This window comes from Oncorhynchus kisutch, linkage group LG5 (genome assembly GCF_002021735.2).
Source record: "Oncorhynchus kisutch isolate 150728-3 linkage group LG5, Okis_V2, whole genome shotgun sequence".
NCBI classification, from domain to species: Eukaryota; Metazoa; Chordata; class Actinopteri; order Salmoniformes; family Salmonidae; genus Oncorhynchus; species Oncorhynchus kisutch.
This window is the reverse complement of record NC_034178.2, coordinates 46837889-46982067: the sequence shown is the minus strand read 5'-3', so window position 1 is coordinate 46982067 and position 144179 is coordinate 46837889. Positions and strand designations below refer to the sequence as shown.

At 42.4% G+C, this 144179-nt stretch overlaps 6 protein-coding genes and 2 long non-coding RNA genes across 14 annotated transcripts; 3 read left to right on the top strand and 5 right to left on the bottom strand.

Moving 5' to 3' along the window:
- The first annotated feature begins 2979 nt into the window (after positions 1-2979).
- On the top strand, positions 2980-4935 carry LOC109891569 (vasopressin V2 receptor-like). The gene is made up of 2 exons (XM_020484110.2): positions 2980-4061; positions 4218-4935. Exons 1-2 carry the CDS (start codon positions 3197-3199, stop codon positions 4424-4426), a joined length of 1074 nt encoding a protein of 357 aa, XP_020339699.1. The 5' UTR covers positions 2980-3196; the 3' UTR covers positions 4427-4935.
- Positions 4936-41545: 36610 nt separating this feature from the next.
- On the bottom strand, positions 41546-52402 carry LOC109891568 (uncharacterized). Its single transcript, XR_004210044.1, has 5 exons — positions 52102-52402; positions 51306-51489; positions 50195-50342; positions 42135-42219; positions 41546-42011 (listed from the first exon to the last, which is right to left on the bottom strand). It is a non-coding gene; the product is annotated as an uncharacterized LOC109891568 (long non-coding RNA).
- Positions 52403-56250: 3848 nt separating this feature from the next.
- On the bottom strand, positions 56251-65020 carry pa2g4a (proliferation-associated 2G4, a). The gene is made up of 12 exons (XM_020483483.2): positions 64640-65020; positions 61305-61433; positions 60790-60895; positions 59640-59709; positions 59396-59552; positions 59153-59231; positions 58679-58757; positions 58409-58542; positions 58135-58229; positions 57924-58051; positions 57640-57693; positions 56251-57557 (listed from the first exon to the last, which is right to left on the bottom strand). The coding sequence occupies exons 1-12, from the start codon at positions 64722-64724 to the stop codon at positions 57492-57494; spliced, it is 1182 nt and encodes a 393-aa protein (XP_020339072.1). The 5' UTR covers positions 64725-65020; the 3' UTR covers positions 56251-57491.
- Positions 65021-65755: 735 nt separating this feature from the next.
- LOC109891148 (receptor tyrosine-protein kinase erbB-3-like) lies at positions 65756-102241 on the bottom strand. The gene is made up of 28 exons (XM_020483482.2): positions 101835-102241; positions 92912-93066; positions 89905-90091; positions 89337-89462; positions 88611-88673; positions 88346-88464; positions 88061-88202; positions 87724-87837; positions 87477-87594; positions 83164-83237; positions 82948-83038; positions 80048-80265; positions 79788-79920; positions 79573-79666; positions 79137-79291; positions 79002-79055; positions 78715-78856; positions 78464-78583; positions 78195-78293; positions 77248-77433; positions 75391-75540; positions 75039-75114; positions 74757-74903; positions 71082-71179; positions 70692-70853; positions 70437-70496; positions 67924-68200; positions 65756-67640 (listed from the first exon to the last, which is right to left on the bottom strand). The coding sequence occupies exons 1-28, from the start codon at positions 101911-101913 to the stop codon at positions 66751-66753; spliced, it is 4329 nt and encodes a 1442-aa protein (XP_020339071.1). The 5' UTR covers positions 101914-102241; the 3' UTR covers positions 65756-66750.
- A 16221-nt stretch (positions 102242-118462) lies between these two features.
- Positions 118463-122200, top strand: LOC109891147 (peptidyl-prolyl cis-trans isomerase FKBP11). Its single transcript, XM_020483481.2, has 6 exons — positions 118463-119716; positions 119939-120001; positions 120949-121039; positions 121420-121453; positions 121692-121762; positions 121934-122200. Exons 1-6 carry the CDS (start codon positions 119603-119605, stop codon positions 122131-122133), a joined length of 573 nt encoding a protein of 190 aa, XP_020339070.1. The 5' UTR covers positions 118463-119602; the 3' UTR covers positions 122134-122200.
- Positions 121976-129042, bottom strand: drc2 (dynein regulatory complex subunit 2). Of its 3 annotated transcripts, none has more exons than XM_020483479.2 (9): positions 128938-129042; positions 127200-127432; positions 126900-127067; positions 126475-126644; positions 125676-125814; positions 125051-125248; positions 123020-123238; positions 122734-122886; positions 121976-122650 (listed from the first exon to the last, which is right to left on the bottom strand). In XM_020483479.2, exons 2-9 carry the CDS (start codon positions 127344-127346, stop codon positions 122357-122359), a joined length of 1488 nt encoding a protein of 495 aa, XP_020339068.1. In that variant the 5' UTR covers positions 127347-127432; positions 128938-129042; the 3' UTR covers positions 121976-122356. The 3 variants fall into 3 exon arrangements, with proteins under 3 accessions (XP_020339068.1, XP_020339069.1, XP_020339066.1); XM_020483480.2 differs by having other exon boundaries at positions 128977-129042; XM_020483477.2 differs by lacking the exon at positions 128938-129042 and adding an exon at positions 127658-128636.
- On the top strand, positions 127976-132362 carry LOC116374212 (uncharacterized). Its single transcript, XR_004210043.1, has 2 exons — positions 127976-129052; positions 129292-132362. It is a non-coding gene; the product is annotated as an uncharacterized LOC116374212 (long non-coding RNA).
- LOC109891144 (zinc finger protein Eos) lies at positions 131981-139658 on the bottom strand. Of its 5 annotated transcripts, none has more exons than XM_020483474.2 (8): positions 139413-139658; positions 138203-138267; positions 137970-138068; positions 137531-137794; positions 137172-137339; positions 136870-137019; positions 136608-136736; positions 131981-136409 (listed from the first exon to the last, which is right to left on the bottom strand). In XM_020483474.2, exons 2-8 carry the CDS (start codon positions 138237-138239, stop codon positions 135583-135585), a joined length of 1674 nt encoding a protein of 557 aa, XP_020339063.1. In that variant the 5' UTR covers positions 138240-138267; positions 139413-139658; the 3' UTR covers positions 131981-135582. The 5 variants fall into 5 exon arrangements, with proteins under 5 accessions (XP_020339063.1, XP_020339061.1, XP_020339065.1 ...); XM_020483472.2 differs by having other exon boundaries at positions 136608-136739; positions 139413-139654; XM_020483476.2 differs by lacking the exon at positions 137172-137339 and having other exon boundaries at positions 136608-136739; positions 139413-139656.
- Between the last annotated feature and the right edge of the window lie 4521 nt (positions 139659-144179).

Genomic DNA, 144179 nt, shown 5'->3' with positions numbered 1-144179 from the left:
ATCCATTTAAAAAAATGGCAGTTTAGCATTAATTGTCACAAATCTTTCCCTGGAGGCAGGTCTGCAGAGTGGGCATGCCTCACTAGCTGGCACAGCCAAAAAGTAATAAAAATGCATTTTAAACCTAACCCTAACCGTAACCACACTAATAAATCTAATGCCTAACCCTAACCTTAAATTAAGACCAACAAGCACATTTTTATTTTCATAAATGTTTACAATATAGATCATTTTGAATTTGCAGCTGCCCTATCTAGCGGAAATCACTCCGTTCTGCCTCCAAGGCAAGATTTGTGATAATAAACGTCAACCTGCTTAAAATCCTGTACTTTTTGAAAATACTAACGGTAGTGGACCAAAATACCAACAAATCAAAAAATGTAAAGGTAGATGCAAAAATTGTATTTCAACCGGTGGTGCCTGGCCATAAAAACAGTTTCTGTTTCAAGTAAAATTGTAATGCAAAAGTGTGATTCTTGTAAAGTTGTTTTCTAAATGTGCAGCATTTTATTTTGACCCTACAGTGGAATGTTTGAAATGATGGAAAAAAGGTATTACAGTCTATTTATGTTTACTCACAGAGAAGACGGAGCAGATGGATGCAAATAAAATGGTTCTCTCGCCAACCCGGCCGGCTCTCAGCTGCCTCTATGCTGTAGCAATAGAGGCTGGGGACGAGGTTAATAAAATGGTTCTCTCACCAACCCGGCCGGCTCTCAGCTGTCTCTATGCTGTAGCAATAGAGGCTGGGGACGAGGTTAATAAAATGGTCTCTCACCAACCCGGCCGGCTCTCAGCTGTCTCTATGCTGTAGCAATAGAGGCTGGAGACGAGGTTAATAAAATGGTGGTAGTAAAATTACCCTCTTTAAAAGTGAAGGGAGCTTGTTGGCATTGCTCTGATATTATTGTTGTGATTTTGTTCCTATTTTTGTAGTGAACATGGTTTGACATGTCTGTCATTACAAGCACGACATCAAACCATACCTCTTCTGGCAGCACGCTGCAGTGCCTTGTGTTCTTTTGCACCACAAAAAGCACTGTATATTAACATGCTTTTGAGTCACCTAGGTAGTCTACACCTTTTCTTATCAGGCATACATATACCCAGTCATATACTCTACACCAGGGATGGGCAATTTTGATGAGGGTGGGGGCCACCACAAATCTGAACTTGACCTTGTGTATTCTACTATTCTAACTTGCAACAGTAGCTTGAGACCTCAAACTAAATTCACAAAAATGTATCCAAGGGGGGTCATGTTTTATTGTCCTATGCACAACAGTCAGATTAACTTGCATGCTCTACCCAACAGTGCAGTAATCAATATCAAATTAGGTCAATAAAAGGCCACTCTAAATTGTGCAGTTTTGTCACACAACACAATGCCACAAATGTCTCAAGTTTTGAGGGAGCCTGCAATTGGCATGCTGACTGCAAGAATGTCCACCAGAGCTGTTGCCAGAGAATTGAATGGTAATTTCTGTACCATTCGCCGCCTCCAACATCATTGTAGAGAATTTGGCAATACGTCCAACCAGCCTCACAATGACAGACCACGTGTATGGCGTTGTGTGGGTGGTTGATGTCAATGTTGTGAACAGCGTGCCCCGTGGTGGTGGTGGTGGTGGTGGGGTTATGGTATGGGCAGGCATAAGCTACTGACAACGAACATAATTGTATTTTATCGATGACAATTTGAATGCACAGAGATACCGTGACGAGATCCTGAGGCCCATTGTCTTGCCATTCATCCCCTGCCATTACCTCATGTTTCAGCATGATACTGAGCTGACAAGGTAAAAATCTGTCGTTCTGCTCCTGAACAAGGCAGTTAACCCACTGTTCCGAAGTCATCATTGAAAATAAGAATTTATTCTTACTGACTTTAACTGACTTCCCTATTTAGCCAGGACACCGGGGTTAACACCCCACCCAAAAGACTGGTTTTCTGTTCCACACCTCTACTTTTTTAAGGTACAGTATCTGTGACCAACAGATGCATATCTGTATTCCCAGTTATGTGAAATCCATAGATTAGGGCCTAATTTATTTATTTCAATTGCCTGATTTCCTTATATGAATTGTAACTCAGACAGATAATCAGATTCTCTCTCTCTCTCCTTCTCTCTCTCCCTCCTCCTCCTCCTCCCCCTCCTCCTCCTTCTCCTCCTCCCCTGAGTGGGTAAACCCAATGCTGTATGTCTTACAGGACCAGAGGAGCACCTGCAACTCCCAGGGATTCTGATCCAGAGGAATATGTGCAGTGAGGGAGGGGAGGACAAGCTGGGCACAGAGGCTGAGCTCAGTCAGATTCACAGATCATAAGGCACCTATCATCACAACATCTTTACAATGGGCATGTGAGAGTAATTAGTGATATAAGTATCCTGATTTTTCATTTTTTCCACATGAACACTAGCGTGTGATATAGTTGTGAAAGGTGCAGCAAATAATTTTGCTGCACCTTTTATACCTGCTGTAAACTGTAGCTATGTGACAAATACGTTTGACTTAGATTTAATTCGATTTTAGCTGACCGAACTAAATAAAAATCGAACACGTTATGCTAAAAAAGAAAACAATATTTACATTTTTTTAAATTATACAAGTGATCATATTTGAGACTTCTCGCTAGAGTGTAAAGGGCTCTCTAGTCAAGAAAAGCGGCAGCCGCTGTACGCGCGGACTGTGGTGCGGAAGCTCCACCCCACCCTCTCCCATGCGAATAATATAAAACCCAGAGAAACCACTGCAACACCTCATCAGTAGACTTATCCTGCGCACTTCAATCAAATGAATTATCAGTAAGTTGTGTCTGTTTAAGTTATAGGCCTACGTTTCTTTAGCCTATGGTCCTATTTTTTTTTTTATGGATTGAAATCCTTGAGTTATTTGGACATTTAGGCCATTTTGTTTTGACATAGATGTGATGTCAGTATTTGATAAGCATTTATTCATTGTAATTTCGAAGTTTAATTAGCCTAAACGCAACTTAACTTGCTCACTCAGACTTGCTTTTTATTGTTATTTGAGAAGTTAAGATCAGATATGGTAGGTAAATCATAACAATAGTATAATAGCATATCAACGTTTCTCATTTAGTCAGTGTATGAATCTTTGTATTTGTTTCTCTACAAGAAGAACATTCGTGCGTAAAGTTGCGGGCCTCCTCTTCGCTCTCCATCAGTAAACCATGCACCCGTTTAACAGCAGTCTCGGTAACTTTAGTATGATGATGGAGGTTGAGGACACGCCCCGGGATGAAAATCTTGCCAAAGTAGAGATCGCGCTGCTCAGTGTTATCTTCGTAAGCGCCTCTATCCTGAACACCGGACTATTACTGGTTCTGTGGAAGCGGCGCAAACAGGTCTCCAGGATGCGTGTCTTCGTGTTCCATCTGTGCATCGCAGACCTGGTGGTTGCGTTTTTCCAGGTTTGCCCGCAGCTCATGTGGGAAATTACTGACAGGTTCATTGGACCAGACCTGGTTTGCCGCTTGGTGAAGTATCTGCAGGTAGTGGGCATGTTTGCGTCCACCTACATGATTGTGGTGATGACCATTGACCGCTACCAGGCTATATGCAACCCCATGGTCAAGTTTCAGAGGAGGCACGCGCGCTGGAACATCCCAGTGTGCGTCGCCTGGACGATCTCCCTCGTGGGCGGCCTGCCTCAGATGTTCATCTTCTCGAGGGTCCAGGTGGCGCCCGGGGTGTTCGACTGCTGGGCGGACTTCATCCAGCCCTGGGGCCTGAAGACCTACATCACTTGGACCACGCTGGTCATCTTTGTCTTACCCATTTTAACTGTGGTGGTGTGCCAGGTGCAAATATGTCGAGCCATCCAGGTCAACCTTTATCTAAAGACGCATCAGGAGGGGGGCAGCGGCGTGGCCTTTCGACTGCCCTCCAGAACCAGCAGCGTGGCCGGGGTATCCAAAGCACGAATCAAGACCGTGAAGATGACGGTGGTTATTGTGTTCGTCTATATCATCTGCTGGACTCCGTTCTTCATGGTCCAGCTTTGGTCTGTTTGGGACATGGACGCGCCGACGGAAAGTAAGAACACGGATATCAATCTTATTATAACAAAATAATAAAGTCAACAATTATGACTGTTGATGTAGCCTAGTGCTTTATTGTTTACACGCCCTCTGATTTTGGGTAAGCTAGTCTACCTGTGCGTAATTTCATATTGTGTTATTGTCATTGTAGCGACAACGTTCACCATCCTGATGCTGTTGGCGAGTCTGAACAGCTGCACAAACCCCTGCATCTACCTGCTCTTCAGCGGCCAGCTGCCCAAGAAGCTGGAAACGGTGCTGTGCCGGAGTCCGTCCGAAGTGAAAGACTCCATTAATGATGAGGCCGCGGTGGTCAGCTCGCTCTACGTGAGCTTCAAAAGCATTTCCGACTCCAAATAGAACGCACGGTTTTCAAATCCCCACGGTGTGTTGGGAAGCAAGTGACTAGAGACACGCACAGTCAATCAGGTAACCAACGGCGAGTCAAGGGCAGTTCTAATGACGGGCCATTTACTCCCTCGATATCATGGTCAGGATGTATCAAGTGATCTTTCGGGGACATTAAAGCACTCACTATAATGGCGCCAGAAATAGGTAGGATAATTGTGAGTAGGGTATTTGCGCAAATAAGCGCCAAATCCTGGGGGGTAAACCCCCGCTAATGGATAAGCAGGTGGCAGGCGGTTGGTGCTGTAGGCTGGTGCTGGGTGTCACAGGGAGCTAAATCACGGTTGTAAAACCTCTGTCAGACAACATAGTAATGAGAGACATTGTGACAAGGTGTGGTGAACATCTCGGTGGAGTCCAGAAAATAGATTCGTTTGGTACCTTATGTGAATAATCTAGTCTAACAAAATCCATGTTAACACCTGCAAATGGTTTGACAAAATATTGTATAGCAGGCATATAGAATTCATTTACTGCCTGTTATTATTGTTATATTTCATAAATATATTGTAAACGATCAAACTTTCATCATCAACATTGGAGAAGCTGTTTAAGTGCTTTTATGAATTTTTATTTGATTTATTTAACCTTTATTTAACTAGGCAAGTCAGACCAGGCAGAGACATGGTGAAATAATAATTTACAAAACAGAAGCTGTGTGTTCACAGAGACAGTTCAAGTTTGATGTAGCTTAACAAGACAGGCCGACAGGCCAACTTTAAAGTGACCAGACAGATTTTTGGTAAAACTTATCTTTGTACATATAAAAAACGATTTATGAAAGTCTTCTCTAATGTTCATCTTCTATGTTGTAAACTGGAAAGACAACAATGATTTTGTAGTGCAAGCGATTATAAAATAAACTACCACATTTTTGTGGGTCAATAGCTAGGTTGTTTTCATCCAACAGATTTTCATGTGAATGAATATTAAAGAATAAAAAAATCCGCATAATAACAATATGCGCATTTTCGCACTAAACATGTGTTTCCATCAAATTGATTTGTTGCACGATAAATGAAATACAAGTTAAATGGGTTTCCATCGCATTTTCAACTCTACAGATGGTTTACTCACACAAAAAAAAGCGCTTTGTTTAGCAAGTATGCCCTCTCTGGTATTGGCGCGTGCGCTCTAGCCATATAGTAGATTCTGTACAGTACTATATCTGAGCGCTGTTGACTAGAGCGCACGTATAGCCTACATGATGAGATTATTATGGATAAAAGAGCGAGATTATAATTTTTTGTCAAATGGCAGCCAAACATCGATCATATGTCACCAGAATAAGACCCTCAATATGTATTGGAAAAGAGCAATAAGCTCATCACAGTGCACTTTCACCATTCTGTGAAGTTCATCATCATTTATTTCATCTGCAGCTTAATAAACTGCATGCTTCCCGGAGTCGTAGTGGAAGGAACACACAAGTGTACTTAGATATGATGGTTATTGCAGTATATCAATATTTGCGCATAAAGGCGTTTCCACCGCAATTTCTCGCATAATAAATTGTACAAAACGATCCCATTTTGTCTAGAGTATTTTGAAAAGTTTACCGACAAATGGTTGTTTTCATCATCTGTCACGACATTTGTTATCCAACATGTACTTTAGTAGCATAAAAAGGTTGGATGGAAACCTGGTTACTGACAGCAATGGAGCTGGCATGAATAAGAACATACCTGGGTCCAAGCTAGGTTTTAGGTGCCTGGCAGACCGGTATGTATCTTTATAAGAGCTGCTTGCCATAGTTTCTCCCTGACTATAGCCTTAGGGTGTTTCACTCTTGGTCCTTTTCAGATATTTTTTTGCTTCGCTTATTGTCTTGTGCAGTGTGAACACGCCAAAGAAACGCAGACCGCTCAAAAGAGTCCCGGAAGCGAACCGAACTGTGCCGGTTTCAAGAAGTGGTCTGAGTTCGGTTCACTGCGGTTCCCTTTTTCAGGGAAATGTTTTATTTATTTTTACCATGATTTAACTGGGCAAGTCAGTTAAGAACAAATTCTTATTTACAATGACAGCCTACCAGGGAACAAGGGTTAACTGCCTTGTTCAAGGGGAGAACAGCAGATTTTTAACTTGTCAGCTCGGGTATTCGTCCTGCAACCTTTAAAAGTCCAACCACTAGGCTACCTGCCGCCTCGTTAGTAACACAAAGCTCCCCCGGTTTGCTTGTCATTATTCCCGCACCACCTTTTCATTGGTGCCACAATAGAGAGAAGATGATGATGTGCAGGTTTGCAGAAAATAATGTGTGCTGTTTTTGTATATTGATTAGTGATTGTCACTGATGCACAGTAATTCCAAAATATGTGTGGAGTTTTCAGTTCAGATTATTTGTTTTCTATATGTGCTCTATAAGAGAGCTTCATAAGATGTTTATTCGATTGTGGAGTTTGAATAGTGTTAGAGGCCACAACATAATGTATTTGATGAGAATCACAACATAGGGTATAACATAAATTATAGCTCTTAAAGGGGCTGTAGCCTACATTGGGTGTACAATGATCAATTACAAGATTATTTAATCTGCAGTTATTCTTCTGCTGTTTATGCTGTTACCAATAATATTCACATGTTAATAGTATCTTCTGATTGCAATTATTATGTCATATTTTAATTAAATGCAATAGATTAGCTTCCAAAATGTTTTTTTTCTAAATTATTTTAAGTAAACTACCTGTACGGTATCTCTAGCTGTACGATAACATGTTCTGATGAAATGGCTTGACCTGTCCTTTGTAAAAACCCAGAGTGCATTGAGTGAATGTTGGGAAAAAATCTTGGTTCCTTTCTAAACATTGCAATGTGAATGCAAAGAAGACTCGGACCACAAAATGGGTGAAGTGAACTGGCAAAAGAGTCCTCATTCAAAGGCAATGGCAATGTGAATACAAAAATAACTGAGTTCACTTTAAGAGGACTGAGATTAAAATAACCAAAGAGGACTATATGTGAAACACTTTTAATCTACAGCAGGGTTTCCCAAACTCGGCCATGGGTTTGGGAAATCCTGCTCTACAGTATGAACAGGTAATAATGTGGCTAATAACAACAGAATAATGTGGCTTTCCAAGGGAATGGATATTAGCATATTTTCTGCTCCATTTAGAATGTTGCATTGGAAGAATGGTTTGTCAGATGCAGCGTTTCAAAGATCAATACATGTAATCAGAAAGCCGTTATTAGCTGTTCTTTTCCAGGATCAGTCACTGTGCAGCACTGGGAAACTCGGCTGTACTGTCAGCCTGTCAATCAATCACAGGTAATGTGTATGTGTTTGTAAGCGATTTGGAGGCCAGTCTGAGGCCCCGCCCATGTCTATTTAACACAATCATGTCTACTGAACAAAGGGCTGTTAGAAGCAGAATGAAAAGGCTAACTGAAAGATTTGAAAAAGAAACATTTGAAAAGTCCTTCACTAGTAAAGGTATGTGTTCAAGTTAGGGATGCACAGATGTGGAAATTCTGGGCCAATACTTACAGTGCATTTGGAAAGTATTCAAACCTCTTGAATTCTTCCACGTTTTGTTACGTTACAGCCATATTCTAAAATTGATTTAATTGTTTTTTCCCCCTCATCAATCTACACACAATACCCCATAATGACAACGCAAAAACAGGTTTTTAGAAACGTTTGCTAATTTATATTTTAAAAAACTGAAATATCACATTTACATAAGTATTCAGACACTTTGCAATGAGACTCAAAGTTGAGCTCTGGTGCATCCTGTTTCCATTGATCATCCTTGAGATGTTTCTACACCTTGATTAGAGTCCACTTGGGGTAAATTCAATTGATTGGACATGACTTGGAAAGGCACACACCTGTCAATATAATGTGCCACAGTTGACAGTGCATGTCAGAGCAAAAACCTGTCACATTCTGACCTTAGTTCTTTTGTTATGTCTTTGTTTTAGTATGGTCAGGGCGTGAGTTGGGTGGGTTGTCTATGTTAGTTTTTCTATGATTTTCTATTTCTGTGTTTGGCCTGGTATGGTTCTCAATCAGAGGCAGCTGTCAATCATTGTCCCTGATTGAGAACCATATTTAGGTAGCCTGTTTTCGATTGTGTTTTGTGGGTGGTTATTTTCAGTCTTTGTGTGTCTGCACCAGACAGAACTGTTTCGGTTGTTTCTTTGTTGTTCAGTTTTTTCATTGAATAAGATGAACACTAACCACGCTGCGCTTTGGTCCTCACCTTCTTCCACCACAGACGATCGTTACAAAACCAAGCCATGAGGTCGAAAGAATTGTCGGTAGAGGTCCGAGACAGGATTGTGTCGAGGCACAGATCTGGGGAAGGGTACCAAAAAATGTCTGCAGCATTGAAGGTCCCCAAGAACACAGTGACCTTCATTATTCTTAAATGGAAGAAATTCGGAACCACCAAGACTCTTCCTAGAGCTGGCCGCCCGGCCAAACTGAGCAATCGGGGAGAAGGGCCTTGGTCAGGGAGGGACCAGAGAATTCTGGGTCTCGACCCCGCCCTGTGCAACTGGGTCCTGGACTTCCTGACCGGCCGCCCCCAGGTGGTGAGGGTAGGAAACAACATCTTCACCCCGCTGATCCTCAACACTGGGACCCCACAAGCGTGCATTCTCAGCCCTCTCCTGTACTCCCTGTTCACCCACGACTGCGTGGCCATGCATGCCTCCAACTCAATCATCAAGTTTGTAGACAACACTACAGTGGTAGGCTTGATTACAAACAACGACGAGACGGCCTGCAGGGAGGAGGTGAGGGCCCTCGGAGTGTGGTGTCAGGAAAACATCCTCACACTCAATGTCAACAAAACAGTTGATCGTGGACTTCAGGAAGGAGCAGCCCCCTGTCCACATCGACGGGACAGTAGTGGAGAAGGTGGAAAGTTTTAAGTTCCTCGGCGTACACATCATGGACAATCTGAAATGGTCCACCCACACAGACAGCGTGGTGAAGAAGGCGCAGCAGCTGCTCCAAACACAACCGTAAGGCTCTCCATAGGGTAGTGAGGTCTGCACAAAGCATTACCGGGGGTAAACTACCTGCCCTCCAGGACACCTACAGCACCCGATGTCACAGGAAGGCCAAAAAGATCATCAAGGACAACACCCACCAGAGCCACTGCCTGTTCACCCTGCTATCATCCAGAAGGCAAGGTCAGTACAGGTGCATCAAAGCTGGGACCGAGAGACTGAAAAACAGCTTCTATCTCAAGGCCATCAGACTGTTAAACAGCCATCACTAACATTGAGTGGCTGCTGCCAACATACTGACTCAAATCTCTAGCCGCTTTAATATTAAAAAGTGGATGTAATAAATGTATCACTAGTCACTTTATATAATGTTTACATACCCTACATTACTCATCACATATGTATATACTGTACTCTATACCATCTACTGCATCTTGCCTATGCCGTTCGGCCATCACTCATCCATATATTTTTATGTACATATTCTTATTAATCCCTTTACACTTGTGTGTATAAGGTAGTTGTTGTGAAATTATTAGATTACTTAGATATTACTGCATGGTCGGAACTAGAAGCACAAGAATTTCTCTACACTCATCTTAACATCTGCTAACCATGTGTATGTGACAAATAAAATTTGATTTGACCAAGAACTCCATGGTCACTCTGACAGAGTTAACTTATTCTAGCCAACTAGCTAGTTAGCATAAACTGCTAGGAGTGCTAGCTAGCAACCTTATTACCAGGTTGTCTGAGGTAAAATACATTCAAAAGATAACTTAATTGAAATCAAATGTATTTATATAGCCCTTCGTACATCAGCTGATATCTCAAGGTGCTGTACAGACACCCAGCCTAAAACCCCAAACAGCAAGCAATGCAGGTGTAGAAGCACCTTTGAGTTGTAATTGCAGTTGTAAATGTTTCCACTAGTGATTGATAGATTTACAGTTAGTGTTACTTTATAGCCTTTTATCTATTTCACACAGCATTTTATGTCATAACTAGATAGTTAGCTACGTTTTTAAGAGCTTTTCAATTCGCATCTCTCCCACTGTTTTCAGTCACAGATGGGGACTGGATTGTGTGAGCAGTGCAGGAGGTTGGCTACAATTTTACAGGGGGTAGCTTTATTTGTGACCTATGTTCAAATTAGAATTGTGCAATAGCAGAGCATAAGAGCCACATCAATGTTACACTGAGTTAAGTTGTTGTTACAAAATGTTATATTCCAGTGTTATTTAATGTTATTGGTTACAGTATATCCCATTCCAATATTATATTCCAATTACTATTTTTTTTTAAATGAATTAAAAACAACTATCGAAAACCTTTTGCTCCTGAATGTCATTTTAAAGGCTGCTGGGATTCAAAATCTTGCATTATTAAAATAATATTTAGTGCAATTGTACATAATGGATTGCATGGAAAATGAACAAAGAAAGAACAAAGAAAATGAATGTGCAGGTGAGTTAAAGAGGGATTTTACATCAGTTCTCCTCACAGTGCGGATATTAATGGTGACATGTGCAACACCATTCCCTCCCGCCATATTTTATTAAAATAAGACAACTAGACTTAGCTTTTAAGTATTACTTACCAAATAATTTCTAAATAACACAGAAATGGATTTTAACACTTGTGTGAAACCCTATGCCATAATCTTCTACCAGGTGACCCTGGTACTTAACAAAAATGTCATTTCTAACTAAAAAAGTGTCAACTGTAGCCATTTATTTCCCTTCATAGTTTATTTGCCTAAACATGACCTTCATCCACATACACGTTGCTTTTTTTGTGTCAGCAATTAGACATTGTTCTTAGGGGGGTCTCGTTACCCCCTAGAAACCTACTCACAAGCGTAGGAGTGCCACAAGCGGGGGTGGAAGGCAAAACAACTCAAATTATGTATAATTAAACAAAATAAATGCCACTTTCATGAGGCCCCGGATGATGAGGCCCCAGGCAATTGCCTAAGTTGCCTAATGGTAAGAGCGCCACGGTGTGTGTGTGTCAGTCTCATTTCAGTCTGATCTAAGCAACATTACGACTCAGTTGTATCATGTACTACTTTGAAGCATACTTTATACACAAACGGAGAAAGACACAAACAAATACACACAAATCGAATAGTTCTGTACTTCAGATACACACTGATATGGACACAGAGACAAACACACACACATCTAACAGTTCTATACCTCAGACTAAGAATATACTCAGGGGATGTCAAAGTTATTTGACGCTGTCCTGAGACACAGATTAATGTTGTTATGAACTGAAAACAATCTGGGGTCCTGTCCTAGAAATGCTGTCTGTGCCTTAGGCCAGCCAAGGTCTCAATATTCTGCCTTCACAATTAGACACAGAATTTATAGGATTCTACACATAGGCTCTTTCACAGGGGTTGAACTGGAATCCTGTGTACGCCGGCTTTAAATGTGCCAACATTCAAGATTTAATTATTTAATCTTCTAGGAAATCTAGGCTAAGAAATATTGAAACTTGCACAAATACAGACTGAGTTTGTTGGTGTGATAATTACAAACACAGTTTAATGTTCCATAGGTCCCCCTTGTCCCTGTGATATTAAGCTGTCACTTTGACACATACATCAGGCTACGTCCTATAATCATGGCTTTAGTGCCAAAGATGTATTGTTCCTCGAAGTTCTGCGGAATTGAAACATTCGAAGGCTCATTTATGTGCATTTAAGCATACAGACAGGCATAAACACACACACATTTTGAAACTTGATACAAACAATCACTCTTAATCCCAGGCATAACAGTCAGGCAGGTTATAAAAGGTAAACATAAGAGGCCTGATGGAACTCCTGAAGCACCATTTTAAATCTCGTATTTTTCCCCTTCATCAAAGGCTGGTTTCTAAAATGAGAAAAGGGTGAAAGGGAAGAAAGCGAGAAATGGATAATTCATGTATACTCCAGCAATGTATGTGTGAGGGATGATCACTAGACTAGGGAGAATCAATCTGTATACCATTTAATATCCATATTTAAACCAAACACACCTCAAGCCACTCCACTGCCCTGAACTCGTAATGGAACCAACACTATGTTCCAAAACAAATGACTTGGCTTTGCTTTGTACCCAGCCAGCCTATAGGGGGGAAGGGGGACAGGCAGTTATCATGACAGACCTACAGGTAACTGCCAAAATAAAGGAAACACCAACATAAAGTGTCTTGATAGGGTGTTGGGCCACCACGAGCCCGCCAGAACAGTTTAAATGCACCTTGGCATAGATTCTACAATTGTCTGAAACTCTACTGGAGGGATGCAACACCATTCTTCTATGAGAAATTACATAATTGGGTGTTTTGTTGACGGTGGTGGAAAACTCTGTCTCAGGCGCCGCTCCATAATCTTCCATAAGTGTTCAATTAGGTTGAGATCTGATGACTGAGACACACACACATTTTGCTCTACCGTCTTGGGGACCTAAAATGTATTTCCATTCCAAACTGCTACCATAACCCGTAACCCAAAACCTAACCTCTAAACCTAACCACTCACCCATTACCCTAATTCTAACCCCTAAATTTAAAATAGCATTTGTCCTCCTGAGGACGTGGGACCTGTCCCCACGAGGAAGAATTTCCTTGTTTTACTATCCTTGTGGGGACTTTTGAAGAACCAACACACACACCCTTTAAACCCCTATGCTCCTTTGAGACCCCTCTTTCAAAGTCACTGAGATCTCTTCTAGCCATGGTAGCCAAAATAATGGACAACTGGGCATTTGAATATGGTTTATGCAGTGTGGGATCCTTGGGACATCCCTACCCTAAACCCTAATCTTATCCCCTACCCTAACCTTAACCATAAACTGTACCTACCCTTAACCTTTACCATAACCATTTAAAATGTAAACTTCAATGGGGTAGGGACTTCCCAAGGATTCCAAATAACAAGAACACTTTATAAACATGACCGTAAGCATAATGGGATGTTTTAATTTCTTAATTAACTCTGGAACCACACCTGTGTGGAAGCACCTGCTTTCAATATACTTCGTATTGCTTATTTACTCAAGTGTTTCCTTTATTTTGGCAGTTACCAGTAGCTGACAATGAGAGAACGCTGTGGACACAAAACATCTCTGCCACGTTAGAGACAGACTCATTAACTCTATCAGACCTCAGGAAAGACACAGATGCAGACATTTCAAGATATGCTGGTAGGTTTGACAAGACAAGACGAACTGGCAACAGACAAACAGAAAACACAAGTCTAAATGCACAGGGGATAATGGGGGAAATGGGCGACACCTGGAGGGGGGTGGATGAACAGATAACACAAGTCTAAATGCACAGGGGATAATGGGGGAAATGGGCGACACCTGGAGGGGGGTGGATGAACAGATAACAGGTGAAACAGAAAATGGGGTGACAAACTATCTCTGATACTCTGGCATTATCGGCATCGGCAGGCCAATATCACTATAGAAACAATGGACAGGTGGTTTTTGTCTGGTTCACTATGGCAACCACCATGCCTTGATTTAGAGGGCTCCTGTGATTGGACAGAATCTTATCATGAACTGTAACTACGTCTGAAGTTTAGAAATAGTCTGGGATCTGTGGGCATGCATTTTTCAGTGCAGTGGCACTGGGTATGGATGATTATCTAGGCAAGGGACCAGAACCGCTTCACATATTCCACATAAGCTTGTATAGGCCTCCCAATTTCATTGCCAACTCCAATCAAATCTAATTTTATTTCTCACATGCGGCAAATACAACTGGTAAGAGGACTTTATCGTGAAATGCTTGCACACCAATCTTCATGTGTGTTTTGCTCTATCAAAGTTGAGCTACAAGTAAGGGTTTTACAGTTATTCCATAACGGACACATTGTTATCTCATCAAAAGAGCTCTCTGGTGAACTGAAGTCAGGGGGTGTACATCCTCTTACTCAGACACTATTATAAAGCAGTGAAATCTCCAAAAAGAATAATAGATTGAGAGTAGCAGGGTGTGCACTTCTCTGAGTGGAGAAAATGTGACTCTTGGCTGATTAGCTGCAATTGTGCTTCAGATGATCAAATCAAATCAAAGTTTATTTGTCACGTGCGCCAAATACAACAAGTGTAGACTTTACAGTGAAATGCTTACTTACAGGCTCTAACCAATAGTGCAAAAAGGGTAGTAGGTGAAAAAGTTAAGTAAAGAAATAAAACAACAGTAAAAAGACAGGCTATATACAGTAGCGAGGCTATAAAAGTAGCGAGGCTACATATAGACACCGGTTAGTCAGGCTGATTGAGGTAGTAAGTACATGTAGATATGGTTAAAGTGACTATGCATATATGATGAACAGAGAGTAGCAGTAGCGTAAATGGGAGTTGGCGGGTGGTGGGACACAATGCAGATAGCCTGGTTAGCCAATGTGCAGGAGCACTGGTTAGTCGGCCCAATTGGGGTAGTATTTACATGAATTTATATGATAAACAGCGAGTACCAACAGCGTAAAAGAGGGGTTGGGGGGGGGGGGCACACAATGTAAATAGTCCGGGTAGCCATTTTATTACCTGTTCAGGAGTCTTATGGCTTTTGGGTAAAAACTGTTGGCCTTTTTGTCCTAGACTTGGCACTCCGGTACCGCTTGCCATGCGGTAGTAGAGAGAACAGTCTATGACTGGGGTGGCTGGGGTCTTTGACATTTTTCAGGGCCTTCCTCTGACACCGCCTGGTGTAGAGGTCCTGGATGGCAGGCAGCTTTTCCCCAGTTATGTACTGGGCCATACGCACTACCCTCTGTAGTGCCTTGTGGTCGGAGGCCGAGCAATTGCTGTACCAGGCGGTAATGCAACCGGTCAGGATGCTCTCGATGTTGCAGCTGTAGATCCTTTTGAGGATCTCAGGACCCATGCCAAATCGTTTTAGTTTCCTGAGGGGGAATAGGCTTTGTCATGCCCTCTTCACAACTGTCTTGGTGTGTTTGGACCATTCTAGTTTGTTGTTGATGTGGACACCAAGGAACTTAAAGCTCTCAACCTGCTCCACTACAGCCTCGTCGATGAGAATGGGGGCGTGCTTGGTACTCCTTTTCCTTGTAGTCCACAATAATCTCCTTAGTCTTGGTTACGTTGAGGGATAGGTTGTTATTCTGGCACCACCCGGCCAGGTCTGTGACGACCTCCCTATAGGCTGTCTCGTCGTTGTCAGTGATCAGGCCTACCACTGTTGTGTCGTCCGCATACTTAACAATGGTGTTGGAGTCTTGCCCTGGCCATGCAGTCGTGGGTGAACAGGGAGTACAGGTGGGGACTGAGCACGCAACCCTGGGGAGCTCCAGTGTTGAGGATCAGCACCTGGGGGCGGCCCGTCAGGAAGTCCAGGATCCAGTTGCAGAGGGAGGTGTTTAGTCCCAGGATCCTTAGCTTAGTGATGAGCTTTGAGGGTACTATGGTGTTGAACGCTGAGCTGTAGTCAATGAATAGCATTCTCACATACGTTTTCTTTTTGTCCAGTTTGGGAAAGGGCAGTGTGGAGTGCAATAGAGATTGCATCATCTGTGGATCTGTTTGGGCGGTATGCAAATTGGAGTGGGTCTAGGGTTTCTGGGATAAGGGTACTGATGTGAGCCATTACCAACCTTTCAAAGCACTTCATGGCTACGGACGTGAGTGCTACGGGTCTGTAGTCATTTAGGCAGGTTGCCTTTGTGTTCTTGGGCACATGGACTATGGTGGTCTGCTTGAAACATGTTGGTGTTACAGACTCAATCAGGGTCATGTTGAAAATGTCAGTGAAGACACCTGCCAGTTGGTCAGCACGTGCCCGGAGCACTCGTCCTGGTAATCCGTCTGGCCCCGCAGCCTTGTGTATGTTGACCTGTTTAAAGGTCTTACTCACGTCAGCTACAGAGAGCGTGATCACACAGTCGTCCGGAACAGCTGAGGCTCTCATGCAGTGTTGCTTGCAACGAAAAGAGCATGGAAGTGATTTAGCTCATCTGGTAGGCGCATGTCACTGGGCAGCTCACGGCTGTGCTTCCCTTTGTAGTCTGTAATAGTTTGCAAACCCTGCCACATAAGACGAGCATCGGAGCCGGTGTAGTATGATTCAATCTTAGCCCTGTATTCACGCTTTGCCTGTTTGATGGTGCAGAGAAGTGCCGTGATTAAAGGAAGAGGAAGAGTCACCACTTCCTCAGAGTTTGTGAAAGAGAAGTACAATATTTTATAATACCATATGCCATTTAGTAGACACTTCTACCCAAAGGGACTTGTGATGCGTGCATACATTTTACATATAGGTGGTCACGAGAATCAAATCCACTATCCTGGCAATGCAAGCAACATGCTCTACCAACTGAGTTACACAGGGTGAGTTACGGAAACTTTCCAGACAACGAGGGCCTATGGTCTCAGCTCTGATGATGTGAGTGATGACTCTTCCTTATGAGCAGGATACACGTGTATTGATCATGTACTGTAGCGCCCACTCCAACCAAATCATGACTAGCTCCAATAAAGAGCACCATTCAGGCAGTCACAAAGCCAACAGGTGTGAGACGAGAGCCCTGGTGTGCTCTGTTACTCCTGACAGAGTGGTTAGCTCCAGCTGGAGTGGCTGACTTAGTTGACGTCACAGGGCAAAGAGTGGGTGGATGAATGAGACCTGTGACTTAGACCCATTGTGAGACTCCACAACACAGTCATAATGAGCTATTATAACATACAGTGTAACTAGCTCTGTGCCTACCTGCTCTCCTACACACTGGCTAACTAAAGAGAACAAATAGCTGAGAGAGGACAGCAAGATGGAGAGAGATGCCGGAACTATTGAGAGAAAACAAAGATAATTGATTACCACACACCCACACTGCTTGAGTGTAGGTAAAGAGGAAACAACAAGATAACAAGAGAGAGGCCATCCATCTTTTCTCTTGGGTTGTTTTGAAGGAGTTTGAGGTGTGGTGCTGCACAACTTGATTCAGTTGTAACTCCCAATGTCTCATCATAACAAAACATATGCTGAGTGATAAAACCAAAAATGCTGTTGTGAGGGCCACGCAATGGCCCATAATGTCATAAAACTTGCTTGATGTTTCCCATTTGTTTCTAAGAAAGTGGCCTGCTGTGGATCAACAGTAGGCTATTGTAACCACTTAATGAGGCAGTTTTCAGACACGTATTAAGCCTAGTCCTGGACAAAAAAACATGCTCAATGGAGAATTCCCATTGAAATAGTTTTTCAGCCCAAGACTAGGCTTAATCTGTGTCTGGGACAACGGTCCAATGGACACAATGGGATGGAGGCTGAGTCAGATGTGCATGACGTCTCATAGGGAGCTCATCATACTAAATCCTTGATCAAACACAACACAGCGGATCCACAGTCGTCTCATTCCCAGCGCTGTTATCGGATTAACACATGCTGGGAACAGGGTTTTGGTGCATTTAGAGAAATCAGTCTCATTTCCCTTTGTAGAATCAGGACCATGCGCAGAGTGTCACAGGGCCGCCACCGCATCCCCCTCTGTCACATTACTTGGAGGAATTAACACGGCCCCTGGATTCTTCCCCATACTTTCACCTTAGAGTAGTCTGGCCTGGATAGCAAACCATCTACTGGACCAGATTTACAGACATGGTGTAGTCAGGGTGGTGGTGGTGATCAAGCTACCGGAACCCAATGAGCAGGAGACCATTACCGGCTCCTGCCAAATCAAATATACAGTCACTCTGAAACTAAAGCAAACTGGTGATATCCAGTTTGTTCAGTCACACAACTATTGAGGGGTGCTGGAGGTTAATTCTGTTCTTTTGTGAATTGCATTCAAATGGCAAGAGATCACATTTTTCTTTGAATGCAGTTTATAATTACAATTTCTGAAGAGAAGAAAAAAGTGTATTATTAGTCTACATAGAAAGACAACAACTTCTGAAAACCTAGAAGGTCATCTCAGGCAGAGAAGAAAAGGCTCTTGAATATACCAGCTGGTGGAAGCTACTGTATGAACAGTGGTGCAGGAGGACTGTGTGTGTGTGTGTGTGTGTGTGTGTGTGTGTGTGTGTGTGTGTGTGTGTGTGTGTGTGTGTGTGTGTGTGTGTGTGTGTGTGTGTGTGTGCATGCGTGTGAGATATATATATATATATGCTGTATGTTTACTGAATGATGGGACTAATGGCCCAGCATCAAAGAGCAACAACACCATGACAACCATCAGCTGTTATAGCTGGCCTATTCCAGCATAAATCCCAGTGCAGTCAAAATCCATTGTTTTCTGTGTTTTGTATCGCATTGCATGGTGTCTAATCAAACAAGGCTAATTTTGACCAATGGGTAAAATAATGTTAATTTCAGATATACTCCTCTAAGTATATGTCTCTATAAAAGTTATTGGAGCTTTTAACATTGTAGGATGGCCAGAATTAGGGTGACCAATGGAGGCAAGAGGAAAAAGTGGTACAAAAACAATCCGGAAAATTGCATCACGGCAGCTAGTGTAGGCTAAATTCTGTAAAAGAATTAAGGCTACTGGCTACCCGACTGGCTCACTTTCCCATTTAACTAATCTTTCTTCTCGAATCGTCAAGACATACAACAATATAGCTATGTCAACAGAGCTTGGTGCTTATTATTCAATGTTTTCGGTTACGACATCCGACTTTTTGTATATAATGGTGTTGAAATGTTAGTGAAAGACCCCACTGAACAATTCAGAACATGAATAATCATATTTGTCTTGGTAAAATGTATTTTATAACATTAGGAAGTGAAATTTCATCACCGAAGCACGTTTTCACCCACCCTGGGCAGAGCAGGTGGACACCATATGTACTGTACAACAGCTGAAACTAACACTGTAAAAGTGTGATTTTTAAAATCAGTGTTAATTCCTGCTTATTGAAAATAAAATGTACACAGGACCTTCTAATCAGCATGTTTGCAGGGGCGGGAGTTTTGGGCTTTCCATGGAGACATCACCATGTAGTAAATTGGTTAATAGAGAGTTCCAAACCTCTGCTAATAACAGCTAGTTTTCCCCTGCCCACTCAGACTACTCCCAGACAGACCTAGCTAAATTATTGCTTGAGAAAGTTTTTTGCTAAAAATATATTTTTGCTCTCATTTAAATAAAAATCTATTACAGTAAGGTTAGAAACTGCTGCAACTTTCTTCAATTCATCACTCACTGATAATCTTGTTCTATGGGCACGTGTGGTTTCTGAGTGCACATGGCATGGAAGTGGAGTGTATCAGAGAGTGGGTGACTCATAATAGCTTATTTGTTGTCCCTCTCAGATTCATCCCTCCCTCCCTCCCTGTTACTCTCTCACTCACCATTTTTTGCACTTATGCTTTTCCACCAAATATATAAAAGCCACCCAGTCACTGTGTTCCTCAGGGTACATGGATTTGGATTTAACTGAGTGGAACACACTGAGTGCTGAGTCTGCATAAGTAATCACCAGTCAAAAAGTCCTCTTTAGCTCTGTTGGTAGAGCATGGCATTTGCATCAGCAGGATAGTGGGTTTGATTCCTGAGACCACTCACACATAAAAATACACACACTCATGACTAAGTTGCTTTGGATAAAAGCGTCTGCTACATGGCATGTAGAGTCGTGAAAAAGCAAGTACACCCACTGGAAAGTTGCCTTTTTTTGTACATATTTGGACAGATGGATATGTAATCTTCACTTCAACACTATTGACAGATAAAGGTAATATAATTTAACAAATAACACTGAAAGATTATACGTTGCAATCATTTATTCATCAACAATCAACGGAAATGCAATTTCATAGTGCGGAAAGAATAAGTACATCTCTAGCTTCAATGGCTTGTGTTGCCCCCTTTAGATTAAATAACTTAAATGTAGCCATTTCTTGTAACTGTCTATCAGTCTCTTACATCGACTGGGAGGAATCCCCCCACCCCTCCCCCCTTCTTTACAGTACTGCTTCAACTGGGTCATGTTTGAGGGCTTCCTTGCATGCACAGCTCTCTTCAAGACCCCCACAGCATTTTGACAGGATTGAGATCTGGGCTTTGACTCAGCCATTCCATAACCCTCTTTCTTATTTTTGAGATACTCTGTTGTAGCTTTGATTTTGTGCTTTGGATCATTGTCCTGTTGCAAGATCCATGTTCGGTTCAGCTTCAGCTTTTTGTCAGATGACCTCACATTCTCCTCAAGAATTCTCTGGTACAATATAGAACTCATGGCTGACTCAATTTTTGCAAGTTGGTCAGGCCCTGAGGCAGCAAAGCAGCCCCAAACCATAATGCCATCGCTTCCATGCTTTACGGTTGGTAGATGGTTCTTCTGCTCCACCTTTGACTCATCTGTCCAGAGCACATTGTTCCAGTAGTTTTGGTCTTTACTCAGGTGTTGTCTGGCAAACGTCAGTCATGTCTTGATATTATTTTCTTCCTTCCTGACCTCCCATGTAGGCCAAGTTTGTGCAGTCTCTTTCTGACAGTTGACTCATGCACTTTGACATTGATTGTGGCAAGAGAGGCCAGTAGATCCCTTGATGTTACCCTGGGGTTCTTAGAGACTTCTATGAGCATCTTTCAGTCAGCTCTTGGGCTGAATTTGGTAGGACGACCTGTCCTAGGTAGATTGCCAGTGGTCTGGAATTTTCTCCATTTGTAGATGAGCCGTCAGACAGTATAATGATGTTCTTCAAATTGCTTGGAAATGGATTTGTAACCCCTCCCAGACTCATGGGCATCAATTATCTTTCTTCTAAGGGCCTCTGGGAAGGTCTTTTGATCTTGGCATGATGTGTTACCACACACCCGTATGGTTAAGACCAAACCAGTTTCTAATCCTGATTCTAATTTTAGCCATTTTATGTGATTGTAACGGTTTTCGTCTGGAGGAGAAGAGGACCAAAACACAGCATGGTAAGTGTCCATAATATATTTTAAAGAAATATCACTAGACACAGAAAAACAAAAGGAACAAGAGAAATAAATGAAAACCGACACAGTCCCGTATGGAACAAACACTGATACGGAAAAATAATCACCCACAAAACACAGGTGGGAAAGGCTACCTAAGTATGATTCTCAATCAGAGACAACGAACGACACCTGCCTCTGATTGAGAACCATACTAGGCCAAAAACGTAGAAAATATAACCTAGAAAAAAGAACATAGACAACCCACCCCAACTCACACCCTGACCAACCTAACACAAAGACATAAAAATAAACTAAGGTCAGAACGTGAGAGTACACCCCCCCCCCCCCCCCCCCCCCCCCCCCCCCCCCCATCTATTCGGGACCCTTGCAGCGGGTCCCGAGTAGATGGGAGATTCCGGCAGCACCGGGCAGGCGGGAGACTCCGGCAGCACCGGGCAGGCGGGAGACTCCGGCAGCGCCGGCGTGAAGGGCGACTCCGGCAGCGCCGGCGTGAAGGGCGACTCCGGCATCTCAGGACAGACGGGCGGCTCCGGCAGCTCAGGACAGACGGGCGGCTCCGGCAGCTCAGGACAGACGGGCGGCTCCGGCAGCTCAGGACAGACGGGCGGCTCCGGCAGCTCAGGACAGACGGGCGGCTCCAGCAGCGCCGGCATGATGGGCGGCTCCGGCAGGGCTGGAGTGGCGGGCGGCTCCGGCATCTCCTGGCTGATGGGCGGCTCCGGCAGCTCCTGGCTGACGGGCGGCTCCTGCAGCTCCTGGCGGCTCCGGCAGCTCGGGACAGACGGGCGGCTCCGGCAGCTCAGGACAGACGGGCGGACCTGGAGGGAGGAGACAGTGAGACAGCCTGGTGCGTGGGGCTGCCACAGGACCCACCAGGCTGGGAAGACCTGCTGGAGCCCTGGTGCGCAGCCTTGGCACCACTCCTCCCGGCTGGCTCACCATTTTAGCCCGGACCATCCAGAGTGCAGGCACAGGTTGAACCGGGCTGTGGGTGAGCACTGGAGATCTTGTGCATACCATTCGCACCTCTCCCTTAGGCTCAATACCCACATTCGCCAGGCATGGGCGGAGCGCAGGCATAGAACGCACTGCACCCTCCCAGCGCCTCGGAGACACAGCACGCAGGGCCGGCGCAGGATACCATGAGCCGAAACGGCGTACCGGAGACCAAACACACTGGGCTGGCACAACACGCCCTGGCTGGATGCCCACTCTCGCTTGGCACTTGCGGGGGGCTGGCCTATAGCCCACCAGGCTATTAGCGCGTCCTGTCAGCTTGACCGCATAACACGGTGCCTGCACTTCTTCCAGTAAGCACGAGGAGTGGGCTCAGGTCTCCAACTTGACTCTGCCACACTCCCTGTGTGCCCCCGCCCAAAAAATGTTTGGGTCTGCCTCTCGTGCCTGTCGCGCTGCCTCGTCATATCGCCGCCTCTCAGCTTTCGCTGCCTCCAGCTCTGCCTTGGGGCGGCGATATTCCCCAACCTGTGCCCAGGGTTCTTTTCTGTCCAAAATCTCCTCCCATGTCCATGAGTCCGGAGATTGCTGCTGCCCGATACTACGCTGCTTGGTCCTTGGTTGGTGGGTGATTCTGTAACGGTTTTCGTCTGGTGAAGGAGAAGAGGACCAAAACGCATTCTTTTATCAGGGACTCATACTGAGACCAAGGTCTCTTTTACAGATGAGCTCTGAATTACATAAATTACGGACATCAATATAAATACAAAATGTAAGCAGAAAGAAAAAGTCATAAGAAACAAACAGATGAATCAGTAATAAGATCCTCAATCAGCTTTCTGAATTGTCCTAGAGGCACCAGAACATCACATTTAACAACATTTTGAACATTGTTCCACAAAAGCTGATTTACCAAAGTCAGTAGAGATCAAATTAATTTCCAGAGTTAACCATCCCTGAGACTGGGTGTGTTAACTCGTATGTTTAAAGTTTAGTAAAGATGTTAGGTACAGTGGGACTTTGCATAGCAAAAACATAGCAATGCATCAACATATGTGACATCAAAGAAGACCAACCAACTTTCTGGTGTGATGAGTACTAAAATAAGAAGAGCTCCTCTCCTTAAATTGCAATTTTTTGTGAAATTATTTTATTATATGTGAACAGTTTAGTTATTTTAGCGAATTGCTGTGTTCTGTAGGAACACAGCAATATAGGAATTCTATAGGAATTGGAAGATATTTTTATTTTGTGGAAATAGTTTGGCTATTGAGAGATTGATCGACTTGGTTCTTGCAAGGCACATCAGCTGAATCATCAGGCAACCCAAGGGAGGAATGGGATTGGGGGACTATAAACCCAACAAGGAAAACAAGAAGAATTAGGACAGATTAACAAATACAAAACCAACAGAGGGAGAAAGAGGATGGATTTCTGAGGGATTTATGGAGGATAGTTCAGCCCTTGATAGGGAAACAAGCATTAAGATGAACAAATAAATAAGCAAAATAGCATTAGGTAAGGAGGTAGGAACATTCTGAACATTAAGAGAGCATCTTCATTTTTGTAATGTGTTGCTTAATTGAAAAACACATTTAGGATGAGTTTGTAAATTCATTCTGGCTATATACTCTGATTTTAGACCACTCTCGTCTGAGTGTGCCAGAGCGCGGAAAAACTGAATTTGAATTTACAAACACACAACACCAGTTGAATATGACCAGTGTCAGTAAACATCAGCATAAAAACATAATTAAATTGTTGCCAGTAGCAAAGTGACCGTCACCAACACTCTAGATAACATGAAAACAGCCTAACTAGCTCTGCTAGGGCGAGTAATATGGTCAGAGTGAGGTGTTCTCTCATTTGTGTCTGAAAGTAGCTCGCAAGCTAGCCAATGTTAGCCAGTTACCGTGGGTGCTTGACTGTGCTCTGATCAACCCTACTCCCCGGCCAGAGCGTACAGTGTGCGCTCTGAACGATCTGAGAGCTAAACACTGAATTTACAAATGGACAATCTGACAACACTCTGATTTTACACACGCCCAGAGCGCACTCTGGAACTCCAGATTGAATTTACTAACACACCCTTAGGATCCGCCCTTTTCCCCCCAATTTTTGCCTACAATGACATACCCAAATCTAACTGCCTGTAGCTCAGGACCTGAAGCAATGATATGCATATTATTGATACCATTTGAAAGGAAACACCTTGAAGTTTGTGTTAATGTTAAATTCATGTAGGAGAATATAACACATTAGATCTGGTAAAAGATAATACAAAGACAAAAACATGCGTTTCTTTTTGTATGTTTTTTTGTACCATCATCTTTGAAATGCAAGAGAAAGGCCATAATGTATTATTCCAGCCTAGATGTCAGCAGTGAATTTGTATTATTCATAAAAGTGTATTGTTTAAAAATTGAATTAATCTATTAGAGCATTATTTAAATAAGTGATTTATTTCATCAAGAGGCACAGGTACATCATTCTAGAGCAGAGTGGATTTTTTAAAGAGGTCACCATGGAGATGAAAATGCCTCAACAAAGAGACTCCATTTTGATCAAATGTCTTAGAGAAGTTCATAACCCTGCTAGCACAAACTCCCAACATGCCCCTGGGGAGGAAGATGTAGCAGATGAATAGCGTCAGTGACTTCATGAACCTAACTTGAAGACTTTTTTTTAACTGTAAGAAATTTTTACGTTTCTTAATTTCTTTAAACTACCAGTTTCCATGTCTCCAAAGCATCTTTACCTGGCTCACTGCAAGAACATCTGCTGTAATGAGTAGGGCTGTTATGCTGATCGGTCACGAGTCATGACGACAGTCAAATTCCTTGTTAAGTCAGCAAATAGGCTTTTCCAAGATCTGATGCTTCTGATGGTCATTAGTAGCCTACCAAACTTGCTAACTGCTTGGTACTCAGCACTCTATTGTCCCTCTAATCACTGACACCAATGCAAATGTTTTCAAATATCTAAACAAACACTTCATGAGAGCCCATGACACTTTCTATAGGCTATGCAATTGCATGAGATATGATGATGATGATATGATGATGAGTGTTGACCTCTATTAAAAATAGGAGCCCATCAGCTTTCTATAGGCTAGGCCTACTATATTTATTTCTAAAATGACCTAATATTAAGCACATTGCTTCTCTTTACAACAGGACTATAGACTACCTTGCAGGCATGAAAAGGAACCATGGGAAAAGTGTCCTCCATTTGCTATTTAAGTGCATAGATGACATGCATTTTTGCCCGCTGCCCGTTTCACGACAGGTGCAAGATAATGGTCCATTCTAAATGTACATTTAGTATACGTAAAGACAAGATTCAATCAAGAATAGTGGGATGGGTGACAATATTAGCCTATCACTTATGAATGATGTCCAGTTTAAGGCAAATAGTGCATTCTTTTTTTTGTTGCTAAATTTTCAAATCATAGTTGCACGCCTCATGTAGCCTAGCTCATAGGCCTAATAAATTTTGATACAGTTTGTATCACAACTAAAGTGGCCAAATAATAAATCACATTAATTTGCTTTACAAGGAGTGTAGAGCCTAACTGGCATACATATGCAGCGAGTGAGTTTCAAGTTTGGGAAGATCATTTTCACCATAAAAATGCACCTTTATAATAAAAGTACCTACATGCATAATCACATTTGCGGTCACTTTTGAGAATAGGAATAGGGTTTTCCTGCTAATGAAACATGCGTGCTTATAGCCTACTGCCATGTGCGCATTGCTGCACTTATAATGTGATGGAATAGCCTAATAGTTTATCAACACTTTAAGCTAAACATTCTCATCTGTTGCGTCAGGCTCATTGCTTAATTTTTTTTAAGCTAGTGGTTGTATTAATTTGGGATCTTTTGCATCCCACAAATGTTTGGGATATTTATTTCTAGCACAGAATAGGTCAACGTTTGTACTATGGGAGAATAGTAGATTGACATAGGCTAGTGCTTTGCTGTTCGGTAGGCCTACTCAACTTGTTGGCTAACTGAAAAGTAAATGTGGAAAGTTCTTCCAAAATTGTCAATGTGCACCTCGGAATTGGATAAGGATGCGCGCAGTTGCGTCCCAGATGTGTCTGTCTTCAAGACCCAATCACGTGATGGAGAGCCATGTGAGTGTGAGATGATTCTGGAAGCAGCCGAATTATAGAAGGGAATTATAATTATTATATTCAGCTTCAAAAGGCACAGATTTTTTGGGGGGGTATTAGAGGGGATGCACCCAGGAAGTTTGAGGCATTATCAAGTGCTTGTCAAATTGTGAATGAGAGACTGATGAAGTGTGTACAGCCTGCACAAAAAAGCTCAGAGCTCATGCCTTTCATGCAACTTTTTCAAAATCATAATTGGAGTCACATCATGCAGCCTTAGAAAGTATTAATAATCAAAACATATACAGTGCATTCGGAAAGTATTCAGAAATATCACATTTCCATAAGTATTCAGAAACCCTTTATCTCTGTATTTTGTTGAAGCAACTTTGGCAGCAATTGCAGCCTTGAGTCTTCTTGGGTATGACCAGCCAAACTGAGCAGTCAGGGAGAAGGACCTTGGTCAGGGAGGTGACCAAGAACCTGATGTTGGTAACCCAAAGCTCTAGAGTTTGTCTGTGGAGAACCTTCCAGAATGACAACTATCTCTGCAGCACTCCCTCAATCAAGCCACTCCTCAGTAAAAGGCACAAAAGCCCACTTGGAGTTTGCCAAAAGGCACCTTAAGACTCAGACCATGAGAAACAAGATTCTCTGGTCTGACGAAACCAAGATTGAACTCTTTGGCCTGAATGCCAAGCATCATGTCTGGAGGAAACCCGACACCATCCCTATGGTGAAGCATTGTGGTGGCAGCATCAAGCTGTGGGGATATTTTTCAATGGAAGGGACTGGGAGACTAGTCAGGATCTAGGCAAAGATGAACGGAGCAAAGTACAGAGAGATCCTTGTTGAAAACCTGCTTCAGAGCTAAGAACCTCAGACTGGGATGAAGGTTCACCTTCCAACAGGACAATGACCCTAAGCACACAGCCAAGACAACACAGGAGTGACTTCGGGACAAGTCTCTGAATGTCCTTGAGTGGCCCAGCCAGAGGCCAGACTTGAACCCGATCGAACATCTCTGGAAAGACCTGAATATAGCTGTGCAGCGGAGCTCCACATCCAACCTGACAGAGCTTGAGAGGATCTGCAGAGAAGAAGTGTGTGCAGGTGTGCCAAGATTGTAGAGCCATTCCCAAAAACACTTGAGGCTGTAATCATTGTCAAATGTGCTTTTGTATTCTAAAGAAACTGTTTTTGCTCTGTCATTATGGGATATTGTGTGTAGATTGATGAGGGAAAAAACGATTTATTCACTTTTCGAATAAGGCTGTAACGTAACAAAAATCTGGAAAAAGTCAGGGGTTTGAATACTTTCCAAATGCACTGTATGTTGTTCTCTAGAGTGCATACAACTCTGATGATTTAAGCATATCTACTTTGACAGATGAAGTGTTCTTTTGAAAAGCATATTGATGAGTTTGTTATGAAGCTGAGAATAAAAATGGTCTTCTTCTATAGAAATATAGTAGAAAGCAGATTATTCAGTCGATGTTCCTATCATCACTGCATTCTCTACCAGAAAGTTGGTTGGTCTTCTTTGATGTCACATAGGTTGATACATTGATATGTTTTCATTTATAAAGCCCTTTTAGAAAAAGTCCCACTGTACCTAATATCTTTACTAAACTTTAAACATACGATTTAACACACCCAGTCTCAGGGATGGCTAACTCCGGAAACTCCTTTGGTCACTAATGAGTTAGGTAAATCAGCTTTTAGTTATTTTACACCTTATTTGTGGAAAAATGTTCAAAATGTTGTTAAATGTGATGTTCTGGTGCCTCTAGGACAATTCAGAAAGCTGATTGAGGATCTTATTACTGATTCATCTGTTTGTTTTTTATGACTGTGTTTTTCTTTCTGCTTACATTTTGTATTTATATTGATGTCTGTAATTTATGTAATTCAGAGCTCATCTGTAAAAGAGACCTTGGTCTCAGTATGTAATTCAGGGCTCATCTGTAAAAGAGACCTTGGTCTCAGTATGTAATTCAGAGCTCATCTGTAAAAGAGACCTTGGTCTCAGTATGTAATTCAGAGCTCATCTGTAAAAGAGACCTTGGTCTCAGTATGTAATTCAGGGCTCATCTGTAAAAGAGACCTTGGTCTCAGTATGTAATTCAGGGCTCATCTGTAAAAGAGACCTTGGTCTCAGTATGTAATTCAGGGCTCATCTGTAAAAGAGACCTTGGTCTCAGTATGACTCCCTGATAACAGTAATGTTAAAAAAGAGGTGGGGGAGAAGGAATGAGTAACAAATGGAGAGATATACACTACATATACAAAGTATGTGGACACCCCTTCAAATTAGTCCATTTGGCTATTTCAGCCACACCCGTTGCTGACAGGTCTATAAAATTGAGCACAGAGCCATGCAATCTCCATAGACAAATAGTGGCGGTAGAATGGTCTTACTGAAGAGCTCAGTGACTTTCAACGTGGCACCTTTCCAACAAGTCAGTTCGTCAGATTTCTGCCCGTAAGAGCTGCCACCGGTCAACTGTAAGTGCTGTTATTGTGAAGTGGAAACGTCTAGGAGCAACAACAGCTCAGCTGCAAAGTTGTAGGCCACACAAGGTCACAGAACTGGACCGCTGAGTCCTGAAGCTCGTAAAAATCATTGTCTGTCTTCGGTTGCAACACTCACTACCGAGTTCCAAACTGCCCCAGGAAGCAACGTCAGCACAACAACTGTTAGTCGGGAGCTTCATGAAATGGGTTTACATGGTTGAGCAGTTGCACACAAGCCTAAGATCACCATGTGCAATGCCAAGCACCGGCTGGAGTAATATAAAGCCCGCCCCCATTGGACTCTGGAGCAGTGGAAACGTGTTCTCTGGAGAGATTAATCACATTTCACCATCTGGCAGTCCGACAGACAAATCTGGGTTTGGCGGATGCCAGGAGAATGCTACCTGCCGGAATGAATAGTGCCAACTGTAAAGTTTGGTAGATGAGGAATAATGGTTCGGGCTAGGCCCCTTAGTTCCAGAGAAGGGAAATCTTAATGCTACAGCATACAATGACATTCTAGACAATTCTGTGCTTCCAACTTTGTGGCAACAGTTTGGGGAAGGCCCTTTTCCTGTTTCAAAATGACAATGCCCCTGTGCACCAAGTGAGGTCCATACAGAAATGGTTTATCGGTGTGGAAGAACTTGACTGGCCTGCACAGAGACCTGACCTCAACCCCATTGAACACCTTTGGGATGAATTTGAACGCTGACTGCGAGCAAGGCCTAATCACCACACATCAGTGCCTGACCTCACTACTGCTCTTGTGGCTGAATGGAAGCAAGTCCCTGCAGCAATAATCCAACATCTAGTGGAAAGCCTTCCCAGAAGAGTGGAGGCTGTTATAGAAGCAAAGGGGGGACCAACTCCATATTAATACCCATGATTTTGGAATGAGAAGTTCCACGAGCAGGTGTCCACATAATTTTGGTAATGTAGTGTATCTTGGATGACATTCATTATGGCCATGCCAATGGAATAAAATGAGAGTAGTTGGCTAAGTGTTAAGATAGAGCCGAGCAAGATAAAAGTGATTCAGACCAGAATCACAGCCAGGAAGACTAAAGAGACACAAGCCAGGCACTGGGGCTGTTACAGTAGCAGACAGTGGTAAAAAAGTGCCCAATTGTCATATTTAAGTCAAAGTAAAGATAATTTAATAGAAAATCAAGTAAAATCCCTTTAAAATACTACTTGAGTAAAAGTTTTAAAGTATTTTGTTTTAAATATACTTAAGTATCAAAAGTAAATGTAATTGCTAAAATATACTTAAGTATCAAAAGTATAAATCATTTCAAATTCCTTATAGTAAGCAAACCAGATGACACACTCTTCTATTTCAATTTACGGATAGCACACTCCAACACTCAGATAATTTACAAACAAAGCATGTGTGTTTAGTCCACCAGATCAGAGGCAGTATGAATGAGCAGGGATGTTCTCTTCAAAAGTGTGTGAATTGGACAATTTCTGTCCTGCTAAGCATTCAAATTGTAACGAGTACTTTTGTGTGTCAGGGAACATTTATGGGGTAAAAAGTACATTATTTCTTTAGGAATGTAGTGAATTAAAAAGTTGTCCAAAATATCAATAGTAAAGTGCAGGAAGAATAGTACTTTAAATACATCTCCCAGAGGTCAGTCACACACTCAGTATCCCCTCTCTGTGGTTAGCCCCTCGCTGGGCCAGCGACAGGAGGCTCCCAGGAAAGCACTGACCAAGCCAGCACACCGTGTTGCACGTGTACTTGTATGCCTACAACACACAGCGCAGACACACAAGTCAAGTCCACTCACATGCTCACCAATTACTGGAAATGACGTATGAATACTCGGTACAGAGTGGATTCCTGCCACCCCTTTTCTTCCCACCTTTCCATTTTCACTCTTTTTCACTTTCACCCCATCCTGTCGAAAGGTTTTTCATACATGCTGCATCTCTCTATAGCTGTTGTTTCTGTCTGAGGAGTGCCTGGTGCTCCTTTGTTGGTTACAACAGTGAAGTGAGAAGAGTGTCTTCTAGCTTCTAAAAGCCCTGCTGATTCTGCTGAGATGGACTGCAGGAACATGTGCACCTCCACATATGCCAAAGAACAAACAAGTAGGCTCCTTACTTTAATTTGAGCTACAGTAGAACACTGAAAACATTCAGGGGCATTAGTGTGTCAGACTACACACAGGGCTGCCCAATTCCGGTCCTGGAGAGCTGAAACACTTCCGTTTTTTGTTTCTACCTGCTAATTAATTGCACTCACCTGGTGTTCCAGGTCTGAATCAGTCCCTGATTAGGAGGATAAAAAACAGTTTGTCTCCTATCGGCCCTCCAATACCACTTCTTGCAGCATCTGGTCTCCCATCTAGCCCAACCCAGCATAACTTCAGAGGCAAGCCAGCACTGGGATGCAGGGTAATATGGCTGCTGAATAAAAATGGAAGACTAATAATGTGTTCACCAGCCCTGTGAGACATGGTTCTATTACTCATCCCCCATGGTGATGGATATTGGCCCTTACACTGTATTGACCTGAAGCAATCGGTCACCTGGGGCTGCCACTGAGGACAAACAAATACAAAAGGACAGCAATTTCCTTAATACATGTAGATACACACACCACACCACACGCACGCACACATACACACAGTACGCAGAGGCATATTGACATGTCAAGATGTGTTTGTAGCTAATTGTCACAGATGTTACCGCCAACGGAACAGCGGGTCACACTGATGTACACTACCGTTCAAAAGTTTGGGGTCACTTAGAAATGTCCTTGTTTTCCATGAAATTAGTTGCAAAATGAATAGGAAATATAGTCCAGACGTTGACAAGGTTATATAAATAATGATTTTTAATTGAAATAATAATTGTGTCCTTTCGTCAAAGAATCCTCCATTTGCAGCAATTAAATACCTGCAGACCTTTGGCATTCTAGTTGTCAATTTGTTGAGATAATCTGAAGAGATTTCCCCGCATGATTCTTGAAGCACCTCCCACAAGTTGGATTGATGGGCAACTTCTTACGTACCATACGGTCAAGGTGCTTCCACAACAGCTCAATAGGATTGAGATCTGGTGAATGTGCTGGCCATTATAGACAGAATACCAGCTGACTGCTTCCTCCCTAAAAAGTTAGGGAAGAAACATAGTTTGGAGCTGTGCTTTAGGTCACTGTCCTGTTGTAGGAGGAAATTGGCTCCAATTAAGTGCCGTCCACAGGGTGTGGCATGGTGTTGCAAAATGGAGTGATAGCCTTCCTTCTTCAAGATCCCTTTTACCCTGTACACATCTCCCACTTTACCACCACCACAGCACCCCCAGACCATCACATTGTATCCACCATGCTTGACAGATGGCGTCAAGCACTCTTCCAGCATCTTTTCAATGTTTCTGTGTCTCACGAATGTTCTTCTTTGTGATCTGAACACCTCAAACGTAAGATTTGTCTGTCCATAACACTTCTTTCCAATCTTCCTCTGTCCAGTGTCTGTTCTTTTGCCCATCTTAATCTTAAATTTTTATTGGCCGGGCTGAGATATGGCTGTTTCTTTGCAACTCTGCCTAGAAGGCCAGCATCCCGGAGTCACCTCTTCACTGTTGACGTTGAGACTGGTGTTTTGCGGGTACTATTTAATGAAGTTGCCAGTTGAGGACTTGTGAGAGCCTGTTTCTCAAACTGGACACTAATGTACTTGTCCTCTTGCTCAGTTGTGCACCGGGGCCTCCCACTCCTGTTTCTATTCTGGTTACATTTCTCACATTGAATAGCCTTAATTTCTCAGAACAAGAATAGACTGACGAGTTATTGAAGTTAGTTATTTTTTTCTAGCCATTTTGAGCCTGTAATCGAACCCACAAATGCTGATGCTCCAGATACTCAACTAGTCTAAAGAAGGCCAGTTTTATTGATTCTTTAATCAGAACAACAGTTTTAAGCTGTGCTAACAATTGCAAAAGGGTTTTCTAATGATCAATTAGCCTTTTAACATGATACACTTGGATTTGCTAACACAACATGCCATTGGAACACAGGAGTGATGGTTGCTGATAATGGGCCTCTGTACGCCTAGTGCTGACTGTAGTACTGTACTACGCTCTGATTTTACACAGTAGATCAGTTTCTAAACCTTTTTCGTACCAAGGCATCTGGGGCTCCTTTTCTACTTGTTTTCTATTTCCACTAATCCAAGGTTCTTCTTCAATGGCATTTGTCTCATCTGAAGTGTTACCTACTGGTATACCAAACCAATTTTTAAAAATTATAACAATCATGAAAAAATACAATCTCAATTGTATTGAAGAACATTTCTTACTGTGTAGAATTACTTTGCTAAAAATGGTGATAATTGAGCTGAACAAATCAATCCTGTTTTACATTGTTAAAAAATTGAACTACATGGCTATGGGAGAGGCAAGAGTGTTGAGGTTCTGCATCACAGATACAGTTGAAGTCGGAAGTTTACATACACCTTAGCCAAATACATTTAAACTCAGTTTTTCACATTTCCTGACCTTTAATCAGAGTAAAAATTCCCTGTCTTAGGTCAGTTAGGATCACCACTTTATTTTAAGAATGTGAAATGTCAGAATAATAGTAGAGAATTATTTATTTCAGCTTTTATTTCTTTCATCACATTCCCAGTCAAATCAAATCAAATCAAATTTATTTATATAGCCCTTCGTACATCAGCTGATATCTCAAAGTGCTGTACAGAAACCCAGCCTAAAACCCCAAACAGCAAGCAATGCAGGTGGAGAAGCACGGTGGCTAGGAAAACCCAGTGGGTCAGAAGTTTACATACACTCAATTAGTATTTGGTAGCATTGCCTTTAAATTGTTTAACTTGAGTCAAACGTTTTCGGTAGCCTTCCACAAACTTCCCACAATAAGTTGGGTGAATTTTGGCCCATTCCTCCTGACAGAGCTGGTGTAACTGGGTCAGGTTAGTAGGCCTCCTTGCTCGCACACGCTTTTTCAGTTCTGCCCACAAATTTTCTATGGGATCGAGGTCAGGGCTTTGTGATGGCCACTCCAATACATTGATTTTGTTGTTCTTAAGCCATTTTGCCACAACTTTGGAAGTATGCTTGGGGTCATTGTCCATTTGGAAGACCCATTTGCGACCAAGCTTTAGCTTCCTGACTAATATCTTGAGATGTTGTTTAAATATATCCACATAATTTTCCTCCCTCAGGATCCAATCTTTTTTGGGAAGTGCACCAGTCCCTCCTGTAGCAAAGCACCCCCACAACATGATGCTGCCACTCCCGTGCTTCATGGTTGGGATGGTGTTTTTTGGCTTGCAAGCATCCCCCTTTTTCCTCCAAACATAACGATGGTCATTATGGACAAATAGTTCTATTTTTGTTTCATCAGACCAGAGGACATTTCTCCAAAAAGTACAATCTTTGTCCCCATGTGTAGTTGCAAACCGTAGTCTGGCTTTTTTTTTTTTAAATAGTGGTTTTGGAGCAGTGGCTTCTTCCTTACTGAGCAGCCTTGCATGTTATGTCGATATAGGACTCGTTTTACTGTGGATATAGATACTTTTGTACCCGTTTCCTCCAGCATCTTCACAAGGTCCTTTGCTGTTATTCTGGGATTGATTTGCGCTTTTCGCACCAAAGTACGTTCATCTCTAGGAGACAGAATGCGTCTCCTTCTTGAGCAGTATGACGGCTGCGTGGGCCCATGGTGTTCATACTTTCGTACTATTGTTTGTACAGATGAATGTGGTGTCTTCAGGCATTTGGAAATTGCTCCCAATGATGAACCAGGCTTGTGGAGGTCTACAATTATTTGAGGTCTTGGCTGATTTCTTTTGATTTCAAATCAAATCAAATTTTTGCTTGACATTCCCATGATGTCAAGCAAAGAGGAATTGTGTTTGAAGGTAGGCCTTGAAATAGATCCACAGTTACACCTCCAATTGACTCAAATAATGTCAATTAGCCTATCAGAAGCTTCTAAAGCCATGACATAATTTTATGGAATTTTCCAAGCTGTTTAAAGGCACAGTCAACTTAGTGTATGTAAACTTCTGACCCACTGGAATTGTGATACAGTGAATTATAAGTGAAATAATCTGTCTGTAAACAATTATTGGAAAAATTACTTGTGTCATACACAAAGTAGATGTCCTAACCGACTTGCCAAAAATATAGTTTGTTAACAAGAAATTTGTGGAGTGGTTTTAATGACTCCATCCTAAGTGTATGTAAACTTCTGACTTCAACTGTATATCAGACCAGAAATTCCATAACTGACTGATTACTTAAGATACCATTTTTTACAAACATGAACCAAAATAACCTTGTACATCGACAAGGAATACAATTCTTGACTTAAAGGAAATGTATGGATATAAACAAAAATACAGTTATTCAGGTAACTTGCGTTATGATGTTGCCATTTTTAACAAAGACAGTTTCATTAATACAATGTCCAATTTATTTGATATAACAAACAAACAAGACATTGATTTGGACCATAGGCACTCCATCCAGCCATCAACATCACACACAGAACCATGGTGACTGACAGATTCTCTGGATCCACTGCCTTGGGCCCTGCTTTCCTCAAGTCTACACCCGGCACCAAGCCAACTCTAGTCTTCACTGACCAGAGGTACTTCAGAGGCACAGTGTCTTGCAGTTAAATGGGCCTCCATCAGTTACAAAATAGAAATGAGTATCTCTACATGTATACTACAAACAGTGGGGAGAACAAGTATTTGATAACCTGCAAAATCGACAGTGTTTCCTACTTACAAAGCATGTAGAGGTCTGTCATTTTTTTAAATCATGGGTACATTTCAACTGTGAGAGACGGAATCTAAAACAAAAATCCAGAAAATCACATTGTATGATTAAGTAATTCATTAGCATTTTATTGTATGACATAAGTATTTGATACATCAGAAAAGCAGAAGTTAATATTTGGTACAGACACCTTTGTTTGCAATTACAGAGATCATACGTTTCCTGTAGTTCTTGACCAGGTTTGCACACACCGCAGCAGGGATTTTGGCCCACTCCTCCATACAGACCTTCTCTTGATCCTTCAGGTTTCGGGGCTGTCGCTGGGCAATACGGACTTTCAGCTCCCTCCAAAGATTTTCTATTGGGTTCAGGTCTGGAGACTGGCTAGGCCACTCCAGGACCTTGAGATGCTTCTTACGGAGCCACTTCTTAGTTGCCCTGGCTGTGTGTTTCGGGTCGTTGTCATGCTGGAAGACCCAGCCATGACCCATCTTCAATGCTCTTACTGAGGGAAGGAGGTTGTTGGCCAAGATCTCGCGATACATGGCCCCATCCATCCTCCCCTCAATATGGAGCAGTCGTCCTGTCCCCTTTGCAGAAAAGCATCCCCAAAGAATGATGTTTCCACCTCCATGCTTCACGGTTGGGATGGTGTTCTTGGGGTTGTACTCATCCTTCTTCTTCAAAGAAGAAAAAAAGCTCTATTTTTGTCTCATCAGACCACATGACCTTCTTGACCGACTGATCAAAACATCGGGCACATGAAACAAAGGCATGATACATCCTTGTAAAAGCAGCATACTTTCACATATACAAACCCCCTCTAATCCTGGATTTTACATGGTCTATCTCTCCATGAACCAATCCATCTGAAATTAGGTTCTCTGAGAAACACATCAACAACTACCGGTGACCAGAATCCCAAATTGCTTTCTATTGATTTGTTTGTTTAGAGATTATGGGCACCAAAGGTCCTTTTGATTGGAGTCTATAACCCTATACACACACCTAGCTGGATACTGCATGCAAAGTCACACCTATGGTTTAGAGCAGGTTGATAGTATGGCAATGCACTAGTGTGTGCCATGTCTGTGACAGATAGTATTGGAGCTAGATAGAGAGAGCAGTACAGACAAGTCCAGAGTAGCATGCTATGGGGAAGATTTGCCCGTGTTGCAGAATAAATATCTTGCTCAATTCCCCATATCTATCTGTCAATATGCAACGCATTCCATCTCCAGTGTCACTGCACTCAGGAACAAAACACCTCTCCATCCTCTCTCTCTCTCTCTCTATCTCTGTGTGTGTGTTAGAAAGTTACATTTAAAGGCAGGATGACCTTATATGAGGGATTTGCTGCCATGGCTGTCGGGGGTTGGGTGGGACACCGAGTACTAAGAAGAGGCCCTCGCCAGTGTACAGGGTGTGTTGGCGACATGGGTGGCAGGGAGGTCCTCATGTTGCCACAGGCAAACCAGGCGGGAGCCCTCGTCCCCCTCCTGGCCACCTGTCTGGGGGATGCGGGGCAGCATTGCTGAGCGGGTCAGGCCCCAGAAACGAGGAGGGGACAAGTCCGTCTTGGTGGCCGTGAACTTCCAACCCATGTGGGAGCCACAGATCTGACACTGAGCGATCGTCCAGGCATACCTGAGGGAGGGGGGAGGAGCGAGCGAGAGAGGCAGAAATAACTTCCATCAGTCCTTAGGGATTTGTGCAGCATGCCTCACTTCTTATTGTTGACATAAGGCATCTGACACAGAAACGAATAACGTATATGGCATACCAGACAGCATTGCTAATAGAGCCCTGGGATTTTCTGATGCTCTCATGCACAGATATTACATACAGAAAGAACACAGACTGTGTCTATTCAATACAATGCCCTCTCTCATCACCTCTCCATTTTCTCCTCAGACTAAAGCCCTTACTGGCTGTCACGTAGGAATGGCAGCAGGCCAGGCAAAGGAGGGAAGGCACACAGACAAACCACTCCACTCCCATCTGACACCTGTTCAATTAAGACGTTTCTCAGGGTTCTCGTCCTGGCAACAACCTACCATTTGAATAACAATTATCACAAAGAAGCACTTGCAATTAACAGATGAAAGGCACCAATAAACCGCCTAAATCTGTCATGTTGTGTGTCTGTTGCTCTCTCCACAACATGTCTTCTCAGAACAACAGGCTGTAATAACACGCTTCACCAGACGAACAGTGTGGCAGAGAGGTTTCTTCCTCCTCCATAGCTCCCCACAGAGGACTTGAATAAGACTCATCTTGACCAGTGCCAGCCCATGGGGAGGATAAGTGGAGGAAGTTATTGCTGTCATTATTACAGGTTGAAGATTCCTTACGTAACATAACAGAATCACTGAGAACCCAGGGGAGCCCAAGGGCCTTGGACATGTGTGTCACTTGAGAATATAATTTGTGAGGCTGTGGGTGAGTTTCTATAGTGTGGGGAATGGGTTAGTGTACATCTAAATGTGTGAGAGCGAGGGAATGTATGTGTGTGAGGCATGTATAGAGAGGGGTTACCCTGGAAACCAGCTGTGGAGCGTAGATGGCCTGCGGACCAGGTTGAGGTTGCTGGTTTTGTAGACCATGGACCGTGGGAGTTAACATAGGCTGCCATGGGGCCATACAGAGACAAGCTGCAGGTGTGTGTGTGTGGAGGGGAGGAGACCAGGGTTTATTATCTGAACCACACTGTACAAAAAACTGCCGAATTGGGTGTACAAATGACATTCAGATATTAAAGTATACGAATACATTAAAACTACAAATATTCTAGAATGACCCAGGTCGAATCAGACAGTGTAGACAGACAGAATGGGACAGTAGCCAGAGAGATGGTTATGAAACTTAACTAGATGAATGTCAAACAAGAGACACGAACTTGCTTAACCCTTCCTTGCGCGCGCGCGCGCGTGCACGCACGCACGCCACTCTGATGACCCCATAGATAAAGTGTTGAGTGTTCAGGGACATTGATGAGAAACTCCATATTATTTGTGGTTGTTATTGTTACATTTAATGGGTCTTTGAGACAATCTTTTAAAGATGTAGAAATTCCACCGCCACTTCTTGGTTGCTAAAATACTATTTCCTTTTACATTTATTTATTTATTTAACTTGTCAAGTCAGTTACGAACAAATCTTATTTACAATGATGGCCTAGGAACAGTGTGTTAACTGACTTGGGGCAGAACGAACAATTTTGACCTTGCAGCTCAGGGATTCGATCTAGCAACCTTTCGGCTACTGGCCCAAAGCTCTGTCCAATACGCTACCTGCCGCCCCAAAAACTCAGTTAGCTTAAGCAAGTATATAGTTTAGAGAATCATTGTACCATCTTAAACTGCTGTGAAATAGCCTGTGTTGCAAAATAAATGTACACATACATGTTAATCAATTATTTCATCCAAACTGCTTCTGTGTGGGTCAACGAGTGTCTGCGTTTTTAGACGCCTGACACGCTACAAGTCCCTCCTCTCCCATCTCCTCATTGGTTTTTAGGAGCATATACCCACATGGGTGATTGAAAGATGGAGGTCCATACGCCAGTCCAGTCGGTTACAGTTACCTTAATGTTGGTTGCCAACTGCCATATAAAATCCACAGAAGTAGAAAAGAAGACTGAACAAGGAGAGATTACTAGAAATCAACTCAGTTTCCCCTTTAATCTGTGGATTAATTGTCAGAGTAGGGGACACACGATTTTGCATGAGTTAAAATGGGTCAACATTTTACTAATATCCAGCAACAACAAAAAAGGACCTTGTACATTTCAGGTAAAATAACAACCAAATGTTTATATCTGAGGACAAATTAGCTAGCAACAGCAAACTACAGTTGAAGTTTACAAACACTTAGGATGGAGTCATTAAAACACACATTTCTTGTTAACAAACTATAGTTTTGGCAAGTCAGTAAGGACTCATCTACTTGTGCATGACACAAGTACTTTTTCCAACAATTGTTTACAGACAGATTATTTAATTTATAATTCACTGTGTCACAATTGCAGTGGGTCAGAAGTTTACATATACTAAGTTGACTGTGCCTTTAAACAGCTTGGAAAAGTCCATAAAAAATTGTCATGGCTCTTGAAGCTCTTGATAAGCTAATTGACATCATTTGAGTCAATCGGAGGTGTACCTGTGGATGCAATTCAAGGCCTACCTTCAAACTCAGTGCTTCTTTGCTTGACATCGTGGGAAAATCAAAAGAAATCAGCCAATAAGTCTGGTTCAACCTTGGGAGAAATTTCCAAATGCCTGAAGGTACCACTCATCTGTACAAAGAATAGTATGCAAGTATAAACACCATTGGACCACGCAGCCGTCATACCGCTCAGGGAGGAGACGCGTTCTGTCTCCTAGAGATGAACGTACTTTGGTGCGAAAAGTGCAAATCAATCCCAAAACAACAGCGAAGGACCTTGTGAAGATGCTGGAGGAAACAGGTACAAAAGTATCTATATCCACAGTGAAACGAGTACTATATCGACATAACCTGAAAGGCCACTCAGCAAGGAAGAAGCCACTGCTCCAAAACCGCTATAAAAAAGCCAGACTACGGTTTGCAACTGCACATGGGGACAAAGATTGTACTTTTTGGAGAAATGTCCTCTGGTCTGATAAAACAAAAATAGAACTGTTTGTCCATTATGTCCATCGTTATGTTTGGAGGAAAAAGGGAGAGGCTTGCAACCTGAAGAACACCATCCCAACCGTGAAGCACGGGGGTGGCAGGATCATGTTGTGTGGGTGCATTGCTGCAGGAAGGACTGGTGCACTTCCCAAAATATATGGCATCATGAGGGGGGAAAATTATGTGGATATATTGAAGAAACATCTCAAGAAGTCACTCAGGAAGCTAAAGCTTGGTCGCAAATGGTTCTTCCAAATGGACAATGATCCTAAGAATACTTCCAAAGTTGTGGCAAAATGGCTTAAGGACAACAAAGTCAAGGTATTAGAGAGTGGCCATCACAAAGCCCTGACCTCAACTGAAGTGAAAAAGCGTGTGCGAGCAAGGAGGCCTACAAACCTGACTCAGTTACACCAGCTCTGTCAGGAGGAATGGCCAAAAATTCACCCAACTTACTGTGGGAAGCTTGTGGAAGGCTACCTGAAACGATTGACCCAAGTTGACCCAAATACTAATTGAGTGTATGTAAACTTCTGACCCTCTGGAAATGTGATGAAAGAACTAAAAGCTGAAATAAATCATTCTCTCTATTATTCTGACATTTCACATTCTTAAAATAAAGTGGTGATCCTAGCTGACCTAAAACAGGGATTTGTACTAGGATTAAATGTCAGGAATTGTGAAAAACTGAGTTCAAATGTATTTGGCTAAGTTGTATGTAAACTTCTGACTTCAACTGTACTTTCATAGCAGGAATATACATAATGCATAGGCTATTATTGTTGACCAAATAATGATTTTTAGAACAAGAACATTTTGCAGCAAAATCACAGAAAATTACCAACATCAGCAAAATGCTTCGATAAGAGCAAGGCAATGTCAGCGTCTGTAATTTTCGGCTTATTGTTCCAGCTCTAGTCAGAGCGACGATGAGGAGGGTGAGGATGGAGGGATGGATTAGAGAAGAGGTGTTTTAACACTTGCACAGCTCTCAATGCATGGGAGAGCTCACAAAAGAAGGCAGCATCTCCGACCCACCACCTCAAGAGAGGGTAAATTATCATCACTTTTTGGGGTGGCAGGGTAGACTAGTGGTTAAGAGCTGGTTGGACTAGTAACCGGAAGGTTGCAAGTTCAAACCCCCGAGCTGACAAGGTACAAATCTGTCGTTCTGCCCCTGAACAGGCAGTTAACCCACTGTTAAACCGCCGTCATTGAAAATAAGAATTTGTTCTTAACTGACTTGCCTAGTTAAATAAAGGTAAAATTAAAATAGGCGGTGGCTAAATATAACACTAGCACATAGAGTAGAGGAAAGAGAGGAGAGACGGGAGTCTGCCACAGAACAACAGGGAGGAGTAGGGGTAAGAGATTAGACCAGATCAGTTGGGGTACAGTGGGTACAGCTGGATGGATTCGTGGTGGGTGTAGGGGTACATATCAAACAGTGTGTGTCAGACAGATGAACAAGTCCTCGCCTGGTTCATGCATTGGCCTTTAAATTGCAAGGTTTAGTGATGTGTATTTATGGCTCTGTGTCTGTCTGTCTTTGTGTGCTCATGATGTCCAGCTCACAGCACTGCCTATCTTCAGCAGCTGGAGGGCATCGTCTATGGTCAAACAGGCTGCCACTCTGTAGGAGAAATCTGATAGGAAGGGGAGATGGTAGGTTACAGTTCAGGATTTAAATCTGAGAGGTTGGAAGAAGTACCTAAAAATATGATGGTTTTGGTGGCAGAAATATACAGTAGCCTTTAGGGGAGTTGTACCTATAGCGTTTGTGGGGAGGGAATCATCCTTGAGGTTCTCGTCCCACTCATGGAGCTGTCTCTTCACTCTGTTCATCAGAGTCTCCTGGGGGACAAACACAAGAAACAAGGTTACAAACAGGATGTGTGTCGTCACTTAACTGGTAAAGTATTTTTCTAAAACACATTATGGAATAAATCAGCTCAAATCAAGTTCCATTGGCAATGTTCTGTCTGTGTACACACAGTAGTTGCAGTGCATTCAGATAGTATTCAGACCTCGACTTTTTCCACATTTTGTTACGTTACAGCCTTATTATAAAATGGACAAAATATTTTTTCCCCCTCATCAATCTACACACAATACCCCATAATGACAAAGAAACAACAGGTTTTTAGCCATTTTTGCTAATGTAGAAATATCACATTTACATGAGTATTCAGACCCTTTACTCAGTACTTTGTTGAAGCACCTTTGGCACCGATTATAGCCTTGAGTCTTCTTGGGTGTGAAGCTACAAGCTTGGCACATCCGTATTTGGGGAGTTTCTCAGATTCTTCTCTGCAGATCCTTTCAAGCTCTGTCAGGTTGGATGGGGAGCGTCGCTCCACAGCTATATTCAGGTCTCTCCAGAGATGTCCGATCAGTTTCAAGTCTGGGCTCTGGCTGGGCCACTCAAGCACATTCAGAGACTTGTCAAGAAGCCACTCATGCGTTGTCTTGGCTGTGTGCTTAGGACCGTTGTCCTGTTGGAAGGTGAACCTTCGCCCCAGGCTGAGGCCCTGAGCACTCTGGAGCAGGTTTTCATCAAGGATCTCTCTGTATTGCTCCATTCATCTTTTCCTCTATCCTGACTAGTCTCCCAGTCCCTGCTGCTGAAAAACATCACCACAACTTGATTCTGCCCCCACCATGCTTCACCATAGGGATGGTGCCAGGTTTCCTCCAGATGTGACACTTGGCATTCAGGCCAAAGAGTTCAATCTTGGTTTCATCAGACCAGAGAATCTTGTTTCTCATGATCTGAGAGTCATTTAGGTGCCTTTTGGCAAACTCCAAGCGGGCTGTCATGTGCCTTTTACTGAGGAGTGGCTTCCGTCTGACCATAAAGTCCAATTGGTGGAGTACTGCAGAGATAGTTGTCCTTCTGGAAGGTTATCCCATCTCGACAGAGAAACTCTGGAGCTCTGTCAGAGTGACCATCGGGGTCTTGGTCACCTCTTTGACCAAGACCCGCCTCCCCCGATTGCTCAGTTTGGCCAGGTGACCAGGTCTAGGAATAGTCTTGGTGGTTCCAAACTTCTTCCATTTAAGAATGATAGAAGCCACTCTGTTCTTGAGGACCTTCAATGTGGCAGAAATGTTTTGGTACCCTTCCCCAGATCTGTGCCTCGACACAATTCTGTCTCGGAGCTCTAAGGACAATTCTTCCGACCTCATGTCTTGGTTTTTGCTCTGACATGCACTGTCAGCTGTGGGACCTTATATAGACAAGTGTGCGCCTTTCCAAATCATGTCCAATTAATTGAATTTACCACAGGTAGATTGCAATCAAGTTGTAAAAACATCAAGTATGATCAATGGAAACAGGATGCACCTGAGCTCAATTTCTAATCTCATAGCAAAGGGTCTGAATACTTAGGTAAATAAGGTATTTCAGTTTTTATTTATTTCCAAAAATGTCAAAAAAAAGTTTTTTGCTTATCCATTATGGGGTATTGTGAGTAGATTTTAAGAGGGAAAAAATTAATGTAATCCATTTTAAAATAAGGCTGAAACGTAACAAAATGTGGAAAAAGTGAAGGGGCCTGAATACTTTCTGAATGGACTGTATATCTAGCCCTGAGAGGTTAAGACACTAACCTATAGAACAGTGTTGAGTACACAGAGTCATAGAGGGCGTAGACCCAGGGAGGCCACACAGGCAAACACACAGAAAACATCACCTCAGCAGGAGAACATCTTCATTCATATGCCTTGTGTTACACAAACAACACTGGGTTGCAGGTCACATTCAGGAGGGAGCAACTATATATAGAGGGGACATTATTCCTTTTCCACATGAGAGAAAAGCATGTCTGTTCTAAACAAAACAAGTTTATCTGAACACTCCATAAGATTGGGCCTACAGTTGAAAATGAGTCTCATGTTCCGTGTGTCTCGCCACCGAAGACTGTCACCACTACCTCTGCATGTTAAACATCCCCCTAACAAACAATTAACCTTCCCACCGCTCCTATTCTCCACACCCTGTCACTACCACCACACTCTGTTAACTTCAAGAGCGTGTGATAACAGACGGTGCATGACTTCACCATCAACAGAACAACATACACAGACATATAAGGTAATATTTTAAGGCAGGGGTTCTCAAACCAGGGTCCACGGAGGTACTGCAGGGGGTCCACGGCCAGATCTCTTTTTTTGGACATTACATTTTTTTATGAATATTACTAACACATTAAACTACTTTTGGCGTAGGGATCTGTGGAATAAGTTAAAAGTATGTAATGCAATACAATGTAATATTATTAATCTACAATGGATGTTCTTAACCCTGGGCAACATGGACCTGGGAGGCTCACAGGGATATTGGTATCCACAGTACTCCACCAATTATACATATTTCAGCATAACACCAAAAAAATTAAAATTGTTGACATAAATGCACTGTAATTTAAGCTTTGAAATGGCAAAGTCTTTCTATCTGCATCACGGCAATTATTTTTGAATTGCAGGATATTAGCTTTAAAGCTGCAACAACAAAACATATATCTGCCCCATGACAAAATGTTTCTTCCCAGGGTTCGGACCGTGGTTCGTCCGACCATGCACTGCCAAAGTCATAGTAAAACACCCTGTATGCTATTTCTATCTCACTCGAGTTGTGTTATGAGGTGGTCATTGGTGAATTTGCTCTCATAAAAGGGGTCCCCGGCCCCAAAGCATTTGAGAAGTCCTGTTAAAGATATGTGATGTCTCATTTAAAGCTAGATTATGAGGGTAGTAGAGTATGTGTAGTATATCATGTGAACAGTGGTACATACTGAGTGTACAAAACATTAGGAACTCTCTCTCCATGACAAAGACTGACCAGGTCTCATAGTGATGAGACAGACGATGGTTTCGCATATTTGAACTTCACTGGCGCCACGCAGTAAAACATTTAGTGTCACAGCACACAGCAGGGCAGCACTCAAGCGACATTCCGAGTAATTTGCCTATTCCTATAGCCTGTTCCAATAAATATGTTATATAGCAAGAGAGGAATGCAGGCCAAAGAGAGCAGAGAATTCACCAAAGCAGCACAAAATGCCCAGTCAGAAAATACTTTCTCTCTCTGTCAAATGCATGGGCATAAGGCTATAGTGTGTCTATAGAGTCTTCGGTCTAGCTGTTTTAAAATAATGTAGCCTATTTTCCCTTCTCTCCATTTGATAGCCTTCAGTCATATTCATAGCCTAAGGTTAATAACTTTATGCATGGCTTTCTCCCGGTCAAACAATGAATATAACAGCGTTCTATCTCAAAAAGTTATTTGAATGACATAAGGTAAAAACACAAGGTAGCCAAAGGTCTAATAATGAGAGAACAAACAATATCAATAGCCTATAGAAAAATCAAATGACAAGTTTAAGCTTATTAAAGATGCACTATCCAGAATTTGCTGCGCCAGTTCATAGAACAGCTTTTGACTTACTTTCAATGCGATTGACAGATCTGTAACACACATTTCTATGTGAATTTGGTCAGGTCCCCCAAAAGTTACATATTGCAGCTTTAAGAAAGAAAAGCAAAATCAAGGAGTGCAAGGCAGCATACAAAGACAAATGAGAAAACCTTTTCAAGGACATGGTCAGTAGGAAAGCGTGACAAGGGCTCCAAACCAAAGATACATTGTCGAAAATGACCTTGCTTTTGCAAATTATTTGAACAGTTTCTATTGTCGGTTTGACATGTGTGATTTTACTAGTAGAAAAGAGGAGGAAGGGAAGCGCTACTAAGGTACACAATAGTACATTTTGGTAGACAGAAGGTGCTCTTTGGTAAAAGGGGTAAATTGGTCATCAAAAAGAAAGGAGGACCAAGGCACTCTTCATATACTAATAAGTATTAATAAAGGCATTTTAATTAATTATATGAAGAGTGCATTGGTCCTCCTTTCTTTTTGATGTGTGATTTTACATTGAAGCAGAAAGTAGCCTTGGACAGTATAGACAGCATACCAGCTGTTGATATACAGATCTCTGTGAATGACATCAAGAAATACATTCAACGTGTCAACCCACAAAAATCATATGGTCCAGACGGTGTCAGCAGCAAGGCACTACAGGCATGCGCAGACCAGCTCGAATTTCAGTTCCAGCGATACACCATCCATCTGGTTTTGGCTGAGATGAAGGTTCACCTTCCAACAAGACAACGACCCTAAGCACACAGCCAAGACAACGCAGGAGTGGCTTGGGGACAAGTCTCTGAATGTGCTTGAGTGGCCCAGCCAGAGCCCAGACTTGAAACTGATCGGACATCTCTGGAGAGACCTGAATATATCCGTGGAGAAACGCTCCCCATCCAACCTGATAGAGCTTGAAAGGATCTGCAGACATGAATGGAAGAAACTCCCCAAATACAGGTGTGCCAAGCTTGTAGCATCATACCCCAGAAGACTCTAGGCTGTAATCACTGCCAAAGGTGCTTCAACAAAGTACTGAGTAAAGGGTCTGAATACTTATGTAAATGTGATATTTCAGTTTTTTAAATTTGTAATACATTTCTAAAAATCTGTTTTTGTTTTGTCATTATGGGGTATTGTGTGTAGAAAGATGTGGAAAAAACGATTTAATCAATTTTAGAACACGGCTGTAACCTAACAAAATGTGGAAAAAGTCAAGGGGTATGAATATTTTAGCACCAGTTGTACATTTAACATTAATTCCTATATTTCGAATCTACAATGTTTGTTACTTTGGCAAAGGTCATTTCTGTTAATGCATTCAATATTATTATTCCAGTCTTCTCATTATCATTGTCGGAGTGGACATATTGTTTGCAGAGTGCACAACCTATACTACATTTGTGAGAAACAGGTTTTGGTTTATTTCACTGCATTTATGAGTTTTGTAAATTTAGTCGTTGTCTTTTGTTTGGAGCGCTTCTGTCAATGTTGAGTAAGGACGCGCACGCATAGAAGTAAGCCTATAGGCTACCTGGCCTGATTATACATAGTAGGCCTATAGGCTACCTGGCCTGATTATACATAGTAGACCTATAGGCTACCTGGCCTGATTATACATAGTAGACCTATAGGCTACCTGGCCTGATTATACATAGAAGTAGGCCTATAGGCTACCTGGCCTGATTATACATAGAAGTAGGCCTATAGCCTACCTGGCCTGATTATGCATAGAAGTGGGCCTATAGGCTACCTGACCTGATTATGCATAGAAGTAGGCCTATAGGCTACCTGGCCTGATTATACATAGAAGTAGGCCTATAGGCTACCTGGCCTGATTATACATAGAAGTAGGCCTATAGGCTACCTGGCCTGATTATACATAGAAGTAGGCCTATATGCTACCTGGCCTGATTATAAATAGTAGGCCTATAGGTTACCTGGCCTGATTATACATAGAAGTAGGCCTATATGCTACCTGGCCTGATTATAAATAGTAGGCCTATAGGTTACCTGGCCTGATTATACATAGTAGACCTATAGGCTACCTGGCCTGATTATACATAGTAGACCTATAGGCTACCTGGCCTGATTATACATAGAAGTAGGCCAATAGGCTACCTGGCCTGATTATACATAGAAGTAGGCCTATAGGCTACCTGGCCTGATTATGCATAGAAGTAGGCCTATAGGCTACCTGGCCTGATTGTACATAGTAGGCCTATAGGCTACCTGGCCTGATTATACATAGAAGTAGGCCTATAGGCTACCTGGCCTGATTATACATAGAAGTAGGCCTATAGGCTACCTGGCCTGATTATACATAGAAGTAGGCCTATAGGCTACCTGGGCTGATTATACATAGAAGTAGGCCTATATGCTACCTGGCCTGATTATACATAGAAGTAGGCCTATAGGCTACCTGGCCTGATTATAAATAGTAGGCCTATAGGCTACCTTGGCTGCATGCAAATGTAAGCATATAAATGTGCCCATTTGGGGATCTGATATTATTTCTGATTGGCTTAACGCACCACCACTAATGACCTGTGGAGCTTCTCAAAGTAATGTTTTCTTCACCTCAAACAGCAAGCAAACAAAGTATGTTTTTACATCCATTGAGAATTACAAGTTTCTCAACGTATTTGAAAAATCTTTCCAGCTCTCTCCCTTTTGATAACCACTCAGTGTGAAAGGGGAAGTGACAGTACTCAGCTCTGAGCTCCTGCCCAAGTCAAGCACTGCTTCTTATCCTTGCGCAAATAGCCTACAGTTGTGTCTGACCCAAGTTCACTGGCATGGAAAACTGAGGGCCCAGAATATTTTATACAATGTTGAAAGGCACTAAAGTAACTGCAAAAAATGTGACAACACAAATTGATTTTTTTGTCTTGAATACAAAGTGTTATGTTTTGGTCAAATACAACACATGACTAAGTACCACTCTCAATATTTTAAAGCATAGCGGTGGCTGCATCATGGTATGGGTATGCTTGTAATCATTAAGGACTATGGAGTTTTTCAGGATTAAAAAAATAAATGGAACTAAGCACAGGCAAAATCCTAGAGGAAAACATGGTTCAGTCTGCTGCCCACCAGACACTTGTGGAGATTAATTCCCCTTTCAGTAGAACAATAACCTAAAACAGAAGGCCAAATCTACACTGGAGTTGTTTACCAAGAGAGTGAATGTTCCTTAGTGGCCGAGTTACAGTTTTGACTTAAATCTACTTTAAAATCTATGGCAAGACCTGAAAATGGTTGTATAAGCAATGATCAACAATCAATTTGGCAGAGCTTGAAGAATTTTGAAAAGAATAACGGGCAAATGTTGCACAATCCAGGTGTGGGTGGATGCTCATAGAGACTTACAGCTGTAATCGCTTCCAAAGGAGCTTCTACAAAGTATTGACTCAGAGGTGTGAATACTTACGGAAATGAGATATTTCTGTAAACTTTTCAAAAAATATGTTTTCACTTCGTCATTATGGGGTATTGTGTGAAGATGGATTAAATGTATTTATTTTCTTACCCATTTTGAATTCAGGCTGTAACACAACAACATATGGAATAAGTCAAGGTGTATGAATACGTTCTGAAGGCACTGTATGTGCTTTTGTCAGTATATATATTGTTTAAAAGGCTAGTATATTATATCACCTCCCCATAGTGTCTAATGTGCTTTTCTACTAAAAGGATAAAAATAATGAGTGTGCCATCTTGTGGAATAACTTGCTAAATATTTGTTGCTCATTCATACTGTACATAGAGGCCATGTCAGAATAACCATACCTGCATTCTAAATAGTAGGCTTTTAGGGTATGTGAAAATAGAACGTTTTATAGTATGTGACATTTTTTTTTAAATTGAGTATGTTTTAAATGCCAGGATGTCATACTAATTTCTGCTTTTCATCTAGTAGAATATGCTGCACACTATTGAGGAAGAGAATCGTATTTTTACACACACGTGTGTTTGATAACAGCTGATAATCAGAATAGGGGACGCACTCTACAAAAATGTACAAATGGCGGGGAACAAGCGTGATTGAGCAATAGATGACATCTTCTCAGTATGGATGAGTAATATGTTGATATTTGTTGCTTAATGCATGTGTTTTTATTAAACAGTAAGATCTAGTATGCAGTACTATTAGTACACCGTATGTAGTTTTAGTAAGAAGTTGGCAAGGTGGATTTTGGACAAGGCCCATCTCTACTTATAAGGCCATGATGATAATAATGCCTTTATGAAAGTGAGAATGATGATTACATTTGGAGATGAAGCTCAAGTGACAGACAGATTGGATAGATTTGTCTTCTGTCTATAAGCTGTTTCACTCATTACTCTGCCCAGGTTCTACGAGGTTTCAGGTGGTTCTGTTCAGTAACATTTGGTTCCACTCACCCATCTGCCTGGGTTCTGAACTCATGGACCTTGAACCGCTGCCGTCCGACTACCTTCACTTTGACAGTCTTGATGCTGTACTCCTGCCCCTCCCGATAAGCATAGATTTCAGCTGTCGTCCCAAACTCTGCATGCACCTCGCCTGTCACTGGAGGGTAAGGTGAGAGGTACAGACAGCCAAACACATCTAATTAAGAACACTCTACTGTGATCACACACACACGACACCAGTCCAAAGCATTCAAATCAGTGGTGTAAAGTACTTAAGTAAAAATACTTTAAACTACTACTAAAGTAGTTTCTGGGTGTATCTGTACTTTACTATTTATAATTTTGACAACTTTTACTTCTCTACATTCCTAAATATAATAATGTACTTTTTACTCCATACATTTTTCCTGACACCCAAAATGACTTGTTACATTTTGACAGGAAAATGGTCCAATTCACACACTTATAAAGAGAACATCCCTGGTCATTCCTACTGCCTCTGATCTGGTGGACTCACTAAACATAAATACTTTGTGTTATAGTGTGCCCCTGGCCTCCCGCCAATAAAAAATTAATTGTGCCTTCTGGTTTGCTTAATATAACGAATTTTAAATGGTTTATACTTATACTTTTGATAGATAAGTACATTTGAGCAATTCCATTTCCTTTTGATAAGTATATATACAACTAAATACTTTCACTCAAGTAGTACTTTTACTTTTGTCATTTTCTATTAAGGTATCTTTACTTACTTATGACAATTGAGTACTTTTTCCATCACTGATTCAAACATGAGGCTGTGCATTATCAGGCTGAAACATGAGGTGATGGCGTTGGATGAATGGAATTCAAATTGACATCGATAAAATGCAATTGTGTTCGTTGTCCGTAGCTTATGCCTGCCCTTACCATAGCACCACCCCACCATGGGGTACTCAATTCACAGCATTGACATCAGCAAAGTGCTCAAATGTGTTGATAAAATGCGGGACATGATTGTTTGGTTGCGGGACAAAGGGCCAAAATGCGGAGCTGTCCGGCACAATCTGGGATATGTGATCACCCTAAACAGAGCCCATTCTTCCCACCCTCTGCTTCTCTCCCTCCCTTCACTCTATACCTGTGTGCGAGCACAGCAAATGTGCGGTCTCTCTGGATGATGTTGCGCATCATGCTGACCTCCTGCAGTCTGAAGAGCTGCAGCGGCAGGGTCTGTCCAGGGATAAGCATGATGGCGGTGAATGGAAGCACTGGGATGGTCTGGCAGCTGTCGTCATTGTACTGGGAGGAGAGGGGCCGAAGCACTAGTGCAGTGTAGAAAACCAAGAACTCAATACTCAATGATACAGCTGTACAACAATACTTTGTAGATGTAAATATGAAACCCACAGCATGTGAAGTTGTAAGACTCGGGTCAAAGTTTATGCTTGGTTTTTCTTCATCCTCACTGTCCCCATCTCATCCTCTTAATTTTCTGTAAGAATTATAGTCAAAGTGACCATAAGAAAGCAAATATGTACTTTCACTTTCACTTGCCCCATTGCAAAACAATTTCCCGAGTCATTGCGTTAACAATAACCTGTTGGACATGAAGATGCATTTGGAAGATAATCACAGAAAACCTAGGTTTGGCAAGCTATTACTAGTAGACTGGCATGACTAGCAGCTGGGAATGAAATGACATTAGCATGCAAGGTAGCTAGCTAACGAGACATTTCTCAGTTATGTAACTAGCAAGATCAATTTTAATGAAAATTTGCTTCACTACGACAGTGATTGAATGAGTTCATTATGCTGTCACATGAAGTATGGCCTCGTTTCTTTGAATAGAAAACAGATGCGTTTAAGGTCCCATTACAATAACCAACGTATGCTTCAGTACACTTGTCTACCAATGCAATTAAAGACCTTTGTACCGGGTAAGAGTTGTAGCTGATTGCCCATGTCGATATTGTCGCCTCCACCCAGGTCGTCGGCCATATCCTGTGGTTTTCTATAGCAGGGTAAGCATCCAAAACGACTCACTGTCGAGCCCAAGTGGACTGAGTTAATCTTCTCAGAATTATGCATTTTGGGGCTTGGAATTAGGTTAGTGGTGGACATGTTCCCATTAGTTGGACCTGAAACAGCAGAGGGAACACCCCCCTATCCACATCGATGGAACAGTAGTGGAGAGGGTAGTAAGTTAAGTTCCTCGGCGTACACATCACAGACAAACTGAATTGGTCCACCCACACAGACAGCATCGTGAAGAAGGCGCAGCAGCGCCTCTTCAACCTCAGGAGGCTGAAAAAAATCGGCTTGTCACCAAAAGCACTCAAACTTCTACAGATGCACAATCGAGAGCCTCCTGTCGGGCTGTATCACCGCCTGGTACGGCAACTGCTCCGCCCACAACCGTAAGGCTCTCCAGAGGGTAGTGAGGTCTGCACAACGCATCACCGGGGGGGCAAACTACCTGCCCTCCAGGCCACCTACACCACCCGATGTCACAGGAAGGCCATAAAGATCATCAAGGACAACCACCCGAGCCACTGCCTGTTCACCCCGCTATCATCCAGAAGGCGAGGTCAGTACAGGTGCATCAAAGCCGGGACCGAGACTGAAGAACAGCTTCTATCTCAAGGCCATCAGACTGTTAAACAGCCACCACTAACATTGGCTGCTGCCAACACACTGAATCAACTCCAGCAACTTCAATAAATGGGAATTGATGGGAAATGTAAAATATATCACTAGCCACTTTAAACAATGCTACCTAATATGTTTACATACCCTACATTATTCATCTCAGATGTATATACTGTACTCTAGATCTACTGCATCTTTATGTAATACATGTATCACTAGCCACTTTGTTTACATACTCATGTATATACTGCACTCAATACCATCTACTGTATCTTGCCTATGCCGCTCTGTACCATCACTCATTCATATATCTTATGTACATATTCTTTATCCCGTTACACTTGCGTCTGTAAGGTAGTTTTGGAATTGTTAGCTAGATTACTTGGTTATTACTGCATTGTCGGAACTAGAAGCACAAGCATTTCGCTACATTGGCTAACCATGTGTATGTGACAAATAAAATTTGATTTGAAGCCCGCTACATAAGAGCGCCAAAACTGCCATTCCGTTCATTTGATCTAAATCCTAAACTATTGTATTTGTCATAGTACTATTAAATGTTTGTTAAAACAGGAGCCCTCGTTTCACACTAAGCATGATCGTATTATACCCCCCCCCCCCCCCCCCCAAAGGCTACTCTTAAGTACTCAAGAACGTGAACCCATATCAATACCCAAAGGCATTTCACAAACTAAGTGTGCTGCAACATGGTTTCAAGAGTTGCCTCGTTCTCATAAGGACCTTACTGTAGGGCTAACACACGTGGCTTGAAAGACAACCAATAAATCAACTAACAGGGAGCAATGTAGTTAGTAAACCAAAGATTTATTACGGTCTTTACAACAAATCAGCTGTGCTGGGCAGATGGTATATGGCCAGAATTAAAAACGACCAAAGATTTAATTCTCAGGTCTTCCTCGCCATTCTCTAGTAGTCAGCCAGCAGCCATTTGCAGAGTAGAAGACTGGGTAGCCAGGATCTGTCCATTACACCATTTGCTTCAGACTACCACGTTCAGCTCTTCACATCATGGACTGCAGTCTTCAGTCACCAGAGAGGGCTTGGAGATCACAGCTGTAGGGTATGGATGGGCCAGTCTACTTAGACCTCTGCCTCATCTTTCGCCTTTTACGCTTCAGCCTACAGACAAAGAGTGACAATGAGTGAACAGCACTACATTACATGCTAAACTACACAGCCATATCAGTTGAGATTGCAAAGTAACTGTAGGGACTTTAACAATGATTAAGTCTCCACCAGTACTCAATGACAAAAAGTGTACACCCAGAATTGAACTCAATGAGCCTGAAATTGTGCTAAGCATGATTCTCATAGTAAAACATCCAGCCAATCTTGCAGTGTATCAACTGCTCTGTATACACGGAGCACCATGCTTGGCTAATGACAACTTGTACAATTCATATCCAACATATGAATTAAGGCAAAGAATGATTCTTACCTGCGCATACGCTTCTTCCTCCACTGTAATAAAAAGTAACACTTGTCAAGTGAAAATCCACATTCAAAACAAGCCAAGTATTTTGTTAACATGCTGAGCATGATTTGAGATTATGCAAAACATGCAGTGAAGTTAAACATGGCACTAGAAATCACTAACATGTTGCATTACTGCAAGACATCAAAAGCAACATTGCTAGTACATTTCATGTGCCACTGGGCCGTTTTAACTTAATTTAACTACACAAAAGAAAAATAAACGCAACATGTAATGTGTTGGTCCCCACGTTTCATGAGCTGAAATGAGCCTAGAAATTTCAAACAAAAAGCTAATTTCTCTCATTTTGTGGACAAATGTTGACATTCGTTATTAGCATTTCCCCTTCGCCAAAATAATCCACTTGACAGCTGTGGCATAATCAAGCCTATTAAACATGTGGGCGGGCAAGTGCCATGGTCCAGCCATGTGAATGCCATAGATTTGGGCCCAATTTATTTTTGATTGAGCGACCAACTCCTTAAGATTTGTTGAAATTGTTGCGTTAACATTTTTGTTAGTAACGATCGATTCATATATAGCCATGGACGAGGCGAACCCTGCGATAAAGACCTACTAGTACACCAGTTAAGTTAAAAAATAAAGGATGCTAGAAAAAGGTTCGTCTGGCGGTAGCTAGCCACTGACGAGTAGTGACAATGAGCCAAACAAAAACCCGCCAATAAGTTGATATTCATCAATTTACCTTTGCTCTCATCTTGTGGAGATGTGTCTGCAACAAAATATATAACAAAGTTGTTAGATGCAATGGATGCCAACCATTTATTCCAGATTAGTTTGGATTCGTTTCGGGATAGCGTACTATAAGACTTACCACTAAAGCGAGGACACCAACTTGAAAGAGGATGTGACGAAGAAAGGGGAGGGGATTTATAGTGCCAACGCAAAACAAACGTCATATTAAATTGCCCCTTGCTCAGCTTAGTGCTCACTGGGAGATGTAGGCAGAAAGGGTTGAACATAAACTAATATTTTATGTTGGAATTATGCACCTGTGCACAGGTAGGTTTAGTTGGTCTACAACCGTGTAAGTCTATGGATTCAGTTTGTAATAGCAAGATGGGGCAGACTTAAGCCATAAGACGAACAAAATGGCCACATAGACTATCTGCATGGACCCTTCTATTTTATTTTGTAGTTTTGCACTGACTCTATGCACACTTTACTTTATGTAAATAGAGCCAAATATGTTGATACATTTATTTTATTTTTTTGATAAAAGTCACCTTGTCCAAAATATTTACATGGCTATCAAAACATCATGCCAGGGTAAGCCAACATGAAACAGCCCTTATTTTAAGGGTTTCTAAAATCCCCTGAGATAATGTTAAGGTGGAAAAACGATTGGAACAACTTCCATTTGACGCTAGATTTTATGGGTATTGTGACACCTCCACTATGGGGCTCTATTGTAATCATGGTATTGTCACTGACCTACCTATATCTTACTTATTACTTTGTGTACTTACTTTGATTTCTCATGTTTTTTTTCCTACTTGACTTTTTAATGTACTTTTCATAGTAATACTGATATTGATTACTGCATTGTTGGGAAAAAGCAAGCAAAAAATTACATTTTACTGTACTTGTGCACAACTTAAAAAATGTGAAACTTTCCATCCATGTAACTTTCCTTTAAAATATCATCAAGCAAATCAAACAAAGGTTTAAAAACTCTTGTGAGCAAGTTATTTTTCACCACACTAAAGATCTGCGGTCCTCCTTACAGATATATATAATCAGAATAACTCTGATCATAGTGAAACTGAAGGTCCAGGGACCCGTAGATAATGTAGGATTTTCATCTGTGCCCTATACAGTCCATGAGTTGTGCTCTGATGGTAAAATTGTGTTTCATAGATCAAAAGCATCAATAGAATAATAGTGGAAACTACTTTTTTTAAATAAAAAAAGGCACTGGTATTATAAAGTTTATTGAATGTTTTCTTCATTTTTCAAAAATAAAACAAAAACACAGGGGATCTGTATGTTGACTTACATGAACTGTGTGCATGTCTGAGCTGACCAAATTAGGCTACATGGGGAGGTTATTCTGATGGCTGGCTTAAAAAATACTTGTATGCAATTACATAAAAAAATGTGTGCATAGTTTCCACAGAAAAGTAAACTAACTATCTGTCACTAAAATCATTCTACTACAACTGTTGTCAATGTAGCTTTGCCAGATAATGATATATCTTATATCTTAACAGAATAATGGGTTTGCATAAAATATGATTTCATGCAGTTCTGATTGAAGACACTGTTTAAAAGCTCCACTAAAAAGTTTCACGTAAGATGGTTGATAAAAATTAGGTATCGTTGAAAATAAAAACCTATTTCTAAAATTGTTTGACTGAAAACAGCGCACTACTTCCTAAAAAAAAATCCCCTACCAGGAAAGAAGGGGCTGGCAGTAAACGTAGCAGGGTTCGTTCCCCATAACCTATTCAGGTGTTGGTGTGAGAATTCTGTTCTCGAAATTCTGTGCTCTAACCATTCAATTCTGTCATGTTTGAATAACTAACACTTGAACCAAATAGGATTCTAGGGCAAAACATTTGAGGGGCTAAGACGGTCTCCTTCATGTACAATGAAAATACTAAGTCAGTTTATCAGGGTTTGGAATTATTACAAAGTGTGACTGGCACCCCAACATTATTTTACAACAAATATCATCCAGTTTAAATTAAAACTAGCTTTATTTACTTTTTTTTTTAAATTTAGAAAGTTTATAAAAAACTTCACCTATAGATGGCAACCATCCTGAAGTCAGGAAGTTGCATCACCTAACGATAAGGTGTAAAAACACTGCTACAAAAGGTTATTTATCCATCATATTCCAAAAATGTGTTTCCCCAATCTAATATTCCAGTTAAGTATCAATGGCAAATATGTTGTTTACAACAATGTGTTACACAGGTGTGACCCTCATTCAGAATCAAATGAATGATGTGGGACACAAAATTGTATTTTCAACAGATTTGAGATCTATCAGATTTATTCAATGGGCCATATGCTAGAAAAGGGCATGTGGGTCAAAAAGAGCTAACAGTTGGGGAAGATTTAGATGAACTTTTTAAGTTTCCATTCTTTGGGGGGGGGGGGGGGGGGGGGGGGGGGGTGTATGTGTCAGGGTGTTGGAAGACAGGTAGCCATCTACTCTGCCGCCTTTTTGCTCTCCTCAGTTGGCTGTCCAGTAGCGGTTTCCACAGTCTTGGAGGCCTAGGAGAGAGGAAGGAGGGCACAGATAAGAATGGAGAGAGCGAAGAGTGTATCGACTTAATTAGTTTTTCATATCAAATACCTTCTTTTTCTTCTTCTTCTGTGTTTTGCGACTAGCTGAGCTCTGCAGTAGAGTCTGGGGGAGAGAGATGGATTTTGTTGTCAATCATGAGACTTCTTCAATGGAAGCCACAACAGAGCTGGCAAGTGTGGAAATATCACAGTCAAAACCTCAGACGCCAACTCACAGTTATCTAGTTCAGGCTCTGAGATGCAAATCCCTGTTCATGGATAGTTATTCATGTAATATGAGCAGTGAAGAGCCTTTCAGGTTGCCTGGGGCTCTGGGCTGGGAGCCTTACTTACCCTAAGCTCTGCGTCCTGCACTTCGTGCTCTGACTTGTAGAGCTCTGGCTCAAAGGGTCCGCTGGTGATTCTATGGGGGCCGTTGGCCATCAGCAGCACTGTGAACTTAAACTGGGCCACAAACTCTCCTGAGAGACAGAGTGAGAGATGAGACCGGTAAATCCAAACAGAAGAGCACAGAGGATAGGAAAAGACAGATGCAGAGACTCACCCTCCTTCTCGTTGAGCACACTGAAAGGCTGAAGCAGTTCGTGTTTGGCACACTCGACCACGCCCAGGCGGGCTTTAGCCTCATCCTCAAACGCCCTGAGAGGAGAGCAACAGGACAGACCCGTTAGCTGAGGAGGTTTCCAACAGACATTCAAAGCACCTGACTCAGCATCAGAGATGGTTGATGAAAAAAATGTAAATAAGAGTACGGTCTTGATATGGGGTTGGTTATAACATCTCTGACACTCCTAATGTGCTTCCATGTGGTATCCTACCTGAGAGTGAAGGGCATGGCGTCGAAGCGTCGCTCCACCTCACTGAAGAACATGCGGGAGGTCTTCATCTTCAGCCCGTACTGCTTACTGGGGTCCCTCTTGTAAATGGTGGTCCTCTGGCCTCCATCCCTGGCCTGGGTATAAGAGCATAGAAACATTGGACAGTCACATTTAGACAGGTAAGAAATGTAAAGGAAAAAGATTAGGCGCTTCTTAGGACAGTTAATTGGGGCAGTGAACAAAAAAAATTAGCATCTCCTTCTCTTTTACCTTCCCTTCACCAGTGCTGATCAGGACATCCACAGCGTAGACCTCATGCACCTCAAACTCCGCCTTCTCATGGTCCTTCCTGCAGAAGGGCATCAACAGTAGCCAATCAGAGCAACTCACGCAACTCAAAGCTTTCAGTTATCATTCAGTCTTAGTGTCCCCCTGTCTGTCTTTGTGGTATTGCACTTTGTCAAAGCACTATTCTCTGGGGTGACAGGAATTATTACAAAGTGTGACTGGGTGGCAGGTAGCCTAGTGGTTAGAGCATTGGACTAGTAAAAAGTAACTGAAAGGTTGCAAGATCGAATCCCCGAGCTGACAAAGTAAAAATCTGTCGTTCTGCCCCTGAACAAAGCAGTTAACCCACTGTTCCCCGGCAGGCCGTCATTGCAAATAAGAATTTGTTCTTAACTGACTTGCCTAGTTAAATAAAAGGTACATTAAAAGTGTTCAAGTACTCAGACATTAATGTACCTTTGCTGGTCTGTGGGGTTCTGAATGATGGTTTTCTCTCCATCGATGATGTGCTGCTTCAGCTGATGAGATAACATACCTTAAACAGAAAGGCACCAAAAAACAACATTGCAACGTTTTTCTCCCTACATTTGACTGTTGTCACACAACAGTAAACTTCATACGTTAAAGGTCAGATAAAACTGTTGATTCACTATCTTAGACCCATGAACCAGAGTCAACTTAACTAGTGAAGGCACTCACCCTCAATGGCCGTGCATTTGAATGACTGAGCAATCTTGTTCCATGCCTCCGTCACCTTTGAGTTTTGGTTGCCAGGCTTGACAAGGCGTAGGGCTGCCTCCGCGCACATGTGAGCTGCATTGATCACATCAGCTTTCTTCCCTGTCACTGGAGCCTCCTACATATACAGGGCAGAGGTGGGAACTTCAAGCCTGTTGCGATGAGGGATCAAAAACCAAGTCATAAGGCCATACAAGGTACATACCTTAGTAGCTCCCACAACAAAACTATGAGCTACATTAGAGATGAAGCCGTCAACATGGACACCAAGATCACTGCAGAAATAAAGGGGGCAGAGATGGAAAGGGGAGATGAAAATGTGATAAGTCATGAGGAAAATAGAAGTGCATCAGACATTTAGAATTATTTCTGCCAGGGGTGTGAATACTTATGTAAATGAGATATTTCTGTATTTCATTTTCAATAAATTTGGAAACATTTCTATAAACATGTCATTATGGGGTATTCTGTGTAGATAGGTGAGAAAAAAATCTATTTAATCAATTTTGTATTCAGGCTGTAACACAAACTGTGGAATAAGTCAAGGAGTATGAATACATTTTGAAGGCACTGTATGTAATTGTGTAAAAGGACTAGGTGAGATTATTATTTCAATGTTGTGTTCCCAAAGATCATATGGGAAAGAAGTCAACATAAAAATACAAGGTCAGACAAATACGAAAGAATCGAATGTGTGTGATTATATTACGGTGAGTGAGGATATGCTGAGGGTAAGTTTGGTTACTGGTTTGTTCATGTTCACCTACAACAATACTGCAGGTGGCTCAATGTATCTCAAAGACAGCAACACTAGCAATTTCATTGTCATGGTAGAAGGACACACCCAAGATTTTGTTTTAGTAATGAAAAAGGTTACTTTTCAGATTCTAAGAATGGCACAGCCATACAATACCACAGCATAAGCTGGCATTTAACCATTAGTTGGGTCTTAAACACATTACACTCACAATATTCCTAACAGTGACATTATTATATATTGACACAAAACAGGAAAGGTAGGGTCAGATGAAGACAAAAGTGGGCAATTCAACAACTAAGATGAAGAGGCTTGTTTAACTACGCAATGGCCAAAGTGACAATTGAACACCAATGCCAGATGAACAAGACATGTAATCCAATCATTACTTAGAATTTGCCACATGACAGATAGACATACGGCACACATAGACATACAGCACACATAGACATACAGAGAGACGAGACCTAACAGAAAATACAAGCCAACAGCCAAGCATCAGATGCATGAGAACACAGCACACAAGATGACAGACGAGAGGGGTACTGGAGACACACAGAGTGATGGGGGCCACGTTACTGCAGATGGAGGTTCCTACATTTTGACCAGGTCCCCATCTTTAAGTGTGTAGTCAGGGTCACTCTTCAGGGGAGAGAAGTGGCAAACACAGTTATTGACTGAGACGCTGGTAGGGAAGGCAATGCCTGGAAAAGGAAAGAGAGAACCACCAAATCTTTCATTTAAAATAATCTGTAGTGTTTGTGAGAGAGACCTGACTGATGTCAAATTACATCCCTATTCTTGCCCCATATCACTCTTCATAGTTCTGTCATCTCACTGGCATATTCAATGACCCATCCCACGTTCAGGCTCATTGTGAATGTGTGGCATGGACACATGCAGACTCCTGCCACAGGCTGAACTGATAAGGTGATGTTTCTAATTTGGAGACAGTATGACAACACATTAACCACATCATGAGAACAACCACTGCTTTGAACCACCTGCCCTACATAAACAGCTATGGGAGACAGTTTTATCAGTACAGTAAATAGCCCCATTCCTCTTGCACTTCTCACCCATCCTTATCTCCCCTCTATCCCAGCCCCTCACCTTTCTTTAAATCCTTCTCCTTCCTGAAGACCTTGCCAGTCTCGACCATGATGTGAGCATCTCCCTTCTCACACAGGTTGACGACAGACACCCCTGACTTGGCCGCCTCAATCACCACACGCAGGGCCTCTGGATAACAGAAGAGAGGGCGGTCAGGGGAATAGGAGGTGGAGCGGTATCAGACAGATGAGGTCAAAAAGATTAGTGTAGAAGTGAGACCAAAGATGTCATTATTACATTCAATCACACCATATGCGTTCTCTATGAATAAGACTACCCATTATGGTTGTATTGTGTCATGATGAATCAGCAGCCATTTAACAAGTTTCATTGTCAGGTTACTTTTATTTTATTTTATTACTTCACCTTTATTTAACCAGGTAGGCTAGTTGAGAACAAGTTCTCATTTACAACTGCGACCTGGCCAAGATAAAGCATAGCAGTGTGAACAGACAACAACAGAGTTACACATGGAGTAAACAATTAACAAGTCAATAACACAGTAGAGAGAGAAAAAAAAAAAAGTCTATATACATTGTGTGCAAAAGGCATGAGGAGGTAGGCGAATAATTACAATTTAGCAGATTAACACGAGTGATAAATGATCAGATGGTCATGTGCAGGTAGAAATACTGGTGCGCAAAAGAGCAGAAAAGTAAATAAATAAAAACAGTATGGGGATGAGGTAGGTAAATTGGGTGGGCTATTTACCGATGGACTATGTACAACTGCAGCGATCGGTTAGCTGCTCAGATAGCAGATGTTTAAAGTTGGTGAGGGAGATAAAAGTCTCCAACTTCAACGATTTTTGCAATTTGTTCCAGTCACAGGCAGCAGAGAACTGGAAGGAAATGCAGCCAAATGAGGTGTTGGCTTTAGGGATGATCAGTGAGATACACCTGCTGGAGCGCGTGCTACGGGTGGGTGTTGCCATCGTGACCAGTGAACTGAGATAAGGCGGAGCTTTACCTAGCATGGACTTGTAGATGACCTGGAGCCAGTGGGTCTGGCGACGAGTATGTAGCGAGGGCCAGCCGACTAAAGCATACAGGTCGCAGTGGTGGGTGGTATAAGGTGCTTTAGTAACAAAGCGGATGGCACTGTGATAAACTGCATCCAGTTTGCTGAGTAGAGTATTGGAAGCCATTTTGTAGATGACATCGCCGAAGTCGAGGATCGGTAGGATAGTCAGTTTTACTAGGATAAGTTTGGCGGCGTGAGTGAAGGAGGCTTTGTTGCGAAATAGAAAGCCGATTCTAGATTTCATTTTGGATTGAAGATGTTTGATATGAGTCTGGAAGGAGAGTTTACAGTCTAGCCAGACACCTAGGTACTTATAGATGTCCACAAATTCTAGGTCGGAACCATCAAGGGTGGTGATGCTAGTCGGGCGTGCGGGTGCAGGCAGCGAACGGTTGAAAAGCATGCATTTAGTTTTACTAGCGTTTAAGAGCAGTTATGAGTCATAATCTAGGGACTGAGGCCAGTCTCTGAAGTCCATAGCTGGAAACCAGACAAACATCCAGTGCCAAACATTCAGAAAGTATTCTTACCTCTTGACCTTTTCCACATTTTATTGTGTGAGAGCCTGACTTAAAAAAATATATAGAAAAATTGAGATTGTAGGCCAGCGACACACACACACACACAATACCCCATAAAGTCAAAGTGGAATTATGTTTTTAGAAATTTGTACAAATTAATTACAAATTAAAACCTCAAATGTCTTCAGTCAATTACTCAACCCCTTTGTTATGGGAAGCCTAAATAAGTTCAGAAGAAAAACATGTTTAACAAGTCACATAAGGTGCACACGCATTGTGTGTAGTCTTAAACATGATTTTTGAATAACTACCTCATCTCTGTACTTCACACATACAGCACCTATTAATATATATTTTTTAAAATTAAATGTTTATATGTAACCTTTAACTAGGCAAGTCCGTTAAGAACAAATTCTTATTTACAATGACGGCCTACACCGTCATAGGTTAGTATTGTGGAGTAACTACAATGTTGTTGATCCATCCTCAGTTGTTTTCTCCGATCACACTAACGGTTTTAAAAATCACCAATGGCCTCATGGTGAAATCCCTGAGTGGTTTCCTTCCTCTCCGGCAATGGAGTTAGGAAGGACTCCCTGTATCTTTACAATGACTGGGTGTATTGATACACCATCGGATGCGTAATTAATAACTTCACCATGCTCAATGCAGTGTCCCTGTTTTTTTTGTGATTGAATGTGTGCTTGAAATTCACGACTCAAATTTTTCTTTACGACAGTGAGTCCATGCAACATATGACTTGTTAAGCAAATAGTTACTCCTGAAATATTCAATACTTAGGCTTACCATAACAAAGGGGTAGAATAATTATTGACTCAAAACATTTGTTTTTATTACGTTTGTAAAAGTCTCTAAAAACAAAATTCCACTGACATTGTGAGGTATTGTGTGTAGATTTGTCAATTTAATATTTTTGAAATTCAGGCTGGAACACCAAAATGTGGAGAAAAAAAAATCTACGGGTGTGAATACTTTCTGAAGGCACTAGCCAACAGTATATCCGTTAGACCTAAATTTCAATTCACTTGAAACAAGTAGCTAACGTTAAAGAGCTACCTACCCACACAGCTGGCTAACTATCAAACTCTGTTGTTCCAATTAATCTGTTAGTCAGGCACCATCATATAGCTACAATTTGTGTGGTTGACATGGAAACATAAATGCAGTTATCCCCAAACTGTGAACTAGCTAGCTAGCTAGCTATGACTTCTAGAGTAGCTAGCCAACTAGCTACATCTAGATAACTAACAAATAAGGTGGTTGGTTAGCTAGCTTGCTTGCTAAACTCGACAGCTAGCTGTCTGATGTGACTAACTGTTAAATCATCTACAGCCTACGTTGTTGACAAAATAACCGCGTTAACATTGTTCACGTGAAGTCAGCTGGCTAGCACCAAGTTACTAGACAACTAGGACTGGGCCCCATTTCCATTCCACACGTTTCTAAATCTGCGACTAGCATGTCAAAGCACATGGCTGTTGGACTGTGCCTTCTTAGTCATTGATTGGGCTTGTTCGACAGTACATGCGACTGCCAACTGGCTGATCTCCAACATCACCTTGAATCATAAATAACGATTCATTATTATTTGTAGATCCGTCAGTCACAATTCACCCATGATACATTCACTGTTTTGACGCTCTCGAACAAGGCCATTGGTATGTGCCTACCTGTTATGGTGACTACACTGTCACTACGGGCTGTGTGTACGAAACGAATGGCATGCAGAGTAGGTCACCTCATTTCAAGTCATTCCGATCGGACACTTACGGTTGGCGATGTCACCTCCCATTTTGTACTTGGTGACAACCAAGTCCTCCGCGATGGTCTGTTCTTGTTCTTCGTTGTCAGACATCTTGACAACGTCTCTCTTTACAACACTTTCCCGATATGTCAAGCTCCAAGACCAACACACATCCAAAGCTCCACTCCGCTGCTAAAGCCCAGCACCCTCATTCCAGATTCTCCTCCCACCTCCTTCCTACGTAAGAACAAAAAACGTCCCAACAACCATGCCGCCAAAATGAGAAGTGAAGCTTCATGGTTTAGATTGTAGTTTTTCAATCCCCTTCAAGTTACTATACCTATACACGTATCACCACAGAATACACTACATTTCACACATTAATCTAAATCCACAACATGGGTTGCGTCACAGGTCATCTTTTTTTGTATTGCCACTGTGACAGAGCACCACCTTTGCTGCAAGTATAACATGCCAAGAAAGGTTCTAATCACTACTGACTCAAGAAGTAAATATTGTGCAAAATGTGGGTGACACATCATCATCCTAATCATCACATTCTCCGGTGACTCTGGAGCAGTCTAAGCTCTGGAGAAGAGTCCTTAAGATACAGACGGAAAATGATTCAGTGGTTATCATCAATCCAGACAACAGTGATCACTCAGACTCACTGAGCACGATATACGGAGAGAAACCCCATAACAACAGGGGGCCTTACTGCCTTTGTCAAGACAAGTTGTTACTTTATAATGTGATAAAATACAAATACCACATGATCATCTGCTTTGAATTAAGTTTGTGTTAATCATGGAAATGGGAATTTCAGCACTGTGCCATTTCTTTTGATGCCCAAGGGGAGAGGAACATTTATGAGTGTCTTACAAGTAGACTAAACATTTGAAAACATTCTGATTTATTCGATATTCGAATATAGTAAAAACTGATTTGGTTTCTGAAAAGATAAATGAATGAAGAAGCACTGAACTGGAGAGCTAGGACAAAATTACAGTAGGTGCATGCACACTTCCCAGCTGAGGAAACGGTCAGCCTGAGGCATGGATTTCAGTACCAGAGTGCATGCTGCACTTTTAAGCATGGATGTTGTTTCTGGTGTTGAGTTCTAGTAATCTGCTCAAACCAACTGACATGGAACGTGCCCCTTTATTTCTCACTTACCCCAATAAATGGGACTGTCAGAAGAAACAGCAAGACCAGCACAATAGAAATGAATTAAAGATCTAGTATCAACAAACTGAATGAGAATTATGTCCCCCTGATAAATAACAATAATGTACATTCTTCAAAAAAAATTTTTTTTTAAAAAAGCTTTAAAAAATATCACTAAAAGGTAACATTAACATATTACAAACATGAAAATACAAGTGAAAAAGGAGATTGTACAAATACATTTTTTGTTCTTATAAGTAAACACAAATGCAAAGCTTGTAATCTGGCCATTTCATTTAGTGCCTCCCTCACTCACAGTGCATTCCACTTGTAATACAGAAAGAAAACATCCCAAAGCTTATGTTATTATGGATAAAAACATGATCAATGTAAACCTGTAACAGACACATTAAAGATACAAACATAGAGATTCTGGGTTCGAGTCCAGACTCTGGCCTTTCCCGGGAGACCCATGGGGCGGCACACAAATTGGCCCAGCGTCATCCGGGTTAGGGGAGGGTTTGGTCGGCAGGGATGTCCTTGTCCCATCGCGCACTAGCAACTCCTGTGGAGGGCCAGGTGCAGTGCAGTGCATGTTGACACGGTCGACAGGTGCACAGTGTTTCCTCCGACACATTGGTGAGTCTGGCTTCCTGGTTAAGTGGGCATTGTGTCAAGAAGCAGTGCGACTTGGTTGGGTTGTGTTTCGGTGGACGCACGGCTCTCGACCTTCGCCTCTCCCGAGTCCGTACGGGAGTTGCAGCGATGAGACAAGACTGTAACTACCAATTCGATACCACGAAATTGGGGAGAATACATGGTAAAAAAAAAACATAAAATAAAATATATCTCATATTTTTAATATTGGATGGCTTTCTCCCCTCCCCTGATCCTTCATTGATTTCAATTGGCATGGAAGAGCTACAGAGGCGTCTATCCTCTTCAGCGCCAGTGAGGGAGGTCCACTTCCCTACGTGTTCACAGCGTTAAGCTTCAGGAACAACCTGCTCTGCCAGTAGTCTGGATTGTCAAAGGAGCAATCTCCGCCACTAGGCTCCCCTACCCCTGCACGCACTTTTACAAATGCCCCCATCCCTGTGTGCTGACCCCCCATGCCTCCCACTGCGCCTTCACCTTCTCTCTGCACATTCTCGTACTCCACAGGGTCCCCAGCTCCAGGGGCGGCCAGGGAATCCATGTCCTCGTACTCATCCACCTCTCCCTCTCCTCCTCCTTGCATCCTCAGACCCTCCCTGCCTCGCAGATCCTGCCGCAGCTTGGGCTGCCTGTTAGTGTATTGATAGTCGTCCTCTTCTACGTATTCTACTACGTATTCGTCATCCTCCTCTTCCTTAACCTCTCTCTCGCCTTTCATCCGCTGTTTAGGCGTAGCTCCAGGGTGAGGCACATCTCGTGTTGGGGGATCGTTTGGTCTTTCACTGGCTTCTGGTCCAACACTTCGAATGTCCATGTACTTGTATTCCATATCACCGGAGCCCTGTTGCTCTGTGTTGTCTGAATCAGAGTTGAGAGCTGGGAATTCATAGTCCTGGTGTTCTTCATTCTTGGTTTGTCCTCCCCTGTTCTCCCCAGCTGATGTCCTGTACCCCATGCACTTTGAGTACTCTGTGTCCGGCACAGAAGAGCATTGCCTCTTGTTCATCTTCAGCCGATGTGGGCCATCTTTGGAATGTCCAGGTTGCTGCCTGGGGGAGAGATACATAATGGACGCCTGTTTGTTCATGTACTCATATTCCTCACAGGCACTGTCATGGTCCTCCGAGGGTCCTGATGGGTATGAGGAGACCTTGGACGTCTTCCAGTGAGGAAGGTTGACCTGGGAGCTAAACAGTAGGGTCTCTGTGGAGAAGGGTGACAAGAGAAAAAGGAGTGAGTAAGGTGATCCAGAGATCTGAAATGATCTGAGTACTCTTGCAATTAATACTGACATTCATATACTCAGAGTTATAACAATGCCATGCAACCATCCCCAAACATGTCATGCAAAACCATATACACTTTTTATATGGCTTAATGAACATTCATAAATGCAATATGTTCAACAGACAGAAACTCAAAGATAGATGTTTCTATGCATATTGTGTGGTATGTTGGTTTGCGTCATCTATCTCTGGTATATCACCTCTCTCTGGGCTGTCACCCAGTCCGGGGAGCATGTATCCGCTCTGGTCCTTCTCCCCCTCTGTGTCAGGGGAGGGGGTCTCAGACGGCCCCCCTGACATGCTGTCCCTCTGGGACATGTAGGCACTGTCCTCCCGATGCCGCTTTCTCCTCATGCTGCCAGCCAATAAAAAGTATTCACTCATCTCCAGCTCCACCACAGTGCCCCGCCCTTCAGAACTCTCTGACATGGTGCGGGTGGAATTGAGGCGAGAGCGGGACGCTGACGGCCACACCATCTATACAGGGGAAAAGGGGATATAATGCATAATGAGTGATCAATCCTATAGGATTGATATAGGGTGGAAGACGTGTTAGCATGTTCATGTTTTCATGTACACTCCTGTTCAAAAGTTTGGGGTCAATTAGAAATGTTCTTGTTTTTGGAAAGAAAAGCAATTTTTTTGTCCATGAACCTTTTTGGGATAGGGGGCAGCATTTTCACTTTTGGATGAATAGCGTGCCCAGAGTGAACTGCCTCCTACTCTGTCCCAGATGCTAATATATGCATATTATTATTAGTATTGGATGGAAAACACTCAAAACTGTTTGAATGATGTCTGTGAGTATAACAGAACTCATATGGCATGCAAAAACCTGAGACAAATCCAACCAGGAAGTGGGACATCTGAGGTTTGTAGTTTTTCAAAACTTGGCCAACCGAATACACATTGAGATATGGATGAGGTTGCACTTCCTAGGGCTTCCACTAGATGTCAACCGTCTTTAGAAACTGGTTTGAAGATTCTACTATAAAGGAGGGGCTCATGAGACCTCTTTGAGTCAGTGGTCTGGCAGAGAGCCTTGGGCTCATGACGCGTGCTCCCGACAGAATTACCTCTCGTTCCAGTGCTTTTTCTGAAGACAAAGGAATTCTCCGGTTGGAACATTATTGATGTTAAAAACATCCTAACGATTGATTCAATACAGTCCTTTAGAAACATGTCAAACGATGTAACGGAACCTTTCGAGTTTTTGTCTGGATGAAGTGCCTGCGCCTCATGAAGATGGATTACTGGTCTGAACCCGCTAACAACAAGTGGCTATTTGGCCATAAATGATGGAAGAAATCAGTAATTTATTGTCGAACTGGGATTCCTGGGAGTGCCTTCTGATGAAGATAATCAAAGGTAAGTGAATACTTATGGTGTTGTTTCTAACTTTGTTGATTCCAAAATGGCGGATATTCCTCTGGCTGTTATGGGTTCTGAGCGCCGTTCTCTGATTATGCATTTTCCGTAAAGTTTTTTTGAAATCTGACACAGTGGTTGCATTAAGGAGATGTCTATCTTTAATTCTGTGAATAACACTAGTATCTTTTATCAATGTTTATTATGAGTATTTCTGAAAAATCACCAGATGTTTTGGAATCAAAGCATTACTGCACGTAAGGCACCAATGTAAACTGAGATTTTTGGATATAAATATGCACATTATCGAACAAAACATACATGTATTGTGTAACATGATGTCCTATGAGTGTCATCTGATGAAGATCATCAAAGGTTAGTGATTCATTTTATCTATATTTCGGCTTTTTGTGACTCCGTTGGCAGAACCCCTGCCCTAGAAAGGTTAACTAGTAAATAAATAATAACACCAGAGTAGGCAGAGTTGCAAAGAAAAAGCCATGTCTCAGACTGGCCAATAAAAAAAAGATTAAGATGGGCGAAAGAACACAGACACTGGACAGAGGAACTCTGCCTAGAAGGCCAGCATCCCGGAGTCGCCTCTTCACTGTTGACATTGAGACTGGTGTTTTGCGGGTACTATTTAATGAAGCTGCCAGTTAAGGACTTGTGAGGTGTCTGTTTCTCAAACTAGACACTCTAATGTACTCTTGCTCAGTTGTGCACCAGGGCCTCCCACTCCTCTTTCTGTTCTGGTTAGAGCCAGTTGCGCTGTTCTGTGAAGGAAGCAGTACACAGCGTTGTACGAGATCTTCAGTTTCTTGGCAATTTCTCACATGGAATAGCCGTCATTTCAGAACAAGAATAGACTGATGAGTTTCAGAAGAAAGTTCTTTGTTTCTGGCCATTTTGAGCCTGCAATCGAACCCACAAATGATAATGCTCCAGAAACTCAACTAGCCTAAAGACGGACATTTTTATTGTTTCTTTAATCAGAACAACAGTTTTCAGCTGTGCTAACATAATTGCAAAGAGTTTTCTAATGAACAATTAGCCTTTTAAAATTATAATCTTGGATTAGCTAACACAACGTGCCATTGGAACACAGGAGTGATGGTTGCTGATAATGGGCCTCTGTACACCTATGTAGATATTCCATAAAAAAATCTGCCGTTTCCAGCTACAATAGTCATTTACAACATTAACAATGTCTACACTGTATTTCTGAACAATTTGATGTTATTTTAATGTCCAAAAACAAGGACATTTCTAAGTGATCCCAAACTTATGAACGGTAGTGTATCTTTGTATGCAAAATGGTCATGGTTCATCTCCAGTGACTGACCTGAGGGTTATCCAGTCCTGGGGTCATAGGCAGGTATCCAGCCTGACTGCTGTGAACACCCTAAGGGGAATACAGAAATGGGACAACACAGGATGGGGATTAGAGGAAAACAGGGTACCCAAAAGGTGGTTCGATCTACCCATGTTACATTGATACGGGCCAGGGGTTTTCCTAGATAGGTCACATGATCCGGAAAAACGTGTGGCTCCTTGTATAGTGTATGAATATGGAGAGATGCCTCATATGAGCCCTCACCCTGTGACTGTCCATTCCTGAAAGTCTCGAGAGACTCCTGGCCTGTGACCGGTAGAGAGGGGGCGTGCCGTCCTCATCCTGGTCCTCCTGCCCCGCCTCCATGTCATCCAGCTTTGTGCTTCGTTGGTGAGATACATCTGAGGGAGAGTCTGACGGGCTTCCCTGGTGGAATGCAACTTCAGTCATCATAATCAACTTCTCCAACAACATCATTATTATCCTCATGAGCTGACATTTGGTTTGGATGAACAAGAGTGTGACTGTCAAGTAAACGGCACAGTCTTTGGACTGTAATGACTGGTATTTGGGAGTTGAAAAGCACATTCTTAGCATATAGATTTGTAGGGCTACTAGTAACTGATTTATCCCAAATATGGCATTCTGTCTTACCTTGATCACAAGGTACCTCGGCGGGTCCCTGGCCATTCTGGTAAACTCATTGGCCAGTTCCTTGAAGGTGGGACGGACATTCTCGTCAATCATCCAGCCTGTAAATTATAATAATGCCACGTGAGTCCCATTGAAAATAAAGTGCCAGTTGTTTGTGCATTCTTTATCAACTATACTTCAGATCAAAACTAATTATTTCAATGTAATACATCCAGTGTACTCTTGGGACATGTGGGTGAGGACATGTGCAGCACAGTTCTGGACATATTGTAGCCTGTTTAGGTTCTTGGCAGATGCGCCAACAAAAAGGGTGTTAGAATAGTCCAGACGGGATGAAATAAAGGCAGGTAGGAGTTGCTCAGCTGCAGGTTGTGATCGCATAAGTCTTAACCTGGCAATGTTCCCGTAAATGGACATATTAAACTTTGGTCATACTCTTGATGTGGGCATCAAACGAGAACTGACTGTCAAATATCACACCCAGGTTGTCAACCTGACTGGAGGGGAGGACCTTGACACCATCAATATTGAGGCTGTAGCTGCTGATGTTGTTGATGATAGTGCGAGTGCCGATCAGGACGACCTCTGTCTTTTTGCAGTTTAACTGCAGGTGACCAGCTGACCAGGAGTGCAGGGGGCATTGGAAGTAGGGTTGCTGAATTTAAAAAATATATTAATAAAAAAACATATATTTTAGTGTGCCCTGCGTGCACAACCCATGTGGAATTCCAGGTCTCTGGCAGTGTTTCGAATTGCCGATCTGCGGTCATGAACACCGAGTTAATCTCAGCCTATGCTGCCCTTCAGTCCCTTGACTTTTTGGCCCTAACGGAGACCTTGATCACCCCAGGGAACACTGCTACTACAGCTGCTCTTTATTTTTCTCTCATAGTCCGAGAGCATCTGGTCATCACGGTGGTGTCACGGGTCTACTAATTTCTCCTAAGTGGAGATTTTCCCTCTCCTCATTTGAATTCCATAATGTCACTGTCACTTGTCCACTCAAGCTTAACATTATTGTAATCCATTGCCCACCAGGTGCCCTTGGAAAGTTCCTCAATGAGCTTGACACGTTGATAAGCTCATTTCCGGATGATGGCTCGCCGCTCTTCGTACTTGGCGACTTCAACCTCCCAACGTCTGCCTTTGATTAATTTCTTTCCAACTCTGTTTTCATCTCTCTTTCCTCCAACCCTAACCACAGCCCCTACCCAGATGGTCATGCGCCGTCGCAATCTTCACTCTCTCTCCAACTACACTCTCTTCTGCTATCCTATAATCTCTCCATTCTGCTAAATCCTTCTCCCTCCTGTCTCCTGATTGTGCCTCTTCATCCCTACTCTCCTCCCTTTCCGCATCCTATGACTCACGCTGTCCCATTTCCTCCCGGCTGGCTCTGCCTTCATCTCCTCTTCCGTGGCTGAGTGACTCATTGCGAGCTTACAGGACAGGGCTGCGGGCAGCTGAGCGAAAATGGAGGAAACTAAACTAATCCTTTCAATCCCTCCTCTCTACCTTCTCTTCCTCTGTATTCGCTGCTAAAGCCACTTTCTGCCACTCTACATTTCAAGATTCTGCGTCTAACCCTAGGAAACTCTTTTCAACCTTCTTCTTCCTGCTTAATCCACTACCCCCTCCCCCTCCCTCCTATCTCTCTGCAGACGACTTTGTGAACCACTCTGAGAAAAAGGTTGACGACATCAACTAATCATTCACTCAGCCTATTGAGTCAACTGATCTTACTCACTAAGAACTACCCTACAAGGTGATGTGGAGAGGATCTGTGTCTGCACCATGTAGTCTCCCTAAAGGTGTCCCCCAGAGCTCGGTTATAGGCCCTCTCCTCTTCTCTCTATACACCAAGTCACTCGGCTCCATCATATCCTCACATGGTGTCTCCTATCCTTGCTATGAAGATGACACTCAACTTACTTTCTCCTTCCCCCCTTCTGACACCCAGTTGGTGACACGCATCTCTGCGTGCCTGGCAGATATCTCAACTTGGATGTCGGCCCACACAGGCTCAATCTCAACAAGATGGAACTGCTCATCCTCCCGAGGAAGGTCTCCCCGCTCAAAGACCTTTCCATCAAGGTCAAGGTTGACAACTCCACAGTGTCGCCATCACAGTGCAAAGAACCTTGGCGTGACCCTGGACAACCCCCTGTCATTCTCTGCAAACATCCAAGCATTGACCTGCCCCTGTAGGTTCATGCTCTACAACATCCATAGAGTACGACCCTACCTCACACAGGAAGCGCCGCAGGTCCTAATCCAGGCACTTGTCCTCTCCTGTCTAGACTACTGAAACTCACTGTTGTCTAGGCTCCCTGCATGTGCCATCAAACCCCTGCAGAACACTGCAGCCTGCCTGGTTTTCAACCTTGCCAAGTTCTCTCATATCACCCCACTCCTACACACACTCCACTGGCTTGCAGTTGAAGCTCACATCCACTACAAGACCATGGTACTTGCCTACGGAATAGCAAGAGGAACTGCCCCTTCCTATCTTTAGGCTATGCTCAAACCCTACACCCCAACCTGAGCACTCCATTATGCCACCTCAGGTCTCTTGGGAAGCTCCGGCTCCAAGCTCCTCTCTGTCCTGGCACCCCAATGGTGGAACCAGCTTCCCCCTGAAGCTAGGACAAGAGTCCCTGCCCATCTTCCAAAAACATCTGAAACCCTACCTCTTTAAACAGTATCTTAAATAATCGTCCTCCTCACCTCAAACCCCCCCCCCCCAAAAAAATAATACATAAAAATGAAATAAACTTAACCAGCACTAGCACTTGAGGCACCCCCCTATCGGACTACAATTGTGTGTGACCTACTAGGACCAATGGCTACAAACTTGTAGCGATCAGTGAGATAGGACCTGAACAAGTTCAGGACAGTGTCTGACAGACCATGGGGCTTCCCCATGCAGTTTAGCAGGATGGTGTGGCTGACCGTGCTGAGTGCTGCACCGAGGTCCAGCAGTATGAGGATGCTGGCAGCCCCAGAGTCAGCATTCATGAGGAGGTCATTAGTGACCATTATCATGGCAGTCTCAGTGTTGTGTCTACCCAACTGGAAGGGCTCAAGTAGGTTGTGAGTGGCCAGATGGTTTTGGAGTGGGCCAGAAACAGCTTACTCAGGAAGGGCAGGTTGGAAATAGGTCTGTAGTTCTGTAGGTTGTCAGGGTCAGATCCAAGCTTTTTAAGTACTGTTGTGACTGTGGCCAGTTTGAGCTAAGGGACACATCCAGTGATAATAAACTTGTTGATAATTTCAGTGAAGAAAGGCTCCAGAGCAGGTAAGCAGGTCGTCACAAGGGAGGTGGTAATAGGGTCAAGTGAGCAAGTGGTAGGCTTCATTGTCCTAACCAGCTTGACTACATCAGCTGTAGTGACTGTGGTGAAGGTGGAGAATCTTGACTCAGTAGCTCAACTACTGGGGCTGGAGAGGGCAGGATGGTGTTATTCATGTTTTAAATTTAGCTTTGGAAGAAGCACAGGTATTGATTGCACCTTTCTGGGGAGGCTGAGGTAGAAAAATTGTTCACAGGTTGGAGGAGCTTGCTCACAGTAGATAACAGCACCTGGGAGTTACCACTGTTTCTTCAGCAGAGTGGCTAGAGGGATAACTAGGCATATTGGTATTGAGGGTGAAGGAGAGAGGGTGGTCACTCACACTTGACCATGACCATGTAGACATCTATGGTGCAGATGGGTGGCTGGGAAAGACGCTCGCCCTTCTCCAGAAGGTCTGGCACTTCTTGTGGACGCATCGCCGAGTAGGGCTCCGCCCCATATGACATCATCTCCCACACTGTCACTCCTGCAAGACAGAGAAATATAATAGACACTGTAAAATTATGGTAATTCAACATACACACAAGTACTTTGAACTTACTTACCGTTGATATAAAAGTCTATAAAAGCACATGAAACCCACACACAAACAGTGACTCACCATAGCTCCAGACATCACTTTGATGTGTGTATCTGCGGAACAAGATGCTCTCCAGAGCCATCCATTTAATGGCCGTCTGTGGGAAGAGAGACAAGACAGGGAACTATGTCACCATGAATTACATCGAGTTCAAAGCCTGTGTCCATTGGAAAAAAACATATATTAGTTAGTGTTCATGGCAGCAATACAAAACACGTATAGAAACAGGGCATTTATCTAGTCAACATCTCACTTAAGACATGACAGCAGATGCTTTTTAGCCAATTTTGAGCAAAAGATAAATAATAGGCTGAGACATTATCCATGTCTAGTTTTTCCATGTGACCTAACGAGGACATCAACACACTTTCACCTCATTGTAGAAGTACTTTTTGTCATCGGGGTAGAGCAGGTCTGTGATGCCGTAGTCAGAGATCTGGACCATGTAGTCACTCTTCAGGAGCACGTTACGGGCTGCCAGGTTTCTGTGGACCATCATGTGTTCCTGCAGATAGTACATACCCTGACAGGGGAGAGCACACACACCTCGGTCACATACACCTTTATCACATACACTTCTGTCATATACAATGCCTTCAGAAAGTATTCACACACTTGACATTTTACAAATGTTGTTAAGTTACAAAGTGGGATTAAAATGTATTTAATTGTCCTTTCTTTTGACAACGTTCGACACACAATCCTCTGTAATGTCAAAGTGGAAGAAAAATTCATTGATTAGAATTACCTATGGCAGCGGTTACAGCTGTGAGTGTTTCTGGATAAGACCAAGAGCTTTCAATACCTGGATTGTACAATATTTGCAATAAGTAAATTCTTCAAGCTCTGTCAAGTTGGTAGTTGATCAGTGCTAGACAGACATTTTCAAGTCTTGCCATAGGTTTTCAAATCCGATTTAAGTAACTGTACCTAGGCCACTCAGGAACATTCAATGTTGTCTTGGTAAGCAGTATATATTTGACCTTGTGTTTCAGGTTATTGTCCTGCTGAAATGTGAATTTGTCACCCAATGTCTGCTGTAAAGCAGACTGAACCAGGATTTACTTTAGTATTTTTCCTGTACTTAGCTCTATTCTGTTTCATTTTATCCTAAATAACTCCTTAGTCCTCCCTAGTCCTAGTCCCTAGTTTATCAAAAAAATAAATACAGCAATCACGTAATACTAACATACATTATTCCTCTGAAAAATACCCATAACATGATGCAGCCACCACCATGCTTGAAAATATGAAGAGTGGTACTCAGTGATTACGTGTTGGATTTTCCCGAAATATAACGCTTTGTATTCAGGACAAAAAGTTAATTTCTTTGCCCCATTTTTTGCAGTATTACTTTAGTGCCTTATTGCAAACAGGATGCATGTTTTGGAATATTTGTTATTCTATACAAGCTTCCTTCTTTTCACTCTGTCATTTAGGTTAGTATTGTGGAGTAACTACAATGTTATTGATCCTTCCTTAGCTACTGGCGTGACTGGTAGTCCCAAAGGGTGGCGCACAATTGGCCCAGCGTCGTCCGGGTTTGGCCGGTATAGGCCGTCATTGTAAATAATAATTTGTTCTTAACTGACTTGCCTAGCTAAATAAAGGTTCAATTAAAAAAAAATGTAAAAATATTATCACAGCCATTTAACTCTGTAACTGTTTTAAAATCACCATTGGCCTCATAGTGAAATCCCAGAGCCGTTTCCTTCCTCTCCTGCAACTGAGGTATGGAGGACGCCTGAATATTTGTAGTGACTGGGTGTACACCATCTAAAGCATTATTATTATTTTTTAATTGTTGCCCTTCTTTGCGAAGCATTGGAAAACCTCCATGTTCTTTGTGGTTGAATCTGTGCTTGAAATGTACTTCGACTGAGGGAACTTAGAGATAATTGTATGTGTGGCGTACAGAGATGAGGTAGTCATTAAAAAATCATGTTAACCACTATTATTGCACACAGTGTGAGTCCATGCAACCTATTATGTGACTTCTTAAGCAAATTTTTACTCCTGTATGTTTTTATGCTTGCCATAACAAAGAGGTTGTATACTTATTTACCCAAGACATATCAGCTTTTCACTATTAATTCATTTGTAAAAAAAATTCAGGCTGTAACACAACAAAATATGGAAAAAGTAAAGTGGTGTGAATACTTTCTGATGGCGCTGTACATAATCACTCACCCGCTCACCCAACCAACCAACCACACACACGGTATCTCACCTTGGCAATCTGCACACACCAGTTGAGCAGCCTCTGTGGGTCCAGGCTGTCCCTGTGGTGCCTGATGTGCTCCAGTAAGGACCCCTGATTGCTTAGCTGGGTGACCAGCTGGAGACTAGCACCTGGACAGACACCTAAGAGCCTGACGATGTACTGGTGGTCCAAGCTACCCATCACCATCATGTGCTGCAGGGGTTATCAGAAAAAAATCTAACAGCATTAATAACAGTTTCTTTTTCCCCCCAGAGATTCAGTGTTTAATAGTTACATGTACATGGTTGCAGGTGTGATTGCAGGGTAAAGTGAAAATCCTAGGCCTTGAGCTCCAACATGCAGAACTAAGTGAAATAAAATAATGAAATGGTAATAAAAAACAATATCAATATAAATAGCACTATATACAGTACCAGTCAAAAGTTTGGACACACCTACTCATTCAAGGGTTTTTCTTTATTTTTATTATTGTATACATTGTAGAATAATAGTGAAGACATCAAAACTAGGAAATAACACATGGAATCATGTAGTACCCAAAAATGTGTTAAAAAAATCTAAATATATTTTATATTCTTCAAAGTAGCCACCCTTGATGACAGCTTTGCATACTCTTGGAATTATCTCAACCAGCTTAATGAGGTAGTCACCTGGAATGCATTTCAATTAACAGGTGTGCCTAGTGAAATGTTAATTTGTGGAATGAGTAGGTGTGTCCAATATTTTGACTCGTACTGTACATCATAACAACTGTAGCTGTGATGAATAAGTAAATGTCCATTGGGATGGAAGCAGAGGAAAGACTATGGGGTGGTAATAACATACATATTAACAACTGCAACAGTGATGTATGTCGGTGGGGTGCAGCAAGAGTCAAGATAAGTGGGTATCAGGTCAGTATGCTTTAATGGGCAGGGGTTCTTGAGAGTGGGTGTGTGAGAGTGTTTTCTTACCTCTGTGATCTCATGGAAGGTATTTTGCCCCATTCGATCATGAATAGTCTTTATGGCCACGGGGATCTTCACTGAGTCTCCCTCAGGAATCCAAATGCCCTGAGAAATATGGAGGAAAAGAGAGGGGGAGAGGGGTTACCTCACAATGAAACAAAGACAAGTAAGGTAAGTAGCACAATACATGTAGGGTCTACGGGAAAATCGGAGAGGTGCAGGGTGATGATGATTAATAGGGGCTTTAAGAGGGTGACGGTTGATGATGTAAACACCTTGTGGACGGAGCCGAACACACCGGTGCCCAGTAGCTTGATCTTACGGAGTTCAGTGACCTTCAGGATCCTGGCATGAACTTTGACCACTTTCTCACCAGGGTCCAAAGGCTCAAAACTCTACAGACACATGCACGTCATGCACACAATTAATATCGACACATATCAAGACAATAGACTACACATACTCTTATTAAGAGATCCTAATTCTCTCTCTCTTACACACACACACACACACCATCCCTTCCCACCTCTCCACTCTCCAGGTATCGCCTCATGGCTCTCTTGCGCCGGATGGCAAGACCTCGGCGGTACAGAACACTCATCACAAAGATGGAGAAGCCCACTATCACTGCTGCCAAAACTCCCAAAACAATTCCTGTAATGGATTGGCTGGAAAGAGACACATGTATCAGCCAATCAGCACCTGATATACAATAATGAATAATGCTACGTTCTAGACTAAACAAAACTTACAGGGAGGAGAAATCAGGTTGTCAAGTCACAGGTAGAAAAAAAATATAGAAACTAAACTCACCCATCAGTAAATCTGGTGGAGTCCAAACAGTCCCCAATTCCTGGGCCTGAGCAACTGAAAACACAGAGCAGAGATATTTAACACATACGCACACGCACACGCACACATTCCCCCATTCTCTAACTCGTCTCTCACCCCTGGGTGCAGTTGAGGTGGCAGGGCTCACAGCGTCTCTGCTGGTTGGGGTATTTAAAGATGAGACCCTTCTCCCCCATCACTCCTTCAGGGCATGAGGAAACACAGTGAGGACCGTCCCTCAGACTGGCACACACCACACACTCATTAGCTCCCTGCAGAGAGAAAGTGAGAGAGTGAGAGGGAGAAAGAAAGAAAGTGAGCGAGCGAAGGAGCGAGAGAGGCGGAGAGGGCGGTAGAGAGATGGAGACAGTTGACAATATCCATGTAATTGTGGTTCAAAATATTATCCACAAGGTGGCAGTGAAGCACTACATTTCAGATAGTCCTGAAAACTTTGAGAGACACTTTTCAACTAATCACTCTGAGCTCATAGAACTGTCTTTTTAAGATGCTTTGAGAAAGGTCTATGGGCAGATGTTAGAGGTGAGCACACCAGTCCTATGCAGGTGGGCTGTCCCTCCTGGACCTCACACTCCGAGTGACAGGGCATACACTCTCCCTTCGGACTTGTAAACTCACGCCCCTTCCTGGAGAAAAGCAGAGATTGAGATTGAAAAATAGGTTAAACACATAGTCACGTACACACATTGAGACATACTGACAAATCTACATTATAATAAAGACGCATTTTTTTGAATGAGTACTGACCCGGTGAGAAATCTGCACTGATTGACACAGGTTCCTCCCCGGCTGTAGTTCTTACAGGATAGACACTGGCCTGGCCCAGGACCCCAACACCCCTCCGACGAACACAGAGGGTCACACATGTGCCCCTCCGCAACTACACACACACACAGACAAAAAATATGCAAAAAACTATGAGTAATTCACTAGTGTACCTGCAAAAAAAATTTACTTCATGATTTTGAAGATGTCACCCAATCTCTTTCCTCTATCCCTCGTCTCACCACATTGGCTCTGGGGTCGGTTGTCCTTGACATCGATGTTCTTCTGGTGGCGCTGTGGGCGGGAGCTACTACTGAAGAGGCGTGTCCAGTTGACGGTGTGGTGGTAGCATAGCTTCCTGTTTCCTGTGATGTAGACACCGCCGTCATTGATACTCTGTAGTGAGCGCAGCCCCAGGTAGGTCAGTGACGGGATACGCATCACCAGCAGGGCGTAGCCCCTAGAGAAGAGGGAGGAGGGAAGAACGCAGGAGGAGGAAGAGAAGCAAGGTAGAGGGATAGGGTGATGACAGGAAGAGAGAGAGCCAAGAGAGAGAGAACCATTAAGGTGGAGGGAATGGAGGATATTTCAGAAAAAAATATGTACAAATGTATATTGGTGCTGGGAACATCAATCAAGTCAGGAAAGAGAGGTAAATGAATCTCAGATAAGGCATTGCTGCTCCCAAACATGAATGAATTGTCTACATGTAGACAGAAAATGTGTGTGTTATTATGTATAGAATTCATATGCTATTGTGGTAGAGACTCCTAATAGCCAATGTGGTCATCAGTGGAGACTGCTCACGGGAGGAAGGGGAGGACCAGCCTCCTCAGTGAATTTCGTAAACATTTTAAATGTAAAACATTAAAAAAGTTATTTAGATAAAACTATAGTAAATACAATGACATGTCACCAAATAACTGATTAAAACACACTATTTTGAAAAGAAGGCCAACAGTAGCCTCAACAGCACTCTGTAGGGTAGCACCATGGTGTTGCCGGAGGACAGCTAGCTTCCGTCCTCCTCTGGGTACATTGACTTCAAAACAAAACCTAGGAGGCTCATGGTTCTCTCCCCCTTCCATAGACTTACAGTAATTAGGACAACTTCCGGAAGGACGTCCTCAAACCTATCAGAGCTCTTGCAGCATGAACTGACATGTTGCCCACCCAATCAAAGGATCAGAGAATTAATCTAGTACTGAAAGCATAAACTACAGCTAGCTAGCACTGCAGTGTATAAAATGTGGTGAGTAGAAACAGAAAGACAATAGTTGAACAGTTTTGAACAAATTACTTTCTTCCAAAATGAAGGCGAAGCAAGAGCGAAATAGAGAGTCATTTTTTTCACTTTCAGTTTCCCTTACTTAGCTAGCTAGTTTCGCCTACTGAAACACCCTGCTCAAACAGAGGGATGCTATGTTAGCTAGCTGGCTATGACTTTCCAACACAACACTGGAACTCTTCCAAGTCAAGTTGTCACTGTGACTAGGGTGGGCAATCTAGTTTCTTTATTTCTATGTTGGTGTGGTTCCCAAGCAGAGGCAGCTGTCCATCGTTGTCTCTGATTGGGGATCATATAAAAGTTGTCCTTTTTCATTTGGGTTTCGTGGGTAGTTGTTTTCTGTTCAGTGTCTGCACCTGACAGGACTGTTTCGGTTTTCCCCTCTTTGTTATTTTGTTAGAGTGTTTTGAGTATTACATTTATCATGAACACTTATCACGCTGCGTTTTGGTCCACTCCTTCATACGACGATCGTTACACAAGTTAAGCTTTTGTTATTAGTAATTTATTACCACCAGGGCCTGCCAGTGTAACTGCTTACTGACTGTACACTAACTTTACTGTATGATTCTAGCGGGTTTACTAACACGTTCGTTATTTTAGCTATGCTGACTATGACGTTACTTTAGCTTATGGTGACAACGATGTAGGCTGTTTGTAGAGGTTTGGCTTGGAAAGGTTTTTTCGCCTGGTCGCATACAGCTGATTTGTTGTGCATTGAAGTCCACAAGCAAAGCGAAGAGCAGGAATACAACGTGGCTGTTATGAGAGTGAACTCTGTTACGTGTGATCAGGTGTGTAATCATTCTGTCGATTCTGTTGAAAACGTTCCTTAAACGTAAGCGAACACAACAAAACGGGAATAAACACACCTGAATTTGTCCAATAGAAACTCTCGTTTGCAACTGTTGGACTAATGATCACAGCCTATATCAGCTAGATGCAGGCAAAAGCGTGCAAGGCGGTATTTAATATCACTTTCTGTCACCTCAAATTTGTCTCTCGACCTGTGTGCTCCTACGTTGTAAACTTTCATTCATAGACTAGGTTGTAGCAACCTCATGATGGGTATATGGAAAATTAGAGGATCATGTAGTAGCCTACACCTATAACCTGTTACATTGAACTGGGTGAACAGAATATGAATGAGAGTCATCCAATATGCTGTAAAAGAAATAAGGCCATGCTCATGAAAAGAAAATCGTCCTCCTTCATTTTAAACGGCACTGACCTCCACTGGTGGTCATAAGGTCAAGTTCAAAATACAATCATGAGGATTATACCTCAACTACACTAAAATCCCCCACCCATCACCAGCTGAGACACTTCTCATACAGTTCAAGACCACTCGTAACCACTTCAGAGGATTTTTGTTTTGTTTAGCATTGTCTGAGTATGACGCTGTTTTTTCAGTTCACACAGTATCAGGAAGATTAGTAGTCAGATAGATTAGTAAAACAACTGTCACACACACTACTGGACTTTTTAGAGTGCCCGCCGCTGATGGAACAAATTAGAGCAAGAGAGGAATAGAGAGAGCGAGAAAGGAATAGAGAGAGCGAGAAAGGAATAGAGAGAGCGAGAGAGAAAGAGAGAAGAGACCGATAGAAAGGGGAGCAGAGCAGGGGATGAGAAATGGGGTGAAAGGGGATGAGAGATAAAGTGGTGACGACACACAAGACAAGACACAACAGGGCAGTCTATGCATGCATGTCTACAATGCAGTTAAGCACAGATGGAGATGGAAATGGGTTCAGTGGACACATACTGTAGAAAGTGATATTTCTTAAGTGCAGAGAGGCAAAGACACAAGTCTAATGTCAGAGAGTGAGAAAGACAGAGATAGATGGTCACCTGTAGAGGGTTCTTCCTTGTATGGTTCCCAAGTTGGAGAACACCGACAGGTCAGTCAGATTTTCAGGCCACGACTGGATACTCAGAACATCTGGCAACCGCAGAAGGTGTTAAAACACAGAACACCTTCCAAACACGAATACATCATATCACTCACACTGCTGCCACTAAACAGACACATGCATTTGAAACTTCAACACACACACGAGCACACACCTGTGATCTCTCTCACAGTTCTAAAGATCTTCAGTTTCTCTGGGTCCAAAGCTGTGATGTTGTTGTAGGGATCACTGTGTATAGAAGATCATCCAACATAAATAGTGAGGTCCATTGAAAGGTAAACACATCAAGTTGACATTACTGTGCCATTTTGAATATGTATACAGCAGCAGTCAAAAGTCTGGACACACCTACTCATTCCAAGGTTTTTCTTTATTTTTACTATTTTCTACATTGTAGAATCAAAACTATGTGATAACACATATGGAATCATGTAGAAACCAAAAAAGTGTTAAAACAAATGAAAATATATTTAATATTTGAGATTTTTCAAAGTTGCCACCCTTTGCCTTAATGACAGCTTTGCACACTCTTGAAATTCTGTCAACCAGCTTCACCTGGAATGATTTTCCAACTGTCTTGAATGAGTTCCCACATATGCTGAGCACTTGTTGGCTGCTTAACCCTTCACACTGCGGTCAAACTCATCCCAAACCATCTCAATTGGGTTGAGGTCGGGTGATTATGGAGGCCAGGTCATCTGATGCAGCACTCCATCACTCTCCTTCTTGGTCAAATAGCCCTTACACAGCCTGGAGGTCTGAAGGTATTCGTGGTCGGAGGTGACAAAAGTTTGAGGCGCCGTTGTCCAGGGGAGAAGCTGCCCAGAGGTTACTCCAGCTTTGGCAGGACTCCCTCAGTGTGGCTGACTATGCGGTGGATTTCCACACGCTAGCAGCGGAGGGTGCCTGGAACCCGGAAGCGCTGTTCGACACTTTCCTGCACGGAATATCGGAGGGAGTAAAGGACGAGCTTGCAGCCCGGGAACTACTGATGGATCTCGACTCACTCATCGTTTTGAGCATCCGGCTCGATGGACGGCTCTGGGAACGTAGGAGGGAGAAGAGGTCTCACTCAAGGATCCCACCTTGCATCTGATGGACTCAGGATGTCCCCAGCCAGTTTACCTCTTCCCAAGCCAAAGCAGCTCGGCAGGGCTAGGCTGTCTCCAGCCGAACGCGTATGCAGACTTAACACCCAGAGTCTGTATCCCCACTCCCCACTCATCCCCACTCAACCCCTCTCCTTTCCCATGACTGTTAGAGCACTAGACGGGCGTTCTATAGGCCGGGTCACCCACCATACCACCTCCATCAACCTACGAGTGTCGGGAACCACAGCGAGACGATCCAATTCCTGCTAATTGATTCTCAGCAGGTTCCTTTGTTATTGGGATTCTCTTGGCTCCAGTGACACAATCCCTCGATTGACTGGTCTACTGGTGCCATTGTGGGCTGGAGCCCGTACTGCCCCGGACATCTCCGCCATTCCCGCGGTGTATCAGGACCTCCGGGAGGATTCAGTAAGGCCCGGGACACTTTGCTTCCGCAACACCCACCGGTACCCAAGGATGTTAAGCCGGATGCGCTGGCACACCGCTATAGCCCCTCTGGATTACCGACCTCTGCCTGACCTGACCATGAGCCTGCCTGCCGTTCTGTATTTTTGCCCCACCACTCTGGATTATCGACCCCTGCCGTCCTTGACCTGTTGTTTGCCTGCCCCTGTTGCTGTAATAAACATTGTTACTTCAACACAGTCTGAATTTGGGTCTTACCTGAAACGTTGTAGTATACCGCCATAAGCAAACAGGAAAACGCTCATCCAAAGGTGGCTCTCCTAGTGGCCAGGGACTTTAATGCAGTGAAACTTAAATCAGTTTTACCTAATTTCTATCAGCATGTTAAATGTGCACAAAACAACTCCTTTACTCCACACAGAGTGCAAAGCTCTCCCTCGCCCTCCATTTGGCAAATCTGACCATAATTCTATCCTCCTCAAGCAAAAATGAAAGCAGGCAGCACCAGTGACTCTGTCTTTAAAAAAGTGGTCAAATGAAGCAGATGCTAAACTACAGGACTGTTTTGCGGAGTACACCACATCAGTCACTGGCTTCATCAATAAGTGTATCGATGGAGTCGTCCCCACAGTGACTGTAAGTACATACCCCAATCAGAAGCCATGGCTTATAGGCAACATTTGCACTGAGCTAAAGGGTAGAGCTGCCGCTTTTAAGGAGCAGGACTCTAACCTGGAAGCTTATAAGAAATCCCGCTATGCCCTCCGACGAACCATCAAACAGGAAAAGCTTCAATACAGGACTAAGATTGAATCATATTACACCGGCTCCGACGCTCTTCGGAAGTGGCAGGGCTTGCAAACTATAAAGGGGAGCACAGCCGAGAGCTACCGAGTGATACGAGTCTACCAGACGAGCTGAATAACATGAATGAGAGCATCAGTTTTTCCAGACGACTGTGTGAATCCGCTCTCCTCAGCCGATGTGAGTAAGACCTTTAAACAGGTCAACATTCACAAGAGCGGATGGCTAGACGGAATACCAGGACACGTACCCCGAGCATGCGCCATAGTCCCTGTGCCCAAGAAAACAAAGGTAACCTGCTTAAATGACTACCGACCCATAGTACTCACGTCTGTAGCCATGAAATGCTTTTAAAGGCTGCTCATAGCTCACATCAACACCATTATCCCAGAAACCCTAGACCGACTCCAATTTGCATACCGCCCCAACAGATCCACAGATGATGCAATCTCTATTGCACTCTACACTGCCCTTTCCCACCTGGACAAAAGGAACACCTATGTGATAACGCTATTCATTGACTACTACTTAGCAGTCAACACCATAGTGCCGTCAAAGCTCATCACTAAGCTAAGGACCCTGGGACTAAACATCTCCCTCTGCAACTGGATCGTGGACTTAACTCCAACACCATCATTAAGTATGCAGATGACACAACAGTGGTAGGCCGGATCACCGACAATGATGAGACAGCCTATAGGGAGGAGGTCAGAGACCTGACCGTGTGGTGCAAGGACAACAACCTCTCCCTAAATATGATCAAGACAAAAGAGATGATTGTGTACTACAGGAAAAGGAGGACCGAACACATCCCCATTATCATCGACGGGGCTGTAGTGAAGCAGGTTGAGAGCTTCAAGTTCCTTGGCGTCCACATCACCAACAAACGAACATGGTCCAAGCACACCAAGACAGTCGTGAAGAGGGAACGACAAAACCTATTCCCCCTCAGGAGACTGAAAAGATTTGGCATGGGTCCTCAGATCCTCAAAAGGTTTTACAGCTGCACCATTCTGATGGAATGCATCATTGCCTGGTATGGCAACTGTTCGGCTTCCAACCACAAGGCCCTACAGAGGGTAGTGCGTATGGCCCAGTACATCACAGGGGCCAAGCTTCCTGACATCCAGGATCTCTATACCAGGCGGTGTCAGAGGAAGGCCCTAAAAATTGTCAAAGACTCCAGCCACCCTAGTCATAGACTTTTCTCTTTGCTACCGCACGGCAAGCAGTACCGGAGCACCAAGTCTAGGTACAAGAAGCTTCTAAACAGCTTCTACCCCCAAGCCATAAGACTCCTGAACATTAATCAAATTGCTACCCAGGCTATTTGCATTGCCCCCACCCTCTATGCTGCTGCTACTTTCGGTTATTATCTATACATAGTCACTTTACCTACATGTACAGATTACCTTAGTTACCTCGACACCGGTGTCCCTGCACATTGACTCTGTTACCTGTACCCCCTGTATATAGCCCCACTATTGTTATTTACTGCTGCTCTTTAATTATTTGTTATTCTTCGGGAATTTTTTAAAAACTGCATTGCTGGTTAAGGGCTTGTAAGTAAGCATTTCACTGTGCGGTCCACACCTGTTGTATTTGGTGCATGTGACACATACAATTGGATTTGATTTTGATTTGATTGCCTCAAACGCATGAAGAAGGAAAGAAATTCCACAAATTAACTTTTAACAAGGCACACCTGTTAATTGAAATGCATTCCAGGTGACTACCTCATGAAGTTGGTTGAGAGAATGCCAAGAGTGTGCAAAGCTGTCATCAAGGCAAAGGGTGGCAACTTTGAAGAATTTTAAATAACATATTTTGATTTAACACTTTTTTGGTTACTACATGATTCCATATGTGTTATTTCATAGTTTTGATGTCTTCACTACTACTCTACATTGTAGAAAATAGGAAAAATAAATAAAAACCCTTGAATGAGTAGATTTATATTGAATTATTTTGTATGTTTATTGGATAGAAAGAGCTAGAGCTGAAAGGTAGGAGAGAGAGAGTGCTGTAAAAACATTGGGCCAGATTGGAACCTAAGCTGGTAGCAATACATCATACATGTGCTCCAAAGGCAGCTAGACTACCCCATGCCATGCCATTTTGATAGAATATTGCTGCTGTCACTCACCCTTTAATCCCGGTGACCAGGAAGTGAAGGCTACCCTGGATCTTGGTGCAGTTGATGAAACTGTCAATGTTCTGAGAGTCCACTGTCTGCCTGGAGGCTGTGCCTGTTCCTTGACAAGCTAGATATTTGAGGAGAGGAGAGGGGAGAAGAAAGGAGAAGAGAAAGGGGCAGGTTGCTGGAGTAGAAGACTCTCTATAAAGCAATGATAGTTGAAGGGTGTATGTGTGAGCACTGGACAGCCGGGTACCTTTGGGACAGAGGCCTCCACAGGGCTCACACCTCTTCACTCCTTTCTTCTCCATCTCCGTCTTATAAGAAGGGCAGCTGCTCACACACGAGCTCCCGTCCACCACAAAATTAGCTGAGAAGGAATGTAATGTGAGAGAGAAAGAGTGGGGCAGAGGGACAGGTAAAGGGAGAAAACCAAATCATTACAATCCACAAGGAAATCCACAGGAAGATTGGACCATACTAGAAAATTGATAGATTGAATGAGGACAATGAGTGAGACATGATGGTCATGGTTATGGCCAGGAGTTGACTGGTGAGGGGAAGTGGGGAGAGCATGCTGTGTGTGGACTCACTGGGGCACTGGGCCACACAGATGGAACTGTACTGGTACTTGGCGCTGGGGTTGGGCTCCAGTTTGAAGGTGTGCTTGTTGTAGATGAGGGTCTGGGGACACTGGGGCACACATGAGCCTGAGTTGTTGAAGTTACGGCAGGCCTGGATAGAGAAAAAAACACAGTTATATGATACTGTATGCATTGCTTAGTAGTATAGTTTTAACCCATACATTTTTTTGCAATGACTATCAAAGCTCCTTTTAAGACTTCTTTGCGGTGTGTTTGTGTGTATAGCAAACTCACAAAGCAGTCGGTGTCCAGGGGTCCAGTGCAACCTCCTGCACACTCCATATGACAGCATTCACTAGGACTCCTCCCAAAGCAGCGGCCATTACACTGAGGGGCACACACTGTCTTCGTCACTGGGGGGGGGGGGGGGGGGCAGAGAGAGAGATAGAGAGAACTTTGAGCCAAGCAAACTGACTGAGCTGGGTTGTAGGACATTACATCAGAGCGAAACTATCTAGTGTTGTCAGAAAATGAGAGCCAGGGGTCAAAAGTGACTCACAGCTCTGGCAGGTGTCATTCCTGGGCCCCCAACATGGACCGCCGCATGCCTCATCACATGGCTCTGAAAAACATGTCAGAAATGTTAGAAAATGTAGAAACTACATCACACAAAAACATAGAAGAAGACGGCCAGCATCCTGGAGTCGCCTCTTCACTGTTGACATTGAGACAGGTGTTTTACAGGTGCTATTTAATGAAGCTGCCAGATGAGGACTTGTGAGGTGTCTGTTTCTAAACCTAGACACTCTGATGTACTAGTCCTCTTGCTCAGTTGTGCACCGGGGTCTCCCACTCCTCTTTCTATTCTGGTTAGAGTCAGTTTGCGCTGTTCTGTGAAGTGAGTAGTACACAGCGTTGTAACAGATCTTCAGTTTCTTGGCAATTTCTTGCATGGAATAGCCTTCATTTCTCAGAACAAGAATAGACTGACGAGTTTTAGAAGAAAGTTAATTGTTTCTGGCCATTTTGAGCCTGTAATCGAACCCACAAATGCTGATGCTACAGATACTCAACTAGTCTAAAGAAGGCCAGTTTTATTGTTCTTTAATCAGAACAACAGTTTTCAGCCATGCTAACATAATTGAAAAAGGGTTTTCTAACAATCAATTCGTCTTTTAAAATTATAAACTTGGATTAGCTAACACAATGTGCCATTGTGTTAGTCCTAGCACTAATCTGAATACATGTAATTTCTGTGAGTACATCTACCTCCTGCTATACTCACGTTCAGGCCCGTTCTCGTTGATGATGACTTCAGAGTCTCCATCCTTCACTATGTCCAACCAGTTCACCTGAGGGGTATAGCTCAGGAACTTATTCTGAATGATCTGCACCCCTCCCTCCAGTATCTCTTTGGAACATACACACACACACACAAAGGAAGACAAACAATTAGTTTAACAGGCCAGAACATGTTGGTGAGTAACCAAATCAAAACAGGCACAAATTTGTATTTCTCTCTCCGCAGTGCCTCCTCTCATCTCTCATGCTACAGTTGGGAATTGAAATTTGAATTTCATTGTACTTCCTGGATTGACTGGAATTGACCCCAATCCTGCTACTGAAGTTCGTATGGTAGTTGGCATGTGGACCATGATAACCATGTTGCAGTTCATGATGATGATGTGTATCACTTAAAGACTTATCTTCATCACAATAAAAAAAAAATGTGTGTGTGTGTGTGTGTGTGTGTGTGTGTGTGTGTGTGTGTGTGTGTGTGTGTGTGTGTGTGTGTGTGTGTGTGTGTGTGTGTGTGTGTGTGTGTGTGTGTGTGTGCGTGCGTGCGTGCGTACCTGTGAGGTGTGTGAGACCCAGCTCCTTCAGTCCGTGTTGGCCGTCCTTTTGGTAGTTGACGAGGACAGCCAGAGCAAAGCGATCCTCGTACAGAGTGGTGCCTCTTATGACACGGAGCTGGTCCAGCGGCAGCCGGCTGAACTGGTTAATGGCAATGAGGATGTAGCCCGTCACTTCTCTAATAGACTACGGGGGAGAAGAGGTCAGGGAAGAAGGAAAGAGGAAAAGAGAAAGCGGAAAGAAAAAGGTGTTACTGTAGACGGAAACAGGATACAGATATGTTCCTCATTGTTGATCTTGGAGAGCTGCAGTGTGAGCAGGCATTTGTCACCTGATTCAATTGAATCAACTACACATCAAGACCTTGATTTGCTCAATGAGGTGTGTTAGAACTGGGCTGGGAAAAAAGCCTGCATGCAAGTTTCCCTCTAGTATGCGGAGTAAAGAACATTTACTTTTTATAGTCCCGTAACTGCTTGTTGCAATTTCGATGAGGCTCTTGTGTTCAGATATCGGTAAGTGGACTGGAGGCAGGGCATGAAAGGGATAACGAATCCAGTTGTTTGTGTCGTCCGTTTCAGGGAAGTACCTGCGTAATTGTGCACCCAGCTCACTCAGGTGCTTCACTATATCACATTTGACATTGTGCATAAGCTTGAGTTCATTTGTACACAAAAAATCATACAATGATGGAAAGACCTGTGTGTTGTCCTTGTTAATGCAGACAGAAAAGAGCTCCAACCTCTTAATCCAAGCCTCAATTTTGTCCCGCACATTGAATTAAATTGAGGAGAGTCCCTGTAATCCTAGATTCAGATCATTCAGGTGAGAAAAAACATCACTCAGATAGGCCAGTCGTGTGAGAAACTCTCATCATGCAAGTGGTCAGACAAGTGAAAATTATGGTCAGTGAGAAAAGTTTTAGCTCATCTCTTGATAAAAAAAAAAACGTTTCAATACTTTGCCCCTTGATAACCAGGTACTTCTGTCATATGTAAAAGCGTTACATGGTTGAGAAAGAGTTCAGGGGCCTTGCTTTAACAAAGTTTACAATTTTCACTGTAGTGTCCAAAACATCTTTCAAGCTGTCAGGCATTCCTTTTGCAGCAAGAGCCTCTCGGTGGATGCTGCAAGTGGCGGGAGCAACTGCTTGCACGCGAGTTACCACTCCACTATGTCTCCCTGTCATGGCTTTTGCGCCATCAGTATAGATACCAACACATATTGACCACCAAAGTCCATTTGATGTCACAAAGCTGTCCAGTACTTTAAAAATATCCTCTCATGTTGTCCTGGTTTTCAGTGGTTTGTAGAAGAAGATGTCTTCCTTAATTGACCCAGATGAGAAAGAAACGTACACCTATTTAGGTGAGGTGGTGGCACTTAAAAATTAAAGAAGAGCCGCACACTCTAGGAGCTCAGATGCAATAATTTAATAACCTAATAATCAACGTTTCGACAGAGAAGCTGTCTTCATCATTAATTGACCCCCCATAAACGTAATGGACATATACAGTACCAGGAGCTGTGCCAGGACCACCACATCTGTTGAATCATCCAGCTGTAAAGCATACAATTTACTGGCTTGTATGCGAAGCAGTAATTGTTTCAAAACATCTCCTGCCATGTCACTGATGCGTCTTGAAACAGTGTTGTTTGATGGCATTGTCTGTATAGTTTTTTGGCCTTTTCCCCCAGCATTGTCCCAGCCATATCTGCGGCAACAAGAAAAATGAAGTCCTCCACAAAAGTATGGGGCTTGCCTGTCCTAGGGAATTGGTAGCTCACCATATAAGACGCTTCTAGCCCCTCCTTATTAATGGTATCTGTTGCTTTTATACATGTCTTACTAGTCAAAAGTCTTTATTCTCGCTCAAAAAACTAATGTGGCTTATTTTTTTAATTGTCATGTTTCGTTTCTAAATGTCTGCGCAAGAGTGAAGGTTTCCCGCGAGAGAGTAACGGTTAATGTGATTGGATGTTAATTATTTGACTAGGCTACCTGTATTTGACATTGTGTTGTTATTTCACTGAACACTAGATGGTTTAATTGTATTTTTGGTAGTGAAACGAGGCTACTCAGGCGAGAAAAAAACCTCACCCAAATGTATAGCCCCATTGGAAAATAAAAATGTACTATTTGAAAATGTGAAGAATTATATATATATTTTTATATACATATTTAAAAAAAATATGAATCACATTTTTATTTGGTGTATCTCCAACGGCATTGCGTACGCGTGCCCCAGTTTGGGAATACCTGATGTAGCGGATCATGTACTGTATGGTAGCCTGACATCTTAATTCTAAAATTCAACAACTTTGAATATAACATCACAACAGCCCTCTTACTCTCTCACTCATCAATTCTTACCATGACAGCCATAACATTAGGTAACTACAGTACAGATGTGGGATCTTAATTTGATCATCCTGTTGCAGGAGAACTTGTAGTGTATTTGAGGTTTAAAAAGGCTTTTGAATGTATCAACTCCTACAAAAAAAATTCCATTAATTATAATCCACATAATATTTTACACTTCCTGTTGCTGCAGGATAATTTTTCTGCTGTACCAAACTGGCTCAAATTAAGATCCTATACCTGTGCCATGACAGATAAACTAGTTACAGGCAGAGGCATATACAGTATATGGCTCTGTTTACGGATAACTAACTGGTTTTCATGGCTTTGTGTTAAGTTACCATGGCTGTGTGATCAGTTACCATGGCCGCGCCACAGTGATAAAGGTTTCACAGGGGAATGTAAGAGGACTCATTGTGTACAGGAGACAGTGACATCATCCACAAGAGACAAACAATGATAAAATGTCTGTGTTGTTCTCTGTGCCCCAGAGGGAAGTGTGGCCTGACATGTCTGATTGTGTGTTTAGTGTTGGCACTATATATATATAGACTTCTATTGACTGGAGTAGATGATACATTCTCCTGGTGCAAGACACACACATACACACCTGTTGCCATTCATCCACCTGTTCATCCCCTCACCTGAAGAAAGGTGAAGTCCCTCCAGTGTTCCATCATGGTGATCTCCAGGTTACCCATGATGATCTCACAGCCACTGTACATCTCCTTCATTAGCGTGTACTGCGTCTGTGAACTTCCTGTCACGCTTAGTGCATTTTGGGTGCCGGAGCATATCACTGGGGGAAAGATGGGTAAAGACATTTCTTCAGTTTTAAGGATTTCAATTTTTAACTCTAGCCTATGTTGTTGTTGTACTGACACATTTTGTGTAGTTTTGATGTAACACATCAGGTCACAACTTACAGTCAAATCTGACTATGACTAATACATGTTAGTGCTAGGAATAATAAATAACTTGTTCACGTTTCCTTCTCATTCCCTTTAGGCTAGTGCTACATATAATACAGTGACTGACTGTCTCTGGGGCAGACCTACAAGGCCTTGTTAATTGTGGACTGTAGGAGTCCAGTCCTTTTCCCTTTCAATGTCATTGCAACTGAGACTGTTTTGCTAATCACATCTTAGCCAGATGTCCAAAGAGAGAGAGAGAAAAAGTGAAAGAGGGAGAGAGGAAGGAAGAGAGGCTAACTGGATAATAACATGTGTTTTTTAATTGTAGTTGCTGTTGCTGTTCCATTAACATTTTTCCATATATATCAATAAGTTATTTATTCACAGATTCACAGACAGATATGTCTCTAAGAACAAGATATACTGAGTTGGGTTTGATGGGACAATGAACTTTAACTAACATGAGGTACTGTAAATAGACCATGTTGTCAAGTTCATTTGCACGTTTTACATGTTGTCTATGTGCTGTGTTCCTGTGCTCTCACAATTATCTGAAATAAATGTTCAGCATTAAATCTGGAGACTGTGAGGAGTCACACAGACATGTGCTAGGAGTGTGTTAACATGTACTAGTTAATTCGCTTCACACAGGAAATAACAATCAGTAAAAGCTAGCAGGTGATTCTGGTGAGAGTAGCATAGTGTGTGAACAGTCCAATGAGCAGGCCCAGACATCATAAAGCAGTAAAGCAGAGATAGTAGACACTTTATTGTGTTTGTGAAGGAAAGAGAGCAAGAGAGAGAGAGAGAGAGAGAGAGAGAGAGAGAGAGAGAGAGAGAGAGACGAAGGACAGGGGTACAAATAGTGTTAGGTCCAGAGTGAAATGATAGTTTCTTAAGGCTCATCACAATATTTCCCCGTGAATGGATGTTAGAGAAAGAGAGAGAGTGTATGTGTGTGTGTGGGGGGGGGGGGGGGGTCACAGGTGCTGACTCTAGTATGGAGGAATGTGAACACACACAGAGCCAGACAGTGCACACTGACTCTACCTTGTTAGAGGGTCAAGGGACATTCCTGAACACTAATTTAGCAGCGTGCTACATTAGACCAGTGCTCTTCTATCCTGGTCCTGGACACCCACAGGGTTGCACATTTTTGCTATAGTCCAGCATTTGCATACATGTGCAACCCGCATTGTGAGGTTGCATGAGAGTAATAAACATGTAAAAAACAAGGATCAGAAATTATTATATAATGAACCATCAACTAGATCCAAGGTGTACAAGTTACAGTCAAGCACAGTGTTCTGTAGGAGTTCTGTTCAGCTCAAATTGGACCCTGGACTTTGTGCAATGTATACACATTTGGTCATTGGAAACCCATTAGATTGTAATTATGTTCTTATGTGTACATTTCCCAATGAGAACCATGTTATCACTACCCCACCTAGGTTAAGCGTTGGGAGAAGCCTGAGCTGGGTCACTGCTATCAGTAGATGGCTTAAAGCTGTTGACACTCAACCAGTTCAATTGCCTGTTGAGAAATAGTCCTGTGCACCTGCACATGTACACCCAGGCACACACAATCACGAAAGTATACAATCACCACACAAACACTAATGTGTATGCAGGCACAATAATTGAACACAAAGAAATGAAGAATCCATGTATACCAGGTCATCAGATGAAAAAGAACACACATACAAAATGTTCCATCACAGTAATTTACATTAACACACACACAAATACACAGACAGGCAGAGCAACATGCATGTTCAAATATTGCTGGAGAAGTGAAGAATCTGAATGGGCTGATTAGGTGGGTTCCCTTGGAATTGAGACACTTCAGTATTTGCAGATGGCAGACAGAGAGAGATGGAGAGGGGTGGAAGAGTTCACAGAAAACTCACACACAGTAGCCTAACACGATAGAAAACATTACTTCGATAGACAGTAACCTAACACGCTAGAAAACATTACTGCCATAGACAGTAACCTAACACGCTAGAAAACATTACTGCCATAGACAGTAACCTAACACGCTAGAAAACATCACAGCCAAGGACAGTAACCTAACAGCTAGAAAACATCACAGCCATAGACAGTAACCTAACACGTTTGAAAACTGCCATCGACAGTAACCTAACAGCTAGAAAACATTACTGCCATAGACAGTAACCTAACACGCTAGAAAACATTACTGCCATAGACAGTAACCTAACAGCTAGAAAACATTACTGCCATAGACAGTAACCTAACACGCTAGAAAACATTACTGCCATAGACAGTAACCTAACACGCTAGAAAACATCACAGCCAAGGACAGTAACCTAACAGCTAGAAAACATCACAGCCATAGACAGTAACCTAACACGTTTGAAAACTGCCATAGACAGTAACCTAACAGCTAGAAAACATTACAGTCATAGACAGTAACCTAACACGTTTGAAAACTGCCATAGACAGTAATAACACACTAGAAAGCATTACTTCCATAGACAGCAACCTAACATGTTAGAAAACATTACTGCCATATATAGTAACCTAACACACTAGAAAACATTACTTCCATAGACAGCAACCTAACATGTTAGAAAACATTACAGCCATAGACAGTAACCTAACACATTTGAAAACTGCCATAGACAGGAAACTAACACGTTAGAAAACATTACTGCCATAGATAGTAACCTAACACACTAGAAAACATTACTTCCATAGACAGTAACCTAACATGTTAGAAAATATTACTGTCATAGACAGTAACCTAACACGTTTGAAAACTGCCATAGACAGGAAACTAACACGTTAGAAAACATTACTGCCATAGATAGTAAACTAACACGCTAGAAAACATTACTTCCATATATAGTAACCTAACACACTAGAAAACATTACTTCCATAGACAGTAACCTAACATGTTAGAAAACATTACTGTCATAGACAGTAACCTAACACACTAGAAACATTACTGCCATAGATAGTAACCTAACACGTTTGAAAACATTACTGCCATAGATAGTAACCTAACACATTTGAAAACATTACTGCCATAGATAGTAACCTAACATGTTTGAAAACATTACTGCCATAGATAGTAACCTAACACATTTGAAAACATTACTGCCATAGATAGTAACCTAACACATTTGAAAACATTACTGCCATAGATAGTAACCTAACACATTTGAAAACATTACTGCCATAGATAGTAACCTAACATGTTTGAAAACATTACTGCCATAGATAGTAACCTAACACATTTGAAAACATTACTGCCATAGATAGTAACCTAACACATTTGAAAACATTACTGTCATAGATAGTAACCTAACATGTTTGAAAACATTACTGCCATAGATAGTAACCTAACACATTTGAAAACATTACTGCCATAGATAGTAACCTAACATGTTTGAAAACATTACTGCCATAGCCAGTAGCCTAACACTCTAGAAACATTACTCAGTCCTGGATTAGGTTTAGTTGTAATTTTCATTCATGTTTCCAATGTTTTAACACTCAAAAAGTGGAGTGGAAAGAAAAGTGAAGAAAAGAAAGAAAAGAGGGAGGAGGAGATAAACACGTTTTATAAAGTGATATAAACGATGGATGAGGTAAACAGAAACTTGGCTCAGGACACCAAGAGATTACCGCATACCTTAGAGGTCTATTCACACACATGCCTCACTGAGATGTATGTTTTTATTACTTTGGTACTATTTTCACAAGTATATGCTGAATTTTAAAAACTTGTAATGCAGTCAGTCTTAAATTAAAAACCTTTCATTGTTTGTAAACATCTTTCACCACACAACCACTGATCCAAAAATATATGTTTACTATGAAATATAATGAGTATTGTATTGATATTGTATTACAGCACTGTAGGAGCTGGAAAAACAAGCATTTCGCTACACCTGCTGTAACATCTGCTAATCTTTGTACGTGACCAAAAAACTTTGATTTGTTACATAATAGTCATCATCATAGTAGTACATTCGAGTACATATCATACTTTTTATGTTTGGTATTTGGTATTTTGGAATGTTGGTCCACAGAAAACATGAAACATGACATAATACAGAACATTAATAAACAAGAACAGCTCAAGGACAGAACGACATCAATTTACAAATGGCACACATAGCCTACATATCAATACATACACATAAACTATCTAGGTCAAATAGGGGAAAGCTTTAAACCAGGTTTGCTGTTCATTTGAGATATAAGAGATGGTAGGGAGTTCCATGCAATAATAGCTCAATAAAATCTGTACACTTTCTCAAATTTGTTCTGGATTTGCGGACTGTGAAATGACCTCTGGTGGCATATCTGGTGGGGTAAATGTGTGTGTCAGACCTGTGTGTAAGTTGACTATGCAAACAATTTGGAATTTTCAACATATTCATATTTCTTATAAAAAGAAGAAGTGATGCAGTCAGTCTCTACTCAACTCTTAGCCAAGAGAGACTGGCATGCATAGTATTTATATTAGCCCTCTGATTACAGTGACGAGCAAGACATGCCTCTCTGTTCTGGGGCAGCTGCAGCTTAACTACGTCTTTTCTTGCAGCACTGGACCACACGACTGGACCATAATCAAGATAAAACAAAACTAGAGCCTGCAGGACTTGCGTTTTGGAGTGTCATAAAACCAGAGTATCTCTTGATTACAGACAGACCTCTCCCTATCTTTACAACCATTGAATCTATGTTTTAACCATGACAGTTCACAATTACATTTTAGTCATTAGCAGACGCTCTTCTCCAGAAAGACTTACAGTAGTGAGTGGATACATTTTTGTACTTTTTCCCGTACTGGTACAATCTACGGTAAAACCAAGTAATTTAGTATTCTCAACTTGTTCAACAGCCACACCATTCATTACCAGATTCAGCTGAGTTACAGAACTTAGGGAATGATTTGTACCAAATACAATGATCTTAGTTTTAGAGACGTTCAGGACCAGTTTACTACTGGCCACCCCTTCCAAAACAGACTGCAACCTTTTGTTAAGGGTTTCAGTGATTTCATTAGCTGTGGTTGCTGATGCGTATATGGTTGACTCATCAGCATACATAGACACACATGCTTTGTTTACTGCCAGTGGCAGATCATTGGAAAAATAGAAAAGAGTAGAGGGCCTAGAGAGCTGCCCTGCGGTACACCACACGTTACATGTTTGACATTAGAGAAGCTTCCATTAAAGAAAATTCTCTGTTCTATTAGATAGATAGCTCTGAACCCAAGATATGGCAGATGTTGAAAAGCCATAACACATACGTTTTCTTAACAACAGGTTATGGTCAATGATGTCAAAGGCTGCACTAAAATCAAACAGGACAGCTCCCACAATCTTGTTATTATCAATTTCTTTCAACCAATCATCAGACATTTGTGTCAGTGCAGTGCATGTTGAGTGCCCTTCTCTATAAGCATTCTGAAAGTCTGTTGTTAATTTGTTAACAGAGAAATAGCATTGTATTTGGTCAAACACAATTTTTTCCAACAGTTTGCTCAGAGCTGGCAGCAAGCTGATAGGTCTGCAGTTAGAACCAGTAAAGGCTGCTTTACCACTCTTGGGTAGCGGAATGAATTGGTCTTCCCTCCAGGCCTGAGGACAAACACTTTCCTCTAGGCTCAGATAAAAAATATGACAGAAAGGAGTGGCTATAGAGTCAGTTACCATTTTCAGTAGCTTTCCATCTAAGTTGTCAATGCCAAAAGGTTTGTCATTATTGATCGATAACAATAATTTTTCCACTTCTCCCACACTAACTATACAAAATTCCAACTTGCAATGCTTTTTTTCATTATTTGTTTTTTAATACATGAGTCCTGCCAAAGTTTGCCCACTTTGCCAATGAAGTAATCATTAAAAATAATTGGCAACATCAAATGGTACACATCATTCTTTATATCATCGATCTTGGCTTCATAATACAGTTTATTATTATTTTAGTTGAGTTTAGTCACATCATTTCTCAATTTGCAGTAATTCAGCCAGTCAGATGTGCAGCCAGACTTATTAGTCACTACTCACAGCAAAATCTTTTGTATAATCTCTTAAATACTATTTTAGGTCCAGCTTTCGGAACTTTGTCTTTCCTGGATATAGCCACTATATTGTGATCACTGCAACTAATGGGTACGGATATAGCTTTAGAACAAAGTCCTACAGTATTAGCAAAAATGTGATCAATACATGTGGATGATCTTGTTTCTGTAGTATTTGTAAACACCCTGGTAGGTAGATTAATAACCTGAACCAGATTCTAGTGAGAAGCTTATTCTTAACAGACATATATTTTAATTATGTAGTTCTCAAAAGTAATATGAGCATTGCTTTGTAAAAGACAATGACTTAATATGAACAATGTGAAACATGTATTTCTAGATTATTAAGTTTGGTGAAAAAGTGTGTGTAGGATTTTGTGTGTTGTACTTAGAGTTTTGAAAGAACTGCCTTTTTGATGATCTGTTTTGAGGTTTGTACTAAGAGTTGTTCAAATGTACCACATACTGGTGAAAATTGCATCAGTAATGCAGGGTATTATTTGTGATAGATGAAAATGGTAAATATTCACTGTAAGGGGTACAACTACCTGTGTTGCGAAGGGAACACTAGTGTTGACTGAGAGGTTCACATTGAAAAGTTCAGGGGTTACACAATAACATGCTAGAGTACATGCCTCACTAACCGGTGCGACAACATTTTTTTGTGACGTATCAGTAAATAAGAACAGGTGTCCCTCTAGTGAAGCAGTAAACACTGAGAGGATTACCTGTAAGGCACACATTGTTTTGTGCGGGCAGTTATTGTGCAATTACAAAGAAGGAAATGAAATCAAAGCTATAAATACATATTGGAACCATTTAAATAATAATAATAATAATATTGCGATATATCGTCAAAAATAATATCCTGATGTATAACTGTATTATAAAACCTGAACAGGTCAATTGTTTGTTTTTTATTAACCAAAAAGAATGCATTTTCTACAAGGGTGTGCATCATAATTCAATTAATCTTTACCAGAAATCACTAAATTATCAATCATTAAAAATACATTTGTGTCACGTAACAAGAATTAAATGATTCAGATCAATATGCTACCCTCACACGCACACGCACACACACACACACACACACACACACACACACACACACACACACAGACAAACATACGTGCACACAGACACACACACACATACATACACAGTTCCAGGTGATAGAAAACAAGTTTGAAGAGATTGAGGAAAATCCAAGCTTCAGAGATGCCTGAGAAAGTGTTGTGATAGGTATATTTTTATGACATGGCAGTTTTCGTTATCTCTGAACCCTGATATGAGTTTATGGCACACAGGGCCTTGTAATCTTGAGCTCTGTGCCACATCCCCGATGGCTAAGACAACAAAGGACTACCTGACCAGATCTCATGGTCACATATAGGACAATTAATCAACCAGTCCATCAATCGAATTATATTTCATTCAATTTGACTGGAGCCAACCTGTTACATATAGGACCAGCTGTCCCTCAGTAAATAAAGTGTGAGTATTCTAACATGCAGATTCAACTCTGGTCCATTGTGTAATAAACCATTTATTAACATGTTAAAAAAAAAATATCCATGCAACATTTACCAGCAATGAATGAATTGTTTACCAGATATTGATGAGGAGTTATAGATCTCTAGAGAATACATTGAAATAAGGATAGTGTGCTATGCAGAGGAAATAAAGTATTGATTTGATGCTTTTCAAAATCTACATGAAATATATTTGTACTGTTGTGTGACATGTACAGTATGAGTCTATTTATTTCAGCCTATTATCTTCCATTGACTGTCACCTGATGGGGATCACCTGCGCCCTGACCTGTTGTTTACATGGTTTTCCTCCTGCAATGCACCACATTATTTACCTACAGCCAGATGACATTAGTACAGAGGCAAAGTTCAACCAGTGTTCGTGGTTGTTTGTGATTCGAATCACAACACCTCACTCTGACATGGAGGCTATACACACTCACACCTGAACCACTATGAATACCAGGTGAATACACTGCACAGATTTGAAAGTATTTTCCAGGAACACTTTTGAGGTGCAAAGTGAGAAACACACAGAAAAACAGAAAGTAAACATTGTTTTCTTTGACATTTATAGGGAGGAGCTGCTTTTCCTTAACAACTTGCATGGCAAGCGATAACACAGACACAATTGACACAAACACATACAAGCACACTGTTTCGAATGTCGGCTAACTTAAGTCGACTAACGCACAGCAAACAGGTTCAGCACATATGAAACTGGTTTTGTCTCTAGGGTCAGATTCACAGCACCGATTTAGGTGAGGACAAGTGATGCCATATTGACTATTTTATGTACACAACTGTGGGATTGGTCCCTCCTAAAAAAACACGAACCACATTGGGATTATTGACAAAATAATAGGCAACTTTCTTGGGGCGTAAATGATGTATGCCACAAAATGAGACACTTTGGGCCAATTCCCAAATGACTCCTCATTTTCATAATAGTTTTTTTAAACAGAAATTTGGGCACTGTCGGGGGAAGAGGAAATGACTAGAGAGAAAGTCTAATCAATTTGACGGCAAACCCAATAGAGGCACGAAACGTACCTTCTTGAGTTTGAGCGCAGGTGAGCTGGAGCCATGGTAGCGCGAAGCATAGCGCAAGCACCTTCCGGAGTCCCCTCATTCCGACAGTTGACACAATTGATCAAACATTACGAGCTGGGAGAGATGTACACTATCGACTACCCTCGACGGTTTCCTCCTGCTCATGAATTGTTAGTCAAATAAATCAATTAAATGTAAACATGTATCCCCTGCTATGTACCGTATCTCAAAGAGAACAGGCTAAATAAATACATTCGGATTTAAGAGTCCCCAATCTTGAACGTTCTCTTTGCAGCAGAAGGCTACTCAGCAGATTCGAATGGATTAAAACATTCATTTAATTTACAGAAAAACTAAACGTAAAAAGCCTACTCGTATGCCTATTGACAAAAATATAGGCTAGGATAGAGCGAGTGTATATCGGTTTGGCTCAGAGTTTACAATCTTTCAACCTCTCTGATGTGTAAAATCATCAGTAGTCACTGATTGGACAAGAGACTGTCGTTGAACCAACCAGAGACAAATGCGCCGTCTGTAGGCTACTCCAAAACTGTCTGCGTCAAGTCTACAACGTAATACTTGCAACTAATTGTTTAAGGAAACGCTCTTCACTCCACTTCTATACTGAAGTGACTGTTTCTTAGCAGGTTAGGAGAATTTACGCAGCAGGCAAGGATAATTAACATAACAGGTTAGGAGACTGGGGTTAAGGTTGGGAAATTGGTCTCCTAACCTGCTACGAAAATCACCTTGTATCGAAGTGTCCCGAATTGATCATTATTGAACCATCTTTGTGAGTAAATAAACTTCCTATTCATCATGTTTTTTTTAATTCGCCTATATTAGTCGTATTGGTCATGTCAATATGCAAAATACAACTCTTTTTTTTTTTTACAACTCATTAATTCTGATTTCTGTAATGTCTTTTGGATATCCTTCCATAATTATATACATAAAGTATTTGAAAAAATAAATTGTAGACACTCTTGTAGCCCTACCAATTAATGATGATTAACAACACTACACACAATTGACTCAACATCGTTTGGTATTCCTGGCTAATCGCGGGGCTAATGTAAGTCCACCATTGATAAATGTCTGCTTGTTGAGAGTTACATTGCTGACAAACCACGCTGTTCTCCATGAATGGCGGAATTGTACCTAGGTAGCGTGGACTGGTCACTCTTTCTTTGAAGGGGGCTGGACCAGCGCTATCAGAAGGACAGCATTTTGGCCACGGGTCAAATGTACTTCTCAACCCCTACAAGCCCGTGCACAGAGGGGGAAAACATTCTTGCATTCTCTCGTGTGCGTCACTGAAAAACTGTTTTTCTCAGTACATCAAATGAATTCAACTATATAAATGTTGGTATTCTGTGACAGACAGTGATGAACTGATGATTATCCTAGTAGAGGACCTGCATATGAATATACTGTCTATATGTCATCAGGATGGTTGTCGATTGAACAATGACTCAGAATAGTTCACAAACACACACGCACGCACACACACACACACTGAGGGAGAGAGACTGAGTGGATGAGCCAGCTTAACAACTGCTCTCTTGAAACTGGCTCTGCCTGTAACTCCAGTCTGTGTGAGTTTGTTTGTCAGTGACTGAACAGACAGGCACTAATTGAAATCTTTAAGAGTGTATTGACGCACCCATGAGTCAATCTAATGAACATAATTTTAAAAATCCCTATCAAAATCCATTAGTTTAAGCTAGAGAAATTGGTCTGCGTCTCACATCCGCCAATGTCACCCTTATGCATCTGCCTGGAAAGTGGCAGAGGTACAGCTGTTTGTCAGACCAGGAGACATCTCAAAAATTGGTCTTCTCACAGAAACGTCTGTAGTGTCCCAACATTTTGCGCTACAAACTAATGACAACTCTATGGAAAGAAGGGACTCACGGACATGATAGTGTTCTCCATTTTGCTCTACTACCCCAACAAGTGTCTCAGGAGTTATCTGAACATAACCCATACAAATTAATAGAAGTATGGAGGTAGTTTTGTGCCAACAAAAATAAGGGGTTTAATATGTGTCCCCAAAAAATTATTCCTGAGCTTTCTTATATCTCCTAGATAATAGGACAGACACTCCCTTATGATTTTTTTAAACAGTTTTTTTGCCATTTATGAATGTGTTAATCAATATGTTTCTATGGGCTATAATATTTTATTCAATATTGTATCAAATCTTTTTTTAAATCTTTTTTTTTATACATAAAAGGTTCCTAAAATTCCAAATCATATAGTTAAATGATCCATGGTATGCTCATCTTGAAACAATTCCATATGTTAGCTTAGTAGAACCCCCCCCCCTACCCAAAACACCCCAAAATGTTCTTATTTGTGCCATTGCCATAAACCTACTGTTGTTATGCAATGTTAAAAAACGAATAGTAAATATCTCTTTATAGCCAGAGGTTCGACCAGGAAGATCTTCTCAAAGATCTTATAATTTCGAAAAAGGACCTCTTGTTTCATCTTGGTTAACAGTGAGGTATGGGGTCAAATACAATAAACAAAGATAGACAGTTAAACACAAGCATGTAGAGGTTGTTTCACAATATCTTCATTCAGCTAGACTAAAGTTGCCTTCATGTTAGGCCAGGCAATTAAACATTTCATAGGCATATGGCAATAACATTTTTGAAATGTTGGCCAACATGAAAAGATGCACAGGTTTATTACAGAAATTACTTAATGTGATTATGTCCTGGCTCTAGGTAAGATGTGATGGAGCACTCTATACCAGTGGATCCCAACTCTGGTCCTTGAGTACCCCCAACGGCACACATTTTTGCCCCGGACGAACATACCTGATTCAACTCATTGAGGGCCTGATGATTATTTGAATCGGTTGTGCTTGTCCAGGGCTACCATAACAATGTGAACTGTTGGGGGTACTGGAGAACCGAAGTTGGGATCTAGTGCAGATAGAGGGCTATAGCCAATAATACTCTGATTGTTGATTATGTCATCTACTTTAGTTGAATCTGTCACCACATCTGTCAGATACATTTCAGTAACATTCACACAGAGCCTAAGAGACAGGTCATAGAGAAAATTAGTATATTTTCCTTTGTTTTATTATATCACTTTACAGCTTTACAAGGTAGGGTGTCCATGACACCCCAGATACTTGATAATTCATCAATAAGTCACTAGGTAATTCATCTATTTCCCATTGATTATCATAATTTATGTTCACAGACGACATCAAATTTTTGTACCTTTCACGCCCTGAGAGAGCCGTTTTATTTGATTTGGGGTGGGGATTCTATATTCTCTATTTCATTGTGTTTGGCCGAGTGTGGTTCCCAACCAGAGGCAGCTGTCTTTCATGGTCTCTGATTAGGGATCATACTTAGGCAGCCCTTTTTCCCTCCTTCAGTGTGGGACCTTGTCTTTGTTTGAGTGCATGTAGTTTGCACGACAAAGCTTTTCATTCGTTGTATTGTTTATTTCTAGGTGGAACATTTAAATAAAAGAATGTCAAACAGTGCGGCCTGTTCCAGCTTCCCGCACTTGCCGTGCTACAGGGGGTATTCAGCCAGGACACGTTGTGCCAGCTCTGCACTCCAGACCTCCAGTGTGCCTCCACGGCCTAGCATATCCTGCGGCGGCTCTACGCACTATGCCTCCAGTGCGCCGTCATAGCCCAGTGTGTCCTGTGCCAGCTCTCCACACTCACCGAGCTAAAGTGAGTATCCAGCCCGGATGTGTTGTGGCAGCTCCACTCACTAGGCTGCCAGTACGTCTCCTCAGTCCGGTGAGACCTGTTCCGGCTCCAAGTACGAAGCCTCCGGCGACGGTCCCCGGTCCGGAGCCTCCGGGCGGTGGTTCCCATTTCGGAGCCTCCGGCGACAATCCACGGTCCGGTTCCTCCGGCGACGATTCACGATCCAGAGTCTCCGGCGACGATTCACGGTCCGTATCCACAGAAGCGGAGGGATCAGCGTAGGGAGTGGGGGGTGATTACTATTTGGTTAGGTCAGGGTGTGATTTGGGGTGGCATTCTATGTACTCTATTTCTTTGTGTTTGGTTGAGTGTGGTTCTCAATCAGAGGCAGCTGTCTTTCATTGTCTCTGATTAGGGATCATACTTAGGCAGCCCTTTTTCTCTCCTTCAGTGTGGGATCTTGTCTTTGTTTGAGTGCAAAGAGTTTGCACGACAAAGATTTTCGTTCTTTGTATTTTTTCTTTTTTTCTTGGAACATTTAAATAAAAGAATGTACGCCTACAACGCTGCACCTTGGTCTCCTTCTGATGACAAACTTTACAGTACCCCAAAAACCAACTACTAGAAATGAACCAAGCACACTCCTCAAACACAGGAACCCAAAGGAAGACAGAGGACAAAACCCCCTTGTTGACCAATTTTGCATTATGGAGCAAAAAACAAAACATTTCATAGAAGGTATATAAAAACTGTAGAATATACTGGTTATATATAAGGCAACAAAACTCAAATTATTCAACCCAAACAAGTAACAGATGCTGTATGTATGTAAATACTGGACTGTTTGGTTTGTATATGATTTAATAGTGTTACATATTACAACACTCGCCAAAAAGACAGTAACCTCAGTTCTGCTGGTATCAGTGGTGGTTGTCCATACATCTGGACAAGCAACTAAATCAGAGTGTTTGATGTGTTGAGTCTTGACAGAATACAATCAGAGGGAGGTTTGAGGTCAGGTATTGTTCTAGTAATGCGATGAATATTCTCAGCGCATTCCATTTATACTGTCATTTGCAAGCATCCAGCTATCTATTGTGACCATCTATTACACAGAAATCAGTGCAGTTAGGCCATGCAGTGCTAGCACCATTTGGCAGATTAGAGGAGACCAATGATAAAGTCCACGTGCCCATAAGGAACTGTATATTCACCTGATCACAGTGGAAACATGGGAGGACAACTACAAGACCTATCTCAAGACTGATTTCTCATATTACAAGGGAGCGAAGGCAGGAAAGAAGGCATTATCTTATGGTTCTGGTTACTAGGAGCCCATGGCAATCTATCACTATATGTCAAACAAATACAGCACAACACAGGTCACTACTTAAGGGAACAGAATAGAGTGTGTGAGCCAATGAGGCAGTGACAAGAAGTTTCAGACAGCCAATTACAAGCATGTGATGTCATGATTAGAGAAGTTTTGTTATATTTGTTGCATAAATCCACATACACCGCCTTCTTACCTGGCAAATCAAACACATGCCAGCACACACACACACACATTCTCATACAACACATATACACTCTCAAAGATACATACTTACACACACACACACACACACACACACACAAAGTGCAACACTGTTGCTCACAAAAGAAAAAGGAACAAAAAGCTTATAACAATCGATACAAGGTATGAGTGAAGTGAATAAAAATCCTGTTTAAGTGGAGAAAATCCTCTGTTACTCCACAGGAAGGGAGAGAGGAGGACACGAAGAGAAAGACAAACCACGTCAACTGGATCAAAAAGAACTGACAGATGGAAAGTCAAAGCGACACAGAAACATTCAAAAACACATTCAAGGAATGCATGTTTGAGTCACATTTTGTTTCAATACTGTATCTATACTAATATGCATCTCACCCATTGTCAGGAGCTCGACACAGGAACAGCAGACGTGTGTTTGGTTGTGTACATTTGTGTTTGTTTGTATGCATGTAGCCTATGAGTAGTGAGCATATGGCATAAGTATGACATTTCAGGTAAGACCCAAAAGCAGACTGTGTTGAAGTAACAATGTTTATTACGGCAACAGGGGCAAGCAAACGAAAGGTCAAGGCAGGCTGGGGTCAATAATCCAGAGTGGTGGGGCAAAGGTAGGCAGGCTCATGGTCAGGTAAGCAGGCTCAGATTCGGGACCGGCAAGGGTCAAAACCAGGAGGGCGAGAAAAAGGGAGACTGGGAAAAGCAGGAGCTGAGAACAAAAACGCTGGTTGACTTGACAAACAAGACACACTGGCACAGACAGACAGAAAACAACAAATCAGGGCATGACAATAAGAGAGTCAGTAATCACTCAAATCCTCATCATCCAACAAACCTCCAACCACTCAATACCCTGTGAAAGTGACGGCCACTTCCGCATTGCTTCCTTATCGTTTCCGCGCTTGAAGACCATTGCTACCATTTACACATTTTTTAAATTTTTTTTTTACCTTTATTTAACCAGGTAGGCAAGTTGAGAACAAGTTCTCATTTACAATTGCGACCTGGCCAAGATAAAGCAAAGCAGTTCGACAGATAAAACGACACAGAGTTACACATGGAGTAAAAACAAACATACAGTCAATAATGCAGTATAAACAAGTCTATATACAATGTGAGCAAATGAGGTGAGAAGGGAGGTAAAGGCAAAAAAGGCCAAGATGGCAAAGTAAATACAATATAGCAAGTAAAATACTGGAATGGTAGTTTTGCAATGGAAGAATGTGCAAAGTAGAAATAAAAAAATAATGGGGTGCAAAGGAGCAAAATAAATAAATAAATTAAAATTAAATACAGTTGGGAAAGAGGTAGTTGTTTGGGCTAAATTATAGGTGGGCTATGTACAGGTGCAGTAATCTGTGAGCTGCTCTGACAGTTGGTGCTTAAAGCTAGTGAGGGAGATAAGTGTTTCCAGTTTCAGAGATTTTTGTAGTTCGTTCCAGTCATTGGCAGCAGAGAACTGGAAGGAGAGGCGGCCAAAGAAAGAATTGGTTTTGGGGGTGACTAGAGAGATATACCTGCTGGAGCGTGTGCTACAGGTGGGAGATGCTATGGTGACCAGCGAGCTGAGATAAGGGGGGACTTTACCTAGCAGGGTCTTGTAGATGACATGGAGCCAGTGGGTTTGGCGACGAGTATGAAGCGAGGGCCAGCCAACGAGAGCGTACAGGTCGCAATGGTGGGTAGTATATGGGGCTTTGGTGATAAAACGGATTGCACTGTGATAGACTGCATCCAATTTGTTGAGTAGGGTATTGGAGGCTATTTTGTAAATGACATCGCCAAAGTCGAGGATTGGTAGGATGGTCAGTTTTACAAGGGTATGTTTGGCAGCATGAGTGAAGGATGCTTTGTTGCGAAATAGGAAGCCAATTCTAGATTTAACTTTGGATTGGAGATGTTTGATATGGGTCTGGAAGGAGAGTTTACAATCTAACCAGACACCTAAGTATTTGTAGTTGTCCACGTATTCTAAGTCAGAGCCGTCCAGAGTAGTGATGTTGGACAGGCGGGTAGGTGCAGGTAGCGATCGGTTGAAGAGCATGCATTTAGTTTTACTTGTATTTAAGAGCAATTGGAGGCCACGGAAGGAGAGTTGTATGGCATTGAAGCTTGCCTGGAGGGTTGTTAACACAGTGTCCAAAGAAGGGCCGGAAGTATACAGAATGGTGTCGTCTGCGTAGAGGTGGATCAGGGACTCACCAGCAGCAAGAGCGACCTCATTGATGTATACAGAGAAGAGAGTCGGTCCAAGAATTGAACCCTGTGGCACCCCCATAGAGACTGCCAGAGGTCCGGACAGCAGACCCTCCGATTTGACACACTGAACTCTATCAGAGAAGTAGTTGGTGAACCAGGCGAGGCAATCATTTGAGAAACCAAGGCTGTCGAGTCTGCCGATGAGGATATGGTGATTGACAGAGTCGAAAGCCTTGGCCAGATCAATGAATACGGCTGCACAGTAATGTTTCTTATCGATGGCGGTTAAGATATCGTTTAGGACCTTGAGCGTGGCTGAGGTGCACCCATGACCAGCTCTGAAACCAGATTGCATAGCAGAGAAGGTATGGTGAGATTCGAAATGGTCGGTAATCTGTTTGTTGACTTGGCTTTCGAAGACCTTAGAAAGGCACGGTAGGATAGATATAGGTCTGTAGCAGTTTGGGTCAAGAGTGTCCCCCCCTTTGAAGAGGGGGATGACCGCAGCTGCTTTCCAATCTTTGGGAATCTCAGATGACACGAAAGAGAGGTTGAACAGGCTAGTAATAGGGGTGGCAACAATTTCGGCAGATAATTTTAGAAAGAAAGGGTCCAGATTGTCTAGCCCGGCTGATTTGTAGGGGTCCAGATTTTGCAGCTCTTTCAGAACATCAGCTGAATGGATTTGGGAGAAGGAGAAATGGGGAAGGCTTGGGCGAGTTGCTGTTGGGGGTGCAGTGCTGTTGTCCGGGGTAGGAGTAGCCAGGTGGAAAGCATGGCCAGCCGTAGAAAAATGCTTATTGAAATTCTCAATTATGGTGGATTTATCAGTGGTGACAGTGTTTCCTATCTTCAGTGCAGTGGGCAGCTGGGAGGAGGTGTTCTTATTCTCCATGGACTTTACAGTGTCCCAGAACTTTTTTGAGTTAGTGTTGCAGGAAGCAAATTTCTGCTTGAAAAAGCTAGCCTTGGCTTTTCTAACTGCCTGTGTATAATGATTTCTAGCTTCCCTGAACAGCTGCATATCACGGGGGCTGTTCGATGCTAATGCAGAACGCCATAGGATGTTTTTGTGTTGGTTAAGGGCAGTCAGGTCTGGGGAGAACCAAGGGCTATATCTGTTCCTGGTTCTACATTTCTTGAATGGGGCATGTTTATTTAGGATGGTTAGGAAGGCATTTAAAAAAAATATCCAGGCATCCTCTACTGACGGGATGAGATCAATATCCTTCCAGGATACCCCGGCCAGGTCGATTAGAAAGGCCTGCTCGCAGAAGTGTTTCAGGGAGCGTTTTACAGTGATGAGTGGCGGTCGTTTGACCGCTGACCCATTACGGATGCAGGCAATGAGGCAGTGATCGCTGAGATCTTGGTTGAAGACAGCAGAGGTGTATTTAGAGGGGAAGTTGGTTAGGATGATATCTATGAGGGTGCCCGTGTTTAAGGTTTTGGGGAGGTACCTGGTAGGTTCATTGATAATTTGTGTGAGATTGAGGGCATCAAGTTTAGATTGTAGGATGGCTGGGGTGTTAAGCATGTTCCAGTTTAGGTCGCCTAGCAGCACGAACTCTGAAGATAGATGGGGGGCAATCAGTTCACATATGGTGTCCAGAGCACAGCTGGGGGCAGAGGGTGGTCTATAGCAGGCGGCAACGGTGAGAGACTTGTTTTTAGAGAGGTGGATTTTTAAAAGTAGAAGTTCAAATTGTTTGGGTACAGACCTGGATAGTAGGACAGAACTCTGCAGGCTATCTTTGCAGTAGATTGCAACACCGCCCCCTTTGGCAGTTCTATCTTGTCTGAAAATGTTGTAGTTTGGAATTAAAATGTCTGAGTTTTTGGTGGTCTTCCTAAGCCAGGATTCAGACACAGCTAGAACATCCGGGTTGGCAGAGTGTGCCAAAGCAGTGAATAGAACAAACTTAGGGAGGAGGCTTCTAATGTTAACATGCATGAAACCAAGGCTATTACGGTTACAGAAGTCGTCAAAAGAGAGCGCCTGGGGAATAGGAGTGGAGCTAGGCACTGCAGGGCCTGGATTCACCTCTACATCGCCAGAGGAACATAGGAGGAGTAGAATAAGGGTACGGCTAAAAGCTATGAGAATTGGTCGTCTAGAACGACCAATTGGATACCATTAAAAAAACTACAAAAGTTGAAAAACTACAAGGCTGAGGAGGCAGTCACTTCCTTGTTGCTTTCACAGCACATTGAAAAAAAAATTAACAATGGCCGAACCTTAACAAAAAGCAACGAAATCAACCCCCCCCCCCTTAAAACCTGACAAACTCCCCACACCCACTATCATACCACCAACTCACCAACCCCCAGTCCCAGTGGTGTTGTCCTGCCTGTAGTGCTGAGAGATTAGTGCTTTTTGAGGTCAGTTCGGTTTCGGTTCGATTATTAAAAAAGAATCACTCATATTTTTTTCATGAAATGCACTATGCATTATGTTGGTTGAATACTATAACAACAAAGAATAAAACCAGTAATACAAGTACCATGATGGTAGTGACTGTCCATTAGTGCTTATTACTTATTAACCATCATTTCATCACATTACGTCACGTTAATAAAATATTTCAGTTGTTATTACATTTGTTTTATTTGATGACTTTATTATTTCATCCCAAGTCATCATCTCATCTCTATAGAGCTGCTGCTTAAAGCTGTCTGACAAAATCACTATTTTAGCAGTTCTTCAAAGTAAATAAGGCATACTTTATGACTGCTGAATACCAACTATCAATCACTTAGGTCATGTATTTTCAGGTAGAGATACCTCACAAAGCAACTGCGCATTCTTCTGTCTCTTACATAGCAGGCATAACAGAAACACGTAGGCCTGTAATGGATTATGGTCTTTGTAGTTAATTATCACTTTTTCTGCGTTAAACTATGTAGAACATTGGCCTGTTGGAAAATACAACTCTCTACTATATTGTACAGTTCAGGCTTGATCTGATTTATCTCTAGAGAAACTGCAGCACAGTGTGCGCATTGAGCTCACAGGAAATACCTGAATGAAATGGAATGGAAGGCCGGTCAATTAGTTGTTTTAAAAAAACTAAAAATAACTGACATTTCGGTTAATTGCTCAGCACTACCTGCCTGGTTCACCTAGTACCTCTCCCGCTTCTCACTTCTTGTTCTTCAGTTGGTTGGCCAGCCAGTTCAGTCCCTTGTAGAGGCTGTACCCACTGGTGGTGCATGTGGCCTGGATGTACCAATTACGGTGGCGCAGGGAGTGCAGGCCCATCTTGTCTGTGATCTCAGCCGCGTTCATGGCATTGGGAAGGTTCTGTCAGGGGTCAAAGGTAAAATGTTAGCAAAAGCAGACATGTTGACCCCACAGTCATGACAGTTATGGTGACAAGGGGGTGATTGATGGGTTGAGTTCAATTTTCTAGTTTGGATTAAGGTAATCTTTCATTAAAATGTTCCAAAATCGAGTAGCTGATTCGTTTCTGTGTGCCAAGATTAGGGTAAAGGAGATAGGGTGCAAGCCAGGCAGCAGGCTGTTTGTCAGCCTGCCAGCTTAGTGGAGTCTGCCACTTGCACAGTCAGTGTAGTCAGCTCAGCTTTCCCTATTGAGACCGTGTCTGTGCCTCGACCTAGGTTGGGCAAAACTAAACATTGCGGTGTTCGCCTTAGCAATCTCACTGGAATAAAGACCTCCTCTATTCCTGCCATTATTGAAAGAGATTGTGATACCTCACATCTCAAAATAGGGCTACTTAATGTTAGATCCCTCACTTCCAAGGCAGTTATAGTCAATGAACTAATCACTGATCATAATCTTGATGTGATTGGCCTGACTGAAACATTGCTTAAGCCTGATGAATTTACTGTGTTAATCTTGGATCTACCCATCCCGGATCCGGGAGAATTGTCATCAACTGACACTAATTAGCATAACGCAACGGACATAAATATTACTAGAAAATATTCATATTCATGAAATCACAAGTGATATATATTGAAACACAGCTTAGCCTTTTGTTAATCACCCTGTCATCTCAGATTTGGAAATTATGCTTTACAGCCAAAGCAAGACAAGCGTTTGTGTAAGTTTATCGATAGCCTAGCATAGCATTATGCCTAGCAACCTGGTCATGAAAATCAGAAAAGCAATCAAATTAAATTGTTTACCTTTGATGAGCTTCGGATGTTTTCACTCACGAGACTCCCAGTTAGATAGCAAATGTTCAAATGTTCCAGAAACGTGGCAAGCGTTGGTTATAATCAATCCTCAAATATCAATTTGATAATATATCAACCGGGACAGGTGGCTTCTTAGTAGGAAAGAGAGGAAAGAGAGAAAACAATGGCCGCATTTGTCTTTTACGCACAAAACACTCTGAGAGCCTCCAGCTGACCACTGATACAATGTTGACGTTCAGGCTCATTTTTCAAAATAAAAGCCTGAAACTATGTATTGTGACACTAGACACATTAGGGACCCCATAGAAAAAGGAATCTGGTTGATATCTCATTCACTGCTCAATAGGGACACATAGGAACGCAGAGCTTTCTAAATAAGAGTCCCTTCCTGATTGGATTTTTCTCAGGCTTTCGCCTGCAATATCAGTTCTGTTATACTCACAGACAATATTTTTACAATTTTGGAAACTTTAGTGTTTTCTATCCTAAGCTGTCAATTATATTCTAGCATCTTGTCCTGACAAAACAGCCCGTTTACTTTGGGAACGTTATTTTTCCAAAAATGAAAATAGTGCCCCCTAGATTCAACAGGTTATTAAATGAGGCCTCACCTCCTGGTTACACTAGTGACCATATCCCCCCCGCATCCCACAAAGGCGGAGGTGTTGCTAACATTTACTATAGCAAATTTAAATTTACAACAAAAAAAACTACATTTTCATATTTTGAGCTTCTAGCCATGAAATCTATGCAGCCTACTCAATCACTTTTTATAGCTACTGTTTACAGGCCTCATGGTCCATATACAGTGTTCCTCACTGAGTTCCCTGAATTCCTCGGATTCCTCGGACCTTGTGGTCATGGCAGATAATATTAACATTTTTGGTGACTTTAATATTCACATGGAAAAGTCCACAGACCCACTCCAAAAGGCTTTCGGAGCCATCATCGACTCAGTGGGTTTTGTCCAACATGACTCCGGACCTACTCACTGCCACAGTCATACTCTGGACCTAGTTTTGTCCCGTGGAATAAATGTTGTGGATCTTAATGTTTTTCCTCATAATCCTGGACTATCGGACCACCATTTTATTAAGTTTGCAATCGCAACAAATAATCTGCTCAGACCCCAACCAAGTATCATCAAAAGTCGTGCTATAAATTCTCGGACAACCCAAAGATTCCTAGATGCCCTTCCAGACTCCCTCCGCCTACCCAAGGATGTCAGCGTTCAAAAATCAGTTAACCACCTAACTGAGGAACTCAATTTAACCTTGCTCAATACCGTAGATGCAGTCGCACCCCTAAAAAGTAAAAACATTTGTCATAAGACACTAGCTCCCTGGTATACAGAAAATACCCGAGCTCTGAAGCAAGCTTCCAGAAAATTGGAACGGAGCTACACCAAACTGGAAATCTTACGACTAGCTTGGAAAGACAGTACCGTGCAGTATCGAAGAGCCCTCACTGCTGCTCGATCATCCTATTTTTCCAACTTAATTGAGGAAAATAAGAACAATCCCAAATACATTTTTGATACTGTCGCAAAGCTAACTAAAAAGCAGCATTCCCCAAGAGAGGATGGCTTTCACTTCAGCAGTGATAAATTCATGAACCTCTTTGGAGGAAAAAATGACAGATTCCTCTTTAAATCTGCGTATTCCTCCGAAGCTCAGCTGTCCTGAGACTGCACAACTCTGCCAGGACCTGGGATCAAGGGAGACATAAATGTATCAGTACTATATCTCTTGACACATTGATGAAAATAATCATGGCCTCTAAACCTTCAAGCTGCATTCTGGACCCTATTCCAACTAAACTACTGAAAGAGCTGCTTCCTGTGCTTGGCCCTCCTATGTTGAACATAATAAACGTCTCTCTATCCACCGGATGTGTACCAAACTCACTAAAAGTGGCAGTAATAAAGCCTCTCTTGAAAAAGCAAAACCTTGACCCAGAAAATATAAAAAACTATCGGCCAATATCGAATCTCCCATTCCTCTCTAAATGTTTTGAAAAGCTGTTGCACAGCAACTCACTGGCTTCCTGAAGACAAACAATGTATACGAAAAGCTTCAGTCTGGTTTTAGACCCCATCATAGCACTGAGACTGCACTTGTGAAGGTGGTAAATTACCTTTTAATGGCGTCAGACCAAGGCTCTGCATCTGTCCTCGTGTCCCCCAACCGTCCTGTCTCAGCCTCCAGTATTTATGCTGCAGTAGTTTATGTGTCGGGGGGCTAGGGTCAGTCTGTTATATCTGGAGTATTTCTCCTGTTTTACCCAGTGTCCTGTGTGAATTTAAGTATGCTCTCTCTAATTCTCTTTCTCTCTTTCTTTTTCTCTCTCAGAGGACCTGAGCCCTAGGACCATGCCTCAGGACTACCTGACCTGGCTTCTTATTGGCCCTTTGAGTACATCAACATTTGCTAGTGGATTCAGCATCCTGCTGCTCACAGACTTGATCAGGCTAACCAAGCTATCAAGTAGCTTAAGAGGATCTACTTGTTCTCCCTCAAAAGCCTTGATGGCCAACTGTACCTCACCCAGCACTGACTTCAAAAAAGTCAGATACAATAATGTTTTGAGGATCACTGTACATGGAATATAAACCCTCAGCCATGTAGCAGTGTTCACTGGACTTGGTGACTGCGAAATGCAGCCTAAGCTCCTCCCACTGGTCCAAAATGCGTGAAACCGCGGGTTCAATGGAGAGCCAACATGTGGCACACACCTTGGTTATCTGTAAAGGTTTCCCCCCACAGTTGATGGTCTCATATATGGCCTTGTAGGCCTCCCTGTACTTTGGAGACACTGAAAAACAGTTATAAGTCTCTCGTACCAAGTACTCCACACTACGGGGGATGGTGTCATTGGAAGCATGACTTACAGCGAGCTGCAGAGAGTGGCACACACAGTGAATCAGATATTTGAGGCCATACTCCTCCTTCAGCACTTTATGGACCCCATTGTTAATCCCCGTCATAACAGAGGCATTGTCAGTCCCTATCCCCAGGAGTTTCTCTTTCTTAAGACAACACTTCTCGAGGAAAGCCACAACAGCACGGGCTATAGATTTGGCATCTCCTCCCTCCAACTCAACAAGCCACAGAACTGTTGATACAATTGTCTGCTTGGTGTCACTAAAGTACCTTATCACAACCCCCAGGTACTTAGAAACACTTACATCCGTAGACTCATCGAGGAGGCTGAAACGCTGGTCACCCACATCCGTGGACTCATCGAGGAGGAGGCTGAAACGCAGGTCACCCACATCTGAGACCAACTTTTTCAGAAAGTAGGGTGCTAGAACACCATTAATCATTTCTGTTTACTTTGTTCTGTGCATTTTGAAGTGGGTAGCAGCAGTGGAGTCTGAGAAAGCAGCTCTACATGCTTCTCCAATGTGATCACATGCCAGCATGGAACAGTGTTCAGCGATAGCTAATGCCATGGTGGCCTCAACCTTTTTTGCAGAGTCAATTTTTTAAACCATAAATGGCAGCTTGTTTTGGGTGGAACTGTTAGAAGGCTTTGCCTTTTGAGTATGTTTTTGAGTTGTCATGTGTTTTTTTTACATCACTAAGTTTGGCGTAGAAATCGGCCTTACAATACAGGATGCCCGTGTATCATCTCCAATAAACAGCTTCAACCAGCCTTTGAATTCAGGGTTTGATTCCCACTCCTTTCTGTATTTTTGAGTGTACTGTTAAGACTGAGACGTGATGAGCTAGCCAGCTAGATGTTTAGCTTATGTCACAGAGAGGCACACACACAGTGGCAAGGTGAGTAAATGACAGGCTGTGGGAGTCAAATGCAGTGATTTATTTTAGACAAAGAACATTTTACATTTACATCCCGCCCTGAATGTAAGCCAGGGCGGGATCAGCCAGCGTCGGCTTTCCGCTTGCGCGATTCATTTGCAGTCTGGACGCGGAGGGGTGAACATCTCCTGCACTGACTGCAGCTGGGAGGGACTGCTGCGCGAGGACTGGGCTGCCTGTGAGTGCTTTGTGACGGGATTGGGCCCACGGCAGCACCCGCTGCTCGTTGAGAAGAGTAAGAACGATACGTGCTTTCACGTCAGACTCCAAAAGTCTCCAATAACACCAGATAAAGTCGCTAGATTTGTCGCTAGTCGATAAAAAAAAAACATGTGTTGCTAGAGGCAACACCTACTGTACTGGAGCGCCCCCGCCTCCAGACTGTGTACGTACGGGAGTGCTATTTTAAAAATGGACCAACAGAAGTATATATAGTGGGGTTCCTGCCAATGCCCAAATGCAGGAACGCTGCAATTGCGGGCAACAATCGCACCCTTCTCTTTTAAAGAGCTACATTTTAGCTAATGATTCATAAATACACTAGATGACTAATATGGGGTGCTGTGTTGAAACCAACGTGCCTCCATCTTGTAAAAAATATTTTGGAAGCTATAGAAATGCATTTATTAGTGTCTATATTTGTTTTGCCACATGTGTTATATTACAGACACCTTAATGAATATTTTTAAATGATATCATCGTGAGATAAACTAATTTTTTAAAATTCTTAAGCTATAATTCTTTTGAGATTTCTAACGTTACTAAATACAACAACAAAAATGCTTTAATACATGTACTTTTGTCCTTGAAACATTTAATTGAAATACTGTATAATTCCATTAATTCCTATGGAGGGCTGCTTATATTTTCTTAAAATCTGTGCCACTCCATTTAGTATGAATTGTTACTTTATGTTACGTTACATTACATGGGGCGGCAGGGTAGCCTAGTGGTTAGAGCGTTGGTTAGGCATTAAGGTTAGGGCTAGGGGTTAGGTTAAAGGGTTAGCTACCATGTTAAGTAGTTGCAACTGGAAGGTTGTGAGTTCAAACCCCCGAGCCCCGAGCTGACAAGGTACAAATCTGTTGTTCTGCCCCTGAACAGGCAGTTAACCCACTGTTCCCAGGCCATCATTGAAAATAAGAATGTGTTCTTAACTGACTTGCCTGGTTAAATAAAGGTTAAATTTTTTTTTTTTTTTTTTACATTGGTCTATGTAAATCCAGGACACTGAAATTAGTATGATATGTTAAGTAATCTAATGTCAGACCAAACATAAGACAAAAATGAAAGAAGCGTGGTTGGATGTATAATGCGAAAATATAGCATCCCAAAGGTTGCGTGTTTGAATCTCATCACAGACAACTATAGCATTTTAGCAACTTTGAAATTACTTACTACTTTTTAGCTACATTGCAACTACTTAACATGGTAGCTAACCCTTTAACCTAACCCCTAGCCCTAACCTTAATGCCTAACCTAACGTAGCGTATCATGCTAAAGCAGTCAAACTTATCATACTAAAGGAGTCGAATGTAGCATATCATACTAAAGCAGTCAAACAAAATATGTCATACTAAATTATCAAGACGTAGGATACTATACATCTTGCAATTCATATGATATTGGACGACCGCTACAACATTAATTGGTCAATGTAATGTAACATATCACACTAAATGGAGGTTCTGGATTGTAGTAGAATATAATACGTTTTGCTCTGAGACCAGGTTGCACTGGGGAGTGCCAATATGGCGGACCGATGGCTTCAAAGCCTCTATGATCAACCATAACATCAACAATCTAGGGTTTATGTATACATAATTGAGTCCAGCTGGCACACAGGTCAGTACAGACGGTGGTGACTGTCATGTGAGGTATGGAAAGTAAACAAACAAACAAGCAAATAGGCTATAGCGCTAATCAGATACAGCACAACGGGCAGCAACCATGGGAATCCCCATGATCTGAGGTTTCAGATCGCGATGAAAGTAGCCTGGTCCTAGGCCAGTTGAAAGGACATATCCTAACTGCTGGGGCTTTTATCAGACTCACAACTACCCTCAACCGACACGAAGAATGTAACTGCACCGTTACCCATCAGCAAGGGACTTCTGGGTTGCTGGCGGAATGTTTAAGGCGGGCACTTCGGCGACCCAGGTGTTTTAGGACAACGTCCGCGGTTCGGCTGCCCTGTTATCGCCATAGCCTAATATAACAACACATCAGCCTTAACCGGCGTCTAGCCTGTTTTACCTTCGATAGTCAATCGTCGGCGCTTGCATGCTCTACTGAAGTTAGTTGGATAGTTTTCCAAAAGGTCGGATTTACAATGAAAGCCAAGCCTGGGGTCATCCTAGTCATGCTTGCTGCTTTCGTTTATGTTGCAGCACAGGATGCTGAAGCCGAGCAAAATGTTGTGGAAGAGTTATTTGTGGAAACCTTGGTGAGTTCTGTCTATTTTCTCCAAAGCAGCGATAGGAAATTTGCGACTCTTGCACGTGCCGAATACAATGCATTGCAACATTCAGACCAAATTGAAAGCATGTAGGCCTATCAGCTTGTTATTGTTAACATTGATAATGTATCGCTTATTTATGTAATAAAACTATTTTATTTATTTGGAATACAAATTACTTGATTTTTTTCCCTTCTCTCCCTTCATAAGGTGAAACCCGAAACTTGCTCTATAATGTCAGAAATGGGAGACACGCTACAAATCCACTATACGGTAAGAAAAAAGTGTAAATTAATAGCCTAACTAACATTTCAATTTCAAAGGTAGGCTAGGCACCGCCCTGTTTGACATAAGCCTACATGCTTATTGAGACAAAAAGTGTTCTCTGCAATTTGAAGTGGTGCTGATTCATTGCACCTCGATACATTTGACTCGATACGACGTTGCCTATGTGGCACGGTGTGAAGTAGCAAGTTCATTTTTGACTAAAGACGGGGAAATTCGTGTGCCAATCAAAGATTGTCATAAAAGCAACTTTCAGTTTTGCATTACACTTAGTTTGTAATCATATCTGGGATGGCAAGTAAATTGCGTGTTTTACCCCATGTGCAATGGACACGTTTTCAGCGTGCCAAACATTCTACTCGGTAGGTAGTGTGATGGGGGAGCTGCAACACGTCAGCACTCCTGCTCATTACCAGATTTCTATAACATGTGGTTTTGATAAGTAAAATACCTAACCAGGCGTTGTACGATCTGTCATGTCTGAGCAGGAGAACATGACCAAACCAGAAAGGATGATGCATAACTGGGCCTAAAATCTGTCTTCAGCAGTAGGTGGCGTTTTCTAATCTTAACCACACTGCCAACCTTACATTAAAACCAAAAAGCACATTTTGTTTTCATTTTTACGATAAAGCCATTTTTGACTGTGGCTATTAACTTGTGAAAACCGTTGTGCTGGTTGTTCACCGGTGTGTCTGCCATCATTGGCTAGAATGGTCCCATGTGACTTAATTGACAGACGAGGTCATTGATTCAACCAGTGTGCCCAGTGCAGCCACTCCTGTAAAGAACGTTAAACAGTATGTCAAGTGTTTCACAATTTGCTGTGACTTGAACGGGATGTGCATCTTAACCTTCTATTTAGATTAGAATCACAGCTTAGGTGCAAAATCTCTTAACATGCACCTACCATATTGTTCCAATGCTCTGAACAGGGTAAACTGCTGGCAGGTGGCAAGGTGATTGACTCATCACTGTCCCGGGACCCCCTTGTTGTTGTGCTGGGAAAGAGGACAGTTATCCCTGGTAAAATCACAACCATTCAAAAAGACAGTTTGACAATATATTCATCACACAAAACAGGAACACTAGCTTAAGTTAACAGTATTCTAAACTGGGTGGTTCTAGCCCTGATTGCATGGCAGCTGTGGTATATCAGACCTTATACCACAGGTATGACAACATTTATTTTTACTGTTCTAATTAGGTTGGTAACCAGTTCATAATAACAATAATGCACCTGGGGGGTTTGTGGTATGTGGGCTGTATCCAGCCCTTAGTGGTATATTGGCCATATACCACACCCCTTCGTGCCTTATTGTTTAAATATACCTTTAAATATAGCTCACACTTGCAGTGCAGTGTTTGTTATTGCATCATTCACTGGGATACTGTATCTCCAACAGGTCTGGAACAGAGCTTGGTAGGAGTTTGTGAAGGGTAAGTAAACAGTCAAGGTCTGCCAATACAACATTTTGAAGTGGACTACGTTCATTTAGAACCACTTCCACTAGGAATTCAATATGACTTGGCTAAGCAAGGACAATGTTTCAAATATCGATATTACCACTGTGAAGCAAATCAAAGATCCTGTCTCAAGTTACTTTGGTAAAATGTCACAAATAGTGGATAACATAAATCTATGAGAATAACCTTGTTCTGTCTTATGGTCCTCTAGACAAAAAATCAAGACCACTATTCCACCACACCTTGCCTATGGAAAGCGAGGATACCCTCCCACCATCCCAGGTACTTAAACACATCTGCATACACACACAATAATAAATACAGCAATAAATGTCTCACCTTGATAACTGTCTAGCTAGTCCAGCACCTTTTCAAAGGTCTGGCTGAGCACAGCAACACACACACAACTCAGTAGTTGATCCTCTCTCACTCTTCTTCCCTCTGTCCTGTTAGCTGATGCTGCCCTAGAGTTTGAAGTGGAGGTGATGTCACTGATCCAGGTAACCCCATGGCAGAAGATGGGGAACGATGTCTTCCCTCTAGTGTGTCTGGGCCTGGTTCCCACTCTGCTGGGCATGGTGGGCCTCTACCTCTATAACAAGGCCAATGCCCAGCGGCCAGGCAAGAAGGCCAAGAAGAGAAAGAATAAATAAAGGAAACTCACAGAACTATTTAAATAATAAAATGTAAAAACAACAAGGGAACGTTGTTATTATCGGATGGAATAGTCCTCTTTTATTTGATGGATATTGTAAGACACCTGGTAGAAAGAAGTAACACAAATAGAATAAGGAATTGAGTTCTGTCAGGAGTGCATTCTGGCAGTTTGAAGTTAATCTAGGAGTGATGGTGTGTGATGTGAGCCTGTTATTGAGTCTACAGCGTGCGCTGCACAACATGTGCTGCCTCAATGACAGTGTGGCGCTTGCGTTGGGCATCAGCAGTGGGTTGAACAGCGAGGGTGGGCCGTGACACCATCAGCAGGGGGTTGCGATGGCGGAGGATCTCATCACTAACGGAGATGCCATCCAGGTACTGGCGCAGTAAGATCCGCAGTTGCTGGTTCTCCTGGGTCAGAGCTCCTCTCTCCCGTTCCAAACACAGCCGCTCCAGCAGAACCTTGTTATAACGCTGCCAGAACCGCTCCAGAACCAGGTAGTCTAGCATGGCCTGAGCACACCGGGTTACAAATGAGAAGTTTGGTGGGAGTCACAGGTCAGATCAGTGTGTGTATAATACAGTACTACCAATACCTGTGCCAGCTCCTCAGATGGAGGCTCCATAGTATTAGCTCTCTCCTGGCTCTCTTCCTCAGCAGTGAGAGATGAGGTGTAGAAGGGCAGGACTTTCTCATATTCTGTCTCCAGTTTACGACACATCTCAGCCAGACGCAGCAGCCTCTCCCCCTGATCCACAACATCACAGGACAGGGTGTGAGAATTCATAGGAAGTGAATGTGAGTCAGTACACATGCATAAGTGTGCTGTGTATGTTTGGTTGCTAAATGTACATACTGTATGTGTCTACATGCATTAACACCTTAGTGATGATGCCCTGTAGGTTCTTGGCAGCGGCGTTGCTGTGCACGGTGAGGTTGGTGAGCTGGTTCCTCTCGGCTGCTCGGGCACGGCTCAGCTGTGCCTTGAGCTGGCGAGCCTGCAGGGTCACCTCCTCCCTGGCCGCCCTCAGGCCCCGTGCTGCCCCCTCACTCTCCTTCTGGCTGGAGTTCAGCCTAGAGCGCAGAGCAGATATGGAGTCCTGGAGGGGAGAGACACCAATACAGTGGGAAACGAGCACTCATGCTGACATACACAGAGGGCATGCATGAATACTGTATTCAAATAAAGTTAATACAATCACATATAACAGATGAGCAATATAAGCATTCTATTTTCATATGGCAGACTGTTGCTCAGAGTAGTCCTCTTGACCCTGTATTCTACATAGGAGGAATTCAGACCTGAATTACGTGCCTGTAAATGGAACTTAATTCCCTTTTTATGCATTTTTCTCTGCGTATTCTGACCTTGATCTTAAACGCATGTGACAGCCAGATATTAGTTTGGGGAGGTGATCACAGAAATGGAGGTGTGTCTACAGATTCATCTATTCTGACCTTGACTTAATTCCCTCATAATTTCACCACCTTTACTCGCGAGGAAACCATGAATAAGGTCAAGCAACCCGTCGGTTCCAAGTAAAAAAAAAAAAACTACTTTATTTTTACCCGATAGTAATAACGCCATTCTCCAACGCACTGTAATTTATAAATTAATAAAGAGCTAGGTAAATGAGTAATCCGTTTGGATAAGGGGATTGTAAATATAAATAACAATTGGTTTTGGTTTATTTTAATTTATGATCGCTGGAGACAAATTTGAAATCAGTAATATGGCTGCAAACTGAAAAGCTTATCAACATGACAGGTATTTATGCTCCTTTCCCACAGTACGAAATGTTGTGCCGCTATGCATAATTTAAATCGTATGGCCTTATAACTTTTAAGGATAAATCTTGGAAATGCATAGCCGAGCAGAATGACAGTCATGCCAAATTGTACCTTTGTGCGCTCTAGAATGTTTTAGTCATATTCCCCAACTTTTCCTGTTTCCTATAATTTTCTATTGGTAGCGACCTTAAGTAATAACCACACATATTTAACTGACAACTTAGGGTTAATTCCCTTCATTCCATTGTTTGATTTGGCCGACCTTTATTTGTTTCCTCTAAACGCTGTCCTGTCCATGTGGTTGTTGCGGAGGGTCGCTAGCAGTAGTAAAACATTTTTATTTACAAGTTGTCCAATATTTTGGGACATGTAGCCTATTTGAATAATTATGGAAGGCAGACCAAATGTGGCAGTTTAAACCTGGAGCTTGGCGCACGGTTCACGACAACTGGACTGTTGTCATCACAGTTCCATCATCAGTGAGGATTAAGGTAGATTTATAGGACTACACTTTTCTCCCCTTCCAATATTTCATGGATTGAACAACTGAATATGGTAACTTTCAGGATGAACCAAACCTATGTATTTTTGATTAATCAATATGCGTTGTGCATAAAGGCACTCCAAACCATTTTTAAAAAATGTATTAATTATGTAGATTCATAAATACTTTAGTAATCCTAAATAATCGACAGACTTTTAAATCTACTAAACGGAGACTAATATGATTAACATATTTTGATTGCTTTCTTCATTGATTTCTAATACTCAGAACCCGTTCTCTCAATATATTCTAGTGAGTCTTGAGAAAATTATAATCAAAAGGTACACTGTATTTAACGGGATGGCTTTTGATAAATGTACTGAAAACACTATTAAATGAAAACTCCATGAGAAAATCTGTTGGCCAACAAGTGGGAGGGTTTTCAGCAGTTTAATTAAATGTATTCAGTGCGGATATTGGAGGCACACCCACAGAGTTTGTTGCACACCTGCATACGGTAAGTCTGAATACCAAATACTGAGACGTGTTTCAATCAAAACATGTTAAAAGGGCATAGATTTCTGAAGTCTGAATCGGCCCCCCATTGGAAAAGTAGTCTCTGTAGCCCTACACTGACCTGCATCTTCTGCAGCCTCCTCATCTGCGTGTCGATCTCCTGGGCACTGCGCTGGTCGCGGGTCCTCAACGCCTCAAAGGCGATGTGACGGTCCTCTGTAGCCTCATTGTAGCTGCGTAGGGCCTGTTGAAACTGACGCCACAGGCCCTCCACCGTCCCCTCTAACTGGATCCTCAACGCATGTTTCTCCTCTATGTTCTAATGGGAGTGGTGAAAGGAGATCACAGATCACAGACAGGGAATGTAAGCCAGCTCACACAACATCCCCTAACAGCTGGTTCAAGGCTTGTTTTGTTCTGTTCATAATGATTAAGGTTAAAGGGATACTTCGGGATTTTGGCAAAGAGGCCCTTTATCTACTTCCCCAAATGATGAACTCAGATGAACTCGTGGATACCATTTTTATGTCTGTGTCCAGTATGAAGGAAGTTAGAGGTAGTTTTGTAAGACAATGCTAACTAGCGTTAGCCCAATGGCTGGAAGTCTATGGGTATCTGCTAGCCCGCTAAAGAGGAGAAATTATCCTAGACCAATTGCGAGGATCTGCAAATGGAGGGAGGGGAAATGAAAGAGGCCCACCAGAGGGAAAAACAACTAATGCTGGTTGTCTGAGCCAGACCCCTACCCTGTTCTTGATGTCGTCTCTGGTGCTCTGGTAGTCCTGGCGAGCCTCCCCGTCTACCTCCATGTAGAACTGCTCCATGGCAAAGGTCACATCCTCCAGGTAAGCACACTCCTGCTGGTGCTGGGACAGGATCTGCTCCCTGGGAAACACACACACATTTAAGTAATTTAGCAGACACTCTTATCCAGAGCGATTTATAGTTAGTGCATTCATCTTAAGACAGCTAGGTGAGACAACCACATATCTTAGTGATAGTAAGTACAATTTTCCACAAAAAAAGCTATCAACAAAGTCAGTACTAGTAGGAAAAAGTCAAGTGTGAGTGTTAGTTCACGAAAGGTAAAGTTTTTTTTTTTTTTTTGGGGGGGGGGGGGGGGGTGGAATTATTTAAGATACACACTCTCTCACACACACACACACACAACAGGAGGCTGCTGAGGGGAGGACTGCTCATAACAATGTCTGGAATGGTGTGTAATGGCTGGAATGGACTGAATGGTATCAAACACATGGAAATGATGTGTTCCACACCATTCCATTTACTCCGTTACATCCAATTAAGGTGCCACAGGTCGCCTGTGACACACACGCAGCTGTCAATTCACATACAACACAGAGCATATCTAGTAAATATCAAACTTGCATCTATATCAAAGCTTTTCATCTAAATAGGTTAGTGCAGCATAATTCAGTTATTAATTGTTGTGCAGAACTGTGTATAGTGTCTCTGGCTGTCTATTAGAGAACTGGACGGATAGGTCTATCTGTCATGGTGTGTGTCAGAAGGTTTTACACACACCTCTCAGAATTGAATTCGTAGCTCAGTCCCTCCAGGCCGCTGTTCCACTGCTGCTCCAGGGATGTCAGCCTACCCTTCTGCAGGGCCAGCAGGCAGTCCACACACTCCAGGTGAGAGCGCAGGGCCTGGGCTGACTGCTGCTCTGCCTCACTCAGGTCACACACCAAACACTACAGCAGAGAGAGAGATATAGACTGTCACACCATAGGCGGCCGGTGATACCTAAATTTGGGAGGACATAATGGCTGGAACAGAATTCATGGAATGGTTTCGAAGACATCAAGCACATGGTTTCCATGTGTTTGAAACCACTCCATTCCAGCCATTATTATGAGCCGTCCTCCCCTCAGCAGCCTTCTGAGTCTCTCACACACACCAAGAAGAAGTCTCTCACAGATGCTTGTGGAAATAAATAAATACCTAACCTTGATGACACTGTCCTTCCGGTCCAGCACCCTCTCAAAGGTCTGGCTGAGCACAACAATGTCACTGCGCAGTTCAGCTGCCCGTGTCTGGCGGAGAACTGCTCGCCACTGCTGCGTCAACTTGTGCAGGTTCACTGCACTGTTGCGCTCCTCCTTCTGCAGCTTATCCTGGTTGCATTACGGGTAGAGATGATGGGGACAGTACTTAGAGGTCATGCAAGGACATTTTGAGAATAGAATAGGCTTAACAAGTTGCATCAGGCTGTGTGACTTTTCATTGGGTTACATTCTTGAACGTACCTTGAGAAATTGAGTTAGCATGTCTTCCTTCCTTTTGGCCATCTCGTCCTCTGCCTGGGCCCTCTGCTGCATGTACAAGAGTCTCTCTTCCTCCGTCATCCCTGCCTGCTTCCCTGCTCCCCCCTTTTTTGCACCCTTCTTTGGCATGGTTCCTCTCTCAAGCTCCTCCTGGGGTGCTGTTTTGGTGTCACTCGGCCCACGTCGCTCTCTTCATTCAGAATGGGAAGCCAAGACTTAAGAGGTAAGACAGACATACTTTTAGAAAATGAGGAACCCACACAAAACAGCCTAAACATTTAATTAACATCAAGTTGGTTGTCATCCAATAACCAAGCAAACGCATAGTAAAGAAAACTCATGACCAATGCCTAGCTACTGTCCAGAGCCTGCCATGTCCGTGCAGTTTACAAACAACCTGTAATTGTATTTGCGACAACTAACATGATGCGATGTCTTACCTGTGTGAATTCTAGAGATATGATAGCGGGATCTCCACAAAATGAGTTTGTGTTTGGTCTCCTAGCAACATTCTAGGAGTTAAACCCACCCAGGGGGCGCGCCAGACTGCACATACCGCGCCGCCAATGTGCCAAAAATAAAGTGCTAGGAAAAATGCTATGCATCGACAAAGCAATCATTATCAATGAATGAACAATATCATAAAATGAATTAATTTAGTAACTTGTGATAATGTGCAAAGTAGGTTTATCAATACCCAGTTGCAGAAACGATACATTATGCAAATAAAGCAAGCGTAATTTGCGTAACATAATGGCAAATGTGCCCTTTCTTGGGAGACATTTCTCGCTGTCCAGGACAGACAGGAAAACGTAAACGCATGCTTTTACTCTCTAGCAAATTGAAATAATTTACAATTAGCATTTAAAGGAAAGTATTGGAATGCCGAAGCGAAGCACCAGTCAATTTGTAAGATCAACAGAGAAACTTCGATTGTACAAACAAATGTTTGTAAATTGCGGATTAATGGAAATGCATAATGGGAAATGACGTCTATTACTAGCAAAGATGCCACATACATATCCTTCCGCAGAAAAATAGTATTGTTATTTTGTAGAACTAAAATTATTTGATTTATTTGATAATAGCATAATTATGCAAACTATATATTAAAAACAATACATATGAGTGCTTTCATATGAGTGCTTTCTGTGTCGTTCACAACATTCACAACATCCAGGGTTGCTAGAGAGATATAATTCGGTCGGCACCCATCCCTCAGGTCCTGTTCAAAATTGTGAGTGCTTAGCTGAATTGCCCATGATTTTGAAAACGAATTAGTTTTCTAAAAACTCTCATTGTTGGGAAATGTACGGTCGGCACCCATGCTTCCGGTCCAGTTCGTTTATATTCTGATGCAGAAAAAATGGAACGTAGTCGCCAGCGAGTTCGTTGCAATAGTGTTTCTATTTCCGGCAACATTCGCGTGACGCTAGCGCATGCAAAAGGGGTACTTTCCTTTGAGAGCTTGAAAGTTTTACACTGACAGTACCGCACAAAATCTTAAAATCAATCACCCTGACAATCATTATATGTTCAGTACGAGGCTGTCACAATTTGATGAAGGAGGCAGTTTTTACAACAGCCATGTTTAGAACACCAACCGCTACGTCGATCTGTGGAGTCCCATATGACCTGCATCCACCTCCTAAAGACACAGTCTTTGCGGCTCTGGCTCAAAGCGTTTAATCTAAAGAAACGTCCCTTTGTATGCTCCTACCAATTCTTTGACAATAAGTTTACAGTCGAGCATCCACACCCAGAAAAATGGCTTGGCTACGATACTCCACTCGTGAAGACGCGTCGGGTGTTGGTCAGGCAGTCATCAGTGACAGGTAACGTTAAGCCAAACGCTTGAGCAGTTTCATGCTCTCATTTTGTGTCTCCCTCTTGCTCTTGTAGCTAAGCAGTCTCATAATAGCACAATTTATTTCCTCTACAACTCAATAATAAAAAAATATATATACTTAATTATTATGATTATTACATATTATTAGGAGCATCCATGCAGTATGGTGTTTTGTTATAAATTGTCCATTGACTTGTTTAACAAGCCATCCTGATTTCTTAACAGATGACACAACAGGTTCAAGTTTTCACCAAATTGAAAATGGGGATTGGCCAACACGAATAGAAAGAATTGATTTACCTTCAGAGAAGGATGCCCAAACCCAATGGGAAGACCCATCTCTAAGTGATCACAACTATAGCTCAGGTGATCATGTAAAGCTCACTACCTGTGAGGCAGGGATACAGTGCCCAGCAGCACCACTCTACAAAACCCTGCTGAGGAATGAAGCACTCTGTTGACTGCATACAGGCTTGTCTCTTGCTACCCTTTCTACCCTCCTGGTAGAACATCTTCTACCCTTCTACAAAGGCAGCTTTCAATTAGACCTGACAGACCAACTTCTGATGACACTGATGAAGCTCAAATTGCTGCTGCAGTACCTAGCAGAAAGGTTTGGTGTTTTCCAGGGTATTGTCATTTGAGTGATTAGTTATTGGATTGACATGATGGAAGAGAGTCTGAGGGAGTACATTCCATGGTTGCCAAGGGAGTTCATCCGTGCTACAATGCCACAATGTTTTAAGGACTACTACCAAGGACCAACCTGGATTATCGTCTGCTCAGAAATTGCTTTACAGAATGCAAGAATCTGGATTCAAGGGGGGAGTCATTCAACCATTACTACACCCAGAACACTATCAAGTACCTTGTGGTCGGTCTGGTGATGTTAATTTCTTCAGCATATGGAGGTAGATGTAGCAACAAATATATAACGTTGGATTCTAGGTTCTTGGAGAACCTCTGTCCAGATGATGAGGTCATGGCTGACCGGGGCTTCACAATCCATGAACTGGTGTATAAGAGGAAGGTTAAATGAACAATTCCAGCCTTCACAAAAAGAGGCGCACAGCTGTCAGTGGAGGACACCACATGTACAAGATTGATAGCCAACGTGAGGGTCCATGTGGAACGCGTAATTCAAAGGCTCAAACGGTTTAGAATCATCTCACAGTCAGTGCCAATCGACCTCTCATCGAAAATGAAATACTTTGAAATACTTTGTATCTGTGCTGCCCTGTGTAACCTGTGTGGTGATATCATTCATGAAGATGTTGAATCAACTGATCAGTCAAATGCAATTCACAGGGTTGATTTCCCATTATGAATTAAAGTTGTCTAAAGTTACGTTAATACGTTAATACATTTCAATTAATTATATAACAACTCAACTGAATTATTTGTTTTACATACTCATTAATATTAATAAAAAACAGCCATAAAAATAATTTCTACAGTACTGTGACTGTTGATGCAGTAAGTTAGGCTTTTTAATTGAATATTGTATAACTGTGGACCAGCTAGCTAACTAGATTGCTAATTTGCCGGTACGGTATGGTTGGTTAGCTAGTTTCTTGCATATTCTGGCAAAGACCACTGCACTAATAGGAAACTCTTTGGCAACAATTATGAACATTTTCTCTTTTTGTATGTGGAATAGGGCTTAAATTGAGGAAACTGAACTTGAGCCTGCTTGAAACTTGGGTTTTGTTTTGGTTGACCAAGAGTCGGTATGTCGCAGGTTGGTTCTTTGTATGCACTGTATGTTTGTGATAAACAAATTATTCTACCTATATTAATTATACTGTAATTACTGATGCAGCATTTGTGATGTTTTTAGATCAGTTGATTGAGCCTTGCTAATGGGAGTAGCTAATTGGCTGAAATGAACCTACACAAAGGACTGGAGTTGAGGAACACTTGTGAATAACTCGACAGTGAGCCTCTGCTGATGTTTCAAGATATTCATTATGTCTTTGTTTATAGACTAAGAAGAGACGGAACTGTGGTCGTGCCAAGAAGGGCTGTGGGCATGTGCAGGGACAAGGCCATAAAAAAAGTTTGTCATCCCGAACATTGTTGAGGCTGCTGCTGTAGATATCTCAGAGGCTAGCGTGTTTGAATGTGAGTAGATTGTTGAATGGTCTGAGGGCAACTAGTCATGTGATGCTAGCATTGAATGGCACTGGAGCATGTATTTTGTTTGATTAGATCCACCAGATCCTTGGTTTATTACACTTCATACTCAAACATCCTTTCTTCTGGCAAGCCTGTTTTGCCCAAGCTCTATGTGAAACTGCACTACTGCGTGAGCTGTGCCATCCACTGTAAGGTGGTCAGGAACCACAGAGGCCAGGAAGGACCGCACACCACCATCCCGCTTCAGGCCCAGTTGTGAATACTCAAGCACCAAGCTCTGCCATGGCCATTAAATGGTGATCATGAATGTCGAACTCATTCCATGGAGGGCTGAGTATGTGCTAGTTTTCTTTATTTCCTTTCAATTTGTCCAATTAAGACCTACACAACCAGGTGAGGGGGAGTTCCTAAATAATCAGTGACCGTAATGGATCAATCAAGTACAAGGGAGGAGCGAAAACCCATGGAATGAGTTTGACACCTGTGGCCTGCACAAATCCTCATGTCTGGGATACCTGCTTGGATTGAGAGAATCCTCAGTCAAATACAGAAACTGACATTTCCATTCTTGCCTTTCCTCTAACGTTGGCTGTTATTGCATGATGTGATTGTGGAATACTGTTCTGATGGAATGTGTTCTCTTTCTACAGGGTGGCCCACCCAGAGTTCCTCCACAGCCCATGTAAAACAGATTGATTTGAATATATTTTTCACTTGCAAAACATTTATATACATCTTTATAAATATGAATGTCTTATCATTGTAGAAAATATCAGCCAGTCAAGTGTATTTATTTGGAATACTCTCCTTCAATACAGTACAAAATTTACAGTAGTTTAATCTTGATACACAAATACTTAATTACATTATGGTACATGAAAAAAGGCTCTGCAGTTCAAGCGAATCCACACAATTCACAGGGGCAGGAGTAAAGGTAACAGAGCAGATAGTCAAGTCAAAGGGAACACAAACACAGTGCAATCAAGAAACCTTGAAAGGGAAAGGAACATTGAAACTAGGGCAAAAACAAGCACACATCAGTAACAAAATATTTTTCTCTGAAGCTGGGGTGACTTAAGGGGAAATACAAAATAAGCTTGACTCATTTGTCCTTTAGATTTTTGTGAAATCTTTTAAGGTTTAGGAGACCACATTGTTACCACATGCACCAGGTTTTGAAACCATAACGGCAATCCAGTGTAGTACACCAAATAATAAAATCCAGGATCACCTCCTTTACTTTTTTTCAAGGATTTGCTTACCTTCTGGTCAAAATGGATTTCATGTAAGAGAAACTGCACTGGACACTGCCAGGGCAAGTATGAGACAACCTAACTAGACAAGGATAATAGGACAGGATAACTGAATTGGCATTTTCACACTTACCAAAGCCCAGACATCTCTGCTAGTATTTCCGTTGACAAGCTCTTTTATATAGCTCTGTTAGAACAAGCCATCTATCTACTCTGGGACAGGCAGAATTCATTCTTATAAAGACCCGTAATATCATACATAGATCATGCCATCTCAAACTTCAATCTTTGGCAGTTAATGTACATTATTGTGTACATGCCATTTGGTTTACAGAAAAAACTGTTTTTGCATCATAACACATGAGTCACATGAGTCACAGGCACATTTGTAAATGGAAGCTATTGTGAGATGAGTCAGAAGCTAGAGTTTTGTGCTGTGCCATCAGCCTGATTTGTGGAACGACAAGGTCATGTCAATGTAGCTAGGTGTCGGATTGGTGACTGATGTGAAACAGCTATAATTAACACTCATTAAAGTCCCCCCCCCCCCCCCCTAATATCTGTCACATACATTTGTTACTTCTTCTTGAGATTGACCCTGGACCAAGTGTTCTGTCCTCAAATCTATGTTGAGCCAACATCCTCAAACAGTGAACATCAGGGAGTAAGGCACAATAGACCGATTTTTAAAGAGAAACAACAGATCTGGAGAGATCCTGCCCTTTGAATTAGTGTGAAACGATGCACAACTTCCACATCAGTTCAATAATCAAACAATTTTTTATTTACATTCTAAATATGATCTAATTTGAAGAGTAATTACATATCCGTTCATAAGGCATTACATTTAGAACCGCAGTACAGATTAACATTAATGCAACTATGCCCTGTAATTAAATAGTTTAAGATCTTTTCTGATATTTTCTTGTACTCCACTTCAAAGCCACATTCCTTCTTTTTTGGTAAAATGTATTAACATATCAAATAGTGAAGATACAGAGCTGTCACTGTCAAAACATAAAAGGTCAAATTAACCACCAAAATAAATAAACATTCACCAAACCGTTATCCCCCCCAGAGGCAATTATGAGGTAAAGTTTCATTTATTTTATAAAGAAATCCCATGGCAGATTTTCCAGTCTGTCATACTTCATCTGTGTCATAAGTAGGGCCAGTAGTTTCGCTTGACCATAGAAAATTCTGGGGCCCTAATCAAGAGCTATAAACCCCACGGGCTTCCAAGTTCATTCACTGTGAAGACAAAGAGATTAGGTAAACAAGTAAGGCAACTGCCAAAACCAATCAGGACCTAACTGACCCCTTAGCCTCAGTTTCCTAATCTCTCAATGTAAGTGCTTTTTTAAATTCACAAGTGCGTATTCATCAAGTTCCTTTGAGCAAAGCATTGTTGTGGAAAATAACATACAAACTATACATCTTGGTAGTCAAAGTTGACCAAAGGGATCTAGGAGTCATGATTCCAAGGAAAATGTTTACCAACATCAGTGCTCTATAAAAACAAGTCCAATGAGAAAAAAGGAAAATCATTGAACAAGAATAAGCATTTCAACGTCACTTCGGAAGAACCACGTCTCAACCACAGAGGACTGTGGACAACCACACACACTACTCATTTATGCCTTAGCAGCAGGTGACAATCTTCTGGACATGTACTTATCAACTGAATATTTTAAAATCTTTTATATGCCCGAGTGCTTTTTTAAAACATGTTTATTTCCTTTTTGGACGATGTAATACAATTTACATCAACATGATTAGGCTACTTAAGAAATGAGTGACTGTGCAAATCAAAGTGACTAGTGAAGGGCAATCTAGAATTCAGCATGGGCAGGCTACTTAGCATCATCAAAATAACTACATCTTCTCATCCATAAAGATATATGTTGGCAAGACAAGGCTGTTAATACATGTCCCCCAGGTCAACGTCATGAAAGGCACAGTACAATGAATATACAATTGTTTTAAGTCTCACTTGTAAATAATAATCATGTTTAGGTTTGTTTTGTAGTACACAAAGCAGTGGGATATCAAGGACCTAAAATGACCAAAAATCTTATCCCAGCCCTTTGTTGACGTCAACTCCAAAATAGTGGCAGTGGCTCTCTTCTTTTGTGGAATGACTTTTAAAAACGCTTTATTTCTTTCAACATGCTGCACAGAGAAAGTTGCAGGCCATTAATGTAATCTTCTTTAAATATAAATTCTCTGCAGGTATCTCAGTGCAACAAAAGCAATTAAACAAAACAAACATACTGCACCCCATTCCACGACATTCACACTGCTAAAAGCCTAAAACTCTCATTTAACTTAACTTCCAAAATAAACAAACATACACACATATACACAAACTGAAATTCAAAAGTGCACTCCTCATTGAGGCCAACCCCTCAAATCTCTTATGAACATTTAACTTGGGATCCTGGGTCCAGTCTGCACCGCAACTTATTAAAATAAATGACCAACAGTAATATATACCATCTACACAATCTTAAACAACACTGTCTGCCACACCCCCAGGGACTAGGTGTGTTACGGAATGGAATAGATCCGTTAAGTGCTTTTCAAATAGAGCTTTGACAAATTCCAAGGAAGCCTGACTGTTCTTGTTTTTAATCTTGGTTAAAATATTGATTACAGTGCAGTCGACGAAACAACTCAAAATGTCACATATAAATCACATTGTCTAGATGGTAGCATCGCTGTTTTGTGCACCAAGTTTTTACCAGGATAAGAGAGGAAAGGTAGACCACAGCAGAGAAAGGCACTGAGGATAAAAAATAAGTGCATTCACTCCCTTTACTTCAGAATAAAATCTATTTGAAAGTGCATTTTCTCATTAAGAATTCATGCATTTTGAAAAGTGCATTCAGAGTGGTGAGGATTCTCTTTCCTTTTTTAAAAGTGATGCAATTGACCTAATGTGCCTATTTGAAGTCAAGGTTTATGTGGTAACAGTATCAACGCCTTTGCACAAATAATTTACTCAAAGCAGTTTCGAACTACCCTTACCCCCTATTGTGATGCAGACCAAACCCAAGCAGGCCCTTCTCTCAGAGTAAAAAAACAAACAAAACCTAAGTACAGAGGCCTGCCCAGCCATCCCTCAGCCTAGCAGGTGCTCCCCGCGGACAATGTGCGAGGAGAACTCGTAGCGGTCCTGGCTGCGATGGCCACAGATGTTGCACTCAAAGGGCTGGCGGAAGCCGTGGCAGCCCATGTGGATGGTGAACATGACGTGGTCCAGGAAGAGCACGCGGCAGTGCTCGCAGCGGAAGGAACGCAACACGTGCCCCTCTCCGTCCACCACTCGAAACGCCTCCCTGGAGGTGGGGGAGCCTGGGGCCGGGGGGGTGGCAGAGTTGCCATCCTCTTCCCTCTCCCTGGCGTGGCTTGGGCTGTGTCTGTCCCTACCCCTGTGGTGCAGTAGGGGCAGAGGGGGTGGGTGGTGGTTGGAGTGGAGGTGGTGATTGTTGTTGTGGAGAGGCAGGGCAGGCGCCACATTGCTTAACACTTCATCCGGCATGCTCTCAGTGTCTGTGGAGTCCTGGCAAACGTTGCTAGGCGAAGGGGCGTGGCTGCGGCCAAGAGGTAGGTCCTCGTGACCCTCTGCAGCCTCCCTGCCCCCCACTCCTGTGGACCCCAGGCCAGCCCCGGCCCCCATGCAGTCCAGCCTCGGCCCCAGCGGCGCCATGGGGGTGTGAGCCGAGCTGATGACTGGCCGGAGCTCTGACAGGCAGGAGGGGTGAGGGGGTGGCAGCCATAGGGGTCGGAGGCCTTCAGATCCACCAGCTCCTGGCACCCCCAGGTAGCCTCCTCCCAGGACGGTGTAGTGTGGCTGGTCCAGACCGTGGTGTTTCTCCCCGTCCTTGTCAAAGGCAGCGCTGAGCTCGAAAGGCGTGTCAGCTAGACTCTGGCGCATGTGCTTCTGTCCTGCAGGGCAGATGGAAGGCAGGGAATCACACTGTACCACAACTCAGAGAAACTAGTGAGGTGAAGGTAGGTCTTTTTCTTTAAAACAGACACCTGATCTCATCAATGATGTTGTACCCTTTGTGTTACCTGTGTGTGTGTGAGAGAGTGGTGCCTTTGCTCACCCCACCCCTTTACACATTCCAATTATGTGCTGACCTACAAATTTCTGTGGTGTGAATCTCTTGCGTTTGGTGATGCTGTTGGCCAGCCGATCGATGAACGTAATCTTGTCTGAGGAAGGTTGCAGCAGGTTGTCAGGCATGAATTCCAGGTCCCTCAGCTCCTCTACTATAGAAGACATGACCACACCGTAGATAAAAGCAGTAACATGCAGTGTTTGTGTATGTATGAATGTGATTTAAATGTCAAAGTTATCAAGGCTCTATAGGTTGCTCTGTGTGCGTTTGTTTGCCACTACCTTGAGTGTGAGCACTGGCTGGCTTCTGTGTCTCCAGGCTCTGCAGGTAGCTGTGGCAGCATTCGCGGTGCTCTTCCAGGGTGCTCTGCTGCTTGTAGCTGCGTCCACAGTAACTACACTTATAGGGCTTTCCCACTGTGGGAGACGACACTGGGGAAAAAGTCAACGTACCATAAATACAGTACATACAGAATGTGTGTGTGTGTGTACTTTGCACAGGAACTGACAGGCTCAACTCAGACCCTATTTTCTTCACCCAAGTGTGTGCGATAATGTGTGTACAATAAGTGTATCCCTCTCACCCGAGTGAGTGCGGACGTGGCCGGTGAGAGCGTCCCGTCTGCGGCATGCATAGCTGCAGAAGGGACATTTAAAGGGCTTCTCCCCTGAGTGCAGCTTAATGTGACGCAGCAGGTTCCCCTTCTGTGTAAAGGAGGCCCCACACTGATTGCACTGGAATGGCCGCTCACCTGGGGGAGGCACATACCCGTTTACACACCCCGAACAAACCAAATTTCAAACCAGTTTGAGTAATTTGAAATCAGTTTCACTCCCAGTCACGTGCCCAAATCACAATGTCAACCTGGTTTCGGGGCAGATCTGCTCCACAAACTAATCTTATCGTATAAAGGACTAATCACTCAATTAATTGGTCAGTCACCTGTGTGGCTGCGTTTGTGCACCATGAGGACATTGGGCCCAATGCAGATCATCCCACAGACGTCACACTTGAGTTTCCCATTGGGCAGCCGGGTGGCACCGCCTGGTGACATGGGCTCCGGACTGGCCAGCTCCCTGTAGCCGCCTCCTGCCTCTCCTCCCTGCTCAGAATCCCCCTCCTCCACCTTGTCCCCTTTCTCATCCTCTGGTCCTGTGCCACGGCCCACCTCCTCGTCACTGTACAGTTCCACTTTGATGGAGTTAGCTGGAGAGAGACAGTGAATAGACCATGAGAGTGACATACGATGAGAGCAGACACAGCTGTGCTTGCTAAAGTTGAATAAAAACATCTGAGCCACAAAACCAACTACCATACGCTCCCTTAGGAATAATAAAGTTCCCTACTGCTACAACAAAGGAATTGACTAACTGGAACTGACCACTAAGAGAACGGCTGGGGGAAGTGTGCTGGCTGTTGGGGGTGCTCACTGTGCGGCCTCCCACGGCCCCTGAAAACTCCCTTGAAGAGTCTCCACTGCCTGCAGTCCACACACACAGACAGACACACCACACAGGCCTACTGACAATCTATTCAGTCATCTCAATAATGTCACAACCATAAGGTCAGTAAGTCAGCTAATACAAAGGACTGTCCATGCCCTGCCCTCCATACCTGACATGTAGGGATGGCCATTGCAGTCTTCATCCATTCTATCACCAGCGAACTGAAGGAAAAAACTAACAGGTAGAGAAGAGCCTCTAAATTATTACAGTTGTTCTTCTGTACAAACATTCACAGTTCCAGGAAATGCATAGTAGATGAAAATTCCTGAAGTGCAACTGGCCCTCATTGAGCCAAGCCCAGCAATTTCAGGGGACATGAAATGGAGCTAGATACAATGGCCTTTTGTTGAACACTTAGCTATCAATTTCTTCAAGACTATGGACTAGGCCTATACTGTCTGTAATATTAGGATAGTTGGTTGGTAGAGCTAGATTGCAATACAAGCAAATATGCTACCAGCCATGTACATAACAATTAAAGACTAACTGGGCAAAACCAAGATACATTTGGCTAAGTTTATGTACGGAAGAAAGTCACTAACACTCAGTCAATGTGTATCGAAACATCTAGTTAGCTACTTTACTTGTTTACAGTGCGACAGCCTAAAAAGCTACATTGGTTATGCAAGTTATTATAACCACCAAACAGACTTTATTCTTGCTGGGTAACGTTACCCGTTTTTGTTCACTTTGGTGGGGGTTGTAACCTGTACTACCTTAGCAAAAATAATATTGTGTTAGCACAGATGAAAGGGTTAGCTAGCTAGTTATGATATTTGACGTTAGTCAGATGGCTCATTTAGTTGGCTAGTTTGTTAGCACATGCTAGCTAACTGAGCTCAGCCACCACTAGCTAGCTGTCTGGCCAGCCTGCCAACTGATAAAGTTGTTAACGAACGTTACTACTGTAACTAGCCAATTGCTTTCAGATACCTAACATTGGCTAGCTAGCTACCGATGTCAGAAAGACCGACAGTGACAGTTCGATATAACAATAACAAAATAGTAAAGAAAAGATTACTCTTAATGATGCCTAGCTAAATCATATCGATTGCAAACATTGTATATACAAGTGTTTACTCTCAATTCCACGTTTTAGCATGTCTGGCTGGCTGGCTGGCTAGTTACATTAATAATGTTTCTTAAGCGGTTGCTATGGTACCCACTGCCCAGAAACATTCACTATTGCTACAGCTAATCAGTCGGCTAGCCTATCTGGCTGATGGCATCGTCAGCTATACACTTAGTTAAAACCATTTAAACAAAACATCTGTAGAAACAGCATCTACACAAATCTTTTTTTCGAAAATCTCCCGTACCTGTCACGATAGGCCTCGATTCTGTGATTTTATTTTTCTGGTTCTCCGCTTGTTTTCTCTTGCGGCGACAGCATCTCCCGGCAGCATTTACCTCAAATCCTAAACAATTTCCGGGATACAGACCGGTTTAATCCAACTCCCATGGATTCTCATCAACAGAATGTCGTGTATCGAGTTTGTGGCTCCGCTAAGGACTGCCATCTTCCCCCACTGACCCACATGTTGCACATTAAATGTCACATAGGACCTAGGACTTACAAAGTCCCGTTTTTTAATTCAGAGGAAAATTTGATATTTTTTTATTCCCTGTAGGGTGTCTTTCTTTCATGCAATGATTTGTTGCACACTCTTGGCAATTCCCTTTTCACCAGTGTTGTATTTTTACTAAACTAGGCTGCCCTTGTATTCATCAAAGATGGTTTCATTTAGGCTGCAGCCCACTAGCAGTATAATTTTTGTTCCCTAAAGATTTTGATGAGTGGAGGGTTTATGAAAATCAAGTGGTTGGGAAGAAGAAGTGTAGTAAAATCGTTTGAAGGATAAAATAGCAATCATAAGACTGCGAAAGAGTCGGGTACAGTCACTGATCATGTCTAAAATAATGCAGATTGACTTCAAACATTTATACTGACCTGGGTGAAAAACAAGCTCAATCACATATTCGTATTCCTAAAACTAGAACTTTGGCAGTGGTAGTAATGTTAAAGACAGTATACGAAACAGTTTAGATCGGCCGTTTACTTATCTTCCACAGGGTGGCACTACTGCTGTACAGGGTGTGTGTGTTTCTGTGTCCAAAAGAGAAAATGTGATTGCATGGTACATCCAAATAAGGCCATGTAGAGCCTGAGAACTATCGGAATAGGTTTCCGTTGATTTAATTACATGATATCAGTTGAAATGTGGCATTCTGGTGTCTCTTGATGCGTCTTGATTCTTGACTCTTGATTGTGTACGTTTGTGTATTCCATGTGTAACTGTGTTGTTTGTGTCGCACTGCTTTGCTTTATCTTGGCCAGGTCGCAGTTGTAAATGAGAACTTGTTCAACTGGCCTACCTGGTTAAATAAAGGAGAAATACATTTTATAAAGTCTCTCACATACAGTGCATTCGGAAAGTGTTTTTCCACTTTTTTTTTAACGTTACAGCCTTATTCTAAATGGATGAAATTGTTTTTTCCCCCTCATCAATCTACACACAATACCCCATAATGACCAAGCAAAAACTGATTTTTAGAAATCTTTGCAAATGTATATCACATTTACATAAGTGTTCAAACCCTTTGCTCAGCACTTTGTTGAAGCACCTTTGGCAGCGATTACAGCCTCGAGTCTTCTTGGATATGACACTACAAGCTTGGCACACCTGTATTTGGGGAGTTTCTCCCATTCTTCTCTGCAGATTCTCTCAAACACTCATCAGGTTGGATGGGGAGCGTTGCTGCACAGCTATTTTCAGGTTTCTCCAGACATGTTAGATCGGGTTCAAGTCCAGGCTCTGGCTGGGCCACTGAAGCAATTCAAAGACTTGTCCTGAAGGTGAACACCTTTGCCCCAGTCTGAGGTTCCGAAGCACTCTGTAGCAGTTTTTCATCAAGGATCTCTCTGTATTTTGCTCCGTTCATCTTTCCCTCGATCCTGACTAGTCTCACAGTCCCTGCCGCTGAAAAACATTCCCACAGCATGATGCTGGCACTATGCTTGACCATAGGGATGGTGCCAGGTTTCCTCCAGACGCAACGCTTGGCATTCAGGCCACAGAGTTCAATCTTGGTTTCATCAGACCAGAGAATCTTGTTTCTCATGGTCTGGGGGTCCTTTAGGTGCCTTTTGTCAAACTCCAAGCGGGCTGACGTGCTTTTTACTGAGGAGTGGCTTCTGTCTGGCCACTCTACCATAAAGGCCTGATTGGTGGAGTGCTGCAGAGATGGTTGTCCTTCTGGAAGGTTCTCCCATCTCCACAGAGGAACTCTGGAGCTCTGTCAGAGTAACCATCAGGTTCTTGGTCATCTCCCTGACCAAGGCCAGAGTCATCTCCCCCGATTGTTCAGTTTGGCCGGGCGGCCAACTCTAGGGAGAGTCTCGATGGTTCCAAACTTCTTCCATTTAAGAATGATGGAGGCCACTTTGTTCTTGGGGACCTTTGATGCTGCAGACATTTTTTGGTACCCTTCCCCAGATCTGTGCCTCGACACAATCCTGTCTTGGAGCTCTAAGGACAATTCCTTCAACCTCGTGCCTTGGTTTTTTCTCTGACATGCACTGTCAACTGTGGGACGTTTTATAGACAGGTGTGTTCCTTTCCAAATCTTGTTCAATCAATTGAATATACCACAGGTGGACTCCAATCTGTCACACCCTGATCTGTTTCACCTGTGTTTGTGCTAGTCACCATCCCCTCCAGGTGTCGCCCATCTTCCCCATTATCCCCAGTGTACTTATACCTGTGTTCTCGGTTTGTCTGTTGCCAGTTCGTTTTGTCCGTCAAGCCTAAAAGCGGGTTTACCCTTGCTCCTGTCTTTTTCTATAGTTCCTGTTTACTAGTTTTCCTGGTTTTGACCATTCTGCCTGCCCTGACGCTGCCTGCCGTTCTGTACCTTTTGACTCTGATTTGGATTATTGACGTCTGCCTGCCCTTGACCCGTCGTTTTGCCTGTCCCTGTTCTAGTAATAAACTTTTGTTACTTCGACACTGTCTGCATCTGGGTCTTCCCTAAAACGTGATACAATCAAGTTGTAGAATCATTTCAAAGATGATCAATGGAAACAGGATGCACCTGAGCTCAATTTCAAGTCTCATAGTAAAGGGTCAGAATTTTTGCTCTTATACACTTTTACAATATAGCCAATTCTGACTTTGCAGTTGGCACATCTAGCGGAAATTGGACAACTAATTACCCTAATCTGTTGTTTTTTTATGTATTTTTATTTTGGAGTCATGGATGACTGATTGGGCTCATTGCTTCGAGTTGAAAAATAAATGCTGCTTTAGAGAATCGCCAATGCTATAAATGCTTTTGCTTTTACTACAGGCATTGCAGTGTTTTTCGTAGTTACCCAATTGAAAGTGCACATTTACTTCCATGACATTTGTTTTAGGCTACCAGCATGTAAGATAAACATGCACAATTATACAGGATACCCTTACAAAAATGCACTGCTGTTAAAATGCACTATAACTGCAGTTCAATTAAATAATGGTTGTTTAATTAATTATATCTGGTAGCTTGCTGTGTGTGTTGGCTTCTAATGGTAATCCTTTTTTTCTTAGCTAATAGCAGTGTTTATTGGGCTGCACATTTTCTTCTGTTCCACTGAATTATGTTTTGAAGTTCTATTATGACTAACTACATTTGTTGTCAGAACTTAACAAAGAACACGTAGGCCTATGTATTTTATTTCAACATCATACTACAATCCACCAGGATTTACAAAACCCAATTTGTATTGCATTCATTTTAGCTAGGTAATGTTAGCTCTCTGGCTAATCGTCCATGGACATGGTACGTTTTAATTTCTACTTGTTGTAGGCGTTGGTTGTAGCTAGCTAGCTAACATTTTGACATTTTAATATCTGTTTAGTCAATGATAGTAGATGTGTGTTTGTTCTCTGCGTGTGTGTGTGTTAGAGAGATGAGGTTCACAATAACTTTAGAAAATGTCAGGTCAACGTTGTCATGCTAGCTATGTGTGTGTGTTCTGTGTGAGAGAGAGATGAGGTTCACAATAACTTTAGAACACGTCAGGTCAACGTTGTCGTGCTAGCTATGTGTGTGTGTTCTGTGTGAGAGAGAGGAGGGGCGAGAGATGATGATTATGATCACAATAACTTATAGAAATGATTGTCATCATGTCAATATTGTCATGCTAGCTGTGTGTGTGTATGAGAGAGAGAGAGAGAGAGAGAGAGAGAGATGGTACATAAATACACATATACGAAACATTGATCGTGTGTGTGAGACAGTAAACTAGCCTAATTCTTGAAACGTGTACCCCCGAAAATGGATGTGAAGATTTTCTTGATTAATCAGAGATCCCTGTATTTTTATGCATTTTGTATTTGACAATAGGATACATTTAGCCTATCCCTGTTCCCCCTCAACACTCAATCTGACATTGCACCTCTCAACTGCCTTTTCAATTCTTGATTCTCTTAACTTACAGGAATCTTCTGGCTTGGATGGAAGGGTGGAGGAGGAACAAACGGAAGGAGTACAGAAGTTATCCAGCCTGCTGACTAATACATTTAAATAGCCTGTTTTGCTGTCTATATTGCTCTCTATCTCTCTCCGTCTGTCTGCCTGACTGCCAGATTGCTCAGGGAAACATAGTCAATGTACTTGCTAGGCTAAGTCTAACTTAGTGAAGACCTTTGGTAATTGTTAATCATGAATTGTCTCAGTCTTTACAGTTCCTGAAACATGTCAATGACCTGATGCATGGCTTCTACAGCAGTGCTTGGCCCTTTCAACAGAGAATTCTACATGGAATCCAAAAGGGTTCTCCTAAGGGGACAGCAGAATAACCCTTTTTTCTAAGATTGTAGTGTAAGTAGATCCAATTGAAATACCGCTGCTTCTAATAATTCACATTTGTAACGCACATTTTTTTCATTTTAACTTGCCTTTTTATCCAGTTATACAACCCTTGTATCCTGATTCAACAGACAACTCCCTTGGTGACTCATGTAAAGTTTCTCCCATTTCTCTCATTCTCCCTGTCGCTCACACAAACATGTGCGCAGTTGCAGAGAGGAGGAAAATATTTG

Bases quoted from the DNA above. Each gene is read 5' to 3' on its own strand.
- LOC109891569 (XM_020484110.2), top strand. From the start codon at position 3,197: ATGCACCCGTTTAACAGCAGTCTCGGTAACTTTAGTATGATGATGGAG. The intron at 4,062-4,217 runs GTAAGAACACGG...TTGTCATTGTAG, and splicing joins CATGGACGCGCCGACGGAAA to CGACAACGTTCACCATCCTG.
- pa2g4a (XM_020483483.2), bottom strand. From the start codon at position 64,724: ATGTCTGACAACGAAGAACAAGAACAGACCATCGCGGAGGACTTGGTT. The intron at 59,232-59,395 runs GTGAGTGCCTTC...TTTCTGTTTAAG, and splicing joins CAAATGCACGGCCATTGAGG to GTATGTTATCTCATCAGCTG. The intron at 57,558-57,639 runs GTATTTGATATG...CCTCTCTCCTAG, and splicing joins AGAAGAAGAAGAAAAAGAAG to GCCTCCAAGACTGTGGAAAC.
- LOC109891148 (XM_020483482.2), bottom strand. From the start codon at position 101,913: ATGAGGGGACTCCGGAAGGTGCTTGCGCTATGCTTCGCGCTACCATGG. The intron at 77,434-78,194 runs GTAAGAAAACAC...TAACCCCTGCAG, and splicing joins CCTTCCATGAGATCACAGAG to CACATGATGGTGATGGGTAG. The intron at 75,541-77,247 runs GTGAGATACCGT...CTCCCCTGTCAG, and splicing joins GGTGTGTGCAGATTGCCAAG to GGTATGTACTATCTGCAGGA.
- LOC109891147 (XM_020483481.2), top strand. From the start codon at position 119,603: ATGAAAGCCAAGCCTGGGGTCATCCTAGTCATGCTTGCTGCTTTCGTT. The intron at 119,717-119,938 runs GTGAGTTCTGTC...TCCCTTCATAAG, and splicing joins AGTTATTTGTGGAAACCTTG to GTGAAACCCGAAACTTGCTC. The intron at 121,454-121,691 runs GTAAGTAAACAG...ATGGTCCTCTAG, and splicing joins TTGGTAGGAGTTTGTGAAGG to ACAAAAAATCAAGACCACTA.
- drc2 (XM_020483479.2), bottom strand. From the start codon at position 127,346: ATGCCAAAGAAGGGTGCAAAAAAGGGGGGAGCAGGGAAGCAGGCAGGG. The intron at 123,239-125,050 runs GTCAGTGTAGGG...TCTCCCCTCCAG, and splicing joins GGAGGCTGCAGAAGATGCAG to GACTCCATATCTGCTCTGCG. The intron at 122,887-123,019 runs GTGTTAATGCAT...GTTGTGGATCAG, and splicing joins TACAGGGCATCATCACTAAG to GGGGAGAGGCTGCTGCGTCT.
- LOC109891144 (XM_020483472.2), bottom strand. From the start codon at position 138,239: ATGGATGAAGACTGCAATGGCCATCCCTACATGTCAG. The intron at 138,069-138,202 runs GTATGGAGGGCA...TGTGGACTGCAG, and splicing joins TGGCCATCCCTACATGTCAG to GCAGTGGAGACTCTTCAAGG. The intron at 137,340-137,530 runs GTGACTGACCAA...TGCCTCCCCCAG, and splicing joins GCACAAACGCAGCCACACAG to GTGAGCGGCCATTCCAGTGC.